This window comes from Gopherus flavomarginatus, chromosome 3 (genome assembly GCF_025201925.1).
Source record: "Gopherus flavomarginatus isolate rGopFla2 chromosome 3, rGopFla2.mat.asm, whole genome shotgun sequence".
In the NCBI taxonomy this organism is placed as follows: Eukaryota; Metazoa; Chordata; order Testudines; family Testudinidae; genus Gopherus; species Gopherus flavomarginatus.
The window spans coordinates 155,407,144-155,551,322 of NC_066619.1; the positions used below are offsets into that span (position 1 = coordinate 155,407,144).

Consider the following 144,179-nt stretch of genomic DNA (forward strand, 5'->3'; position numbering starts at 1 on the left):
GCTTCTTTAGCTTGTCAATTTGGCTTCTGGACTCCACGTCACCTTTTCCGGGTTGTTGGGCATTTGTCAAGCTTCCAGCAGCATCGAGAAACAGCAATACGTGTTTTTCGGCACCTTCACATCCTCCATCTGTAAAACATTTCCCCAAGGCTCCATCCCCAAATCAGTAAGAGGTCACGGGAAGAGAATGAGGTGGCTAAGAAATCGAGAGAAGCCAATCGATAGAAAAGGTGTCCAAAGGCCTAATCCCAAAGGCTGTATTGACAGATATGCCGATATGGAATCTGCTCCTACTCAGCCTCGCATTTAAGGGACAATCCACGGCATAGCGAGAGCACATCGTGTTTCTCTCTAGCAACTTCCTTTGGAAGCCTCAACAAGATGCTTTTGGTGGTTCTCAAGACAATTACATCCAGCTATGTAAGGGCTTATCCACACTGGCCAGCTTTGGGAACTCACCCACAGCTGCAGCTCCAATGCTAGCAATGGGAGCATTCCTGTCGACTGGCCACCAGCATTCTTACCTCTGTCCCAGCGAGGCCTGCTCAGAGAGGGTTATGTGTCCAGAAAGAGGGCATTAGTTCCAAAGCAGCTGAGAAGTCTAGGAGAGCAAGGATGGACTAAAGACCTTGAGATGTGGCCCAAGAGTAGGTTATTAGAAACCTCATTTTCAATAGAGAGGAGGAAGGGGAATCCAGACTGGAGCTGGTACAGAGAAACTTGAGTCAATAGCTGTAAACAGCTTGTTCGGTGAGTTTGGAGGGGAAGAGAAGAGGGAAGACGGTAGTTAAGAGAGGCAGATGGGGATGGGAGAGATGCATTTAATAATGGAATAGACAGGATTGCACTTTTATTTGGAGAGACAGGATCCAGAAGGTGGGAAGGTAAGGAGTAACCAGAGGGATGGTTTGAGGAATAAAGATGAAGGAGGACCAGATGGAATAAAATCCAGGTGGCATGTGGCTGCAATTAGCATCCTGGATCCTTGGCAGCTCTGAAAAAAAAAAAAAAAAAATCTGGACTATAGTGTATTAAAACCTACGCTTGCTTTTCTCTCAGGTGCCCTGCCTGGAAGAGTCCACCTGGCAGTGGCTTGTCAGCATTGCTGCAGCCCCAGCGTAACACTCACCTTTGCCCAGTGCAAAAAGCAAAAGCAAAAAAAAACAACTCACAAATGAAAGGACAACTTTTGTTTTTATTGCTACCAGAAGGCTTCCATCAGTACAATGGCTCTGAACACTGTATCTTCCTCAGGGCTGCAGAGAGAGCTAAAGATCCAGGACAGGTTATTCCGAGGAACAGGGATTAAACATTTTAAAAGGACAAGCTTTCAAAGGGTTTTTTTGTTTTTTTAAACTTTTGGTTAAAAATTACATAAAACACAAAACTTGGGGTATTTTGTGGCTTATAATTACACACGTTCCAAAACTCAGAATCACAGAACCGTCCCAGCACCTAACTGAGCAGCATTGATCTCATGCTAAAATTTACAAACATATCAAAATCAGTTGCAGAATTTACGGGTTGCATTTGACACACGCATTAATTAAACCGTTTGTGAGCACCTACAAGAGAGCCAGTTAACTGCAAAAATCCTTGTGTGGATGTAAAAAAACAATATTTTAGTCAAATTGGCCTAATCATTTGACTGACTCCTTTCACTTTTTAAAATCAAAACCACAATCACTTAGTTTCGAATCACAATGACTTCTTATTTGTGTAAGACACTAAACACCGTCAAACCTCTTGCTACCTTACTGCTTTTCTATAGCATGTTCACACTGCTTTGGCTTTTTAAATGTGGGGCAGTTTGCAAACGCCATAGGATTGTTTTTCCAATCTTTTCTTTAAAGCCAGTTTGAAATATTCTTACATTAAAACACCAAAGCGGCTAATGAAATAAAGAAGGATTTTTGGTTGTTAAGGGGAAAAAAAAATAGATCTGTGGTGAAGGTCAGAGTACAGAGAATCACACACAAGACTTGCAGAGTATTAAAGGAAGAGCAAACAGGAAGAGGAAATCGGAACAGAAAGACATGGCATGGCTGGAAAACCTGGAACAATGTGAGCTCTTGGACATGGAAGATGGATTATAATACAGTCGCAGAAAAACGGGAACCAATGACACTAGAAAGAAAAAAAAAATTTTTTTTTGCTACTTTTTTTGTTTGTTTTTTGGGTCTTTTGTAGATTTTTTAATACTTTTTTTTGTTTTTAAGTGCTTAAATAATAGTTGAACTATAATTAGCCACACAAGGAGGGGGAAAAAAAAATCTTCAAAAAGGGTTTTCTTGGCTCTCTTCAGTTCAGCCTGATGAGATACAGTTTCTTTCCTAGCCCCCTCTCGCATACATCATAGCCTGATTTTGCATGGTTTAAAAAGTAGCTTTCCTCTGAACGCTGGCGCCGGTGGTAGCTACATCACAGAGACCGGCTGTAAAGGTGGGCAAGGGGAACTGTTGCCCTCTTGCCTCGACACATCGGCGCCACAACCAGACCCTACGTTTTCTAGCGCCACCACCTCTGGGGCACTGTCTTCATTGTAGAGCCGCTTGATTCCATCGTAGAAGTCATCCACCTCCATCTCTTCCACTTTGCGCTTTGCGGAGGCTTGCTTGCAGCCGGTGGGAGCTGGTAGACACTGGTAGAACCCGGCTGTACCTTTGATTGGCACTTCTGGTCGGCCGTTGTCCTTGGAGAATTCTGGCCCTGGGACAGAGGAGGGGTTGAATCTGAATGCTCCTCTGTTACAGGTCAGCAGGGTACCCTTGAGGGGACTGTAGACATATACAGAATTGGGCGGCAGAGCAGACTGCAGAGTGGAAAGGTGACGGGCCACAAGCTCCCGACAGTGGATCAGCTGGGAACTGTCCATCTAGATTGGAGAAATAGACACGGGCATTGCAAAACAAGGTGAGTCACTGCAATTCTTGCTCTCTACACATGTCCATTGTCCACATACCTAGCTGCTGCTTGTTTACGTGCTGAATGTGGGGAAGTGATCAGCTGGGGGTGGAGGGGGATTATTCAGCTTAAAGGCCAAGATTTTTCAAGATGGCCCAAGAGATTTGGACACCTGGTTCCCATTACAATTCATGGGAATTGGGTGTCCAAATCCCTTAAGTGTCTTTGCAAATGTCATCTAAAATGTTTCTCAAAGGCCTGTGTGTTCCTACCTCTTACATATCGGTCTGTATGCAGCAGAAAAAAAATTAACCCTTCCACAAAGCCTTCCTAGTTAGGACATTTAACGTATTTAAGTGTGCTATAACCACTTCCATCTCTGGCGCATCAAGGGAATATTTTATACTTTCCCTTGCTATACTGGCGGGGAGGAGAAAAGAATGATCGCATCCTTCTGGTTAGTTTAACCCCTTGTGGCCACGCCAGTTGGGCATTCCCTGCTGTAAACAATTTTGATTTGTACATTAGCTCAGGCATTAGGCTCCCTTTATCAAGAGGTGAACATATTAATCGACAAACAACGCAAAGTATTTGCAGAGATGTCGCAAACACCCAACCCCTCAGGCTGTCGCCTGAGCATCTTTGCAGAACATAAAAACTCTCCCCTCTCCCAAAAAAAAGAAAGAGAAAGAGAGAGAGAGAGAGAACAAATAATCCCAACCACAAAACCTTGCATCCAAACCTCAGAGGCTGGGAATCTGACAGCTCTTGAGGCCTTAGCCATACCCCTATACTCACAGACAAAATGCTGTTTTCAATCCTATTTCAGACATAGATCCAGAGCACAGCTCCACTGAAGCTGACACAGTTACAACCAGGTAAAGATCTGTGCCATAAAGTCAGATCAACAATGTCTAGGCTTATTTCCACTTTCTAATCTGGGGGCTCAATTCTACCCTCATGCCCATCTGACACTATGGGGGATATCCTTTGACTTGTACCAGCATAAGCCAGAGAAAAACCGGCCCCAGTCTGTCTCTGTGCCATGCAGATATAGCATTAAAAGGTACATGCATCTTGTAACTTGCCTATGACTTGACTCAGCTTTTATTGGATGGGTGTGTTACACTGACTGCAGCAACAACTACTATACTGGTGGCAAAGATTTCCTGCAGCCTAGGGACACAAATCAACTTGAATGAACAAGTAGGTCTATAAAAAGCAACAGAGAGTCCTGTGGCACCTGTAAGACTAACAGATGTCTATGTTCATCTTCAGTAAGATGGGGAGAGATGGTGTGCAAGAGACATGAAGAGGGAGGAAAAACCGCCTGTCCTGCTGAATTTCAATCTATTCAGCTCTCTCCATTAGCTTGATGATTCACTTCCTGGCCTATGGCTAACCCAAGTGATTATCTCTCAATTGCCTGCTGCCATAATAATGGTCACAAGATGAGAGAGGTTTCATAACCACAGCTGGCTGTTTAGTGCAGACCATCAGCTTCTCCTCCTCCTCCTCCTCCTCCTCCTCCTCCTTTCAATGGCTGTCCCAGAAACACAGGACCCTTCTCCTACCCAGAAGGCCAGTTAGCCGGGATGTCCGGAAGACCTCTGCCCAGCCCTCACCTGTGCTTTCTGGAGCAGTTCAATGATGAGAGCGAGCCAGTCAGGAATCAGCTTCTCCAGTTCCAGACTGATGATGGCCAGTGCCAGCATGGACCCCTTGAACTGCAGCAGCTGGTAACAGGCCATGCAGTGCAGTAACTGCTTGGTGAGAACAGCCACGTGCTGAGATGGGTTCATCTTGGGCAGGACTGTCAGTAACTGAGGCCTGGTTGACACAGCAACTGCATGGAACTGAGGAAAAGGAGAAGCAAACCAGTCTGTATGTCACTGACAGAGTTTAACACACTGCTTCATAAGCACACGCAATGCACCAGCAGCTATTCGTTCCTGTGCCTTTGAAACAACACAGCCCACTTGAATCCTCAACAGCATACATGGAGTGAGATTTCCTCCCCCCGCCCCCAAGGATGTCGCATCCCATGCTCTGCTTCACCCCAGCCAGGCACTGTCCCCCATGGCAGACAGCGCTGGGAAGAGTGGGAAGCCTCATGCTGGGCTGAGATGGGTCTAGGGGATGCACATCCCCTCACTGGCCCTTCAGAGATACCCCAAGAAAGGTGACACAGCTGGGGGAGCCCGGTCCGTGGTGGGGACTGCCTTGTAAGGGGTGGGGGAGCAGGGTCCCAGGGCAGCCGTGGCCAGGAGGAGTCCTGTACAGAGAAGTTCTATAGGTGCAGCACTGCCAGGGAGGGGCACGGAGCCCCTGTATGGATGGTCCTGTCCTCTTCCTGAACTGCAGGCTCAATGGTTCGATTAGACATGGACAAACAGGGCTCTCCCCTGGGATGAAACCATTGAGGAGATATTCTGTGAGGGGAAACAAAGTTTTCTTTGCCACTATCCCCCTGCCATGAGTTTCACCACATGAAAGGGCTCTCTGGTCCCCGTTTTCAACCGGTCAACAAAAATCTGGGTCAGTTAAGGACACACTGAAGCACATTTCACATCCACCAATGAGGTCTCCCCTCCCACCCCCCGCTCCTTAATTCCTTTGTGCTCTATTGTTGTCTTGCTTTGATCCTGGAGCAAATATACTGGCAATTAACATTTAGGGCCAAGATTTTCAAGAGGGACTAAAGGTTTTGGGTGCAGATTTTGAGTGCTCAACTAGAGACACAAGGGCAGAACTGGAAGGGACTCTCTGTGTCATCAAGTCCAGTCTTGGGCTACCACAGGCAAACCCATCAGATAATCCTGTTCATAAACCTATCAAGCTCCATCTTAAAACTAGTTGGAGGTTGTTTACCCCCCACTACTCCTTTTGGAAGGCTCTTCCAGGAACACTCTTCTGATAGTTAGAAACTTTCTAATTTCCAGCCTGAATTTATACATGGCCAGTTTATATCTTAAGGGGACCTGATTTTAAGACGATGCGAGCTCAGCACATTCTGAAAATCAGGCACTTTTAAGGTGTCTAAAGTTGATCCCCAAAAATCACTAGTCAAGTTTGAAAGTCTTTGCCTAGATTTTTTTTAGGCCATGTCTATGAACATATGGCCATATCCTAGAATCCTTACCTACACCAGCAGTAGGGATTTTGCCCGAGTAAAATCTGAGTAAGTCCCTCAAGATTTGGCACATACTCAAATTAATGCTAATGAAACGAAAAAAAACAAACGAATGCGCACTGGAAAGAATATAACTAGCAACATATTTACAATATGAAGGAAATCCAATGGCGTAGCCATGTGAAGATCCCAGTGCAGTTTATCCAGAATAATCTTTTCCATTCTGCGAATTTCAGCTGGAGAACAGCCGCAAAAGCTGTCTCTGGCCAACACCTTCAGTACTGGAATCCTCTGCAGAAACAGACGTTAAAAAACAAAAGAAAAGCAAGAACAATCATCAGTCAGAAAAGCCGTTTCTTTCCTGTCCTGGCAAGTGGCAACCCCCCTGCTCAAGCGACCAAAGAATTAGAGGAGTATACAATTTAAAGTAACTGCGAGGCCTTTAGAGAAAATATTATTACCTCATCTTCCTCAATGGTCTTGGCAGCAAGGAAGAAGCAGCTGATCGCAATACAATTCAAGTACTTTGGACGGGCCTAGGAAACAGAAAAGAAATCACGGCATAAGTACAATGCAGAAACTGATTTGTGACCACTTGGCTCTAACTCCCTTACCCTGTGACGCCAAAACAATGCAGACTACACTGCTACTATTGTGACCCGTGGAAAGGAAAAATCCATACTCCATTACATGAGGCAGGACAGAAGTCAGTCATCCCCAGCGTCCTAATTGGCATCCAGTGATGCGCATCGCTGGAGAGGAACAGGAGTTTGTTTTAGTGGGAGCAGTGGTACTTGGAAGGAGAAAAACAGAAGGTTGGCTCCTCTGTTGGCATAACTCAGCACAGCTCCACCTTTTTAATGGAATCAGGCCAATTTCCACCAGCTGGGGATCAGGCCCAGAGAACAACATGGGTTAGATGTCAAGCAAGGAAGAAGATACAGCAGAGGTGCTGACGTTGTATCTAGTCAGAAATAAACACCAAGAGAGAATTATGTTTTATGGCAGTAGCTCTCAAACAATGGTCACTGAGCCCTTTCTGGTGAAATGTTTTGGAGTCAGCAAGCAGTGGAGTGCAGGGAGAAGAGGGGACTAGGAGAGACCAAATAGCAAGTGTGAAAAATCAGGACAAGGAGGGTTAATAGTTGCTTATATAAGACGAAGTCCCTAATATTGAGATGGTCCCCAATAATATCGGGACATCTGGTCACCCTAAGAGAACCTCTCTTACAGAGTGACAACAATGAAGAACCCTTGTTATGGGCCCCAATTCTGCAAAAGCACTTATGCATGTGCTTAACTTCAGGCACATAGGTAGTCAACTGAACTCATGAGTGTGCCTGAAGTTAAGCACATGCTTAAGAGTTTTGCTGAATCGGTACCTTAGTGGCTATATTAATGTGATTCAGGACTTTGTTTCCCATGCCAGCGAAGCAGGAAGGAGGGAAAGGAAGATGCATCCCTCTATTCTGTACGCACAGAGTACAGTATGCAGTCCTGTGAAAACCAGGAGCAATGTCTGACATCTAGGACAGCACGCTGTGTACAAATTGAGCAGCACTGTTATGGCCTCTCCCCCGCCACTTCCAAACAGCTAGCTGACAATTTATCTCACACTATCTGTATTGACAAAAATGTAAATGCCCTGGTGGACATAGAACTGAAAGAAGCTACAGGGCAAGGGAGAGATAAGTAAGTAAAAGCCCTGCAGAGAACACAAAATCCATTTTTAACCTAGAGCACTTCCGTGATTAATTCCAAGCGGATTAATTCCAGCTGCCAGAATGGAGCTACAGGGCAGTTCGAAGGCCCGATCCTGCAATCCACCCTCACACAACTAGGTCCCTAAACAGTCAACCTGACTCCTCCCAGCAGCGAGCGAGGGGGAAGGGATGCAGGATCAAGGAGAAACATAGCCTCCAATACGTTCCAGTTCCTGTGACACAAAAGAAATCGGTGATCCCCAGGGACTCTGGCTTCTCATGGCAACGCATCGGGAGGTTTGAATTAAATAGCTGTATAAAATAGCTGTTTCAACGTGTCCAGGTACTGCTGACAGGGAGGAGAACAATGTCCTTGAGGGGGAATCTGTGGTTTGTTCTACATGCCCACACAAGGAAATAAGGCAGGGTGAAGTACCCACACCACAGGTGACAGCGCAGGAGGAAGGAGTAGCCTCCACAGGCCCACAAGTGGGTGGAGGCTTGATTCAGCCCCTCTCTCACACAGCAGGACGTAATCTGCACAAGGTAAAGGGCTGGCACCAATCATTTTCCCTTGGTGCAAGTAGGGAAAAACTAGACAGCAGAGAGAGGCTCCTCGAGTTCCCTGGTCTGCTCCAGGGGCATCACAACTACATGCTGCCCCTTAGTTAGGGCCCTGGGTATCGCCCCCCTCCCCCCGAGAACTCTCAGTGAGCAACCCCTAAATCCACAGCACCTACTGTCACCTGACACGACTAGAGTCAGTTACACTAGTAAACATAGCCAGGACGGAGATAAAATCTATTCATTTCTACTACAAACCTAGGTCCTTTCATGGTAGACAGACAAACCCTTTCCAATTAATATTAACTTACTAAACTGGAGAGAAGAACCCAAAGCCTTTACCCCACATCGGTCAGCCAGTTCTGTAAGAGACCAACAGCTAATCTCCTGGAGACCTTCTTAACAACTGCCATCTTCAATAGGAAACTGGGTTCTACTCCCATCTTGGCTACAGAGCCACTGCAAGACCTTGGCCAAATCATGCAGGGCCACTGACTTCAAAGGGCTTTGATTCAGGCCGACAATCAATTTATGCCTCAGTTTCCCCCATCTATACAATAGGGACAATATTCCCTTGCGTTACAGGGGTGCGGTGAGGCTTAGTTAAAGTTGTGAAGTGCTTTGACACCTCTGGATGGAAGGCGCTGGAGAAGGGCGCAGTGGAGCAAGAGGAAAGAATTAGGGATTTGTGAGAAACAGTAAATTTGATTTAGTAGGGCAAAGGCAGATCCCTGCATGCAGAGAATGGAAAAGGGGCTGCTGAAGACAACTCGTAGAAGAGTTTCAATGTGTATTGAAAAATTCCCCCATAAAATACTGCATTATTTTAGCAGAAATTGTCCCCTGCTCACCCCTCCTGCCCCTGACATCATCTGGGCTCTAAACTAAAGCAGATCATTGGAGTCCTTTTGTGAGACACTATTAAAATACAGTCACACTGCTCTGGCTCCCACCCCACCCCCCCGTGCTCCCTGTTCATTGGCAACTGCCACACAGTTAAACCAAGACTGTAATTATGTTGAGGATTAATTATTTAGTCCAGTGATCTACAGCAAAAGCCACTGCTGGTATGTGAATGACCCAGAGCATGGCTGGGCAACAGGACAGGGCACAGAACATTTGGAACTATTTCAAGGCACATTCGAGTTCAAGGGATGCTATTCTCTGTCTTTAGTATAAAAATGGATACTCATCAAAGTGGATAAAATTCTCCTTTCACGCTACTGTACATCGGGAGTAACCCCAAGTCAATGGAGTTACCCTGTTGTAAATCTGGTTTAAATGCAGGGAGAATAAGGCCCAGTTTATTTGCAGCAGGAAGGGGAAAAGCACATGTTTAAATGATCAATGCTATACCGGGAGTGGGAGGGAAGGAGAAGAGGGGGATTCACCATTTTAACTAAAACTCCAACCCAAACTGCTTAAGTGTTTTCTATTGTCACCACTCCTTGAAGTACAGAATGGAGTTTCTTTGAGTCCTAATCTATGTGCTTCGTTTCACAGTAGCAGCCTCTATAGAGCAGTCAGGGGCTTTGACTGCTACAGAAATACTGAAACCACAACATTTTCCTAAGGGCATTAGCTATTTAGGGGGGTTCAATAATGCATTTTCTATTCATTCAACATGTGACCCAGTCACTGAGATGTCAAAACTGTTAGGTCAAGATTTCTTTTAAAAAACCAAAACTTTTCAGTGTCTTGCAGTTTAAGCACCATCAATATTTCACCATATAAAAGACATAGGGTATGTCCACACAGCCGACGTTAAAGTGCTGCCGCTGTGTAGTCGCGGCTCTGGCGCTGGGAGAGAGCTCTCCAGCACTCTAATAAAACCACCTCTGCGAGGGGAATAGCACCCCACACTGAAGCACTGTTTACACTGCCACTTTACAGCACTGAAACTTGCAGCGCTCGGGGGGGGGGGGGTTTTCCACACACCCCAAGCGAAGAAAGTTTCAGTGCTTTAAGTGGCAGTGTAGACAAGGCCTTACTGGAAGATCCAATTTGTATTTTAGTTAGGCAAGCTATGTTAATGATGTAACCATGGGGGTAAAAATTTAAACTCCTCTCTATATATTGCAGACTTCTATTTTAGCAATGTTTGTAACGGGATTAAAAACTCACAAGCAGAGGAGACTGCCCACTTACTGAGAACTGAGCTTAACAGAGCAAACGGGATAAGGGATTAGATTAGCCAAAGACAAGACCACTGGTTTCTAGAACTCAAGGCCAGGGGGACATATTTCTCCACTGCCCTGCACCTCGTGCAGCGCACTACCATTTCGATTCGGTGGCATTTTAGACCTGTTTTGCAAGCAGCAAGTGATTGCACCACGGTTGGGCAAGACAGCACACACTCGGGGGCCGTGAGTCATGGTACCATGTATGCCCCAAAGGCTGATCTTTAAAATATTTTAATCAGTTTTGTGGAATTTTATTTCTTAAACCACAGTGTTCACCGTACTCTTATAGGCACACTCACAGCTCCACTCCAACAGACAATACGGCAGGCCTGTTTGGCCTGCCACTCCTCCCTTTATAGCCTTCACCGAGAAGCTCCTGGATTTCTTTATTATTATTATTGCATCACCCTTGGAGCCCTAGTTGTGGGCCAGGACCACATTGTATTAGGTGCCATCTTTTGCCCTACCATCTTCATAGCACCCTCCCTCCCAGACCCACCCCTTGATGCTTGGCCCATTGACTTCAAATCAGGCTCCTGGCAGTGAAGGTGTCCACACTTCCCTCCCTGTCTCCTACCTGTGTCACCCTGCTCCTGAAGCTCTTTCCACCATACTGCTTTTTTTCCCTGCCTTCCCGAACATTCTTCTATCACCTCATACTCCAGGAATTATGTTGGGGCGGTTCTCTGGCCTGTGTTGTACAGGAGGTCAGACTAAACCATCACAATGCTGCCTCAGAATCTATTAATCTGTTCCTTGTCATGCTTCTGGCTAATCCACGGCCACACCACTACTCCTACATCCCTAGCCCCTGGGCAACAGCAATTCCAAGTGACACAAACAAGACAAACTCAGCCCTACCCAATGTCTGAGTTAAAATATTATAGAAACACAGACCCTCCGTGTCATTCCATAGGACATATGAGTATGGAAAGGGCTTACCACGAAGGCTGCTGCATTTCAGAATCTAATTAGTTTAATAAGCTTTTTTTGTATATTTTAAACAAGAGCATGCATTCAGATTTCTATGTAGATTCTTCCCCCCTCCCCAACCTTCCCAGGGCAATATTTGGATACAGCTTGGAAGACAAATGCCTAGGTGAGGCTAACTCAGGGAACAGGGAAGACAGGGAAGACAGCAGGTATTCCTGACATTGATAAGCACTGGGCCAAATTCTCAGCTGAGGTAAGCTGGCATGTCTCCACTGCAGTCAATGCAACTATGTTGATTTACATCAGATGAATATCTTGGCTACTAACTAAAAAATGAAACTGGTCCAGAAAGCCATTGGAGACCAGGCCCATTGTGCTCTCATGATAATAGGGGGTTTCCACAGACCTAGCTGCACTGTTCAGGCACACAGTTAGGAAGGGATATACTAAAGACATTAATCTCATTCAGCATCTGAAATCTCAGGCATCATGCAGTGTGTAAACTGGAAGTACACTCTCATACAATGAGCCTGCTTGGATTTGGCCCAGCAGCAAGGAGAGTCACTTCCAAAGCCATGGGCTGGTGGTATAAATCCACTGGAAGATACAGATCCTGAAATTATTTACCTTTACTGTGGCTAAAAACCGGTCCAAGAGACTGACGGCCAGGGCAAGTGTTTCTGGATAAAGGTGGAACTGGTACTTCAGTTTGGCCAGCCACTGAATCACCTCATCCCGCTGTGCTGGAGAAATGGCTACATCCTGCTGAAGAAAAAAAAAACACAACAGGCTGTACTCGCACCCAGAACCTGAAGGCTGAGTGAACTGAGAGAAGGCAAAACATTAACATATGCAGAAACAAAGCCCTCTGTGGCTGTTCGAGGGAAGGGGGACCAGGTGGATGCTTTTAGCACTGCCTGAAGCCACTCTCTATGTCTGCACCTGGGATTCTTAATGGTCATATTGATGTCTCCTTACCTGATTTGTGAGTGCACCCACAGAGCTAGAAGTCTAGCAGGCTGAAGCTGCGGCATGCACTAGGATAGACTTTTAAAATGTAGCCCCATAACACTGTTTTCTAAACAAAAGATGTATGAAAATTGAAAAGCTCCAATCAGACAGTGTTATGGCTGAAAAGGCTACTAGGTGATGCTAGTCTCATGTTTAACAAAAAATAGTACATAAAGAAAAATGCACTATCCAAGTGAAGATGCAAGTCCACAAATATGAAACCTATTCTTTATGGTAACCACAGGCCACGTCCTGTCTAGTACTGAGCCCCCTTTGCCCTGACCGGAGTCAGTAGAAATCAAGCGCATTCAGCAACTTGCGGGATCAAGCCCTCGACCTTTATCCCAGCTGACCTATGAGAGACACCTATGCCTGCAGTGATCCCTTCAACTACAACAGGGGTCCCCTCATAAGGAGCTTAGGATTCAGACCTATTTAATATTTCCACCACCAACCATAAGCTCTGTACCATCTTGTTTGTGGGGCTTGTGGTTTTAATGTGTTTAGGGAACAGCCTTTAGTGACCGATCTAAACAGTAACGCCTCCCCTAGCCTAGTTTAGGCTTAAACAAAGAAAGCCCAAAACAGAACAAACACAACCTTCTGTGTGCCACTGAAATGTGATTTGGAAGCTCAAGAGACCCACTGGGCAGCTCCCACTGTGAAAGAAAAGACAAAGTGTGCTCCCGTGAAAGTCACTGAAGTTCCATCAACTTGAACAGAACATAGTCAAAGCCTGATTTTCTGAAAACCTCACATCTAAAAAAGGAGGAGGCCATGACCTCTGACACATATTCATTTCCTATTATCTGCACTGTTTATTATCTGAAATAAATTAGATCTCCTCCTTTCCAGGCAGATGACAGCTTTGACTGCAACTAAAAAGAAGGATTATTGCTCAGCCTCGTTGGATGTGTCCCAGGATAGCTAGAATAACTATGTAATTCATAGTTGTGTTCTTGCTGCAACAGGAGTTCCTTGGGAACTGTCAGATACTCCTGGCCTCATTTTAAAATATGCTCCGGAGAGTTGATATTCTGCTGTACCCTGTGCTGGCAGAAGGGATGAATTTTATGACCAAGTTGGTCTTTTCCATCTCTAATTACTAAGACCCTGGTATTTTACATCCTACAGTATCTAGGCAAGCGCAGGATTTGGGAACATGTCAGGTGTAATTATCTCATGGGTGGAGGGGCAAGAGGACCACTTGGAAGGGCATTTTAAGGCTTAGCAAGTAAATCTCCGCCTTTGAATGAACTTGCCAAGTACTGAGCTGTGTGGGTAAAAAACCTATTAAGAGACAAATTCCTTGCCATCCCTGATCATGTGATCCTGGAAAACCTGAAATACTCTATGTCTTTTGGCTGCAGGGGTGAAGCAACAACCTCTTGGGCATCAGCCATCTACAGTTCACTGTGTTCATACCGCAAGAGGAGATCGACCACAGCATTAACCCGTAGATCTCTGGTGTTTTCCCAGACCACCAGCTAACTGAAGGCATTAGGTAAATATATGGCCACAAGTCTAAGGTATAATAATCCACTCCCGTAATATTTATTCTAATATACGTTGCCCTAAATAACATCTGGCAGATATCCTAAGAATCAATGCAGTCTTATTTTTACCCTAACCACAGCAGGTGTTATAAGGTATGTGCATGCTGTTTCTCCGTGCTCCCAACCCCCCCAAAAATCTACTTCTCCAAATTCAAACCAATCAATAGTAGGGCCTGATTTTCAGAGGCACTGAATACGCACAGATCCCAACTGTCTGAGACCCTGAGCCCAGGATGAGAGGGGCAGCTGGACAGTCATTTATATATCAGTTTGTGCAACAGATTGCAGGCAGTGTCTGGACTTCTGGAAAGGGAATCAGCAGAGTGTGGCATCCAACTGCAGTACTGAACCTCCCAGGCCAAGTTTACTTGCCCAGAGGTGATCCAGCAGTTGTGCTCATGCATATGAAATTCTCATCACTGGATTAAACAGGTTAAACAAATACCTGTCAGGGATGGTCTAGGTTCACTTGGTTCTGCCTCAGCACAGGGGGCTGGACTAGATGAGCTTTTAAGGTCCCTTCCGGCCCAGTATTTCTACGATTCTGTAGTTCCAGTGGTCTGGACAACTGGTCCACCATCTAAGTTCTGGGGGATGAATTTTCTTTCCCCCGTGTATCCAAGATACCCAGAGAGAATTGTCAGCGGATCAAGGAGGAGCTTTGCATTAAGCAAGGGGTCCATGAAGAGGGGTATGAGCACATCTGTGAGGTAGGGAAGCACTCTCATCAACACGAGGCAGGTAGCAATAGCGCTCAGGAGTGCTAAGCCCCAACCCCAGGGCTCTTTCCTTAGTCCACACAGGCTCCTGGAGCCAGCACTCCCACAACGTTGTAACTTCCCTGTGTTTGTCAAGTTTTCTGCACTTTCTGAGTGAGAGTTTCAAAGAGCAACAAATGGAGTTAGACAGCTGATTCCCACTGAAAGTCTGCCGGGGGGGGGGGGGAGGAGGGAGCCCTTACAAGTCTGGATCAAACTAGAGCACTCTGAAGCACTCCTGACCTAACCACAGATCAAATCGAAAATCGTACGGCATGTGGGTGAGGGAAAAACTCAGCACTCTTAACTTATGAGGTACTGATCCAACTGCCTGCAAGCCTGGCTCCAGTTTTTTCAAAGATATCACTAACACACAAACAAGCCCAGTCTCAACAAAACGGATTAAGCCACTGGAACTAGGCACGCACACAATTTTGCTAGCAGCAAATGGAATGGGGGAGGGTTTTTTTGTTTGTTTTTAAATTCAACATACACTTACTGAACTCAAAAAAGTCTCAAAACACATTTCACTGAAGATTTCAGCAAACCAAATTACCTCTGGCACCTGCCCAAGAATGGAAAACATCAGCCGCAAAAGAGCTTGTTGGCTAAAGTCACAAGCAACAGAAAATGAGGGTTTATGGCTGAAGTTACATATCAACCTTAACTACAGTAGTCACAGGCACTACCATTAAAACATTCTGTTCTGCTCATATGAGGAGCCTCACTTCCTCTTCTGCAATATTTACAGTTGGTTTGCTTAACGTTTGGGGGCATGTGGCTGTTCCCACTTCAATTCTGGTCATTGCAACTTGCTGAGCTAGAAGGGAAGCAGCCATCAGGTGTGCTTTTTCTACCATGAAGGTGTCCTTGCGAGCCCTGCAGCCCTCAGTGCTGCTGCCAATGTGGGTTCAAAATGTGGAATCGAATGATGGCTGCCAGGGCGCTGCGGCACAAGGGAGCGAACAGCTTGCACAAACAAAACACCACGCTACTCTGAGTTGTTGTGGGTTGCTTTCCTTTTCAGCAGAAGACAGAAGGAGAAAGGAGAAAAACAATTCAAAAATAAAATAAAAACAAACACCCACCACTGATGCAATAACTAATTTAGAGATCTGTTCTAGTAACCAACAAGACCTTTGAAAGGGATTAATGTATCTGATGTAACACTGTCTATTCTATACACCATTTCCTTTTTAAAAAAAAAGTTAATTTAGTACAAAGAATCGGGGACCAGCCTCCTGCCTTAGGCCTGCCCTACATGGTTTTTGTACTGATTTAACTATTTCACTTGGGGGGGGGGGGGAGGCAGTGATATTTTTACTGAAACAGTTAAATTGATACATACCAATATACTACAAACCACTATATCACATTTATACCAGTATCACTGTCGATGCTGGGGTTGTACTGATTTAACTATTCCAGTTTCAAATGGATACAGTTAAGGGGTGCCCAACCTACAGCCCGCAGGCCATACACGACCTACCACCATATGTCATAAAGCTCAGCTCAAATCCAGAACTCAGTTAACGGCCGATTCATTACTGTTTTGTCATATTTATATCACTGTGTAAATAAACAATACTGTACGTAGGTTGTTTCTAGCTAAATACAAAAGAAATAGACTCATAGACTCTAGGACTGGAAGGGACCTCGAGAGGTCATCGAGTCCAGTCCCCTGCCCTCATGGCAGGACCAAATACTGTCTAGACCATCCCTGATAGACATTTATCTAACCTACTCTTAAATATCTCCAGAGATGGAGATTCCACAACTTCCCTAGGCAATCTATTCCAGTGTTTAACTACCCTGACAGTTAGGAACTTTTTCCTAATGTCCAACCTAAATCTCCCTTGCTGCAGTTTAAGCCCATTGCTTCTTGTTCTATCATTGGAGGCTAAGGTGAACAAGTTTTCTCTCTCCTCCTGATGACACCCTTTTAGATACCTGAAAACTGCTGTCATGTCCCCTCTCAGTCTTCTCTTTTCCAAACTAAACAAACCCAATTCTTTCAGCCTTCCTTCATAGGTCATGCTCTCAAGACCTTTAATCATTCTTGTTGCTCTTCTCTGGACCCTCTCCAATTTCTCCACATCTTTCTTGAAATGCAGTGACCAGAACCGGACACAATACTCCAGTTGAGGCCTAACCAGCGCAGAGTAAAGCGGAATAAATAAGCTGAACTTAAAATATAAATCAATACGGGTGACTTTAAATTTTACTAAACTGTGCAATATCTGTTTGTCCCACACAAGGTAATAAGTGTCATAAGGGTGAGCACCACTGAACTGAGTGTAGACTAGCCCTTTGGATACCTCTCCACATGGGTGGAGCATATTGTAGGCTGGGGGAGACTGCCTCCCTGAACAGCCCAACATGGTCCTGCCCACGCTCTACCTGGAAGGTCCTCTCCTGCTTGTCCCAGGCAGACTGGCTGCTCCTTTTCATGGAAGCGTACTGGGGTGGCCATGACCGGCCTGGGGTGCCTGGGGCCGCCCAGTGCTGGGGGGCAGGGTGCTGGGGCCAGGCCGCCCTGGGATGGAGGGGCTGCCAGCCTTGCCTTCTCTGTGCTTTGGGGAGGGGGGCTATGGAGGCCTGCCAGCGCTTGGGGGAGAGGGGGAGCTGGCCAACCAGCACCTGGCGGGCTACCCTCCTCGAGCCGGCAGGCCACCTGCTTCCCATGCCGCCCCACATGCAGTGGCCAGAATCACCCATAACAGAAGCCGTCTTCAGAAGAACTTAGCTCAAATTCAAAACTCAATTAACCTACCAGCCCAACAGCTGACAAGGTCGGAACACGCTGAGCCACCTAGACACCAGAACCACGTCTGAGACTCCGCCGCAGAAGCAGCTGCACTGCTGACAGGAAACTTACTTTTAAACTCATGTATCAGAGGGTAGCCGTGTTAGTCTGGATCTGTAAAAGCAGCAAAGAATCCTGTGGCACCTTATAGACTAACAGACGTTTTGGAGCATGAGCTTTCGTGGGTGAATACCCACTTCCTCAGATGCATCTGAGGAAGTGGGTATTCACCCACGAAAGCTCATGCTCCAAAACGTCTGTTAGTCTATAAGGTGCCACAGGATTCTTTGCTGCTTTTAAACTCATGCGTTTTGCTGAATACTTCCATTCTGCCACTCTGTTTTGTTTATTTAGGCCCCGATCTTGCAAAAACTTTGCATGAGCTTAACTTTACAATGAACTCAAAAGATCCATTCACTGGGCATAAAGCAAAACACACGTTTAAGTCTTTGCAAGATCTTTGGAGCTGGGAATATTTCTTATTATGTGTATCTATAGCATCAAGCACAAATGGGGCCGTGATCTCAGTTGAGACCAATGTGCACTTCTGCAATACAAATAAAAAACATACTTCAGTTTTTTAAAATAAATCTGTCTTTTGGAGAGACAGTAAACTGATTTATTTCTATTAAATTATATCATTTTAGCAAACATCAGTATGCTATAGTGGTGAAATCCTGGCCTCACTGAAATCAATAGAAAAACTCCCATTGACTTCAGATGGGGTCAAAATTTTACTCACTCTGGAAATGCCAGTCGTCATGTAATATAAAGTATTTAGTAACTCTGTTAAAAACACAATGAAGTAGTAGTGGGGTAGGGAACAAAGTTTATCTGGGGAGAAAAATGGGAGAATGGTATGTTAATATTGGACAATATTATAAGGAATATACATCACATTGTTAATGTGACAGAGATGAAATTGTACATCAAATAAAATATACCTCTGCCTACTTCTAAATACCCCAAGGTGAAAAGTGACAGAATAAACTTCACTATCCTTTTATCTGGTGCTAATTTTTATTATAAGGCAAAATACACAAACCGAGACACAACCACAACCAGGCTTGGACAGTACTGTTGACTTAAAGGGTTTCAAGTAGCTTAAAGGCTTAGTTTGAAAATGTGGTATCTGGACAAATCTGGAAGCTAAGCTCCAAATGTAAAATGCATCAACGCTGAACCAAAATGCTTCTTCAGACAAACCAAACACGCTTTTAAAAACCTGACTCTCAATCATTGCCAGATTAACAACCCGGCCTGTCAGTAGGAGTTTTGCCAGTGACCTCAATGGCAACAAGCAAAAGGAAAGATTAAAAATAAATACTACTCAAAATAAAACAGCAGTGTTGCTTTCTGAAGCATTTCCTTGTGCTATGTGGGTCTATGTACAAGAGAGGAGGAAGTGGAGGCTCTTGTACTCATTGCTGATAGGAGAAGGCATGTCCTGGCAGTTGGCCAGGAAAATGCTCAGAAGAAGGCACCTTCCCTGCCAATCTCCGACTCCAACCCTGTACAACTGGGCAAGGTCTCATCTGCTCCCATCACTGAATTCTTCTGTTGGGGAAGATGTCTCCCTTCCAGCTAGGTCCCCAAAGGAGCAGGCAGTGGGAAATCACTTGCCTATACAATAGCTTGGAGGTTTTGTGCCTGTATCTGCTTCTGCAGCTTTGCAATACTTCCCTGAACCATCTCCTAAGCTATAGGTCTCTGGCCACATCCTTCCCAAAAGCTGGGTCCATATGATGTGGTGGGGGAAGAGGACACCTTCCCAAGATGGGATTCTGCCTCTAAACCCCTCAGGCTGCTAAGAGGATTTCTGACAGAGACCTCAGAGTGACAGTCCCAGGCCTTCAACCGGACAGGAGGCTGGGAAGTCACAAATTCAGCCTTAAAATAATAGGAAGCGAAAGGGCTGCACTTTGTGGAGGCTGTTTCTTGTTAAACCTCAGGAATGGGCAGATGTTACTAGACCTAACATTTATTTTGTGAGGTGTTCTTCAGGGTTAGAAAAAAGTGAGTTCGGTACAGGAATTCTGTGCTGGGAGAAACGTTTGGAATCTTGAAATTTCCTACTCCAAAGCTGGAATTAGTTGTTTTTATTTCCCACATGCAAATCCTCATATCTCATTCATCCCCATTCAAAGGTTAAAAGTGACCTGCAGAGGAAAGCAAATTGGGTTTGGGATTTTGACGTGTTTTTTTTTAAATGCTCTACATCGAAAATGTGATGGTTTTTATTCATCTTCCCTCCCCCCGTTTGATTTTTTACATTTGAAATTCAGGTCAGGCCTTGTTTTCCCTTGGAGACTCCAGACATCAGGTGTATGACATCACAGGCACTTAAGAAATGAAACCTGAGCAACAGAGAGGGAAGGGATTTTTAGTCAAAATGTTCGCAACTCTTTGGGTTTCATTAGTAGGTTTAACTTTAAAAAGGAGATTTCCCCCCCGCCCTCAGCTGTTTAGAAAAACACTCTCTCCCCTTCAACTAAGAGCAAAGAAAGCACCCATTCCACCACTCAGGTTCTCCAGCAAAAGAGGGGAGGCAAGATTTGGTATTCCTTATATTTCTAAGGGAAGGAAGGACTTTGGGGGAAAGTATTTTAAAACAACCAGCCAACTTTTCAAGACTCCTTGAGATATCAGAGTGGAAAGATGGTCCAGTGGCTAGACTGTTCCTCGGGAATTTAGGAGGCTTATGGTCAATTCTAAGCTCTGCTACAGACTTCCTATGTGACCTTGGGCAAGTCCCTTAGTTTCTTTGTGCCTCATGTCCCACCTGTAGATTGGGAATAGCAGCACTTCCCTACCTCACAAAGGTGCTGTGAGGATAAATACAGATACTATGCTAATGGGTGCATACATGTACTGAAAAAAGACAAAGAAACAAAAAAGAGAGCCAACAAGTCCAATTCCTTCCCCCACGGTAGGTCACCTTTAACTGAACTTGTGGCCTAAAATTTGAATTTTGGAATAAATAGAAGGACTTAGATTTAATATACAAGCCCACATATTCAAGGGATAACAGGGTCACATGTAGTCAATGGTGACCTTGCCCCTCCTATGCAAGTGTGGTATCTAAATCTCTTCTCTCATAGAGCTAGAGAAAACAAGGAGTATCTCTAGGCAATATGGGAAAGACTCTCAGGTTACTTTAATATGAACAGCAACTGCTGGGGGCGAAATGCTTTTAGACAGAGACACCCACAAAATAAGTATTGCTTAAAAGAAAAATCCAGCTTCAGAAAAAGCCATGTGTGAAAGTGATTAATTTTTTTCTGAATAGCGCCCGATAACCGTCTCTACTTTAGCCTTTAATTTTCAATTACAGAAGCTTTCCAAACAGCTCGAGTCCTGAAGGAGCTGGCAGTCAGGGTGGATAAAAATAAATAAATAAATAAATAAAACCAATGTTTGTTTTTTTTTTAATCGGATTCTTTATTCAAATCGGATTTTTTTGATAAAATGCTTTTTGAGGAAAACACATATCTAAGGATAGTTTTAATTAAGACTCATTATAGCTCAAAGATATCTCACCATGGAATAGGGATTATAAATTCTAATTCTATAGTATGAGACAATATATTCATGTAATGTTTAAGAAAAGTTTTGTAAATAACTTCCAATAGTTCATGGATTAGGGACCCAATCTTATGGGGCTCCAGGGACTTCTGTAGAGATTATTTAGGCTAATCTTTCTAGGACTCGGTATCTTCTAGACTGAAGACTATCAGAGATGATTAGTTTCGCAGTTCTCAAACTGTGGATTTGTGTCTCCAGAGATAAAATGCTTGTTAACAGCAAAAATGTTTTTAAAATAAAATAAATATATAGAGGTGAGAAATAACAGACCTCAACCCTATTGTCCCTCTGCAAATTTGTGTACAGTGTCTCTAAAAGGTGCAAAGTTTCAAAAAGTTCAATGAATAGAAGACTGCTGGGGGGCAGAAATAGATCTGGACAGGAAGATGATGTCTGGAGAAAAAATGTGAGAAGGGCGGGACAGGCAGTAGAAACAAAAGTGAAACTGTTTGAGCAGCATATTCCAGAAGTCTTGAGGTCTTTCTGAGTGTAGCCTTCATTGATTTGAGATCTACCATACCATTCTCTCACTAGAAGAGAAAACCTATAACGGCAGCAGGTCGTAAAAGAGACCCAGTTTGGGAATATTTTAATGAAGTTCCTCTACCTGTGGGTAAGACAGGCATGCATGCAAAATGCAAACAGCGCAACAAAGATATGCAAGGCCTGGTTGCTCAAATGAAACAACATCATGAGAAGTGTTCCTTCTCAGGAAGAAGCTGCGTTGAGATGATGAAAGGAACATGTCTGAGCACGCTGGATCTTCAGGTCGGTAAACTTCTTTATTTCATACTTCTTTCTTAAGGACTGCCTGTCTTCCTTCTGGACTTTTCTTGAATTCTCATGTTTGAGCAAAAAATATAGTTGTTACTCTATGATACTATTGTTTTAGATGCAGTTGAGATAAAAAATAAATAGCTGAAATAGGCAGATCTTCCTTTTACAATTTCACCTTTAGAGTGGTACTGAGTGTCAGTGAATGCAATGAGTAATACTAAATGAGTGGTATGGTAATAACAATTAAATAACTGCATTGACTTAGTTTAGGAGAATCCATCCTCAACACACAGGATTCTGAAGAGTATCCACCTTCAAGATCACGATCATTTTCTATAGTTTCAGAGTTATCTGCCAGTGATAGTGTTTCAGTCACATCACATAGCCACAGTATACCACCTGTAGCAAAAAAAAAATCGCCATCATCCAGATACAACAATAGATACGTTTGTGATAAGAAGCAGCAGATTACAAAAAGAGGTAATTGATTTAAAAAGTTGCCCGGTCTGTTTATGCAACAAACTCTCCTTTCCGTATGATTGACAACCCACACTTCATTAACATGGTTCAGTCATTAAGATCAGGATACAGTCCACCCAACAGAGCAGCTATCACAGGCAAATTGCTGGACAAAGTGTATGGAAGAGAAATTGAGCAGTGTGCAAAAGGTCTAGAGGGTGAAATTGTTAACCTGAGTCTTGGTGGGTGGAGCAACGTCCACAATGATCCTGTTGTATGCGCCTGTGTGACAACAGAAGAAGGGAACTTCTTCCTTACAGAAACAACTGATACATCAGGAAATGTACACACAGCAGAATACTTAAAAGAAGTGGCAGTAAAAGCTATAACAAACTGTGGGGAAAAAATTCAAATGTCTAGTATGCAGCTTGGTCACAGACAATGCTGCAAATGTATCCAAGATGAGAAGAAATTTAGAAGAGTCCCAAGCTAACATATGGTTGCAGTGCTCATTTGATGCACCTCCTAGTCAAAGACTTCACTGTTCCAGAAATAAAGGCTAATGTTGAAATTGTAAAATACTTCCATAACAACCACTTTGCAGTAGCTGCTCTGAAAGAAGTGGGAGGAACCAAGCGAACTCTCCCACAAGACGTGCGATGGAACTCAGTAGTGGACTGTTTTGAGTACTATATCAAGAACTGGCCTAATCTGATGACAATTTGTGAACAACGTTGTGAAAAAAATAGATGGCACCGTCAAAGCCCAAGTTCTCAACATTGGGCTTAAGAGAAATGTTGAACACATGCTGACTACCCCGAAGCCTATTTCTGTAGCCTTGAACAAAATGCAGGGAAATAGCTGTTTTATTGCTGACGCTGTTGAAGTTAGGAAAGAACTGAGTGAGCTCTTAAAAAAAGAAATATGCAATGACAGAGTTAAATTACAAGCATTAAAAATACAAATGGGAGAAGCATTATCGCCAGCTCATTTTCTTGCCAATATCCTCAATACTCGGTACCAGGGTCAAACCTTAACTGCTGAAGAAGAGGAGTTGGCTATGACATGGACATCCAGCAACCATCCCTCCATAATGCCAACTATAGTAAATTTCAGAGCTAAGGGTGAACCATTCAAGAAATATATTTTTGCTGATGATGTTTTAAAGAAAGTCACAGCAGTGAACTGGTGGAAGTCACTTAAGCACTTCAATTCAGAGCCTGTTGAAGTGATAATCTCACTTTTAAACAGCAGCAGTTTCTTCTGCCGGTGTAGAAAGAATGTTTTCTTCCTTTGCACTAATTCATTCCAAATTGAAAACTCGTTTGGGACCTGAAAAGGCAGGAAAGCTTGTTTTTCCTTTTCCAGATTATAAACAAACAGGAAAATGAAGGTGAAGACAACTGAGTTAGCTGCAGAAGCCAATATTTTAAGTTTCTCATGTTCACCTGACTGACAGAGTCAAATTTAATTTTTTTAAAATATTTCATTTAACTATTTTAGTTAAAAACAGTTTTAACAAAAACAAACCTGATTTTAAAAAACTTGAATGTTTAAATTCAAAAATTCATATGCTTGTTTTGTTAAAATATTATCCTTTGCGGTTGAAGGAAAAAAATCCAGAATACATAACGTTGTTTTAGTTAACTAAAACAATTTAAATGCCTGTCTGGTGATGTTCTCCTCCTAATACAGCATGGCAAGAAAATCCTCCAAATATAAATGATTCACCTGTTGAACTGGAGATAGTTCACCTCCCAATGACTTCATAAATATCTGCTTCAGTTACCTTTGGTAAATGAAATAACCAATCATTCATTTTCTAATATAGCTGTAAAACTAATCTGAAAAGTTTTCAGAATAAATCACTTAAATGTATAGTGTGTACCTTCTAAAAATGAAACCTACATCTACCTGCACTTTTATGTAGAAATCCATGATTAAATGAAGTCTTCCTGACTAGTGATTTAAATCAAATCCACTCTGCCGGCAGTTTGTGCCTCTTCATATTGAGATGGGGAAAATTCACTATTTTGCACAGAGAAAGCAACGCTCCCATCACTGCAGAAGATGCCCCTGCTCTCAAAGAGGGCAGGGACCCTCCTGTAGAGGAGTGGCCGATCAGACTGCAGTACATTTTGTGTTTGTGAAATGCCCAAGGAGATACGCATTTCATATAACCCATCTGCACAAGCAATAAGTAGGAAGTTATAAAACTAAACGAACAGCAGAATCATAATTTCTTGAGCTACATGAGTTAAATTGAAAGCAAAACAAGATATTTTTGTTCCTGAGAATAAAAAGTCGCTTTCAATTGCAACAGTAAAGTCCCTTCCTAGACTCCAAAGTGCTTCTCCTTAGACATTTTCTCACACCACAAACCCATCACACGTCAGGATTTTGTTTGTTTTGTTGCCACGTACCAATTGCTGACACTTATGTAACAGTCCAGTGCTACTGCTTTAATTACTGCCCACCATGCCAGGAAAATTGGGAGGATACGTGCCACTCGCAGGGTTCACTTTAATTTCCTACACAGCAACAGCAAACTGAAGCAGCCCCACTGCATTCTGCTCTCAGGCAACACCAACAATGGGCTTCAAGATTAAGGAACAGTTCGGCCTGCCCCGTGATTTCCGAAGGGACATTTTTAATGTTAAAAAGGAGTCCATGGGCCAGACCCTCAGCTGGGCAACATGACTTGCAACCAGCAGAGGAACTGACTGTATGTCTCTACAGGCCTCCCCTAGACGGATAATCTATGGAAACCTGAAGTCAGCGAGAGCTGGGGGTGCTCTCCACCCCTCACCAAAAGCACCTGCAGGATCAAGCAACTGACCAAGCCATTATAACCATCCCGGTTACTGCTGGCTGCCTCAGATGCATACCTCCAGACACTGCTGCAGAAGTAACTATTCCTCCCCACAACGGCCAATGCACACCGTAGCCTGAGGGGCCCATACACAGAGCCACAACCACTCCCCCCCACGGTGTGGCACAGGGCTAGCATGGGGAACAGGGCTGTACACTAACAGTGTACCCTGCAAGGCGCTGAGCAGTCTGGTCCTGACACATCCAAGCACTTAAATACGCTCTCGACTTTAGGCATGTGAGCACTGAGACTACTCACATGCTGAAGTTATGCGTGTGCTTTAGTGCTTCACTGTCTTGGGGCCAGAGTGCTCAACATCCTGCAGGATCAAGCTCTAGGACCCAGATCAGGGCCTAGGCAATATTGGCACAGGGTGCAAGAAGCCAGAAGGTACCTGTGTGGGGGGCTTGAGACAACTCAAAACAGTTTGCTGCATGGAGAGCATCCAGAGGGCAGAAATGCTCCTTACCAGCTTCTCACAGGGTGTACCAACACTGGCAGAGATGCATTTAAAGTATTTTTACATTCTCTTGCTAAAACAGTTGCCAGAGCCTTTTTTTAATGGCCTCAGAGAACTACAGGTAGAGAGAACACGGCTGTACATTGAGAGGCTCTCAGAGCAATATGAGAACCCAGAGAGAAGAGGAGAGCTGTCTAGTCACTGATTTCCTGGACGTGCATCCAGCTGTGATGACATGTGTAACATGGCACCAAGATTAACACTGCTATTTAAAAGCCTTAATTCCTCCCACTACAACCTCTTACTACTGTTTGGCACCTCTGCACACCAGTCCTAGAGGAAGGGGCTGTTACGATGCTCCTGTTTCTAGATATTAACAATGCACCTCCACTAACAGATTCTAACCAACCAATGGGGAAAGGCCTTTAAAAAATAATTATGCGCGCGCGCACACACACACACTCCCTTTCCACATCCCTCCTCTGAAGGAGTAAGCAGTCCCCTCTATCAGGGAAGAATAGTGGTTCAGCGGAGAGGGCACTGGACTGGGAATCAGGAGACCAGTACAGTAACTTCTCACTTAACGTTGTAGTTATGTTCCTGAAAAATGTGACTTTAAGCGAAATGATGTTAAGCTAATCCAATTTCTCCATAAGAATTAATGTAAAGGGGGGGGCTAGATTCCAGGGAAATGTTTTTCACCAGACAAAAAACTATGTTGATGAACTAGGTGAGCCCTCAAGAGTTAATACATTAACAACAATGTAGCCTCACACTCTACAAGGCAGCAGGGAGAAGGGAGGGGAGACAGCCTAGCAGACAGAGACAGACACAACCTTGTGTGTGGGAGAGAGAGAGAGAGATGCACACTGCCCCTTTAAGTAAGCTGACACACTCTTAAGAGCATGGTCTTTTTAAGTGGATCAGGAAGTTGAGAGAGCAGCTGCTGCTCCAGGCTCTCTCTGTCCTGTCCCCACCCTGCTCTATATGGAGAAGGGGTAAGCGGGGTGTAAGGTGTCCTCCCATCCCCCCGCTCCTGACATTAGCCCCCCCTCCCTCCCACACACACAGCAAGCAGGAGGTTCGGAGAGCAGCTACAAGGCAGAGGGCAGGAGCAGCACATGGCAGTGCCGGGAGGGATAGCTGCAACTGATAGCCTGCTGGGTGGCTGCTGCACAGGGAACTTAGGGGAGCGGGGAACTGATAGAGGGGCTGCCGGTCCACCCTGGTTCCAAGCCCCCATCAGTTAGCTCCGATGCGCTGCTCTTCTTGCAAGCAGTGGACAAAGCAGGCGGCTGCCAAACAAGGTTAGAAGGGAGCATTGCACAACTTTAAACGAGCATGTTCTCTAATTGATCAGCAACCTAGGACGACTTTAAGTGAGGAGTTACTGTATTAGGAGGTAAAACTAGACGATAATGGTCCTTTCTTACCTTAAAATCTATTAATATAATCCAAGGTCCATGCAATTACTGTGGCTGTATTTTCTACTGCAAGTGGAATTGCTGCTCTACTTCCCAGTTTTCCCGAGTGTAGTGAGATAGTGAATTGATCACCAGCAGCACATCAGAGGTGTATAAAAACAAGGATCTTACTGGAATTTCAGAATTGAACTTGGCACATTTTAGGAAAGAGGTTGGCTGGGAAGGGAGTCATCTCTTGCACATCTCAATACTTTTTCCTGCAAATACTCATCTAACTCCTTGTAGGAAACTCTCGCAGTTGCCTATTCTTGGTTGCTCTTTCAAGGGGTGCATATCTGTGTAACTGGATGTTCCTGTGAAAGGTTGAAGACTCTAGACATTTTAACTAATGTGACAGCAGAATACAAATGAACTCAACTGCATGACTGATACGCTATAGCGGGTGGTAGCAATGCTACCTCTGCTGGCATGATTCTACCACCTCGAAATGAGTTAACAGCAGAGGAAAGTAAGTATCCGTAAGACAGGGAAGAGCAGCACCAGTTATGACCATTAGCTACTGGCTAAGTACATTTAGAGGTGTTGGTGTGAATTAAGAAGTTATTCTGATTTCCAGTTCAACCAAAAAGCCATTTATGTGACACTTGGGGAAGGAGGAGGCTTGAAGTTATGAGCTTGGAGATGGCGAGGAGGGAAAAGGGGCTTTTCTACTGCTTTGATACTGACTGGCTGAACTAACTTATTGTCTCCAACTGCTTAATGCTTCTGGCAGGCTGGGTTTTGTGCTAGCCACACTTGAGTGTTTCAGGTTAGCAGGTGGTTAGCAATTAATCTTATATCAGTTAATAAGATGCCTAGAACTTGTATGAGTGATTGTTATTTTTTACACTATTGTTTAAATCTAAATCTAGGTTAAAAAAATAAATTAATAAAAAGCCAGCCTTCCCTTCCGTCCCCAGGCCCAATCGTAGCCAACACCAGCAGAGGCCCATTCCCTACCTGCTCTCAAACCTGGATCTCCTCTCGAGCGGAGATGGGCTACTGCTGCACTAGATTTGTGGACTTTCTGCCATCCTCCCACACTCCGACCTCACAAATGCACACACTTTACAGCTGGGGCTTCACAGAAACTTCGGGGAGTTAGGTGCCCAAATCTCTGGACCAACTCCCCACCCAAAACCTTGCGCACAGTTAGGCTGCTGATGTGCCAAGACCACTTCCTATCATGCTGACCAGTATTGCTTGATTGTTTCCTTGTATTCCCCCGTCTGTGGTCTCCATCTGTTGTCCCGTGTCCTACACTTAAATAGTCAGCCCCTTGGAACCAGGACTGTCTTCTTTGTCTGTGTTTGTACAGTGCCAAGCACAATGGGGTCCTGGGCCATGATTGGAGATACTAGGTACCTACTGCAACACAAATAACAAATAACAGAACCCCACTGAACACTCCTTAGGTGCCGTTAAACGCCCATCTTATTACATTCTGGGCAAACTCAATGTTATTACATTTTCATGTCTTAAATTCAGGTAAAATATTTTACTGGGTGAAATTAACAAACAAACAAACACACACAGTGTCAGTGATTTCCTGGGTTTGGTTCTTTCCTCATTTTTTGTTCTTCTCTTTCCAGGCTATTTTGCGAGCAGCAGTGACCTTTATCAGCACTGGCAGACTTAAAGGGCAGCTATAGCACTGCAGAATTAGGACCAATATCCAACCTCAGGTACACTGGTTTTACACTGGTGTAACGCCACTAATTTCAGTGGGGTTGTTTCTCAATTGCACCAACGTGAAATCAGATGCAGGCATCTCTCTGAAGTCTCCAAGAGTGCTAATTTATAGTGTTTAGTTCCAGTTTAGTGATAGCTACAAAATTCATAAGCAGTACAGCTTCCTTTCTGGGCCTGGCCACATTTGGAAACAGACACCTGGAGAGGCAAAAATACTATTTTGCACTTAGAGCTTTTCATCCAGTAATCTCTCAGCACTTTACAAAGTTGGGTAAACATGGTAATCTCCATTTTGCAGATGGAGTAGCAAAAGGATAAAGAGGTTAAAAATGACTTGTCCGAGGTCACATGACAAGGCAGTGGGGGAAAAAAATGGGAATGAACTGAAGTCTCCTGATTCCCATTCTCATGAGGAACAGAAAAAGAAAAAGAGATGGAGAAAAAGAGGAACAGAACAAGCAGGGAAAGGAAAAAGAAAGATGAAATGGCATCAAGTTTCTAAAAAAAATTTCCTGGCCCATGAACATAACTGCCATAGAGTGTGTTACTTGTTAACGAGAAAACTAATCTTTGACCAGATTCTCCGACTTTATCTCTCAGATCTTATCCACATGCCAGTCACTCCCCTTTCACCTGACCATCATATGCAATATACATGTAATATTGTATTGTGTATGTATATGTATAATTTAAGTGAACAAACAATAGTGCTAACAAAATGCAAAAAGTGTTCCTAAACACACAAGCCAGATGTCTCTTCTAGACTGAAAAACCCCTTTAACCTTTGGGTTAGAGCTATCAAACATAGGCTGAGTCAGTGTGTCACAAGTCAGAGAAGGAAAACTGAAAGCAATACAAGGACTGAGGCTTTCCAAAACATACCCGGGAAAGAAATTCCCACCAAACTGCTGCAGACTGCAGAACACATATGGTTACACCTTTATCATATACTATTTTTATTCTATTTCCAAGGATCTAAACTCTAGCACAATAAGGTCTAGAAACCATGTGTGTTTCCCCCCCCCCATTAGAATTTAAAAACACAGCCAAGAACTTAGCTGAATTTTCATTAGCGGAAAAAACCCTGAAATGTATTTTCAGTTTTGATCACTAGATTTTCCTTGTGGGTTTCTTCATTTGGAAACCGGAGTAAAACATCAAAATAGAGTTTCTACTTATAACAGGCAATGAACATTAAGTGTCCACAGAGTCCAAGGACTGGCTATCCAGTAAGTCTTAGATTTTCTGAATGTCAAGAGAGACAAACAATTTTGTGTTACTGAGGTTTCGGGCAATTGAGAACATTATTCAATTAAGTGAATAGATGCTAAGGAATAATAGCCCTGTTTCAGATAACAGGGGGTTAGGGTAACAATACGGGTTGAACTTTATGACTGAAACCATGCCAAAATGAGCACTGAGAAAATGAAATGATCTGTGACAGTCTGAAGAGCAGTGTCTCATGAACAATAAGCACTAGAAAGGAATATTTTATACCACTACAAAGCTGCAATTATCAGATACTTAGTACCTATAAAAATTGTGTAGTTTTACATGTCAGCATGTGTTCTCTCTTTTATTCATTTAAATCTGATTACCATGTATTTTTACCCTCACATGCTTAAATTTCAACCCGATTTAGTGATTATTTTCTCTGGAGTCGCTAATGCTAGAAAACAACACTTCATACCATGTCAAAGCAGTCTGGCATTCCAGCTGATAGAATCCTGTCTGATCTGAAGTATGGAAAGATGCAAGATAATAATTAAAATGATGCGATTTTAATGACCAACCAAGATTGGAAGCGCTTGGGTGGACCACTACAAAAACCTTTTCAAGGCCAGTAAACCTTTCCAAGCACGAACCCTAACTCAGCAACCAGAATGGAAAAAAAAAAAAAAAAAAAAAGTCATCCTTATGTGTAATGGCATCATGGCATACTAGAATCCCAAACCTGAATCAGTCAAGTCTGTAACTAGAAGTTCTATTGAAAAGGAACACTGTAGGATTTTTGCAGGTACTGTATCACAAACATTAATCAAGACTGTTTCCATGGCTTTATACTACTCTGATGTTTCACAGAATCTGGTAATGCTACCTCCTGTTTCATATCTGCAGATGGCCAGAAACATTACAAAGTCAAATTAATGTAATTGAATACGTACCTATCCTGTGAGTAGCTGAGTACCATTAGCCTCACCAAAGCCAACCTCACAGGATAAGGTCCTGAAATATCCTCTGACTTAACACAGAAAGAGGTTCCAAAGAAGACCCAGAGCAAGACTATAGCCACGCAGCCACAGCAAGGTGTAAAGACTGAATTCAACAACCACTACCACCTAAACATGCCATGATTGGAGAACCTGTACTTCAGTGGGTACTAAACCAATTTTACAATGCAATAGTTGTTACAAAGAATGACTGATGCCTTGAATGCAAATAACCAATTCTTGGCAAATCTGTAATTAAGCGTCCTGGATATTGTCGGTATAGAGATGCAGAACTGTGGCTAAGATACTGGTAAATATCTGAAGTCAATGAAAATTACTAAGTGCCTGAACTACTGTGTTTTCTGTGTACCAAGCTAAGCAAGGATGGACCTTTTTCCTTCCAGAGCCTCTTAATATTGTTAATACAGCCACAGAGTCCCAAGAACAGGAATTGATGCACTCCCAGCCTCCAGGAGTAAAGAATGGGATGGTACAATCCCTCACCCTGACACTAGGATATTTTGTTTTAAAATCACACAATACCTGTATGTAGCACACAGGCCATTCATAAATAAATACGCTAGATGGGGTTTTTCAGTACACAGAACACAAGCAGAAACTCGCCGTTTACCAAGGCCAATTCTGTGCCCAGTTCTGCCACCTTTATTTACACTAAGTAGTACACTACTCTGAAATCAGTGAGACTACTCATGGAGTACAGTATTATTCACCATGCCAGATCCTCAGGTACGGTAAATTGGAGTGACTCCAGTGAAGTTAATGGAGTAACACCAACACACACTATCAGAGAATCTGGCCCAATATGAGTAAGGGTGGCAGAACAGGCCCTACATTTGAGTAAAAAAATTCAGAAGGGAGTGACCGCATGTCAAGCTAATGCCCACAGTAACACATAGAGGAACAATAGGATGCTTCATGCAGAAAATTGCCCAGAATTTCAACAACATCATAAGTCAAACTTAACCTAACACAATTGAGTTGCTTTTCAGATCGACTGTACAGCAACAAACGTGTATTAATGATCAGTGCAATTCACAGAGTCAGTTTAATAAAACCAAAATGTGTGTGTACTTCTAGAAGCAATAGCAGTGATTTAACACTGTATTCTGTACAGCACGTTCTGTACCTCAGACTGTGAGTATGTTCCTACAACAAAGCATTAGTCACTACATTGAATTAAAGGTTAAATCTCCCTCCCCCAGGCAGTAGGATCATTTCTCATGTAACAGGTTCAGTTATTCACTGAAAAATATGCCAGAAAATATCCAGAAAAATAAGAGACTTTACCTGATTGGGCTGAATTTTGGGCATATGCACTTTCCACATCTGAGCTTCTCTAGAGATTGCTGTCTCCAGGAGGAGACACAATCTCTGGCTCTCCAGGGATCCCGAAAACTTCATGGTAATCCTTGGATCCGCCTACCACCCAACTGGATACAGCTACCTGCAAAAGCAAATACAAACCAGTGTCATGACTGTGCCAGGCCTACGTATTTAAAACAAGAATAAAGATTGCTACAGCTCAAGAGCTGCACGAAATGGAACTACATACACATCACTGATAAAGAGGAGAGCAATTTACCATTCAACCCCTGACAAATATTTGAAATGAATGCTTTTAAAAATATATATATATATATATATATATATATATGAGTGAAAATGAGAGGACAAACAGCAGTGAGCATTAAATATAATTCTGTCGACCAAATATTTTGGATGATTATTAAAAACATTATATAGATGATAAAGTGGATTAAAGTCTGGGCACCACTGCAGGGCACTAGACCCGAACATTAGGATCTTCCTAAAGTGGTTAACACGATGATCAAACTGCTTTAACCAATCAGTACTCCCTCAAGAACATATTTAGAAAGAAAAATCTTATCTATTTGATATCCATTGTCAGGAATTGTTGCTGCTTACACACTGCTCCATAGACATGGTCCATATTGTAAATAATGCACTACTGCATTTAGGCAGAGATCCTGAAAGCTGATCCACAAGGGCAAAACACCTGACATCAGCTGGGATTCCTAAGTCACTTCAGCACTTCTGAAAGTTTTACCCTTAACACTGTAATTCACAGAAACTACAACTGGCTTCACATACCCTGCAATGATACCCAGGAGGGCAGGAAAGCTACTCTTGGATGTAATTAGAGTGGGTTAGATCCAACAACTGTGGAGGGGAACTTGAATGCACATGTCAATTTTTAAGGCCATGTCTCCACTAGGGAATATTTTTAAAATACCAAAAACCCTACCGGTGTTGGCCCAAGGTAGCTGAACCTGTTAGTCCTACTGCAGACAAGGCTCTGCTAACCTGAAGCCACCCATCCCTAACACCAGTTCACCTGAAGCATTAGTGGGAATCTATACAAAACTCATTAACATAGAAAAGGCATAAATGCCCTGCAATCTAGATAATCAAGGAGGAAATTTTTCCCACAGAAGCCTACAGAATTTAAGAGCACAAGTCTCATTTATTTGTAAAATCTTCCCACAAATGCACCAAGTAAACAAATGAAAAGAGGTTGTTGGGTTTTTTTGGGAAGGGGGGCACAGAAGCATGCCCTCGCCTTCAATAGTTTTCAGAACTAAAACTTAGATGTTACTTGTTAATTTTAAGCAAAAAAAAATAATAATAAAGGCCATACCTTATTTTTTAAATGGACCCTTCATTTTGGTTGAATCAGAGAAAAGATGTTTTCAAGAGAAAAATATTTAAGTCTGTTATTTAAGTCAGCTAGATATCACCTGCCACTTTTTGTGAGCACATATTTCTTGATTGTACAAAGTCACTTAGGCAAAACGATTCATGCTGCAAATATAAGTCCATGGGAAAGTATTTAAACTTTGAACTACTTGTGTGCTCTCTTGTGAAATCTGAAACATAATACGGAGGAGGCTGGCCAACTCCTAGCCCGGCTGTTTACAAAGACTGCAGTTATTAGATTTACAAATAATGTAGTTCATGCTTCTGTCAAATTTTACAGTAAATAAGATAACCTGCTACTATTTTTGTCAAATGTAACAGCACAGGTAGACGTGACAAGAGAAAACTGATTCCCTCAGACCAAAAATGTTTTTTTGTTTTTTTTAAGGCAGATTCAGTATGCAATATCACAAATTTAAGGGAGACTAAACCAAGTTTTATCTGTTGCTAAGATTCCCACAATTCTTAATAGGTGCCATTCACCCCACTTGGACTATGCACAAGGCTTAAACATCACTTCAATCCCACTTAAGCCCTCAAGTACAGTTTAAGTGATGTATACACCATGTGTGATCTCTGTGCATAGGTTGAATTGTACCTCTTCTGAGATTCTTCCAAAACAAGCGCTTCAAAGTGAATCAACCAAACAACGCCCCCCAGCTTGTTAGCCAACCCTATGCCAGCCTAATAATATTAGAGTAACGAACCAGAGTGACAATGGCTGGAGAGATTTCCAGATTCAAGTTCCCAGTGAATATTCTAAACGGATTCAAAATACCTACTTAAAAATTTATGAAAAATACCTGATATTGGCTTCTAATGGATCAGCTGAAGATTTACAAAGAATAAATCTTTATTAAAGTGCAATACCCCTTTCCCATTTTCACAGGGAAAAGTTACCTTTTAAAAGCAGAAGTGAAGTTGCCCTGTTACAGCAATTACCCATATGGAACAATGCCAGAGAATGCACTTTTCATTTACTGTTTTTTTCACAAGTACCTCTTCTCAGGGGAAGACACTAACAAACCTCACTTAGGCCAGGATAAATCAGGAGTAATTCCACTGGAATTACCCTGCTGTAAAACTAGTGAGAGATCAGAATCAGGCCTGTAGACTTGATTCACGCAGATGGGATCCAATCCCACACCCACTGGCCAAACTCCTTCCAACTTCAAGGTGTGCAGAATTGGAACTGCTCGTTCCAAAAATACAGATCTGGGGCCTGATCCACCCTTGCCTTTCACAGTCATTCGCACCTGGACAGAGTGGGTGTAAAAAACACCAGCAAGTCAGAATAATGGTCGTCTTCGACACTCACTTTGCACAGGTGTGCGTGACAACACAAGGGTCCAGGCAGAGGAGAATCTAGCCTCCTATATTGGTGGCTTGGAGGTAACATGGTTCCTAAATGTACCTAATAATTTAGGACCTGATCCAAATGCAATTAAAAACAAGCCAATGGAACTATTTCCTTTGATTTCAACACAAATTGAATTTGGTCCTTACAAACAGATTCAGGTAAAACACAACACTAGCTCCCATGTCACAGAAATCAGTTTTCCACACCTCCTGAATAAAGCCCTCAAAATTGGATTTTTTCATGGACTCCAAAGAACAGAAGCTGGACATAACTTATTTTCAAATTCAATTAGACCCTTAGGAGTTCAGTTGCTATGTAACTGCTTAGTAATGAAACATTCTTTATACAGGTAATCCTAGCTGGGTAACATCCAACAAGATATCAACCGCAGCCTGTCAGACTGCACTGTAGGGTACATAATTGGAAAAGACTGTAATTAAAGGCTTATGTGAACACTTAACTTTATAGGAGATAAAATAAGTACACGGGGGGTGGGGGACAGAGAATAAGGCGGTGGGGGATGGGACAAGCAGTGCTTTTAGGATCTGATCCAAAGTCCACTAAAGTCAATGGAAAGACTCCACCGTCTTCTATGAGTTTTAGATCAGCCCTCTAAAGCACTGCCTAAACTCTGTTCTTATACCTCGAAACAGCAGCACCGAAGGTGTGAGCCCTGGGAACAGAATTCAAGTTCCAAGGGCCGTTTTGGAGGCAGAGTGCAGAGGCACAAGAAGCATTAGTGACCTTTACCCTGAACATCGTGTCCCTTTATTTAAAATATTTGTGAATATCATACCTTGATTTCCTAGCACAGAAAACATAATTAGCCAGGCCTTAAACTCCAGACATAAAATATCAAAAGGGGCTAGAGATTTCAAGCAAAAGTCAATCAATCTTTCAGGATTTTACACCTCCGGTTATTTTGTTTAATATACACAATTCAGGTCATACCAGTCAGCTTTGATAACACAGGGCTTGATTCTGTTCCCATCACAGTTAATGGCAAATATCCCATTGACTCGAATGGCAGAAGGTTTCGGACCCTTAAAGATTTTTTGCACTTAAGGCTGGATTCCATCCTTCAGAAGAAAAGGGGCGCACACTTTGGCAGATCTTTGGATTCTAAGGAGAGCAAAATCTATACTCTTTTCTGGGCTGAGTTTTGAAAAAAGTTAGTTTATATCAGTAGTTGTCAATTGTTTTTCCTATATCACAACCAAAACACCAACTCCAACGTTTACAGCACGAATGGATTTCACCGCACTCTACTCCAGTCTCTCATTCTTGCCTAACTTCTTCTTCCAAACATCACGCTTTGAAGTTTGCACAAAGAAACCCTGACCCAGTATCTCCTACCTAGCAACCGTTCCTCTCATGAGACCTCTCCACAGGAATTCTTCTGAGAGTCAGTGCTCTCACTGCTCTTTCCACTCCCAGCAAGAGATGGTTATATGGGCACTCCAGCTACAAGAGAGGGGAAGTAACTGATGCAAGAGAAGAAAGCAATGGACTCACAAGAGAACATTTCTTCTTTTCAGCCCCCTCTCCTCCCAACAGTGACGCCTGGATGGTGAAAAAAGGTCGAACTCTTGCAACAGAAGGAAGCAATCAATGAGGGAGTGTATCACATAAGACTTTAAGGGTAGTACTGGTCCTAGGGCTACACAGGGCAGGCCAATCCCTGCCTCTCCTCAGAAGAGATCAACTGATGTAACGGAAGAGTAAGACTTCAGTGTAAAAAATAAAAATAAAGGCACAATTCTGGCTGCCCAAAGAGAGGTGTCTGACCCACGTCTTTAATAAATGCAGCAGACAAGGTTTGCAGTGGGCATAGCATTACAGGAGAAACAAACAAACCTCCTTCCATTGAATCTTCTGCAGAAGAGGACTTATGGGTTACAGTGGACGAGAAGCTGGATATGAGTCAGCAGTGTGCCCTTGTTGCCAAGAAGGCTAACGGCATTTCGGCTGTATAAGTGGGGACATAGCCAGCAGATCGAGGGACGTGATCATTCCCTTCTAGTCGACATTGGTGAGGCCTCATCTGGAGTACTGTGTCCAGTTTTGGGCCCCACACTACAAGAAGGATGTGGAGAAATTGGAAAGAGTCCAGCAGAGGGCAACAAAAATGATTAGGGGGATGGAGCACATGACTTATGAGAAGAGGCTGAGGGAACTGGGATTGTTTAATCTGCAGAAGAGAAGAGTGAGGGATTTGATAGTTGCTTTCAACTACCTGAAAGGGGGTTCTAAAGAGGATGGATCTAGACAAGTGGTCAGCAACCTTTCAGAAGTGGTGTGCCGAGTCTTCATTTACTCACTCTAATTTAAGGTTTCGTGGACCAGTAATACATTTTAATGTTTTTAGAAGGTCTCTTTCTATAAAAGCCTATAATAACTAAACTATTGTTGTATGTAAAGTAAATAAGGTTTTAAAAAGGTTTAAGAAGCTTCATTTAAAATTAAATTAAAATGCAGAGCCCCCCGCACTGGTGGCCAGGACCTGGGCAGTGTAAGTGCCACTGAAAATCAGCTGGCGTGCTGCCTTTGGCACACATGCCATAGGTTGCCTACCCCTGATCTAGACTGTTCTCAGTGGTACCAGATGACAGAACAAGGATTAATGGTCTCAAGTTGCAGTGCGAGAGGTTTACGTTGGATACTAGGAAAAACTTTTTCACTAGGAGGATGGTGAAGCACTGGAATGGGTTACCTAGGGAGGTGGTGGAATCTCCTTCCTTAGAGGTTTTTAAGGCCAGACTTGACAAAACGCTGGCTGGGATGATTTAGTTGGAGATTAGGTCCTGCTTTGAGCAGGAGGTTGGACTAGATGACCTCCTGAGGTCCCTTCCAACCCTGATATTCTGTGAACCTGGAGAGTCTTAACAGCTTAGCAAAACATGACCAGGTTGTATAGAACATACCTTCATTTCTCTTTGATTACATCAGTCAACATGTAATGGAATGTAGGCTAGGTATATTTTTATAGATATATTTTACACACTGTTACACAAAGGGCATTAATATATATTGTATGCTATTATACACCCACTTGATCATGATTCACTTTTTGTACTGCCGTTTTCCACTGTATACAATAGAACACAACAAAATGTCAGTACGAAGGCTATTTTTATAATTCTATTGTGGGCTTGTAATGTCCTGATATTGGATGACTTATTCAATAGAGACTATCAGATCCATTAATATCTATGTTGTATCTTTGACGGTTAAACAAACTACATACATGAATGAATGAGATCTATTGGTCAGCTTATAACCCCAGACTTCAAAGATAATCACAAACCCACCCTAGAGGGTTGCTTCATCCCCAGAAGCGTAGACAAGGTGCAATTTGCATCTCTTCCCCCATCTGAGTGGGGAAGTGTTGACTAATACATGCTAGGGTTCTATTTTATTCACACCACATATAACTACTATGCATTAAGCACATAATATCAATATAACATTATACTGTGTATGTATTTCTAGATGTTACATGGCCTGAATCAGCCTATGCCTTTCTATAATCCTATTCACTTATGCTAAGTATCCGATAACACTTTGCAAAACTGAAGTCGGGTTTGGCATTGGAAAACAGGTAACTCAAAGGCAAAGTACATTAATGTCCTATCCTGGGACAAGCTAAGGAGGTACATTCACAGACCAGAACCTGAAATGCTAGTAGCCAAAACAAAGATAAGGAGGATACAGAACAAGTTACGGAGCTGGTACGAACTGGTGGGGTAGATTTGAGTGACGTGTAAAGAGTTTTGTAACTTGTAAAATCATCCTCTAAATAGCATCAGGTGAAATGCATTAGGCTGGAAACAAACCTTCTTTGTAAGGTGAATTCAACAATACTACATGGGACAGCTTCCTGGAGACTGGCATCATATTGAACCTTTATTCCTGTACTATTCTATTATTGACTTTCAGCAATAAACCTGACTGATATTGGTTACTTAGTCTCTATGGACTATTTCATAATAAACCAGGTGTGATCAAGCCCTTGACAATACAATTTACCAGCAGAAGCGAAGAGGAGCAGGAGGTTAATGATTTATACAGAAGCAGCTGCACCATTGCATGGAAGCACCAGGTGATCAGAGAGCACATGTACCTCACTGAATAGCCTGACAGCCACAGCAAAGGACAGAGGGATGCTTTCAAAAGTGCCCTGAATTAATAAACCCAGGTGCAGCTAAGAAGGGTTAAATACCTCTGAGAATGTTGAATCTAGAGCCACCACTAGGAGTAAGAGAAGGTGGTGTGGGGGGTGGAAAATCAAAATTTGCCAAATGGAAGTGACATTTTGTTTCCAAACTAAGGAGGCAAATAAACTGGAAACGGGAAGGAAAAAAAATCTACAATAAAATTACGCACTTGAAAGTGTCCCTGTAAGCCAAAATGGCACATGCCCATGGTGTTCTGAATGCTGCAAAGGTTAACATGCTAAGGAGCCCGAAGGCTGAAACTAACCTGCATATAAACTAATATACATTTTAACCAGATATAGTCTCGCTTAAAAAAAAATTAGGGATCACTGCAAGCAAACACTGTGCTTTACAAAGTGCACAGACCAAATGCACATTAAAGGGCTGTACGAGAAGGAAACAAATGGAAAGACTGGCACTGCTTCTTTGAATCTAGCTTTCTGAAAGTCAGGCTGCAGTCCATTAGGCAACTCTGATGTTTTTATGTGCTCAGATTCGTAACAGACAAGTTCCCTCCACGAAAAACACTTTCCAAGGTCCCGCCAGTGGTAACAATACTTATGCCACATCCAATTAAGTGTGTGTGTGTGTGCGCGTGCAGCTGAGGTACTATTGTGGCAATTGGGGGGGGATGAGGGTGGCGCTAGAGTAGACAAATCTGCTTGCCCAAAGTCAGCCCTTGTACACAACTGGATATCTGAAACCCCAAACAGTCACCACAGAAATTCAGTAAGCTTGGATCACGGTGGATTGGACCACTGTAAAGCATTCAACTCCAGCTGAATTTTGGCCTCTGTTTTCTTGGGGTTAGAATAACATGGCTCCCTTAACAATTAGAGTGATCTCTCTCCTCCCACCCCCCAACCAAATCTTGGAAGTTTTTGAATCACTGCTCAAACATCTTGTAGCTTCTTAATCCATTCAGCAAGGCTCAACTGGCCACAGTCACATTTCTTGAAGAATTGCTAGCAAGTTGGAAAGGGGGGGGAAGTCAATTGTGCGAAAGCTTGTTTTGCTCTGAAGGCTGCTCTCTTCCAAACAAGGTCATAAGCTGGCGATTCTTGCCCTGAAATTAGAGGTTCAAGTCTTTTAGAGGTGAGGCCTTCTCCACGTGCCCCCTCCTGGCCACATGTCCCTCTGCGCCACATCCTCCCTCTTCAGAGCTCCTTATAATCTCTCTCATGAGCACCATCGCCCTCCGCTTGGGGCTGAATAATGACCACACACAGTTCCAAAGAGTCCTTTATGTCCACAGAATAAAGTCTATTCCTGCAACCTGAAGGCTTTCACTTATCTCTGGTTCTTCACTTCTCTCTTATCTTCTGGCTTTATGACCATTACAACATAAATTGTCTGTGTCACATATTAAACTATACAAAGCAAATATCGTTAAATCAAACTAGTCAGCTCTCAAGCAGTATTTTTCCACACTGCAAAACTTTTCAAAAAGGCAAAATCCACAGAACTCTTCATAACAATTTACAAAACCTAAGAGACCAAGAAACAAGAAAACAGAAGCTGGATAGTTCTAAACATAATAAAACAGCTCCAAGAAAACTGCAAATACTGGGGATACATAGCCAAAGGCTTCTTGCCCTGGAGAAGAAGTGTTACAAATCATTAAAAGGAGGACAGGCAGGGTTGGCAGTCGCCCTAGACTTTTGGAAATAAAGCATCAGCCATTTTTAGAGATGAGGAAGAATGCTAAATCCCAGGTCCACCCACACGTATTCAAGGCAGGACTGTTGAGGACGGTAGTAAAAAAGTTGTCTTTGTTCGGCTCACCCTCTTTCTACAGGCTGGCCTGTATAGACAGGAAATAATTGGATACTGGTATAAACCAGTGGCAAATTTAGTCACAACACCTTCTCCTGCACTGCTTCTAAGGCAGTACAAACACCCCCGATTACTATGGGCAACATATAAACTCCCAGTTGAGATTAGCTGCAGCAGCAAAATTTATGCCCTGGTGCTCATTTTTTTGATGAGTTTTGCTTTTAGGTTTTGGTTTATTTGTACCCACATTCAAAGCAACACAACCTCCTTCCACTCACAAGTTCATTGCTATTAACTTTAAACGACTCCACCCCCCCCAAAAAAAAAGCTTTGCATGAACCTCTACTAACCAAAAATACTGTTGAATTGTACACTGCACCATTGAGCTGTACACGGCTCTTAGCATGTGTCCTTATTTTATTTGTCTAGATGTTGTTACATATATAAGATGCTGTTTGAGATGTAAACTTTTATAACATCAGACGTGCCCAATCCTGCAACTGTTGGGCACTCAAATCTCATAGAATAGTCAGGCTGACTTCAGTATGTGCCATGACTGCAAAGTCAGGATCATGTACATTTATTATTGTGGTAGCATCTACAGGGAGTGTCCCTACTGTGCCAGGCACTGTACAAACATAACAAAGATACAGTCCCTGCCCTGATGAGCTTACAATTTAAGCACAGGACTATAGATAATACTGTATGTGGATACAGACAGGGCACCCTAGGAAACAACAAAATTGTTAGGACATATAAAACACTTTATTCCAGTACCAGTGACAATGAAAGGCAAATATGAGGTGGCAACTGGATAGTACTGAGAAAAATTGTATACACCCTTACACCAGCGCAACCCATTCTCTTCAGTCTCAAGACAACAGCTGCACCAGTTTTACTCCATGTGGCTCATTACAAGAGCAGTAGTTCTCAAACTTTTGTCCTGGTGACCCCTTTCACATAGGAAGCCTCTGAGTGTGACCCCCCCCTTATAAATTAAAAACACTTTTTTATATATTTAACACCATTAAAAATGCTGGAGGCAAAGTGGGGCTTGGGGTGGAGACTAACAGCTCGCAACCCCCCCATGTAATACCCCTGCGACCCCCTGAGGGGTCCCGACCCCCAGTCTGAGAACTCCTGGACTAGAGACAGCGTACATGCTAAATGTACAGAGTGCCTAAGATAAAACACCATCACCACACAGCATTATGAAATGGCTCTTTGCTCCCCTCATTACAAACATGTTAATGCAGCAGATGCAGAGTCCAAGTCACCTCTCAGTTATACCAATCTAACTCACTAATTTCACTTAAGTTACTTCTGATATACACTGATATAGGAGAATCAAACCCACAAAGATTGAGTAATATATTTGAAATAAGGATCACTGGCTTTCCCATTCATAAAATGCTAGTTTTTGATGTTCGTTTGTTAAACATCCAGAAACAAAAATACTCTGCTTTGCTTTACAAGTTATACAACCATCCAAACAAGATGAGTACAATACATCTGCAACTAGATATACGTGAAATGGATTGAGCAACAGCTCAATTTTTTTGCAGCTCTAGCCAGTCATTAATATAATTGAACAGCAACAAAACAAAATTGGGTAAAAAATTACTGTTCTTAAGTCTTATTTCTGACAAATTATATTGTTTCTCTACCACCCACACACACAGAGAGAGAGAGAGAGCGCAATTACAGTAATTTGGTTCCCCTTGACAACTGTAAACAGGATGTTAAGAGAAAGCAATCACCACCAGACGTTTATTAAAAACAAAACTAAACACATAGTGTGTCCAACATTTTGCTCTGCACACTCAGAACAGCTTCAGAGAAAGCTATCAGTGATTACTGCTAATATGAGGATGCAGTTTAAGACACTAGGAGGCCATTATCTCTGAAAACTCATGGCGAACGGGGGAGGTTCCAGATGACCGGAAAAAGGCTAATGTAGTGCCCATCTTTAAAAAAGGGAAGGAGGAGGATCCGGGGAACTACAGGCCAGTCAGCCTCACCTCAGTCCCTGGAAAAATCATGGAGCAGGTCCTCAAGGAATCAATTCTGAAGCACTTTGAGGAGAAGAAAGTGATCAGGAACAGTCAGCATGGATTCACCAAGGGCATGTTCTTCCTTGACTTTAGCAAAGCTTTTGATATGGTCTCCCACAGTATTCTTGCCAGCAAGTTAAAGAAGTAAGGGCTGGACAATTGGACTATTAGGTGGATAGAAAGCTGGCTAGATCATCAGGCTCAACGGGTAGTGATCAATGGCTCCATGTCTAGTTGGCAGCCGGTTTCAAGTGGAGTGCCCCAAGGGTCAGTCCTGGGGCCAGTTTTGTTCAATATCTTCTTTAATGATCTGGAGGATGGCGTGGACTGCACTCTAAGCAACACTGCAGATGACATTAAACTGGGAGGAGTGGTAGATACGCTGGAGGGTAGGGATAAGATACAGAGGGATCCAGACAAAATTAGAGGGCTGGGCCAAAAGACACCTGATGAGGTTCAACAAGGACAAGTGCAGAGTCCTGCACTTAGGACGGAAGAATCCCATTCACTGTTACAGACTAGGGACCGAATGGCTAGGAAGCAGTTCTGCAGAAAAGGACCTACGGGTTATAGTGGACGAGAAGCTGGATATGAGTCAGCAGTGTGCCCTTGTTGCCAAGAAGGCTAATGGCATTTTGGGTTGTATAAGTAGGGGCATTGCCAGCAGATTGAGGGATGTGATCACTCCCCTCTATTCAACATTGGTGAGGCCTCATCTGGAGTACTGTGTCCAGTTTTGGGCCCCACACTACAAGAGGGATGTGGAAAAATTGGAAAGAGGCCAGCGGAGGGCAACAAAAATGATTAAGTGGCTGGGAGGAGAGGCTGAGGGAACTGGGATTGTTTAGTCTGCAGAAGAGAAGAATGAAGGGGGATGAGATAGCTGCTTTCAACTACCTGAAAGGGGGTTCCAAAGAGGATGGATCTAGATTGTTCTCAGTGGTACCCAATGATAGAACAAGGAGTAATGGTCTCAAGTTGCAGTGGGGGAGGTTTAGGTTGGATATTAGGAAAAAATTTTTCACTCGGAGAGTGGTGAAACACTGGAATGGGTTACCTAGGGAGGTGGTGGAATCTCCTTCCTTAGGAGTTTTTAAGGTCAGGCTTGACAAAGCCCTGGCTGGGATGATTTAGTTGGGAATTGGTCCTGCTTTGAGCAGGGGGTTGGACTAGATGACCTCCTGAGATTCTGTCCAGCCCTGATAATCTATGATTCTATGAGATAATTATAAGGAAATGAGAAATAAGGAACCTTTGGAACAACAGATCAAGTAGGAGATACAGTACAGAAGAACAGCATTCTTAGGCTCTGAGGGTACCATGCCCCCCTCATCATTAACTAAAGACAACTTAGTATTACAAAGCTAGATTGTCCGCAAGGATCACTTGTTCTCTGTCTCCACCAGTGGTTCTCAAACTCTTTTTTTACTGGTGATCCCTTTCACACAGCAAGCCTCTGAGTGCGACCCCCCCTTACAAATTCAAAACACTTTTTTATATATGTAACACCATTATAAATGCTGGAGGCAATGCTGGGTTTGGGCTGGAGGTTGACAGCTCACGACCTCCCCCATGTAATAACCTTGCAACCCCCTAGGGGTCCTGACCCCCAGTTTGAGAACTCCTGCTCTACAAGATGCCAGTTAGAGAGTATGTAAATGATCCAATTCCAATTGTCCACTAATACAGGACTGTACAAGCACAGTTCCAGCTCTTCTCTGTAAACACCTCCTGCCAAATTGGTGCAAATTTCACAGGGTTAAGCTGGCCCTCCTGTCCTGGTTGGTCCTGGGGCATCTGCACAGTTTACTCAAGCTGGGAAAGTCTCATAAGGCCACCAATGGATCAGGGTAATTACTAAAACACATGGACTATTCTCCTATCTCCAGAATGCCACACCATAGCTCAGAGGAGGCAAACTTTGCAGATTGGGGAGTATCAGCCTTTGCGTCTTGGAGTTCCTCTTCTGTTTGCTTTGCAAATGTTCAGTCTGAAGTTGCTGTTTGTTCCCATACATTCAGTTACAGCAGCATGTGCAGTTGTGTTCCAAAAACTCTTGTGTGCTTCCCATTTTGTTTCACCAATAAAGAACAAGCTGGCGGTGAACTTGTTTATAGCAGTTTGATCTTTCAGGAACAGGGACCACCAGCTGGACAGTAGTACTTACAGGGAGCAATTTGAGCACTTATAATACAGTTTGAATTTTGAAAGCAAAGCCTCAAGATTCTTGGGACCAAGTTCCCAGCTGGTGTAACTCCACTGAAGTCAACAGTTACATCAGCAGGGAATTTGGCTTGTGGTTCAAAGGCAAAAGTAATGTCACAAGGGCACAGAATCTCTGGCAAATGGTTTAATTCAGCACTTCCCTTATCAAGTTAAAGAAAAGAAACATCTGATCTCTGGACTGATGAGCAAAACTGAGCATTTGCCGTAACATGTTATGCATGAGTGAGCTTTTAGACCAGTTTATTGCATATTGTTACCAACTGCAGCTTTCCATTATGGTTAGTAAGACAGCACATCAATAACATCGGCAGTTAGTGAACACACAGGAAAACAACAAAGATTTGAGAAGCCTGAGGTTTTCTTCGCATCTGATCTACCTCTAACCCACTGGTTTTGTCATTTGAAAAAAAACAGACATTTTAAATAGAAATTTGAAAAAAAAAAAACAAAAAAACCCAACCTCTTAACTTCAGTGAAACTAGACGTCTATGGTGCTCAAGAATGCCTTCTTTGTGGCCTGCCTGTATTTTCAATGCACCCTCTATTCCATTCAGAGCCAGTTACATGGTTACAGTACTTGTGGCTCTGACATCTCTGACCCCACCAAAACTCCCGAGGGAGGGCCCAGAAAATCCTTCAAACTCTGTAATCAGGCAGCTGTGACCTAGACACTCATTATTTTGCCTTCAGCCAGCGACAAGGATAAGTTCAAGAGGACTTTTAGGACCTGCAACCATGTTTTATCCAACCAGACTCTATTTGGAAATCCTAGAACATCAATTACTAATATTATTATTATGGAATCTGAATGGTGGGACAGAGATCAGAGTTTAGCACCTACAGATATTACCATAAAGTTTTTCCAACCATGAGGGTTCTCACAACAAAGTTTTTGGTGGCCTCAGAGTGTTGTCACAAAGTCTTAGGGTGGCCACGCTGACAATTTTTGCTAAAATAATTAATTAACTTCAGGAAAAAAATAAATATGCACATACATATGTCCAAAACATTGATTTTCTTCATTTAGGGGTTTGTTTTTGCAGACTCAATAATAAAAATAATGTACAGTTGTCTTCATTCTTTACTGGACCTAAACAGAATAGAAACACAAATAAGATGCTTTGCACATTTTTTTTTTGTTATTGTTTCTTTTGCTTTTTTGGTATTTTTGTCTTGTTTTTTAAGATTTGCTAGCTAGTAAGTCTGCTGCTGTAAAAAACGATATTTTGTATGCTTGTTAATATCACTTTTCACAGCAGACTTACTAAGCCCCAGTAAGCCTGGGGGCAAATTAAGCCCTAGACAGGGAGGTTGGCAGGGAGGCTGCGGGGGCCAGAGACGATACGGGGAAGAGGCCTGAGGCCTGTGGCCAGAGCCTGGAACCAGAGCCTGCCACTACATGGATGGATCCCAAAGCCCTGCAGCCAGAGCCTGCCCACCCACCCCCACCACTCCAGGGCTGAAGCCCAAAGCCCGAGATCCGCCCAAGAAAGTGAGGAATTTACCAGTGGCCTGCTCCTCCAGCTTCTGGGGGGAGAGGGAGGCGGCAAGGCCCAACCCCTGCTAACAGCTGTAGGGGAGGGGACACTGGTTCCCCCCACGCCACCCATCACAGTCCAAGAGGCTGTGGCTGCAATAAAAGCCCCCTGGTGGCCACATGCACCCACGGTGGCTGCATTTGAGAAAATGCTGATTTATAGCACAGCCATTATTAATCTGCAGAAGGTTTCACGCCCACAATGCACTTCCCAACAAACTACAAAATACAAATGCTCAGCAATGACTTTTACCATTCAAACATCAGTATGTCAATTCTCTAGCCAGAGAAACCAGTATGATATGGATAGTTATTAGGAATCTGCACAGTTTAAACCTGGTATCCATTACTTTTGCCCTTGAAAAATTAATTTTGCAGAACTCCACCTACGGGAATTATTCTAACATCATATAAGAATTTTGTAAGCCTGACACAAATGTCCCTTTTCCATGTATTTATAAAAAAAAGCCACACCTATATTTGCAAACCCCAAACTTACACTGACATTCCCCCCCACGGTAGAATTTTTAGCAATTGGCTGAACACCTAGTACAGTGGAAATGTTAGGAGACACCACCACATCCAAAATCCTGACAACTGGAAAAATGAATCCAATCTCCCCAAAACTATCCTTGCACGGGACTAAAAGCAGTTTAAGAACAGTACAAGCACCTCAACATCTCTATAAACTGAATGATGATTAGGTCATAGTCACTGCCTGAAAAATTTACTTGCCAATGGCAGTAGCAGAAGGGACTTAGGCCCAGATCCTCAAAGGTATTTAGGTGCCCCACCTTTGAGGATCAGAACCACAGTCCTCCACTGCTAAGGTTAGTGGACAATGGGGAGAAAGAACAGGGCTGCCCTCCACAATTAAATCCCCACCCCTGATCTTTTGTTCCAAGACCCCCAGTGAATTTTACAAGCATCTGGTCAGTTCTGCCGCTCTTCAGAATTTAGCAATGAGCAGAAGGGGCACCATGAGCAAGTGGCCTGAGCAGAGCCAGGAACTCCTGAGAGCTAAATCCCAGCTCTGCCAGCACTATGCGTGATCGTGTGAAGATTCATTAAAACCTTTTGTCTCCTCTTTAGTAAAATGGAGTTAACAATACTGAATTAGTTACTGTTTACACACTGCTCTGAAGAAAAAAACAAAACCAAATATGGCCACCAATAAAAGGTGCACTTCTAAAATATCCAACTTTCTTCTTCGATTTAACACTTTCTTGTGTAAAAATCTATCTGGCAGAGGAGTTTTCTTGACCAGCACCTATAGCAAAATATTCATCAGCTTTTTAGAACTTCAGAATACAGTAGTAGCAGCTTTGATGCAAAATGGTTTATATGTTTTAGGTTTGTTTGGGTTATTTGAAACATACCATATAGTTGCAATACCTTCTATACAAGCAGTGCAGCATTTGAAGTTTCAGAGAAAATAAGGGACAAACAACTTTCACTACATGAATTAAAAATCAGAGGTAAAGAAAATAAATCAGTACATGGGCCTGATTCTCCTCTCTAATCAGATGAGCTCCTGAGTTACACATGTGTAAGTACAAGGTAAACAAGGTACTATTTTTAATAAATAATAACACCACCACCCAACTCCTACAGAGTGCTTCATCAGGAGACCTCAAAACACTGTACAAACACAGAGGCAGCCAGAAGTGAAGTGACTTGCCCAAGGGTCATACAGCAAGCCAAGTGGTAGACCCAGAAATAGAATCCTGGTCTTCTGAGTCTCACTCCAGTGCTCTATCCACCAGAATATTCTGTTTTTAAAAGCAGCTGAATACAGTAAATCAAAAGGATTAAACCTGTAAAGAGACATGCTTTTAAGGACTCCAGTCTGGTATCAGGTCACGATTAGTAACCAGAGCCACAGTGAACTGTTAGATGCAGACATGCAAAGAGAAGGATCCTTCCGTGGAAGGAAAGCTCCCATGGGGGATTCTGAGCTGCTGAGTTCCACTGAACTAGCATTTCTCAGTTGTGTGAGTAAGTATATTTTCTGTTTCTCATCACTGCCACCAGCACTGCAAACTAGGCAACCGGGGGACACCAGAAGACCCAGTCCTTAAGAACAGGAGGATGACAGGAGAGAAAACAATTATGTGGGAGATTTTCAAAGGCACGAAGAGCAGTTAGTTGCCCAATTGCCATTAATGCCTTTGAAAGTTTATCCTATGATAAAAAAATAATGTTTAAACATTATTAAAATATGCAGGTAAATTGCATTGCAATGTAGTTAAAGGTGCCAGTCTGCCAGCTCCAGAGACCGATGCCAGTTATTTGTTCACAGAACAGATACAGCACATGTACCTGTATGCTTCCTTCTACTGCCTCAACCCAGAACACGTTCCTCTAAAAGTGAAAAGATACTTGGATCTTTATGGTCCATTTATACAATACAGAGTTCTGGGAACATGTACAAAATATATCATTAAGAACTATAAAATGCCAAACTAAAATACCCACTGAGATGATTCCCCTCTAAACCAAGACTTTGCCCAACACTCAAGCCTAGAGAAAGTGCTTAAGATCAATAAATTTGGACTTCATGAATTCCAAAGTCATAGCCCCTCGTGGAAACTGCTCAGCGGCCAGCCCGATCAATGACGAGCAGATAATATCGTGGCTGCTGAGTGCTGAGATCAAACAAGGAGAGAGTCTCTGAGGTAACCAGGACACAACCCATTTAAGGATATACAGGTTAAAACCTGTACCTCAAATAGCATTTGGAACCAATGGTTAATCAGTACAGATCGCAGGTGTCACCAACTCTGGATGAGAGCCACCACTAAACGAGAGGGCAGCTGCGTTCTGCACAAGCCATAAATTGAGTAGTCCCAAAGGAGGATTAAGTTAAAGAGAATTAAGACCCCTTTACTCCTGAATAAAAGCATCCATACAGAGTTTAATGTGCACTGACTTTACACCTTTAGTTCACTTGCCTTAAACTTTCCTGAGTGTAGCCCTGCTTCGTAGGTCATATTTCATCTCTGGCCTCTTCTAGATACTGCTAGCAAAAGGGACAGTGAGAATGGAAAGGCCGCCACCACCACCAGATCTGGCTCTACTTAGGCATATACACCACCACATCTGCTGCAAGTTGAACTGTGACCACCAAACTCATTTTCACCTTGGCCACTTAATCACTGTAATATATTTCAGTCCCTTCCAGTCTGGACTGGATTCCTATATACAAAGTCTGTCAACCATTCCCACTCTGACCCAAACCAACCCATCCCTACACTGTCACCCTTCCCTATCCCTCAAAAAGACCTTTTGTAAACTGAAGGCCAGATACACGGATATTTGCAATGGGGACTTAGTTAACAACGTGAACTGCAGTAGCACTAAGGGCCATGGACGAGGACTCCATCATAGTAGGCGTTGTTCAAACACAGACCAAAAAGCCAGTTGCTATCCCAAAGCATTTACAATATTAAACCTCGAGCTACCAGCAAGGCCCCATGGGGATTCACCCCAAAAGAAGAGAGGGGGTTGTTACTGCAACAACCCCACTTTCATGGTTCCCACCAGGTGTTTGGAGGCAGATATTGCTTTAATTTGTAAACACCATGAGCAGGAGCTGTGGCTGGGAGACACTAATATCCATGTCCTGCAGCCATCCTGGGCAGACCCTCTCCCAGACAGCACTCGTGTGTAGGGGCCAGCACTAACTCCACCCTGATACCACGGGACTCCTAGTGGTTTTGTGGTGCCATTTCCCCTCACACTGACTCTCCATCTTGAAGGCCTTCACCAGGGTGTCTCCTTCCAGCAGTAGCTGGAACAAATAGAGGGGAGTATCTAGCCCCAGCTACCCAGCAGTACAATCTATACGCTTTCAAATAGCTACAATGCAATATATTTTTGGAAAGGGCATTTAAGAGACCCAATGGATTTATACTAGCAGAGAAACATTTCATGCAAATGTCTGAAGGTGTTTAAAATTAGATCCCAAACACACAAAAGGCAAGAATCTGTAAGACTATATAAGGACCAAATTCAGATCAGTCTCTTAATGGGGCCTTTCGAGCCCCAGCTAAGAGAAAGTTCCCAATTTGGGGTGCATGGCAATTAAAAGCATATGCACCCCAAAATGTTTAACTTCCATTGGGAAAAGCCAATAGATTAGCTTTGCAGAGTTCTAACCCCAGGCTGACACAGACAGAGCAGGTTCCGGAGCAAGGCACAGAACTGTGTGCTACCTTTACAAAGCATCTGCACAATTTTAAAAGCAAATCTAATTGTTAGCAGGGATCCAAAGTAAGTCCCCCAAGTCTGGAATAAGGTACTGTGGCTTCTTTCTGAGGGCTAAACTTCTATCAGCCATATGTTGCAAAATTTGGTGCCACATATATACATCCCTGAGGTGATTAGGTTGATTGCAGTGCTTTGTTTATAAAGGTTGCAAAAGCCTACAGACCCATCCCTGTGACAGTGAAAACATTAGCCAAGCCTGAAAGGGGAAAACTAAAACACATAGCCCGAGAGACTTTGTACAGTTTAAATACGATAAAGGGGTTTAGAAAAAAATCAAAACCCTGTGCCTATGTCAGAGATACAACTGTCTGGCATCCCAGGGATACAGACTAACACCGCTACCCCTTTGAAACCCAGGGAAAGGGACATAATAAACTATACAGCTGCTGAAAAGCAATTGTTTAAATCAGCCTTCCAAAATTCTGCCTGCCTAAGGCAAGTAATTATTTTTTAAAGCAGGTAAACAAAGCATTATTAATTTTTTCATCCTTAGGCAAAAAAATCCATTCCTCCATTTTTACCCTAAGGTGGCAAATTTTCATCAGAATTTTTGCAAACACTTCATTAAACCAGTTGCACGAAATAACGTTACCATAAGTTATCTGTTTACATCATCCCTTCTGGGACAGTCTTACATGAAACAACATCAGCAATTCAGTCTTCTTTCAAGAAAACACTTTCCCTGGGGAGTCCAATTCTACCAGGTCAACTGATATAACAAAGCAAGAACTAACAAAAATAAAAACATCCTTGCCTACATAAGTTTTGCAGTCAGATCAGAAGAGTATGAAATAAAGTACAGTTACAATTTTTTTAAAGCATACTTTTGATATAGCGTAATCAACAATAAGCCAAAGCAACTGACAGAATTATGGACAACTGACCATATGGCCTGAAAACAGGAGCTAAAGTACAAGAGACACTGGATACACTATTTGCAGTAGAATTACAGGATTGGGAACAAATTTAAAAGTTTATTAGAAAATGTTTAAAAATAAACGATACAGAGAGTTTGAAAGGTCAATTATTGATCATCGGGGGTAGCATACAGAGTATAGGGGGATGCTAGTAGTTTGGTATTGAACAACACATAGCATATACAGTCTGCCATGTTCCCAATGCGGGGTGTACGGTGGGTGAGATCAAGATACAGTCAGGAAGCAGTGGGGGTACATCGCTCATACATACAGGTTACAGACAGTCATGGGTAAAGATAAGCAGGCTGGGAAATGGGGATAGGATGACCCTCACATGGTGGAGTTCGGTTCGGTGGGTTCAGGGCTCAGGGGATAAAGTCCAGCAGGGGAAGTCCACATATTCCAATGGAATTATGCCCCTTCGGACAACAATATTTAGAACATCTAAGACCCCAAATCCTGAAATGACTTCTGCTCAGGTAGCCCCAGAACCCCGATGGTACCCTAATGACATCAGTGGAGCACCATGAAGATGCAGGAGTGCTCCAAAACAGAGCTTGTTGCAGGACTGGGGACCTACAAATCAAAAGTCCATACAAGGTGCTGGGTGTCCTCAGTTTCCCCCAGGAGTTGAGGACTTGCTGAGCATCTTGCAGGAGGGGCCTGGTGTCTTGCATGACTGGGCTCACACATTATTTAGAAATATTACTCCTAAGAATAGGGAATAAAAGCGTGAACACTTGCACACAAACTGAAATACATCCAGTTAATCTCTTTATTGTATTTGACATGCAATAAAAAAAAATATATATATAATTATTGCAAAAAATGTATCTACATATGCAGTCACTTCCATGTAACATGGAAGTAAAATCAAGCTATATCACTAAAGTTTAATATATACACACACAGCGCACACAGATATACACACATTGCTGCTTTATAGCTGCAAACAATGCTATATATTGCAGAAGGTGTGTATACAAGTATATCAGCATGTATTCTATAACTCAACCACACACACACTGCATGTAAACAATAACACTGGCAAACACTGTTTAGAAACATACTTTATACAACACGGAAACCAGGATATTTGCAGCATAAAGTACAAAGAATGCTACTGTATATACAAACGTGCATTCTGATGTACAGATTTTGCATGTGTGGTATGCACGTTACACACTGCAGAATCTGTATACACGCATACATCCGTTGGTAGCAGCATGTGTTATTTAGCCAAACACAATCAACAACACAATATTACTTCTCTATTTCAGCATTGCATGCAAATAGGTATGTGTTTGTGTCACACAAGCGACGGGATCCCAGTATCCCTTGCACTATGCAATGCAAACGTCTAATAAAGAGCCACCACCCGCTTTGTTAGGAAGAGCGCGGAAGGCCCCCCGAACAAAAGCAGCGCCCCGGGGCGGGCCGGCTTGGCTCGCAGAGCCCAGCGCCTGCAGCTCGCTCACCTCCCCCGCGGAGCTGTCGGCTTCCCGGTCCGGGCTGGCCCATCAGAACCCCGTGCTGGCGGCGCGGAGCGAGGGCGCTGCTCGGGCTGCTGGCCGCGGCTAGTTCCCTGCCCGGGCCATGCTAGAGGCGGCGGCTGCGGCTGGCCGCGGGGCTCATGTCTCCATGGCGCGGCTCGCTGTGCGCGGGAGCGGGAGGGGAGCCCGGCCCTGCTGCTGCCGCTGCCGCCCCCTGGCTGAGACGCGCTTCGTGCTGGGGAGAGGCGGAGAGCGAGCCGCGGCCCGGGCCGCAGGGCGGGGAAAGAAGGGCCGGCTACTGCCGCCGCCTCGCGCGCTGCTCCGCCCCGCGCCTGCCTCCCTCCCGCCCGCCAGCGGCTGAGGCACCCGCCGGGGGGTCGGGGTGCGTGTAAACACACAGCGCCTGTAGCCAGCTGCGTCGGGCGGGCCTGTGTCCCTCAAGCCGTGCGTGTAGGGTGACCAGGCAGCACGTGTGAAAAATCGGGACGGGGGGGGGAGGGTAACAGGATCCTGTATATGAAAAAGACCCAAAAATGGGGACTGTCCTGATAAAATCGGGACATCTGGTCACCCTATGTGCGTGTCACCTATAGACGCCTGCTCGAGTGTATATGTGCCCCGTCGTCACCTCTAGCAGGCATACGCTTTTGGGGAGCTAAAGTTATGCCCAAATAAATGTGTTCGTCTCTGAGGTGCCCCAAGGACGCCTCGTTGTTCTTATGATACAGACGAACACGGCTACCCGTCTGACACCTACATAATGCGTGTGCCCCTTATGCTGCTGGGTCCCATGTATACATGTGTACAGTTATGCCCTATAGACATGTATAGAGTACATGCATGTTTCCCTAATGCAGTGTGTCCCATAGATCGCTAGTTCTCACATATTTCCTTTGTGGGCTGCAGATGCAGCTCTCTACTTGTTACGTGAGCCACAACCACACAATATATAATTAAGGTGACCAGGTAGCAAGTGTGAAAAATCATGACAGGGTGAGCGGTCATAGGCACCTATATCAGACAAAGCCCTGACTATCAGCACTGTCCCTATAAAATTGGGACAGCTGGTCACCCTAATATATCTACTACCTGTATGGCCCCCAGGATGTCACATAGGCTGTGAGCTGTGTGCTGATTGGGCTGCAGGTTGAGAACCACTAAAATAGAGATACACATATCAGATATACATGCCCACTAGTCATCTATATAATGCATACATATTTTTCTTACACTGTGTAGCCCATATATACACACCCTATATATGTATATATTTATGCCCTACAGACATCTATATATTGCATGCATGTGTCTCTAACATAGTGTATCATTTATATATATATACATATACACACACACCCACACACCTGTGCACCCTTAATTTTTCCCAGAAGAAACTAGTGATTTTGGATGCCCAATTTGAGATACCTTACAGGAGCCATGCTATGAAAACCAGGTCCCATCAGAGTGTCTCACTTTGGGCACCCAAAATCATTAGTCACTTTTGAAAGCGTAGGCTGCTGTACATAATGGAGTTGTTTGTTATTTATCTAGATAAAGAGATGCACGTGTTCCTTGTATATTGGGCATACATGTGTCTTGCAAGTGCCACATCACACATGGTGGGGAGGGGATTGTAGGTCATACATACAGTGTGTATATTATACATCAACACACCACTGGTTTTGGGTGCCCAATTTAGCACCTAGTGCAATAGAGTCAAAGTCCAAAACTGGGGGTCTTAGGTGCTACTGCAATACAAATAATAAAGGGGCTTTATTCTGAGAAAGTAACAAGTGCTTGCCCTCTTCAAGTCAGGCTCATGTAAGGTGTCTCAAGTTGGCATCCAATATCACTAGTCACTTTTGAAAAACTTAAGCTAGCATGCACATGCCAGCCATACCTATGTATGCAGTGTTGTAGCCGCAACAGGCCACTTCACCTTAAATGGTCCCTTGAAATACGTTAGCTACTTCTGCTAATCAGTCTGTTCCACCTTGTATTTAGCTGTGACACTGTGAGTACATTACCCAGGTCTGAAGAAGAATATGTGTTAAATTGTGTTTAGATTGCAAGTTTTTCTCTCTCACTGATGGATTTTTGTCCAATAAAATATTATCATACCCACCTCGTCTCTCTAAAACCCTACCTATGGACCTAAGGAATACATGGAATACGGATATATCAATGGATGTCTACCAAGGAGACACATATGCCTATGGGTATAGGGAATAATACACCTTATAAGAGGGCTATATGCCCAGAGAATATATGTTTTTATACAGGTGTCATAAACAGATAGCTAAGGGTTAATGTCTCTTTCACCTGAAGCACCTGACCAGAGGACCAATCAGGAAACCGGATTTTTTCAACTTTGGGTGGAGGGAATTGAGTGTTTTTTGTCTTTGTTTTCTGGCTGCCTGCTTGCTCTGAGCTTTGGAGAAGTAGTTCTACTTTCTAGTCTTCTGTTTCTAAGTGTAAGGACAAAGAGATCAGATAGTAAGTTCTATGGTTTCTTTTCTTTGGTATTTGCATGAATATAAGTGCTGGAGTGCTTTGATTTGTATTCTTTTTGAATAAGGCTGTTTATTCAATATTCTTTTAAGAAATTGCCCTGTATTGTGTCATCTTGATACAGAGAGACTATTTGTATTTTTTCTTTCTTTTTTATATAAAGCTTTCTTTTAAGACCTGTTGGAGTTTTTCTTTACTTCAGGGAAATTGAGTCTGTACTCACCAGGGAATTGGTGGGAGGAAGAAATCAAGGGGAGATTTGTGTGTTGGATTGCTAGCCTGACTTTGCATTCCCTCTGGGGGAATAGGAAAGTACTTTTTGTTTCCAGGACTGGAAGCAGAGAGGGGGAGTCACTCTGTGTAGTTTCACAGAGCTTGTGTCTGTGTATCTCTCCAGGAGCATCTGGAGGGGGGAAGGGAAAAAGGATTATTTCCCTTTGTTGTGAGACCCAAGGGATTTGGGTCTTGGGGTCCCCAGGGAAGGTTTTTCAGAGGGACCAGAGTGCCCCAAAACACTCTAATTTTTTGGGTGGTGGCAGCAGGTACCAGGTCCAAGCTGGTAACTAAGCTTGGAGGTTTTCATGCTAACCCCCATATTTTGGACGCTAAGGTCCAAATCTGGGACTAAGGTTATTACAAGGCGGCAGCTGGTGGGAGATAGACAGAATCCAGAAGCCAGTAGAAATATTGTATTTTTCTTTTCTCTGCTAAGGGCTTTTTAGCAGAGAGAAGCAGTTGGTTTTAAATGGGACTAAGGTTATTACATGGTGGCAGCGGTGGCAGCTGAAATGCCTAAGCACCAAATGAATGACTATAAACTTTTTCAAACCAAGGCCAGATACAGGATGGGGATAACCCCAGATCATGCCCGTCGGCGTTTCAGAAACCAAAAGTGGAAACCAGAGGAGTCATTTCCCAAACACGCCTACTACATTGCAAAAAACTATGAGGCCTGGCTAACAGGAAACAACATTCAAACCTTGGAAGAACTGAACCTCCTCATACAAATGGAGCAGTTCTTGGATGGTGTTCCTGAAGACATCACACGGTACATACAAGATGGAAACCCCAAGAATATCGCTGAGGCGGGGGAGATTGGAGCCAAATGGATGGAACTGGCAGGAAGCAAGAAAGCTACTGTCAAGGGGAACGATTACCCCAAGGGGCACACAGACCATAAACCCTACAACCGAGGACAGCCAAAGACCCCACATACCACCCAAGTAAAGCCACAGATACCCTACCCTTCAACCTCACCAGTCTCCAGTAACTCACCTCGGCCCAGTGACCCATCAGATGGAAGATGCTTTAAGTGTAATGAACTGGGACATATCAAGGCCAAGTGTCCCAAGAACACCATGCGAGTGCAATTCATTACACCACCATCACACCAAAGATCCCCAGGCCCGGATGCCTCTCAAATACCCTTGGAGCGAAGGGAAAATTTGAGAGTGGGCGGAAAGAAGGTTACTGCGTGGAGAGACACGGGGGCACAAGTGTCAGCTATCCACCAATCCTTCGTTGACCCCAAATTCATCAACCCAAAGGCCAAAGTGACAATTTACCCCTTCATGTCACAAGCTGTAGACTTGCCTACAGCTCAACTGCCTGTCCAGTACAAAGGCTGGTCAGGAATGTGGACTTTTGCAGTCTATGACAATTATCCTATCCCCATGCTACTGGGGGAAGACTTGGCCAACCAGGTGAGGCGGGCCAAGAGAGTGGGAATGGTTACACGTAGCCAAACCAGGCAAGCTTCCAGACCCATTCCTGTTCCTGAACCGTCCACAGAGGCCCCGTCTGTGTTACCAGAGACCCAGACAGAGGTAGTGGACCCGGATTCCATGCCTACCACTGAAACAGCCACAGCATCTCCAGTCCCAGGCCCGGAACTGGAACAGCAACCAGCACCAACAAGTGCAACTACATCTTCAAACTCAACGCCAGAGGGCGCCAGCGAGCCAAAACTGGCAGAAGCCACAGACAGCCATACCCAAAAGGCTCAGCCAGAGCCTGAAATACCCTCAGGTGCACCAGCGGAGAGCGGTTCACCAGCACTGGAAACAACCCCATCACCTACATCGCTTCCAGAGGGACCAAGCCCAAGTCCACACTCTGAGGAGGAACTGGTGACCCCAGCCTCAAGGGAACAGTTCCAGACTGAGCAGGAAGCAGATGACAGCCTTCAGAAAGCTTGGGCGGCGGCACGGAGCACCCCACCGCCTCTCAGCTCTTCTAATCGATCCCGGTTTGTTATAGACCAAGGACTTTTATACAAGGAAATTCTTTCTGGTGGACACCGGGAAGAATGGCAGCCGCAAAAACAGTTGGTGGTTCCAACTAAGTACCGGGAGAAGCTCTTAAGCTTAGCCCATGATCATCCCAGTGGCCATGCTGGGGTGAACAGAACCAAGGACCGGTTGGGGAAGTCCTTCCACTGGGAGGGGATGGGCAAGGACGTTGCCAAGTATGTCCGGTCTTGTGAGGTATGCCAAAGAGTGGGTAAGCCTCAAGACCAGGTCAAGGCCCCTCTCCAGCCACTCCCCATAATTGAGGTCCCATTTCAGCGAGTAGCTGTGGATATTCTGGGCCCTTTCCCAAAAAAGACGCCCAGAGGAAAGCAGTACGTACTGACTTTAGTGGACTTTGCTACCCGATGGCCAGAAGCAGTCGCTCTAGGCAACACCAGGGCTAACACTGTGTGCCTGGCCCTAACAGACATCTTTGCCAGGGTAGGTTGGCCCTGCGACATCCTTACAGATTCAGGGTCTAATTTCCTGGCAGGGACCATGGAAAAACTGTGGGAAACTCATGGGGTGAATCACTTGGTTGCCACCCCATACCACCATCAAACCAATGGCCTGGTGGAAAGGTTCAATGGAACTTTGGGGGCCATGATACGAAAATTCATCAACGAATTCTCCAATAATTGGGACCTAGTGTTGCAGCAGTTGCTGTTTGCCTACAGGGCTGTACCACATCCCAGTTTAGGGTTTTCACCATTTGAACTTGTGTATGGTCACGAGGTTAAGGGGCCATTACAGTTGGTGAAGCAGCAATGGGAGGGGTTTACGCCTTCTCCAGGAACTAACATTCTGGACTTTGTAAGCAACCTACAAAGCACCCTCCGACACTCTTTAGCCCTTGCTAGAGAGAACCTAAAGGATGCTCAACAAGAGCAAAAGGCCTGGTATGACAGACATGCCAGAGATCGGTCCTTCAAGGTAGGAGACCAGGTTATGGTCTTGAAGGCGCAACAGACCCATAAGATGGAAGCATCATGGGAAGGGCCATTCACGGTCCAAGAGCGCCTGGGAGCTGTAAACTACCTCATAGCATTTCCCAATTCCTCACTAAAGCCTAAAGTGTACCATGTTAATTCTCTCAAGCCTTTCTATTCCAGAGACTTACAGGTTTGTCAGTTTACAGTCCAGGGAGAGGATGCTGAGTGGCCTGACGGTGTCTACTACGACGGGAAAAAAGACGGTGGCGTAGAAGAGGTGAACCTCTCAACCACTCTGGAACGTCTGCAGCGGCAGCAAATCAAGGAGCTGTGCACCAGCTTCGCCCCATTGTTCTCAGCCACCCCAGGACGGACTGAACGGGCATACCACTCCATTGATACAGGTAATGCTCACCCAATCAGAACCCCACCCTACCGAGTGTCTCCTCATGCCCAAGCTGCTATAGAACGGGAGATCCAGAACATGCTACAAATGGGTATAATCCGCCCATCTACCAGTGCATGGGCATCTCCAGTGGTTCTGGTACCCAAACCAGATGGGGAAATACGCTTTTGCGTGGACTACCGTAAGCTAAATGCGGTAACTCGTCCGGACAACTATCCAATGCCACGCACCGATGAGCTATTGGAGAAGTTGGGACGGGCCCAGTTCATCTCTACAATAGACTTAACCAAGGGGTACTGGCAAGTACCGCTAGATGAACCTGCCAAGGAGAGGTCAGCATTCGTCACCCATGCGGGGGTGTATGAATTCAATGTCCTTCCTTTTGGCCTTCGTAATGCACCCGCCACCTTCCAAAGGCTGGTAGATGGTCTACTAGCTGGACTGGGAGAATTTGCAGTTGCCTACCTCGATGATGTGGCCATTTTTTCAGACTCCTGGCCCGAACACCTACTACACCTGGAAAAGGTCTTTGAGCGCATCAGGCAGGCAGGACTAACTGTTAAGGCCAAAAAGTGTCAAATAGGCCAAAACAGAGTGACTTACCTGGGGCACCAGGTGGGTCGAGGAACCATAAACCCCCTACAGGCCAAGGTGGATGCTATCCAAAAGTGGCCTGTCCCACGGTCCAAGAAGCAGGTCCAATCCTTCTTAGGCTTGGCCGGATACTACAGGCGATTTGTACCCCACTACAGCCAAATCGCTGCCCCACTGACCGACCTGACCAAAAAGACCCAGCCAAATGCAGTTAAGTGGACTGATGAGTGTCAAAAGGCCTTTACCCAACTTAAGGCAACGCTCATGTCTGACCCTGTGCTCAGGGCCCCGGATTTTGACAAGCCATTCCTAGTAACCACAGATGCATCTGAGCGTGGTATAGGAGCAGTGCTCATGCAGGAAGCAACAGATCACAACTTCCATCCTGTCGTGTTTCTCAGCAAGAAACTGTCTGAGAGGGAAAGTCACTGGTCAGTCAGTGAAAAGGAATGCTATGCCATTGTGTACGCCCTGGAAAAGCTACGCCCATATGTTTGGGGACGGCGGTTCCAACTACAAACTGACCATGCTGCACTAAAGTGGCTTCATACTGCCAAGGGGAACAACAAAAAACTTCTTCGTTGGAGTTTAGCTCTCCAAGATTTTGATTTTGAAATTCAACACATCACAGGAGCTTCTAATAAAGTTGCTGATGCACTCTCCCGTGAGAGTTTCCCAGAATTCAGTAGTTAAAAAGTGTTCTTAAAATGTAGAAGTCTGTTAGTTATATACTTAGGAGTATATGTAAAGGTGTATGTGTTGTATTAATCTGTTTATTTTCAAGTTCTAGAAGGAAATCGCCGCCAGTGAGCTTCCCCACTGTCTGCAATTTGGGGGGCGTGTCATAAACAGATAGCTAAGGGTTAATGTCTCTTTCACCTGAAGCACCTGACCAGAGGACCAATCAGGAAACCGGATTTTTTCAACTTTGGGTGGAGGGAATTGAGTGTTTTTTGTCTTTGTTTTCTGGCTGCCTGCTTGCTCTGAGCTTTGGAGAAGTAGTTCTACTTTCTAGTCTTCTGTTTCTAAGTGTAAGGACAAAGAGATCAGATAGTAAGTTCTATGGTTTCTTTTCTTTGGTATTTGCATGAATATAAGTGCTGGAGTGCTTTGATTTGTATTCTTTTTGAATAAGGCTGTTTATTCAATATTCTTTTAAGAAATTGCCCTGTATTGTGTCATCTTGATACAGAGAGACTATTTGTATTTTTTCTTTCTTTTTTATATAAAGCTTTCTTTTAAGACCTGTTGGAGTTTTTCTTTACTTCAGGGAAATTGAGTCTGTACTCACCAGGGAATTGGTGGGAGGAAGAAATCAAGGGGAGATTTGTGTGTTGGATTGCTAGCCTGACTTTGCATTCCCTCTGGGGGAATAGGAAAGTACTTTTTGTTTCCAGGACTGGAAGCAGAGAGGGGGAGTCACTCTGTGTAGTTTCACAGAGCTTGTGTCTGTGTATCTCTCCAGGAGCATCTGGAGGGGGGAAGGGAAAAAGGATTATTTCCCTTTGTTGTGAGACCCAAGGGATTTGGGTCTTGGGGTCCCCAGGGAAGGTTTTTCAGAGGGACCAGAGTGCCCCAAAACACTCTAATTTTTTGGGTGGTGGCAGCAGGTACCAGGTCCAAGCTGGTAACTAAGCTTGGAGGTTTTCATGCTAACCCCCATATTTTGGACGCTAAGGTCCAAATCTGGGACTAAGGTTATTACAACAGGCGATAAATAGTGGAGGCATACTGATGGATGTGCAGAACATTCTGTATACAGTGGATATAAATTTACCAGCCCAAACATTAAATCTACTTACTCACCCTTACAATAATGCTGATGATCATTTAAAAACAAATGATATTTTATCAATGCCTCAGAAAATATTACTTGACAAAGTTGAGTGGATAAAAGTTTGATTTTAATATTTAAATCCTACCTAACCTTATGGATATAACAGCAATATATGTCATGCGTACTGTGGGGGAGGGTGAACAAAGTGAGTTACAAGCACAGTTCTTTTTCTATTCCAAACTTGCACGGATATGTTGTTTAAAAGAGATTTGGTTTTCCTTTCACTGCTCAGCGGAAGCATCAGACCTCTGTGTTGTGATGTTCCTCATCCTTCCCTCTGCTCCCTCCTCCCATTCTGGAGCAGCCTCACTGCGCATGCACCCTAGAGGCTAGCTGGAGAAGGCAGGGAAAGAAAATAGCAGAGAGCTCAGCAGGAATGGCAGGAGAGGGGGGAGCAGGTGGCAGATGGGTTAGGAGACAGGGAGGGCCAAGAGAGCAGGAGGTGTGGAAGCAGTAGGACTGGAGCATAAGGGTAAGGGAACATAAGGGAGAGGATGGCAGGAACTCACTGCAGAAGGAGTCCCTTGGCAGTACCTTCCTTGCTTTAGCCAATCTGGTCTCTTTTTTCTGCTTGGGAAATGTGTGACAACAGCCCCCTCTCCACCACACTCTTTCTTAGTATAACTTCCCTCCTACCAAGTTTTAAAATCACATGTTTAAGCTTTAGGATTTTTGTCTTTTAAAAAAAAACAAAACAACCAGGAATAGCAGAAAGACACCACATTTCTTTCAATGAGACCCACGCAGTGAAAGTCTGACTATGGTTATAGGAACAATCCAGGGATGTAGCTAGTGATTTGTATGCACTGGTTAGTTCATTTCTTACTCTCAACCCCCATCCACTCCTTGCCCAGTATTGCAGTCATCTTCAGAGCTAGTTAGTGGACCAAATTCCATCAAAGGCAGAAGAGTTACACAGGATTAATTTGACCTGATGGGTTCACTAATGTAACTCATGCGGTTAGATTAGGGTTGCCAACCCTCCAGGATTATCCTGGCATCAACAGGAATTAAAGATTAATCTTTAATTAAAGATTATGTCATGTGATGAAGTCTCCAGGAATATGTCCAACCAAAACTGGCAACCCTGAATTAGCAAGAGATCTCTTGCAGTGTGTTAATAAAAGGCCTAGCTGATGCAGAACAGAAATCACCTGCAGTTACCCACAGGTTCCCTCTAGGAAATGTTAAATGATTGGCATACATAGCATGTGCTTTCCTAGGCTAATAGAAACAGTTCCAACACTGAGGAAAAATTTAGTTTGCCCTCATCTCTAACACGGATGTGAGCATTTTGTAAGGTGCAGATTAGAACAATGCAGGCACTGGGTGATGCATTTGTGTATTTATTCCCTCTTGTCACTATATATGCATACATATGGCAGTGGTAGAAAACAGCCTCTCATAGTCAGCTTTCTTTCTACCACCTACATGAGAGCAAAGACTTTGGGAAGCTCTGTCATGGCTTCACTTCCCTCCCCTACTGAGTGCGAGTGGTAAGCAAGAGTTTTTCCTCATACGGCTCTGATCCTCCCTATTAGCACAGAGACCTCTTCTTTTCCTTCACCACATCTCAGCAGTTACCAGAGAGGTCATGTCTTACATCCTGTGGTCTCACTCATGAGACTTTCACTAGAGAGAGAGATTCTTGGAGGTAGAAGAGCATCGCTATTGGCCAATATCCCATACTAGTGTGGAAACCTAGTTGAGATGATCTCTTGTGGTTTGATTTTCTGCACATGCACTACAGTGAAGAACTTGTGGGGCAGGAGGGGAAAGGGGTGTGTCACAGGAAAATGTCACACACTGGAACAGACCTTGGGAGATGGATAGCCTTCAGCAATCTGTTCTCGTTTGTGTCTGCAACTCTTCTCCATGTCCTCTCTCCCCGCACTGTCTTTTGCCATGTCTGTGAAGGCTGCCTGTGCAACCTTAATTCTGCTCCCTGTTGTGTATGTATTATGATATGCTCATTAATTACATCATGTGAGGGAGACACATACTATTATGCCTCTTATTCAGATAGGGAAATGGATAGAGAACAAATTGCAGCTGGACAACCGTTCAGGGCTAGACTTCACCTGCAATAAGAGCACATCTGTCTACTACACTCTTCCTGCATGCTCTGTTCTTCTGAGCAAACAAGGCATTGACATTTTCAAGATGTTTACACTTACATATCTTGTTTGCTCTCAAAACTAAGCAAACATCTAAGCAAAAATGTGGCATAACATGCTCATGAACTGAAAAGAAAGGTGTTAGAGCTGCTAGATTTGACAGTGTTTCTTTAGCACAAACAACTTTATAATAATAAGGGTCTGAGATTAACTGACAAAATGCAAGGAAGTTCAGAGTGAAGGCAGATCCTTTTCTTTAAACTATCTCCACTACATGTGGGGATTAGAGCAAATACTCTGAGCTACATAGTTCATTCAATAGGGTAAATTCTCTATGGATACTGAATACCAGTAGGTCAAGAATGGACGGAACCTTAACTCAGAATTTCTTCTACTGATTGGCTGAAGTACAATATCTTATATTATCATATGAACAGGACTGAGGTTCTGTCTCTGTAGGACTGTAAGTAAACTCTTAATCAGAAAGGGTAACTGTGCAGTTTCAGACTTTCATGATGGGGAATCTCAATTCGTCACCCCCTCTCTGCAAGATGAATTCTGATCACTGCACTGCACTCTCATTCTGTCTCACTCCTATGACTTTAAAGGGACCTTTGATCTACAGCAATTCAACAGCAGAGCCAGACGTGTTCTTGAACAGTTTTTTGTTTCCCATTTTTAAAATGGAAATTTAATTTTTAGAAAAGGGGGTGGGGGGGGGAAACATCAGTGGCCCTAATGGAAATTTAAGTAGACTCTATTGGAATCGTACTTCTGGTCTCTCGTTGCTACTGATCACTTTTGGCTCCTGCTAGAGGATCAGCATCACAGGAACCTGTAGAACTGTAAATCCAGTGCGCTTTCCCAAAATCTATTTTTCCAACTAGAACTAGCAGGAATCAGATATAAATTCAACTACTATTTCCAGTTGGGAAGCCAAAATAGAAGCTTTCACTAAAATTTCTGAAGAAGTGGCTGGGATTCAGGAAGAAACATCACAATACATGGTTTTCTGAGCGTACGTGGCCAAAAATATCAGAAAGATGTAAACATAGACAAACTAATTTAAGCAAGAAAAAGAGCACAGACACAGCGACTCCAGGAGAAATATGCCATAAAGAACAAAGAGGACAAAAAGAGTGCTAGGAAAGACAAAGGCTTTATAGACTAAATGGCAACAGATGCCTAGATCGCAGCAGCACAAAATGACATGAAGACACTGTATGTCATCATTAATCAGTTGTCAGGAAAAACTAAAGCAAATACCAACTGACCTGTTCAAGATACCAAAGGCAATTTAACAATGAAGACATCAAAACACGTAAGAAAACAAAAATCAACACAAAACAAAAAACACCAATAACGCTTTCTGGGAGTGACATAGAGGAGGTCCAATATTTCACATATTTTGACCGCATTGTAAGTACAACAGAGGACACAGATGAAGACATGAAAGCCAGAATAGCAAAAGCCAGACTTGCCTTTGTACTCTAAAGCCAATTTGCAGAAACAGAAATCTTGCCGTCCAAACTAAACATGGAATATTTAACACCATTGTAAAGATGGTCTTCCTATAGGGTGCTGAAACTTGGAAACTCATAAACACCTTACCAGCTAAACCCCCAAATTTTCATAAACAGCTGCCTTAGATAAATCTTCAAAATCAGATGACCAGGGGGGCGGGGTGGGAAGGAGGAGAGGGAGAATCACAAAGAACTCTGTATGATGACAAAATAGAAACCAACAGGACAGGAAATTACGGAATGAAAATGGAGATGGCTAGGATATACATGGAGGAAAGACCTGAACAACATAAGACAGGTGTTGGACTGGAACCTCCCCCCACGACAAGAGTCAATGTAGTTAAACCAAGAATAACCATGGAAAGCAACTAATTGAAAGTTATCAAAATAACATGGGAAGAAGCTAAGACTGCTGCAGGAGACCAGCAAGGATGGAAAAGCAATGTGAAGGCCTTATGTTCTGAGGGCATGAGAGAGAGAGAGAGAGAGAGATGCACTGTGTGCCCAGAGCAGTTTGGCTGGCAGACTCCTATAAACAAGAGACATGGGATTAAGAAATCACTGAGAAAAGGGCAGAGCAGACCAGCAGCAAACTAGCCGATAGAGGCTTGCAGCCCAGGGAGGAAGCACAAGAAGCAACATGGAGTCACTGAGGGTCTGGGGATGAGAAGCCCCACAATTGTAGTGGAGAGGGCTTTAATGGCCTCCCTCCAGACCATGCCTTCAGCACGTAGGGAACCAGCTTGGAAAGAATTGATGTGTCAAATCCATTCTGTAGGACAATGGGGGCTCCTTTCTCAAAGACTACAGACCAGAAAAGGCTGATTGCCCTAAAAGAGGATAAAGGCCTTTCGAGACCATGTCAGCTGAGGAACTGTAGAGCTAGAGACAAACCAACCGCGATAGCTGTGGGGAACAAGGTTGTGGGAAGACATGCACACAGGAATGTCACTACCAGCGGTGGGGAGAGGTTGTAGTCTGTCACCCACAGGAACAAGACACTAAGGCCAGGTCTATCCTCTAAACTTACATTGGTATAACTACGTTACCCAGGGGTGTGAGAAATCCAGATCCCTGAGCCCTGGTGTAGACAGTGCAATGTTGACAGGAAGGCTTCTCCTGTTGACATCACTTCAACCTCTTGTGAAGGTGGATTAATTACTCTGATGGGAGAAGCTCATGTTAGTGTATTCACTGAAGCATTAAAGTGGTGCATCTGCATTCGTCACTGTAGTGTTTTAAGCGTAGACCTACACTCAGTGCAGGACCTCGGGCTGTTGGTGCAGCTAGTTAACAGGAAGACAACATAGAACCCCACCAGTCCAGAGGCAGAGGTTGTGTCAAAATGCTTAACCTTCCCTGAGAGGGACAGACTGAGTCCCTGTCTATTTTTAAAAAATTCACAGTGGTATCACTACATCTGTTTAGTTACCACATAACAGAGACACGGTGCACTGACACAAAGCAGGACTTACACTGATGCAGATTAATCTGGTAAAATACCAATGTATTACCCCAGAATTGTCCCAGAGCAGCAGATCTGCTAAACCTGGATGAGTGTAACCATGCTGATGTAGTCAGTCACACTGGTGACAATTTCCTTAATGTAGACAGGGCCCTAGACCAGAGATCGGCAACCTTTCAGAAGTGGTGTGACGAGTCGTCATTTATTCACTGTAACTTAAGGTTTCACGTGCCAGTAATACATTTTAACAAGGTCTCTTTCTATAAGTCTATAATATATAACTAAACTATCGTATATAAAGTAAATAAGGTTTTTAAAATGCTTAAGAAGCTTCATTTAAAATTAAATTAAAATGCAGAGCCCCGCCCCCGCCCCCCGGACTGGTGGGCAGGACCCGGACAGTGTGAGTGCCACTGAAAAGCAGCTAGCTTGCCGCCTTTGGCACCCGTGCCATAGGTTGCCTACCCCTGTCCTAGAATGACAACATAAGTAGTTGAGCCTACAAGACAAAGCATCTGAAGCACTTGTGGTGCTTACCTTCTTGCTCTTGGAATACCTGACCCTCCACCAGTATCCAAAGGGTATGAAGGTGCAGTATTACACTCAATTATCTTTTACCTGATTTGTTCACTAAATTGCCAACCCCAACAGAACATAATTTTCCCCTCCAAAACAATTTTCCTGTGGTTTGCCTTATCATTAGCATAGTATTTTTCAACACACTTTTTAACTTGGGCTGTAAGCGTTGATACTTTTACCGGGCTTCCCTCATCCTAGGAATTCTACCAGTAAATCATTGATTCGCTTTAGAAAATAGAGAGTCAGAAATGCACATTGTAACACCTGAGGAAGGCAAACAGCAGATGAGAAAGTGTCTTTTTCTCTACAATATTTTTCATTTTCATTTTTTATTCTTAGTGCTGTTACAATGAATTATATATTGGAGCTGTTAGTGGATATTAATATTTTATAGACATTTCTATCTGATTAGGTCTCATGCACATGCTGTAGATCAGTGGTTCTCAACCAGGGGTACATGTACCCTGGCGGTATGCAGAGATTTTCTGGGGGGTACATCAACTCATCTAGATATTTGCCTAGTTTTACAAGAGGCTATATAAAAAGCACTAGCTAAGTCACTACAACTAAAATTTCATACAGACGATGACTTGTTTATACTGCTCTATATATTATACACAGAAATGTAAGTACAATATTTATATTCCCAATTATTTATTTTATAATTGTATGGTAAGAATGAGAAAATAAGCAATTTTTCAGTCATAGTGTGCTGTGACACTTTTGTATTTTTATGTCTGATTTTGTAAGCAAGTAGTTTTTAACTGTATTCAGTTCAGGTGCCCACAATTCAAGAAGGATGTTGAAAATTGGAGAAGGTTCAGAGAAAATCCATGAGAATGAGTGAAAGATTAGAAAACATGTCTTATAGTGATGAGCAATTTGCATCTCTATTTAGCTTGAACAAAGAAAAGGTTAATCAAGTCATCTGTTTAAGTCTATAAGTATCTACATATGGAACAAATATTTAATAATTGGCTCTTCAGTCTAGGAATGAAAGGTATAACATGATCCAACGGCTGGAAGTAGAAACTAGACCAATTCAGAAATAAGGCATAATTTTTTAACTGTGAGAGTAATTAACCATTGGAACAATTTACCAAGGGTCATGGTGGAGTCTCCATCACTGACAATTTTAAAATCAAAATCGGATGTTTTTCTAAAAAATCTGCACTAGGGATTATTTGGGGGAAAGTTCTATTATCTGTGTTATACGGGAAGTCAAACCAAATGGTCACAGTGGTCCCTTCTGGTCTTGGAATCTATGAATATGAAATCAAAGAATACTATGATCTGCCTTAGAGCACAGTTAAAACTCTCAGATCCTCAGGCAGCAAAAGTTGCCTCTTTCTGACAACATCTGTCCTGAAGGAGTCTGTAGTTAAGTAGTAGCATGATAATTTCAGGTGCCAGTCTTTTTTTTTCATTTTCCTGTGGGAGGAAGAAAAGGGTGACAGATAATACCTCCCAACTGCATACTTGTACTGAAGTTTCACTTGATGCAGCCTTTCTTGATTATGTTATTTCCTTCCCAAGACACCTCAAAAATCCCTTTCCGTCCTCTATTTTCATACTGAGGAGGAGTAGTTCAAATTAATTACTAATGTCTTGATTTTCCCTTAGGGTGACCAGATGTCCTGATTTTATAGGGACAGTCCTGATTATTGGGCCTTTATCTTATAGACTCATATTACCCCGCACCCTCGTCCCGATTTTTCACATTTTCTGTCTGGCCACCCTATTTCCCCTGGACTGGTTTTACCAGAAACCATTATCTGTAATGTCTGACTTGACTTTCTTGATATCTTTGCTTAGGCAATTATCAGTCTCATGAAGTTTACTGTATTTCTGCAACACCTGGCTACTGGAGTGCTGAGTCTTCATTTATTCACTCTAATCTAAGGTTTCGCGTGCCAGTAATACATTTTAATGTATTTAGAAGGTCTCTCTCTTTAAGTCTATAATATATAACTAAACTATTGTTGTATGTAAAGTAAATAAGGTTTTTAAAATGTTTAAGAAATTTCATTTAAAATTAAATTAAAATGCAGAGCCCTCCGGACCAGTGGCCAGGACCCTGGCGGCGTGAGTGCCACTGAAAATCAGCTCGTGTGCCACCTTCAGCACGCGTGCCATAGGTTGCCTACCCCTGGTTTAGCATTACCTCTAACCATAGGATGAGTCGTGTCTACTTCTCACACACGCTATTCTTAATTCACTGCAGTTACACATAAGTAATGACAGGGTCTATAAAACATGCATCAAAGTGCAAAACATAGGATGATACTCATGCATCTAACTTGGGAATGTCTGGTGTTCCACTTTAAGAGAGAAAGTATCATAATGCCACCATATTAATCCATGATTTACTAACACCTTGAATACTGTGTGCAGTTATGGTTCCCCCATCTCAAAAAAAGATATATTAGAACTGGAAAAAGTACAGAGAAGGGCAACAAAAATGATCAGGGATATGGAACAGCTTCCATATGAGGACAGATTAAATAAACTGGGACTATTCATCTTGGAAAAGAAAGAGATGATGGGGGGGGCTAGGGGAGGAGGGAAACATGATAAAGGTTCATAAAACCACAAACTGTATGGGGAAAGTGAATAAGGATGTGTTAATTACCCCTTCAAGTAACACACAAACAAGGGGTCACTCAATTAAATTAATTGGTGGCACGTTTAAAACTAACCTAAGGAAGAACTACACACAACACACAGTCAACTTTTGGAATTCATTGCCAGGGGTTGCTGTAAAGGCAGAAGTAAAACTGGATTTTAAAAATAATTTGAAAAGTTTATGGTGGATAGGTCAATCAATGGCTACTAGCCAAGATGGTCAGGGACATAACCCTATATTCAAGGTATCCCTAAACCTCTGATGTCTAGAAGCTGGGATTGGATGACAGGGGATGGATCGCCCAGTAAATTGCCTTGTTCTGTTCACTTCCTCAGAAGCATCTGATACTGGCCACTGTTGGAAGGCAGGATACTGGGCTAGATGGACCACTGGTTTGACTCAGTAAGGCAGTTCTTATGTTCTTCATTATAGTTCCCCAAAACAAGTTCTTTGAATTAGTTAGTTACAGAAGTCAGAACACTGTCGTTCACTTTCATAGCAAATGCCTTGGGGGCTTTTTTACAGCAAAGTTGAAACTGCTTGTTATAATGTTTAATTGTGTATGACCTGCAGTAGCCACACACAAAATAAAACAAAATCAGTGAACACCATGCTAGATTGAATAGACATAAAAGCTACATGAATCTATGAAATGGAGAAGCACATGTATAATAATAGGTCTCAGGTTCAGTACAATGTATGCAATGTAAGGCCCCGATTCTGTAAAGACTTTCCTTTATGCTTAACTGTACAAGTGGCATAGATCCATTGGTAAGTCTTTCAGGTGAGAATGTCAAATAGAGATCTCGATCACTTTAATAAAAGTTCCCACGGCATTTGAACAGACTGAGGGTCCCAAATTTTAGTTAGGCCATTACATTTCACTTTCCTGATATTCCCCTTGAAGTTTGAATTGGATAAGGTATTCTTCACTTCCTGTCCCAAAGCTCTGATCATACTCCTGTTGAAATCAATGGGAGCAAAAGGGCTAACAGCCACAATTCAGTGTTGGATGAAGTGACTCCTTGTGAACACTTGAATGTTTGTCACTGTTGGGGAACTGCTCTTTTAACCTTACAGTATAATAGACCTTCTCCCTTTGGAATTACTGATTTGGTAACATCTATCTTTGTACATCCTGATAAAGTCAAGAGTATGTGGGATATGATAACATGCTATTTATTATTAAATGCCAACAATGTGGTTGTCCCAGTACAAATCAGAATGTCTCTGCCCCCAAAGACTTAATTTAAGCAAGGTAGATACAAGTAGAGGAGGTGGAGAAATCCAGGCGGAAGCACACCATAGTTTTTGTTTATTAGCTATATTGTTGACTCACTTTTTAAAATTTTTATCCTTTCTCCCTTCAAATCCTTGTTAGAGGCTGTGTCAAACAACTCAGGAATGGCTGTCCCTGCAAAGGGGATGCATTAGAAGAAAGTATAGAGATGGCTGTGGGAGTCTCCATCTCCTAATGTCTTCAGATCAAGACTGGGTGCCTTTCTGGAAGTTATGCTTTAGTCAAGAAAAGTTACTGGGCTCATTACAGGGGTATCTACATGAAATTTATTGGCCGGAGATTCACAGATCATTGAACTAGATCATCTGTACATCTATGAAAAACAGATGAATGGGGAATTGAGAATGGCATTATTAGAGAGAGGAAAACGGCAAGATAAGAAAGAAGAGAAAAAATCCCAGCCCCCCCGACATCCCAGTCCCAGTGACACAATGAGAGTTTTGCCATCAACTGCTGCAGGGCCAAGATTTCATCCCATATCTGTGGATCTGGAAGGATTATATTTTTATCAGTCAATGTCAATTTTGCTGGATATTGGGATTTTTCCCCCCCAGGACCTTTTCCACTTACTTGCCAACAAATTAGCTCAAATGCAGATTTGTTATTGGCATACAGCAACACTATGCTTCGGTGATTAAGCTTAAATGAAGTGGGGATGCGTATAGGGGTTTACCACAACTTCAAGAAGAGATAGTCTACATATATGCATATGCATTACATAAACAAATTCTGAACAGTCCACTAGCTACAAAATATGCTAGTAAACAAAACTGCACCTGCAAACTTATCACACATTATTCTTACTATTTCTTTATTTACTAAATGCATGTTATTTACAAGGCCACTTATGACTTCATGCTTAGTCCACTGTTAACCTCTGTTTCCTTACTTATATTTTCTTTCATTGTTCATGCAAGGCCTAAACCAGACACAAACTGACAAAGTTTCCATTGAAAACCATCGAAATTTACAGATAGCATTTTTCTGACTTTGCCTGCTTGTTAAAGTTTGATGTAAGGATATTTACTTTATATTTTGACTTGTGACATTGACAATATGTGTTTTAATGGTTACAGAGCTTTAACTTTTTGAATCTCACCATCTCCTGTCATTAAGTAGTTATTGTTTCACCCTCTCCCCCCATAATTTCCCACAACTGTTAAAAGCTAGATAGATAGAAATTAGGGAGAAAATGCTTAATAAACAGTCTATATTATCCATCAAAATTATAAAAAAAGTAAAAATCAAATTCTGCCAAACCTAAATGATGTACTGGGGTGTACTATGGGATGATTTACATAACGGAATGCCTGCAATCTCCCTGCAATAGTCTTGTGCCATACAGTTTAGCTGAACAATAATGCCTATATTCTCCTATAAGTTTAATCAATATGTTTTCTGGTGACTGTCTTTGGGCTTGATCCAAAGGCTATTGAAGTCAATGAGGGGCATAAAGGGGAGGTGTCTTTCCACTGACTTCAGTTCACTTTGGATTAGTCTCTTGACACTCTTAATTTTTGACATGAGACTTGTATGTAATGGACTGAAATTGTAGATGGGTTGTTAAAACTACACAAATAAAAAATCTCCTAATTGATGTTCTCTGTAGTTGAATGCCTTCCAGAATGTCATTTTACTCAGTATCTGCCTAGTTGTACAGTTAGAAAGGTGACTGGTTACTCTTTTGTCTTCAGACTTATTTAACTGCTTAATGACTATAATTGAAATTCCATTTTATTCAGATTCCATATGATTTTGAAAGTGGCTTTGAAAGTATGCACAGAGGGTTTTTTTTCCTTAAACATACTTTAAAAAACCACAAGTACAGTACTGCCTAGAATTATCTTGTCAATTAAATGAGCAAATCATTTTGAAATAAAGTATAAAAAATGCACAGTGGATGAAAGACACCTTCAAGTGACAAGCCGTTATTAAAAGAGAAACAGAACTTTATGCAAACTGCTATTTACATGGGTTATGATCAGACAAGCATACGACCATTGAAACATACTGCTCAGTCTCAGACAATTTAACTTGCACTGAAGGGAAATCATTGCCAGAAAAGTACTGAGGCTGATTGTGCTGCCTTTTACACTGGTGTAATTCTGTTAATTTTCTAGGGTTAGTCCTGTTTCATACCAGTGTGAATGAGAGCAGAATCAGATCTTTAATTGCTAATAGTGCAAACTGCAAAAAAGACAATCAACTCAGCACAATTCCCAGCAACACATTCCAAGGGATTTTCAAATGATACACAGAACATGGTTAGAGAGGTGTTTACTTTGTCAATTTAAAGGAGGAAAGGAAGCAGATTTGCAAAAAGGCTGTAGATGCAAAATAGATTTCTGATGCTAGGACAGAAAATATCATGTTGCCTCAATCTGAATCCATGGTACGCCCGCATCTTGAATATTGAGTGCACATGTGATCACCTCAATCTCAAAAAAGATACGTTGGAACTGGAAAAGGTCAGAAAAGAGAAACAAAAATTATTAGGGGTTTGGAATGGCTTCCGTATGAGCAAAGATTAATAAGACTGGAGCTATTCAGCTTGGAAAAGAGACGGCTAAGGGGTGATATGATTGAGGTCTATAAAATCATGACTGGTGTAGAGAAAGTAGATAAGGAAGTGTTGTTTTCTACTTCTTATAACACAAGAACTGGGGTTCACCAAATTAAATTAATAGGCAGCAGGTTTAAAACAAATACAAGGAAATATTTCCTCACACAATGACAGTCAACCTGTGGAACTCCGTGCCAGAGGATGTTGTGAAGGCCAAGACCATAACAGGGTTCAAAAAAGAACTAGATAAATTCCTGGAGGATAGGTCCATCAATGGCTATTAGTCAGGATGGGCAGGGATGGTGTCCCTAGCCTCTGTTTGCCAGAAGCTGGGAATGAGCGACAGGGGATGGATCACTTGATGATTACCTGCTCTGTTCATTCCCTCTGGGGAACCTGGCACTGGCCACAGTCAGAAGACAGGATACTGGGCTAGATGGAAACTTGGTCTGACCCAGTAGGGCCATTCTTATGTTCTTATACAGTAGCTATATCAACATCAGTGGAGTTGAGCCCACTCACACCTGAGCTGAAATTGGACTACAGAATTCTAGTACAAAGAGCACATAAAATCCTCAGACAAACGCAGTAAATCACAAACAACAGCCATACTCAATATGCCACATGTTAAGACCAGCATGTATCAGTTTCCTGGTCTCCTCATCTTTCTTAGTACACAATAAGCAAGTAGAACTTGAGTAAGCTATTTGCCCTTCCTGCAAGCTTACACAATAAAAACAGTAGGGCCAGCCTTACAAATGGTGTGACTTCCAGGAAAGAGAGAGTTTTTGTTTGTCAGGGTTTGTGGGGAGGGAGAAGAGGTGTGAGAGGAAATCAGGCCATAAATTGCTTCCTCTTCCAGTCCTGTTGTGGGGATGATGTAAGTAGACTGGTGCTGGATTTTTTCTTCCTCTTCCGGGGCCATTGCTGGAGAAAGAAACTGGGCTCAGCCATGAGCTGCAGAGCTTTTGTGGCCTTCAAAAATCTCAGTCCCAACTGATCGCTAGGGTCCTGTATTTATTAATATGACAGTCTGTATCCTTAATGTTCACCATTTTTACAATACTGTGATAACTTTTGTACAAAGCATGCCTTGTGAGGTATCATTTGAAAACTCATAATCTGCTGAACATTATTGTCCTGGTAAAATATGTGTGGAAACATTGTATGAAAAGGTATAAAATTCTATGGTTTAAGACATATTCCAAGTCTGGGAAAACAACTTCAAACCAGTTCCCACAGAGAAAAAAAAGGCTAGCCAGCACCTCAGCTGGGTGTCAGCAAAATCAAATGGAATATCGCTTGGTTAGGTGGCCATTCTCTGGCAGAAAGAAGGGTCTGAATGAGAAATTTACATCTTGGCAGACAGACTTGCTGTCACCTGAGCCCCAGCTGGAGATGATTCTCAAATGAGAGAAACGCTATATGAAGGGAGAACAGAGTACACAAATCACCTCTCTCCCCTCATCTCTATTCACAGCATCAACAATATTTGAAAGACAAGGAAAGCATCTTTGAACTGGGGGAGGGGTTCTGGCTAAGAGATCCAGCCATACTGCTTTAAGTTCACTTAGCTTGTTAAGTTAGGTATTAGTTTGCATTTTACCTTTTATTTCTTTGTACCAATTCTGACTTTTATGACTTTTATGTAGGGGGGAGGGACAGCTCAGTGGTTTGAGCATTGGCGTGCTAAACCCAGGGTTGTGAGTTCAATCCTTGACAGGGCCTTTTGGTGATTGGTCCTGCTTTGAGCAGAAGGTTGGACTAGATGATCTCTTGGGGTCCCTTCCAACCATAATGATCTATGATTCTATGACCCATTACTTGTAATCACTTAAAATCTATCTTTCTGTAGTTAATAAACTTGTTTTATCTAAACCAGTGTGTTTTTGGATTGAAGAGTTTGGAACCTCCATTTGAGAGAAGAGGGTTTGTGCGTATCAATTTCTATTAATAAAAGGACAGACTTTCTATGAGCTTGTATTGTCCAGAAAGAAAACTGGGTAGTGCAAGAAGCACATTTCCAAGGACAAATCTGGGACTGGGAATTTGCTGGTTTCACTCTGCAATATAATTCAGGACTGGCTGATCTACAGTACTAATATAACTCAGCTGAGATTTTACATGCTAGAGGCCGTGTGTGAGAGCAGGCCAGGAGTGGTTGTTCTCAGAACAAAGCTATTGTGTATTTGGTTGTCATGGTTTTTGTTTCTATGGCAACTGAGTTAGATTATTAGGGGATAGCTCAGCCAGTTTCGGCCAGTTAGGCGAGCTCTGTATCTGTAAATAAATGGTAGTTTTGTTAGCTGTCTGCTCTCTGGCCTCAAGTGATTTCTTCCTAAACTGGCTGCCCCCAAGGATATAAAAAAAGCCGTGTAAAAGGCACCCAAGGTTGAAGAACCGAGGGGAAACCGCTTTCCAGCAGTCCAGATTGTACCCTGGGGAATGTCACAATTAGGAAAGTGGGTTCTGTTTAAAAACATGCTCTCTCGGATTGACCTCGACCAGCAAACACTTTTTTAAAGGTGTTAAGTCCTTTCTAACAGTAGTGGTTAAAGACGTAGTTAAAATGCATGCAGAAGGGATGCTCTGAGTCACATAGTTTGTCTGTGTGACAAATATGGCCCTTTCCTGCAATCTACTGGACAAATCTTTTTGAATTAAAAGTATCTTAGGAGTTAATTGTATCAAAAAGGCAAATGTTTATGTATTATTGTGGAATTATGTAATGTTTCCAGGGGGGAAACATGGCAAATGTAAATTCTGGAAAGTGTTAGGAGCTTCAAAAGACTATTGCAAACAGCATGCCAGACAAGAATGCACTTTAAAGTTGAATAGATTTCATCACAAAATCATTAGGAGTAGGTGTATGCAAATGTACCCCCACCACTTATGCATCAACTCAGCCTTTTGAAGCTTCACCCTGAGGTAGGGACCTTTGTCTGCTGATCATCTGGTACATGAAGACGCGATTAGATGCCCAATGAACAATGCAGGGTGAGCTGGGTCTGAGCCAAGGCAGTTATGAACTTTGTAACCCCACAGAAAATCCTTGGTGAGCCCTTGTTGGACTTGGGGTGATTACTGATAAGCTTTTTAGTATGCATGAAGGTTCTTTTATTTTTTCTCTGTAATGTATTGACCTGAAGAATAAGTGTGCTTGCTTAGGAAAAGCTGTGTGGTACCTTATAATTGTGAGCAATTATGCTGTTTGTAGCCTCTGAAGGGAATGCAAAGCAGGCCTGTTTAGGCAGTCTGACTTGCTGGGGAATTCACAGCATAGGCAGAGAACCATGTACCCTGGAAAGACCCTGCTCAGCAGCGAAAGAGACACAGATCTCTACCCAAGAGAGGTGATGACTGAGGAGCCTGGAGCTTAGAGTAGATGCCCTTCTGGGACAACGACGGGGAAATACAGGTGCATTTGCCCTGAGATGTGGCAGTTTACATTAGCACTTTTCAGGAACTCTCCCACTGGTAGGAGTGCTAGATAAGCCATCAGAGTTTTTCCAGCATGTTGTGAAGGCACATTCTGAGTAACAAAATAATAACTATGGGTCTAAGCCTGAAGTCTTTACTGAAGCAAAATCCCATCGTATCGATGGAAACTCCCATTAAAGACAATGAGATGGACCTCTGCCTGAATCAGGACTTGGCCCAGGCAACTTGACTCTTAGCTGTGGTCTTCATTGGCTTCTCATGTGCTGTGCTGGACAGTGCTGGCAAGAAGTAGTTCTTGTCTTCAGACAGAGCATCTCAAGCAGGGGTAGATGTAAAGAGCTCTCTTCTTCCAGCTACCCATTCTAAAAGGACAAAGGTTAGTTTACCTATCCTGGAACAGACTGTGTGAATTTCACAAAAAAGAGTCTTGCACAATAAGGATCTCTGTTAAAGCCAGCTTGATTAAGAAAAAGGGACAATTGTATTAAAACAACATAATATGGAAGCAGATTTAGCCTTAATTAAAATATTAATCTAGACAGCTCCAGACTTACTGGTATGAAAATAGAAGCTAGAAACAGCATGTTGCATCAGCATGTCATGATCTACCAAAGTTTGGCCATAACTTCCTTGCTGATAAGCTGCAGTTCTGCATATCAGTCTCAAAGCATATCTCTACTAAAAAGCTTCACTGCTTTAACTAAATTGGTATATTTCAAGTGGCAAACCCCCCTCCTCTAATGTGGATGCAATTATATCAATATAAAAATAGTATACTGGTATAGCTTATTCCAGTCTGGGAAGCAAAATAAGCTATACAGCATACGGCACATAATGTCAGGAGGGGTTGCCTTTGTCTGGCAGTGCCACCTTGCAGCAGAATGGGGACCTACACCAATCTAAATCCATGCCACCACACCCAGTTCTGCATTTGTCAAGGCCTTGTTATGACCCAGCCCTCTAGCTGGGTCATTAACGGGCTCTGCCCTCTTCAAGGTGATGGATAGTCAGAAGTCACATGACTGTAGTAGGGCTAGTCAGCCCCAGGTCTCCTGGGTTCAGAGCCTTCTTCTCCAGAGTCCTTGGCTAGAGGAGATAGGGGAGCCCAGTCCCACTCTCTCCACTGGGTTCCAGCTCAGGGCCCTTGTTGGGAACTGCCAGAACTAATCCTTCTCAGCCCCTTTCTGGTCCCTGAGCTACTTCCTACCTTTCCTCCTCTGTAGGCCTCCCTCCTTGGAGTGTTGGCTTGTCCCTTGGCTTCTCCTCACTCAGCAGGAGGGACTCCTCTCTGACAGCTTCCATTCTCTGCAAGAGTCCCCCCTCTAAGAGAGGTCCTTAGCCTTTTATCAGATAAAGGTGCTTTCCTGCCTAATGATCTGCCTCCTAGTGACTCAGTGATTTAACCAGTCCCAGGAGAATCTGAACTACCCCATTCCCCTTTTGGAGCCTGTCAGGGGTAGTCTGGGCCCATGATCCTTTCAGAGAGCCCTCTGATGCACCATTATACCAGTATAATTGCACCCACACTAGGGCTTGTATCAGTATTATCGATACAGTTAAAAACACACATACCTTACTGACATAGCCAGACCAGTATCACTTTTCTAATGTCAACCAGGCCTGCGTCTCACTATTGTAGAAAGTGCCAATAGCTTTCTTTTGTCAGAGAGACTTCCCTGGTATATCAACAAGTATTTTAAAATATTAGTTTTATTACAGTAGCACTTAGAGGCCCCAGCCCTTGTGCTAGGCACTGTGCAAACATAACAAAAAGACAATCTCTGCCCCAAAGATCTTACAGTCTGTGCTAGCCTGCCTTTCCATTCTGATTATGCCATTATTAGCAGGGCCGGCTCCAGGCACCAGCTTATCAAGCAGGTGCCTGGGGCGGCAACTCTGGAGCAGGGCGGCACTTTCAGCTATTCGGTGGCAATTCGGCAGAGGGTCCCTCACTCCCGCTCGGAGCGAAGGACCTCCCACTGAATTGCCACAGACCGCAATTGCGGCTTTTTTTTTTTTTTTTTGGCTGCTTGGGGTGGCCAAACCCCTGGAGCTGGCCCTGATTATTAGGTTGTGCATATATGATCCAAACACAGCTTACTTCCCCAAGATAAGTACCATATATCTTGGTTTCCTTCTCTTCTACCTTCCCACTTTAATTTCAAAAGCTACTTTGAACTCAGACTGGAGTCACTGAGCCACATATGCCTGGTCATTGCTTAATCCTGGCTCAGAGGCAAGGCCACCTCTAGATCTATTCTTGTCCAGCCAAAACTAAACCCCTTTTCCACTCCCACCCCAGATATATATGTCCTTCTTGGAAGAGAACCTTTAGAATGCCGATTAGGCTTTCATGGACTTGTCTCAGGGTGTTACTTGAAGCAATTTATCATACATCCTCTGTCGATCCTGAATTTACAGAGACAGGGCACATATTTTCAGTAACTCTCTGTCCTTAGAACAATCATTTCCATTCTCTGTTGTATTGAATTCTTGACAGACCAACCTTGTTCTGTCCTAGTTATGTGAGAAGAACATCATAAACATGAATAATCTAATTTATTTGTGAATTCTGAGCTTGATTCACCTCCACCAGCACAAGGGAGTGCATGTAACAGACCTCTGTGATAGATGCACCAGTAGCAACATTTAACCCAAATGAGAGGACACCGGATTCACTGACACCCTTCTTTGCGAGTACTGCCGAGGAGAGAGCTTTATATGCCAGCAGGAATCTGAATCAGTGTATTTTCCGGGTGTCCCTGCCATGATCCCGCCCCACCAAACTAAAGCCCACTGAAGTTATGCAAAGTTTCCTATTGAATTCAGTTGGTTTGGATCATGTCCTTTGCTAGCAGCACTGCCTGGTCCTGGCCCTCTCCCTTTACAAGTTGCAAATACTGCAGTAGAGTTCTCCAGTCAAAACACACCCTATTTTATATGTAAATGTGTTTAATGAAAACATTTTTATTTACAACAGGTTTAGAACAAAATCTTATTTTTAACAAACTGAAACGTGGAGCCTAACCTACACAGGCAAGGCATCTCTTTAAGTGGTGCCTGCTAAAAACACTTTTTGTATGAGGTCTGTTTACTGATTATAAAAAGAAGAAGAAGTTGTTTTCTGCATATTACACAAACACAGGAAATGGAAATTCAGTCAGGAGCTCTCATCATACAACAGACAGACTTTCTTTGTATTGGATACTTTACCCATATTTTTCAGCTCAACATAAATTACTTTGGAGAAAATACTGATTAACAGATGAGCTATTCTCTGCTCGATCATCAGAGAAATAAAGGGTGTTGTCAAACTAATGCATAGTTTTTCCAAAACCAGGCATTAGCTTCCTAAACGTCAAAGGAAAGCAGCGTGACATCATGGACAGAGAGAAGACATCAGGATTTCACTGTGCCACTGTCACGGACTCACAGGTCGTACTCACTCTTGGCCCCGTGCAGTCTATGGGGGGAACCCCCTTCAGTGAGACAGCCCTTCTCAGAGGTCCACTCTCTCTCGGGGGTTAAGCCCCTCCACCTCCTGGCGCTGCACCTCTCTGAGCCTTAGCATGCCTGTCTCTCGCCGCGGGCCCCCTCAGGGAGTCCAATCGCTCTGGACTCTCAGGGCTTCCACTCCCAAAGGGAATAATGCAACCCTGTTCTCTAGACTGGAGTGACACTCAGCCAATGTAAAACAGGAGGGTTTATTGAGTGTTTGAAAACAGCATAGGAAACTCTCAGGGCCCTCAGGCCTGGCCTCCTTCAGCACAGCACATCCAAGTCTCCCCTGCATTCAGGTGGACTCTGCCTGCCCTCTCTCTCCAGTCCCAAGCCCCCCTGCTTCCGAGCTGGGCATCTGATATCAACTCCCCCAAGCCTCGCCTCTACCCATTGTCTTCTCTCCAGGTAAACAGGATCGCCTGGGCCTCCTCTCCTCTCTTCTGTCCTCTGGCCCCCTCTGGCTGGAAACACCTGGTCAGATCACTAGGGTCCTCTCTTTGCAGCCCATTGTCCTCTCACTGGCCAGAACCGGATGCAACTCCTGAGCTGGGCCTCTGGGTCATCAGGTCGCCAGGTCACTAGTCTTTGGGGTATCCATTCTCCAGGCCATTGGCTGGGGTCCCAAACTCCCTCGCTGGTCCTCTGTAACAACAAACTCCCTCTCCCATCACCCCATTAAACCAGTAACACCCAGGGAAACTGAGTCTCACTCCCTCTGCATGCAAACCATTGGAAAAAACAAGAAAATCCCCCACTTAGTCACAGCCACCATTTAATAAAGCCTCCCACTATCCTTGTGAAGGGTTAATTTATGTTCACAAAGTGTCTAGAGATCCTCGGATAAGAGTTACATATGTATAAAGATTTGATACCAGACAACTTCTCTTCTTATGCAAGAACCCTGTTTGGTGATCAAAGGGCAATACTGATGTAGCTAAATTGGTAACTAGCAATGTAGCACTCAGCCAACACCTTTCAAAGTACACAACATGGAGCAATAAATTATGGCAAAGCATAGAATTATGGAACCTGTGTTGGTGGCTGCTACAATAGGACAAGGCTGAGAATAATTTATTAACCCCATAATGCAAATAAATACTGTACTGCTTTGTGCAAACACAGTTTGTTTACATCAAAAACATGAGAGAGCCTGGTAGAACCTGTTAAAGCTAATGCTGATAAGCCATTTCTGTCTTCATCATAACTTTCCACATTTACCTTTGAGACTGAAATTTTCCATCCTTGGTCTCTGCACAAAAGTGAATCTCCCATCTTTTAAAAGTTATGGGAGAGAGTGGTATATCCATACTTCAAAAGTGGTTATAATAATAAAAGCAATTGGAGTTTGAAGCTTGGCAAGGACATAGTACTCAGTGAGGTTTACTACCGTTCTAGTCTTTTAAGCAAGGATAACAAGCATTGAAAGTTTCTGCACAAGCTAAGGCTTTTCCCCCTCATAAAGTCTAATGAAGCTCCAGCCTTTTTTGACACATCAACCTCAATGGGACTAGCCTACTAACAAGCTTAAAGATAAGCACATACTAGAGCACTTCCTCAAACTGGACCCTTCTGGCAGGATGAGGGCATATCATGATTCCCCTGAGTGTGCCCTTGCAGCTGGTAGACTTCTTGTCTCCGTTTCTCCTCAAAGACTCCACCACAAGTTCTCTTCCATCCAAAATTACCTCAGCCTAGAGTTGGTTTGTTATCCCACATAGTGCAAGTAGTCCTTCAAAGCCCAAGACACAGTCTGTTTCTCCCACACAGTGCACAGTGTATGTAGCTAAGAAACTGTTATAACTTTGTTTTCACTGTACAGAGCCTTTACTTTTCCAAGGACTGTCCATCTCCAGGAGCAACTGCTGTTCTGTGAGGCACAGCATGTTACAGTGGAGATTAACTATGGTTTCCTACAGGATCTTTATTATGTTACATTCTTTTTTGTTGCATCCTTAAATCTAAAATAAGTTACTCAGAGTAAAAGTGCAGCAGTTGCTCTTTGAAAAAACTTTACTCAGAGTAAAAGTGCAGCAGTTGCTCTTTGAAAAAACTAATTGTTGTTACTGAACTTTGTTACTGTATAAGTGCACTGACAGCTCCTGTAGGCCTGGGGAGCTAACCAAGATTTTGAGTTTTCCCTCATTACAACTCCAAAGTTGACGAGTGGGTCATTTATGTTGCTGCGGGGCACTTGCTCTTGCAACCTTCCTCCACCATTTGCAAGGTCTCAGCCAATTAGGGAGGAGCAAAGATGATACAGTTTGTGAGCCTCTTCTCCCCCACTCATGATAAGGAGCCCTTCTCATGCAACATTGCATAGAAGAAATACAAGTGGTCCATGCTCTTTTAACGGGTTTTCTTCTTCAAATTATTTAGTTAGTTACATATATTCGAATGGTATTTTTTGAGTTTTTAATTAGGTTTAAATCAAAACAAAAGTAATTTCTATGTTCAGGTGGAAAGTCAAACCCATATTTTAAAAAATGAAATGTTTGTGTTTAATCGTTCTTTTAAAAATGAATTACTGCAATTACTTAGATTTATTACTGGAAGAAGTTGATATGTATGGCCTGTTATGCTATTTCATTCAGGGCCTGAAAGAGTGTTTACATCTGTATTGTATGTTGACATTGCAAGATGCACTTCACCAAGTAAAGAGCATTGATGCCATTAAGAATTGGAATAGAAACTGGAGTCAAGAGCCTTATTCTGCAAACATTCACAAGTGTAAGCAGTATTTGGTACTGTGAGTAGTACATTTGAAGTCAATGTAGCTGACAGTAAGCACTGCCCTAAGAAAAAGCTGATCATTAGAGGTGAGATCACTTCAGAGGCTGAAATTGGGTTTAATCCTTATAGTACTGGCCCTAGTTATAATATAGTCAGTAGTCATTCCACATATCCCACTTTGCTGTGAGGATCATGCTTGGGAGATGTTCAGATACCACAGTGGTAAGGACTATATGAGTACCTATATAGACACATTGGCAGAGCAATACGGGGAAGTTTGCGGTCCAGCTGACTGTCTTGTGGAGTAGAAAAGGCTTTGTTTTCTGAACCTGGCAAACTTCATAAACACTAGCATAATTTTAGCTATTGGTTAAAACCATTTCCTTTCTGCTTGCTAATCTTGTCTCCACTCTGCCACCTCCGCCTCAAAGCTGTACACTCAGGTGTTTGGCAGTGCCTGTAAATAACATGCTATGGCAAGATGCATAGGAACAGTGATGCCAATGCTCATGATATTAGGTTTGTCTTAAAGTCCCAGCTCCCGAATTCATGTGACTATGACATCTCAACTTTCATTTAAAAATTGTTTTTTCCAGCCCTTTTGGTGGCACAGAAAAGCTTGAAAACACAAACCCTAATGGCTCCAACACTGGAAGACAAACAAAAATGTTATTTTTAAACCAATCTCATGATTTTTTGGGGCCTGACTCATAATTTTTTAACATGTGGCATTGGTGTTATTGAACCACATAGAATAACAACACAGGGAGGGTGGATAAGTCTTAAGTGTCCTGCAACCATGTTGAGGGAGAGATGGGGGTGCTGGAACAATTTCTATAGGGTGGGTGCTGAGAGCCATTGAACCAACTGTAAACCCTATATATGGTGGAAACCGTTTCAAGTCAGGGGGTGCTGCAACACCCCTAGTTCCAGCACCTCTGGGGAGAGATGTTTTGGAGGGAGAAGGTAAGTTTCCCCAAAGGGTTGTGGGTTAATGGTGCTGGCATGCAGTGTTATTTGGGGGAAAATGTGGGTGCTGTCTCTGACTTTACGCCCGACAGGTGTGCATGTAGGGATGGGTGACAGTGAATCCTGTTTCAGAGTAGCAATTCTGTTTGTCTGTATCTGCAAAAAGAACAGGAGTACTTGTGGCACCTTAGAGACTAACAAATTTATTTGAGCATAAGCTTTCGTGAGCACTCAGGCCTTGTCTACACTAAAAATGCTCTACCAGTATAGCTACAGCGTCAGATTCCACCCCCTAGTGTAGACACAGCTTACACCAACATGTAGCGTTTTTCCTGCTGGTAGAGTAACACCATCTTCCCGAACAAGATTAGCTATGCGATGGGGGCACCCTCCTGTTGGTATGGCAGTGCCTACGTTAGGGATGTTGCTGGCATAGCTGCTTCTACACTGGGCATGTTGCCACTGGGGGTGTTGTTGGCACAGCTCTGTCTACACTGGGGGTGTGCTCGGCACAGCTCTGTCTAAGCCATGGCGCAATGGCGGCGGCAGGGCTGTGGCTGCATCGGGGGTGTGTATAACCTGTGACAGCAGCAGGGCTGTGTCATGTAGCGTGGCCTGGTCTCAGTGGTTTGGGTCATGGCTGTAGTGCCGGGCTGGAGCTGCCTGATGGCCACTGTGGGCTTCCTGTCCCTCAGCTGCACCAGGGACCAGCCCAGGACTCAGCAGGGACCTGCCCAAATGGGCCTGATCCTGCAAAGGCGGGAGCTGGGGTCACTCTGCACTTGTCTGGCTTGGGCCCCAGTGGGGCTCCCGGCAGCGATTCAGTGGGAGCTGGGCCCCGTGCAGGATCGGGCCCATGGAAACCAACGGCACAACAGTCAGTGCCCTCGTAGGACGCAGGATCAGGCCCTGCATTGGTAGGGGGAGAGACGCCAGGGGGCATAACTCCTTCCCTCACCGCAGTGCGCCCCCGCCTCGCGGCCGCGCGCACCAGTTGCTAAGGCCTGGAACCGGAGGTGTGTCCGTGTGTGTCCCCGGCTGGCCAATCGCAGGCAGCTGTCGTTACTCCCGACCAATCTCAGACTCGGAACAATAACAACATCGAGAAGGAAGGAGGGGGACGACTCTATCCAATCAGCGAGCAGGACTCACGGACCAATCAGCGCGGAGGGCGATTTGGGCGGACTTTTCAAAACGCAAAATATCTCGGGTCCCTTTAAAAGTGTGATTCGACTTAGTTTCCGTCTCCTTCCGCGTCCCCACTTTTGTAAACACCCGGAGAAAGCTCGCTGCCAGGGAGGGAGTGGTGTGTATCCGGGCGCTTCCTAGGGACAGCTGATAGCCTAATTGAGCGCGGTGGTTTCCCTCTCGCCCTTTTTGTCTACGACTCTCCTGGGGAACTCTTTAACCGCCTCCTCCCCTGTCTGATATTTCACCGGCCGGATCTGCCCGAGATCATTCCGCAGCGAACATCTGCGGCTCCGGAGAAACAAAAACAAGGGCGTGTGGGCGGGGCGGGTCACGTGACGAGGCCGAGCCGGGGGGACGGAGAGCGAGACAGCCGAGCCGCCTCCATTTTGCTGTGGCCTCAGTTGCCCTTCGCTCGGCGCCCGCGGGGGAGGCGGCGGCGATGGCGCTGGCGCTGGCGCTGGCGCTGCTGCCCGTGCAGTGAGCGCGGGGCGGGGGGGCCGCGGCCGCCTGGATGCGGGGCCGGGATCGGGGCCGCTGCGCGATTCTGCGGTGACAAGAGGCTGGAATCGCCCCTGCCCCGATCTCCGCTTCACCCCCCGCCCCCTGGGCCCGCTTCTCCGGCGGGGGGAGGGACAGCGCTGCCGAGAGGTAGGGGCCGCCCCGAGAGCCGCGGGGGGCTGGAGCTGGTGGGGGGAGCCGTTAGTCCGATGGGGCCGGTGGGGGCTGGGAGCCGTCGGGCTTTGGGGGGCAGAGAAGGGGGGGAGCTGTCCGGCTGGGGGGGCAGAGAAGGGGGGGAGTTGGGCGCAGTCGCTGGGGAGAGAAGGGGGGAGCCGTTGGTGCTGGGGGGAGGGGGCTGTTCTCTCTCGGCTGGTTCCCGGAGCTTGGTGTTGCGCCCCCTCCCCGCTTACATGACGTGTCTGAGAACTGGTGGCCCCCTAGTCGGGACCCCTTTGTGCGGGGCACTGTGCGAAGGCAGAGCTCTCTGCCCCAGTGCCTCCTGCCCCACAGCTGGGTCTCGCCTTTTTAGGGCTGCTGACCAACCTCTCTTTGTTTTGTTTTGTTTCTCTTTCTCTCTCCTCTCCCGGTGATAAGTTTCAGTTGTTGAACAAAGACCACTCCCCCCCCTCACCAGGAATGGTGGTGGGTGAATGGTGATTGAAATGTCTGAAGAACCTGATCGCTTCTGTGCACTGATTCAGTGGCTTCTCAAACATATCTAGATTAGATGGAGAGAGTCTGGCAAAAATTAAACCTTCAGATGTTTTGAGCAGAGAGTGGCCAGAAGCCATTTCTCCAACCATCTAACCGAAATCCCGTGTGATTCATTTCTGGAAGGCATTGAACTGTTGCTGCTGAACCTCTCTCTCCAGTATTGTTTTCTTTAATAACAAGTCAGGCCAGAGCTCTCCCTGGGTCTGTGTAGGACACAACACCGCACACCCAACAGCAATTGCCAAATCCACCCACACTGTCACAGGAGAGGACTCATGCCTCTTCTCTCCCCTCCCTATTCAGGGTGGGAAGCATATATCACCATCTTCTCCGAATTCATCCCAGTCTCCTTTCCCCGTGGAAGGGTAGCACTAAGTACACCATGCTAAGCCTTTTCTGGAGTAAAGACAGAATGTTTCATTGTTAAGACAAGGAGAATAAGTGTTGCTAAAGTTGGACTCAGAATGTTTCACACTGATATTTGAGTCTGTAGATCCTGTCCGACTCCCATTGTCTTAATTTTCATTCAGTGGCACGCTACCAAATACTGAGATTTGTTTTCCTAATAAGATGAAGGATTTGGGGGCTGAAGAACAAATGAGCAATGAAGCTTTCTGGCTGTTCAAGCAGTTAAATCTACATTTGGAGCAAGAATGGAAATTTCAGCCTAGGGAGAAGGGGCTGAGCCTGATTGAGCGCACGGCTGAGGTGAGGAGCAGGAGGAGAGCTTTGGCTCTAGGGGTGGAAGAGTTAATTATTCATGGGATTGAGCCATTGCAATAAGAACTTGCTGTGTCAATATCAAAAGCTCTACTGTAGTTTGACACTAGGGAATTGTACATGAAACTAAATAGTAAAGGGATGCTGTTAGTTCAAATTTAAAACACAATTTAGGTTTTATAGAAACAAACTTACAGGAAACTGAATATCTGTAGAAACACTTGTCTTTTAAAAATCCTATTATAATTTTTTTCTATATAAACATCCTTTTTATGTTTTTGTGAAGGTATTTTAATTAAAATAAATGTATATCTTATATGCCATGAACTGTCTTTAAATTTCAACACTTAAATCCACTAGATATTTTAATTAATAGAACTAGTTTAAAAAAATAAGGTGAGTTTTGTATCTGCATCTGATCTGTAAAAATGGTCTACAGATGTCAAGCAGATAGCTGTAGATTTGCAGGGCTTGTTCTGGTTATATACATTTTGGTAACAATTGTCTTTTAAAAACAAATGCATGTTATAAATGTGGTTATACTGGATTTTGCACTAAGTTGACTTAGAAGGTCTGGCCTTCAGTCCAAACACTGTGGGTTTGTTGTGAGGCTTGGTAGGATAACTTAGCCCTTGTTTGGTAAATTAAAAAATCCACTGTTTTCACAACGTACTTCTTTTAAGAGAATATTCGCCATCTGCTTGCCTACTTCTAAGACAGATGACATTGCATGATATAGTGTTGTTAAATGCTGATTTTACTAATTTAATTGCAGAATGAAAACACTTTATGTCCAAGACTAAGGAATGCCAAGGTTGAAGATCTATGGAGTCTGACCAGTTTTTTTGGATTTACAACTGAAACGTTTGTCCTGGCTGTCAACATTCTGGACAGATTCTTGGCTCTTATGAAGGTATCTTGAGTGGGGAAGAAGTATTATTATTATGGCAAAGATCCTTATGTTGAATATGTGCGCTTCCAGTTCAGTTTTACATTAGCAACATCCTGTGATAGCTCCTACTTCCTAGTTCAGAACTATGTATGTCACTTCATGACCGATAAGATTCTCAGAGTGACTATCAAATATTTATATGGTATCATAACTTTGCACGTAACTCTGCATAGGTAAACAAAAAAATAGAGTTCAGGTTCTTGCCCTTAAAGCCTATAATGTTCATCCAATAAGATGTCACAATATTTTGCCAACTAATCTTAGGGTATTGAGAAATGTGTATCACTATGGCCAATCTAGGTGTAGTATTGTTAATGTATAGTCCAGTGGAACTCCTTCAAGGGTGCTCAGCTATGGAATTGTTCCCCCCATGGCCTCTGGAAGTTGTGCATTTCAAGATTTGCATTAGTGAACTTTTTTTTTTTTTCCTAACACTTTATTTTTTTTGTTATACTGACAGCATTTTGCTGGTACCTTTCTAGAGAAACTACCATGACAAAGTGCATTTTTTATATATTTTTATGTATATAAATTGCAAATTCTTTTGGGCAGGACTGTCATGTATGTTTGTACAATACCCAGCTAAACAGGGGATTTGACTTAGACAGGCATCATGTACCAGTAAATGCAGTCTAAACCTTTTACTTAATGTTTATATTGTAGTAGTGCATAGACGTCTCAACCAGGCTAAATCCCTGTTTAGCTGGGTGTTGTACAAACATACATGACAGTCCTGCCCAAAAGAATTTGCAGCCTAAAACATGAAATGCTTTGTTTAACTGTAAAGGTTGTGTGGCTTTTAAACGTGGTACTTCCATAGTAACATCATGTGGGTCACTAGGTCATCACAGGTGTAACAATTGATATAAGTTTTTTTCTCTTTCAGGTGAAACCTAAGCATCTGTCTTGCATTGGAGTCTGTTGTTTTCAACTGTCTGCCCAAATCATTGAAGAGGAATGCAATATTCCGTCCACTCATGATGTCATCCGGATTAGCCAATGTAAATGCACTGTTTCTGACCTGAAACGGATGGAAAAAATAATTTCAGAAAAACTGCACTTTGAATTTAAAGCTACTACTGCCTTAACCTTTTTGCACTTGTACCATACTATTGTACTCTGTCATACCTCAGAAAGGTAAGTGTAGTTATAGATCATATACCATATCTGCAATGATCTGTTATGGTTATAAGACCCTTTTTCCCCTTTTAGAAGTCTCATTAAATCAAATTCTGACATTAGCTTAAAAATAACTATATTTTAATCTTAGTTTTTACCTGAGTACAAATGTTCTCTTTTATTATTTGTAGGAAAGAAGTACTGAACCTTGACAAATTGGAAGCACAGCTGAAAGCTTGCAACTGCCGATTAGTCTTCTCTAAAGCAAAAGTATGTACATTTAAATTGTTTTGCTTAGTAATTCATAACCGGATTTTGATTTGTGTATGCTGAGTGTGGTTTTTGTACTTCCAGCCATCCATATTGGCCTTGTGTCTTCTCACTCTGGAAGTTCAGACTTTAAAATCCATTGAGCTGTTTGAAATTGTTCTGCGTGTTCAAAAGCATTCAAAGGTAAACTCTTTTTTCAGTGGTTTGTTTACCTCTTGGCATTAGCACTGGATAATGAAGTATAACTTTCCCAACTATGGGCATCCTGAACACAACCATAAGATGTTGGATAATTCCAGCACCCTTCCCCTTGGCGTCTTGAGGTGTAAAACATACCATACCACTAAGACAAAATTACATGGGTACACTTTTTGCGCTTTCTTCTTTACCAAGAAGCAATCTGATAGCAGGGTCTTATTGGATGCTTATATGATTAAGAACCTGTTTCCTTCTTCATCTTATCTTAAAGGAAGTTCCCCAGTCATCCTGCTCCTTACATGAGAAGGGGCTTAAACATGACACTTAAAATGGGGTCTGTGTCAATATACCTGTTTAGTTTTTCTTACACTAAAGAAGTTTCATATAGGAAAAAGTGAAGAGTATGGTTTTAAAAGCATTAATGAAACCAGTATAGCTGTGTGCTTGTGTCTTAACTTTACGTGTACAATAAAACCAAGACTACAACAAGCAAATCTACCCAGATTTATTTAACCTGAAATGATGTGTTCCCAGCCCTGAAGGAATTATTTCATATTTCCTAGCTCTTAATAGTTTTGTCTGACATCCTTCATAAAAACATTGATGCTATACAATTTTAATATTCTTAGTACACATTAAATAGTATAACAGATAATTCTACTGTTTTGTTACTTTGTGAAAATCCAAAGATTCAGGGTGCTGAGTTATACTGGCATTCATTGTGTGTTATGAGGCAGGAACTAACTGGCTCATTTGCTTAAACCTGTCTTTAAGTTAAAGGCAACATGAATTTTATTTGAACTGTCCGCTTCATACTATATTGCACAAGATTGTCTTAGGCCATGCTAAAGGAGCTGAACTTGAAAAGTGAAAAAGACTGACTTTTTTTAGTCCATTACTTCAGCAGCATATCACTTGATTTACATGCCAACATGTTTATAAAGGTGAGGAGGACTCAATTCTGGACTGTCTGCAGTCTAATTAGATGTTTTTCTTTTTAAGATAAGTGACAGTGACTTACTCTACTGGCGAGAGTTGGTTTCAAAATGCCTAGCAGATTATTCTTCTCCTGAATGTTGCAAACCAGATCATAAGAAGTTGGTTTGGATTGTTTCAAGACGTACAGCCCAGAATCTACAAAATAGTTACTGCAGTGTTCCTGAGTTGCCAACTATACCAGAGGTTGGATGTTTCAATGAAAGTGAGACGTATGTAACATTCCTAGGGTGGTGGTTTTCACTGATTTGATAACTTCTGCAAGCTTTGTGGTGATACTTTAGTCATAAAAATAAATTTTGATTCAGTAGTTCTTATTTGCATGAGCAGTTTCCTAAGGAAGCGTAGTCTTTCTGGTTGCAGTCCAAACGGACTTAAATCTCCAAAGCTCTATATTGCTTGGGTAACTAGAAAATCACCTCAGTTTTCCCAAGCAGTTGAAGTCATGTGACATGATCTCACCTAGCAGCTCCCAGAAATTTAATTTTAAGGACTTCAAGCCAAATGTTCAATAAACAAGTAGTTTCATTGTTGCCGTTTTCTGGTCACTTTAGTCCATGTTTATTTTTGTTTCAACAGTTTCTTAAAGGACTGTAGCTAAGAAGTTAGCATGTTTGGGAACCAAATTTAAAATTTAAGGGAAGTTGAGGGGGAAGAGCAGATTTATCAGATGGCAGGTTGGTATCTATGAACAAAATAAGAAGAAAATAGCTGAGATGAAGAGAAGTAGCTTTATCGCAAGGAAGTTTAAACATGTTTGCAAGTAGTTTGTCTGTTAAGGAAGAGTTACATCAAAGGTAGTTTTATCAAAATTATCCAAAAACAATTTTCCTGTTACATATTTGTGAAGGAAGGTTACACATTGTTTACAAGAAATTTTTTGTTTCATTTTAATCATGTTTGCAGTAGTGCCTAAGAAGCACCATTGTGCAAACACAGTAGCACGCAGTCTCTGCTTTGAAGAACTTGCAATCTAAATCGACAAGACAGCTACAGCATGGGGGGAAAGGTATAACACCAGGGAACCGATAATGCTGAGCTCTTGTTGGAAACATAGTTGCCGTATGTCATGTTTGTTCCACAATTTTTTGGGAGTGTCTACTTAAAAAGGGATAAGCAAAATGGAAAGAAAAGGGAGATGGACATTGAGGGGAGCAGTGTAAGAAGGTAGGAGTGGCAGATGTCGAGTGAAACTGAGGTGAAGAGACTGAGGGAGAGGAAGGGACAGCGTTGGAGCAAACAGCCAATCGGCACAGGGCCAAGGAAGTCCAGTTAAAATTGTAGAAAGGTGTCTGAATGTGTGCCGGTCCCCGTTTGGCTGCTTCCGCAACTGCTCTTGCTGGCTGGAGTCTCTGGAGAAGTTTGGCTCCAAGGCCCCATGCTGGGGAGCCACCACCTGTGTCCTGGTTTCCCCAGAGTTTGTGAGGTTCCCCTGCACAGTTTTGGGTCCATGTAGTTGCTTATGGAAGTGATGTCCCCCCACTGCGCCTCATTTTACCAACTCTGCTGCCCCCTCCCCTAAGTGCAATAGTCCCTAACTAGGTGAGTTCTTTGCACAGCAGTATGATCCTACATCTGTTGACTTAAATGGCAGTTATATTAAACCTTTAGTAATCTGGATGGTTGTCAATACTAAGCATTTTAAAGAAACTAGTAGCGATGCCATTTCACACAACAGTGTAAACGTAGTGATAAGACATACAGTGCCTGTTTGTGTTTGCTAATAAGTGGTAGCATAATGATGCTAGTGGATTAAAAACTAGGTCCAGCCCTTGCTAATATGCTGCGATTTGAGCATTGGGAGCACAGTAACTAGTAATACAAGCTTTTTCTGATTTTGAAGTCTCTTTGCTGGTGGAATGAAATTCTGTAGAACTAGAAGTATGAAGAGCTTTTGAATTTCATTGGCACCTGACATTCCACAGCAACTCAATACCTTTGTAGGAACAAAATACTTCATAAGAAAATTGTGGGATCCAAAAAAAAAACAACAACAAAAAGAGCTTTGCTACTTTTGTGGCTGCTTGCGTAGTTGTCATGACTTGAGTAAATTACAAATAACTCTTCCTTCTCTTTTAGCGAAGACTCCTGTGAAGACATGAGCTGTGGAGAAGAAAGTCTTAGCAGTTCTCCTAGTGATCTAGAAGGCAACTTCTTCTTTGACCTCAAACCTGAATCTAAGTGGAAAGCTCTCAACTGTCAGTCTTAGTACAATTTGATTGCACTAGAGCACAGTTTTTAAATGTACCATAGGTTTTCTTGGCAATAATAGAGTAGGTAGTATCCAGGCAAGAGTTGCCATGGAATATCTACGTGCTTATAATGCTTGCCTTTTTTTTGAATTCTGATTTAAGCAGCCATTTAGGTACCCGTTCAGCAAAATACTTACACAGCCATAGTCCTGTTGAAGTGGACTACTCTTGTGAGTAAAATGATGCATGTGGACCAGTATCTTGCTGAATTCGGTCTAAAAGTATAATGGGCTAGTATTTCAAATGATAAAACTGCTTGGAGTGCACGCACAGTCTTCAAGAAAAGAGGTTGTATGTGCTCTATTGTACTCATTTCTTTTGGGGCAGGAAGTATTTTAACCAAAATTATATATTTTAATGGTGTACTCTGAGGATTTTAAAATCTTTGCTTTTTAAACTTCAGGAATCCTTGTATAATCAGGAGTATGCATGATCTATTTTGGGAGGAATATAGACTTAAATACCTTTAAACCCATTCATACGAATGATAATCTAGTATGTATGTGCCAGGGTTTATTTTAGTATTTTTCATTTTAAACTAATGCAGAATAAGCTTATGCTGAATTTCATAATATGAACTTCAGTGTTTAAAATTTTAATGTGAACAAGTCAATTCCTACTATTAGACTAGAAGTATTAACATATTAAATTTGATAAGTCAACATTCCTTGAAATATTTAACCCTTGTAGTTGATTTCAATATTCTTCTACTGTCAAATGACTAAATCCATGTTCAGACTGGTTTGCATGTTTATGTGAAAGCTGTTAGTGCAAGAGGAGTTGGTATTATGCAGAAATGTCAGGTTAATGTGAAGTTTGATAAAATGGTTGATATAATGGCAGAAACTTGGTAATTTTTTTTGCATTTTTGTTGAAGCACACAGATTAGTACGATTGCATTTCATTAGAGTATGGACAGCTAGGAAATGAGGAAATTCACTCTAGAGAATAACGGTAAATGTGTGGTAGTGCCAACATAAAAATGAAGGGGCAAAAAAATGACACGCTGAAGTTTAATGTTTGTAGAAGTAAACTTCTTTCTAGGATGTGCAGATGTGAATGGTGACATAAGTTCCTAAATGTTACATTCTTTCAGTTTTATAAACTTATACAAAAGTTTACAAAATGTATAAAAAAATGTAAATTTAAAAAATGTACAGAAAAATCTTAACTTTAAATGAACAAAAAGTACTGTATTTTTTTACTTTGTATATGTAACTTTCTGTAGGTAGCTTGCATGTGGATATTAATTTATTGTTTATTCTGTATGATACGAATACTGTCTATTGAAGTCTTGCTTTTTCTGCAGCAGGCCTCAACATCCAACAAGATATTTTCTGAATCCCAACCTACTGTTTTGCTTCATTTCAGAATAAAAATAAAGCAGTTGTATTTCTGTTTGTGTAAATCTACTGCGATCTAAGACTTATCAGTAAAGTTTTATCAGCTGCTCTATATACTGAAACGCTGTCTTGGTTTGAAACTTTTCTACATGGACTATTTTAAGGCTTTTCAGAAAAGATTTTGTCCTTTTATATCCTAGATTTTTATAGATTGGGTCTCCAGTAAGAACCTAGCTAACTAGACTTTTGATACAATTCATGAATCAAAACAGGTAACATACTAGAGAATTGTTTAAAAGATTTCTAAAATGGCCCTACATAGTGATTTTGCTTAACTAAGTTCTGATTTAATCACAGGGGGAAAACCCAACCTAAGAAAATTCCTGTCACAGATTGGCTTCTCCTTTGCCAAAGAAAACAAGATCAGCTAATTCCTCTTTGCTCAGTCTTTTTTCTTAATGTTTTTAGACTTTGTATACCATTACATAAGAACAGTCATATGGGGCCTGGTAGCCTGTCTTCTGACAGGGGTCAGTGTCATGTGCTTCAGAGGGAATGAATAGAACAGGACAATTATTGAGTGATCCCTCCCCCATTGTCCAGTCCCAGCTTCTGTCAGTCAGAGGCTTAGGGATGCCTGAGCATGGGGTTGCATCCATGGCCATCTTGGCTAATAGCAAGTGATGGACCTATCCTCCATGAATTTATCTACTTCTAGTTGCTGTCAGCCTACCACTATCACCACTGTATCTCGGAGTCCTGGAACTGACACTACTAATGTTCTAGATGGAATTGGACATTCTTTCCTAGCACTGTAACAATATCAACTTTACTATAGTTTCTGCAAGTTAACAGTATTAGGTTGTGATTACTGCTCTGTTCTAGGCTACTGGGTGACTTGACTGTTAGAGGGCTTATTCCTTCACCCTTCCACTTCCCTGGCCCTTGTGGGAAGAGACAGCAACAATACCCAAAGTCTGAAGGTGCAAACAATTAGATGTTTATTGGGGCGAACTTCCAGCAAGCTTAAATCCAAGTTCCTTTCTCCTTATTTTCAAATCCCAACTTCCTGTTTGCCCCTAATTTATATAATATTCTCAGCTATACCTTAATCATTTTACTGAAATTACCTAACCAATCCTAACATAATGTAACATGATTAGCTAACCAATTATATCTCACCACCTTCATTATACACCCAGCAAAATGAGTTACACTGCAGACAAACAATCACAGAACCAGACAGACCATGCAAATAAACAATAGCGAAGTGGGAACTCTGACAAAACAATACAGCAGTGAGGATTTCACAACTACATCTACAGACATAAGGGTTTCCCAACTATGTCTGTTGATAAGTGAGTTCTTAACAAACAGAAAACCATCAAACTAAATTTCCTTTCACATCTTCTAGGCTCTTCCCTTTATCTGGAGGTGATAGATCGGATCACCTTTCTAGCAGCTCTAGATTGCCTCATTGAAATGAGACTGGCTTGAAATGTGTGAGGACATGACCATACACTTTCCAGCTTATGGCTGCTCCCACTGCTTAGCCAAAGGCCTTAGCTTAAGAACAGGGCCTCAGACTATCACAGTGAGACTCATAGACTCTAGGACTGGAAGGGACCTCGAGAGGTCATCGAGTCCAGTCCCCTGCCCTCATGGCAGGACCAAATACTGTCTAGACCATCCCTAATAGACATTTATCTAACCTACTCTTAAATATCTCCAGAGATGGAGATTCCACAACTTCCCTAGGCAATCTATTCCAGTGTTTAACTACCCTGACAGTTAGGAACTTTTTCCTAATGTCCAACCTAAATCTCCCTCGCTGCAGTTTAAGCCCATTGCTTCTTGTTCTATCATTGGAGGCTAAGGTGAACAAGTTTTCTCCCTCCTCCTGATGACACCCTTTTAGATACCTGAAAACTGCTATCATATCCCCTCTCAGTCTTCTCTTTTCCAAACTAAACAAACCCAATTCCTTCAGCCTTCCTTCATAGGTCATGTTCTCAAGACCTTTAATCATTCTTGTTGCTCTTCTCTGGACCCTCTCCAATTTCTCCACATCTTTCTTGAAATGCGGTGCCCAGAACTGGACACAATACTCCAGTTGAGGCCTAACCAGCGCAGAGTAAAGCGGAAGAATGACTTCTCGTGTCTTGTTTACAACACACCTGTTAATGCACCCAGAATCACGTTTGCTTTTTTTGAAAGAGTATCACACTGTTGACTCATATTAAGTTTGTGGTCTACTATGACCCCTAGATCTCTTTCTGCCATACTCCTTCCTAGACAGTCTCTAGGGAAGGCCCTACACAGGCAGACAGTGATTTTGATTCTTTTTTACCTTTATAACTAGCTCAATGATAAACATATACCTAAATTCTTAAAGTATAGGCCTTTACAGACAGACCTGAATATCTATATCCTAACATTGACTTCTACACTAAGTTCCCTTTTCCCCTATCAGTCTGTTGTATATTCACACCACATGTCACTTAGCCTGTCTTCTGAACAGTGTGTTTAGATGGTTCTAGCATGAATTGCATAGGATGGCTGCTAGCCTATGTGCCTAAACCAAATTATTCAGAATATGGTAGCATTGTTGCATATGACTGTCTCATTTTCTACATTAAACATATTAAGACCTTGTCTTTCAATAACCTTCAACTCTTATCTTTAAACAGCTTTCCTAAAACTCAAGTTAAGTTTTGCTCTAACTCAAGGCCTTGCTTGGCATTGATGACAACTAGGCCACTGGCCTTCAACCAGAGGCAGCTAGACTGAACAGAAATCCATAGACTAACCCATGAAGTAAGTCTATTAGTTCATTCATATATGCTGTGAAAAAACCACCCCCAAGTTGCTACATTCTGTAGCCTCAGGTTCTTGGAATTTCAACAAAAATGGATTTTAAATTTGCTGTGCCCTCATTCTATAATCTTCTGAGTATGTGTGTGTGTGCAAAAAGGAATAGTTAAATAGCTAAAAATTACAGCATGAGCAGTAATTATGCTTACTGATGTCACAGGAGTGAAGTAGTGGTAAACAACTGTTTTGAGATGCTCAAAGTGTTGCATCTATTTGCAAGACTTCTCTAATGTTGAGAAGGCTGTCTACTGCTGTTTCTACTACCCAAGGGAGAAAGCTTTGTACTGAAAAAATGACATTTTTTGGATTTTTGAGAAATATGTCAATGGGGAACATGCTTTCACCTTTAGTGGTTGTGTTCAGGAATTAAATAGTTTGGGGAGGAAGTTAGAGGTTCATTTTATGACAAAATGGCAACTTCCTCAAGATCTCCTGACCTTACTTAATTCTGCAGTGAAGGATTTTAAATAGAATGAGTAATTTTACCGTTAGCAGCAAGACTTTCACATTGGAAAAATGTGACTTCTCCTATGGGATTGTGGTATAATTATATATGGATTGTCCTTGTAATGGAAAAGCTTTCACACCAAGTACTGTGACAATGTACCTCATTGGCATCAGCATTTCTCCCTTTGGCGGAGGGGGCCTGGAGTAAATCAGTCTGACTCTGGAGTGGGTTGTTGGTTTTTTTTGTTTTTTGTTTTGTTTTTTTAATATTCCTCTCTGGTTTATTTTTCAGTATTTACAAAGTGGACGTTCTGGTAGGCCCAAGTTGTTTCTTTTGTTTGGCTGAGAAATACTAACTCAAAGAGGGGATACCTTTCCCTGCCCATTCTCTGGGGTGTTGCCTTACTATGCTGGCTTCTGGGTGCCAGTCCTTCCTCAAACAGGAGTTAGCTTGGTTGCTTCCCCTATAAGAAAGGGATCAGACTTTTCTCCCTGCTGCAGCTTTTATCATTTCTTTTCTCTTCTCCCCCTCTGTCACCAAAAGAGGGGTTTGTAAAGATCATGGACAGCCCTTAATTGGACTCAGGTGGGCCTTGTTAACATGAGGTAACCTTTTCAGCTCATGGGGAAAATGGCCTTTGCTATTGTAAGGCTGATATATCTACATTCCACCACACTCTTATAGGGGTCAGGTGTGACTTTGTCACAGTATGGACACAGAGAAGTGCCAAAAAAGAAGATTGTTACTCTTTTATGTACTGAGAGGAGGAAGCCTTCTCAGCCTACCAGCCAGAAGCTTTAGTCAAGTTTGTTTAATATTAAACTGATTCTGAATATGAAAATGTTTTATTGTAGCTTTGCCTTACTGAAAAACTCATGGAAAGTAAAGGCACTTTTCTTAAACACAGAGTAGTGGTAGTTCTGAAAGTCAAGTTCTATTTGTCAAAAAATGTCTGAGGGTTCTGCTTTAATCGGTCTGCTTTAACCTTCTTTGTAGTAAGCATATCTAAGGATCAAGAGTAGGCAGTACAGTCCCTGTGCCCATTCAACCTCTGGTCTCCTGGCAGAGACACTTTATTGTGCTTGTATTAGGAACAGAACAGTTATTTTCTAGGCCCCGGGCAGAAACACAGCCTGTAGTTTCCTACTTCCTTTCTCCTAGCCCTGCTTTCATTGATTCAGATGAAAAGCTGTTTTGGGATAAGACCATCTTTTCTGGGTGTATGTACCCTGCCTAGCACAATAGGGTCCTGATCTCAGCTAGGGTTTCTAGCTTCTGCTGTTATACAAACAATGCTAATAATTTACTTGTGGAAATAGCTAGTGACCCCAGTCAGGGATCAGAGCCGTGTTGTGGTAGGCACTGTGTAACCACATGGAAAATGCTGGCCAGCCCCAAAGATCTTACAATCTAATTACAAGCCAAGGTATGACAAAAAAGGCCAAGTCTCCCAAGGTGATGTACAGCCCAGAGGGGAGCACTAATATTTGACCACCGTCTGAGGCAGATGTATGCAATCTTAGCCAGTAATCAGGGCTTAGAAGTGCACTGAGTGCATTAGAGGTAAGACTTGAATTTAAGGTCCCTGGTTCCAAGTTCAGTGGACATTCTCCAGAATATTTGGAGGGGGACTCTCCCTTGCCACTTCCGAATCGTTCCAGATTCACCCCCTATGTGTAACATTCCATGAAATCCAGTGCCCTTGAGAGCTGACTGTAACAGATTTTAAGTAACCACTCAAAAGGCCAGGAAAATGTGGCTGTCTAGGACAGGTGACGTTTAAGTGAAATAAGGGAAGGATTGGTTTGGCTTGTGACCTCTGAGTTTATGCCTTGTGTGTGTTATATGCATGTAATGCAAGAGACTGGGCAATGGAGGTGGAACATTCAGCAAATTAAAAGCAAACCCTACTGAGCATGCACAAATGGCATCGTTGTGTCTTATATTTAGCCAAATCTAAATAAGTTTTCAGAAATAGCAAAGGACATCTCTCTGACCCCAATCTCTTCCCTACTAAATTCAAGTGGTGACGCCAAGCCCCTGATAAGAGAAAAGCTATTCAAGAAAATGTTCAGACTATATAGTTGTATTTATTTAAAACACACTCATCAGATTACCATAACGAACTTCATTCTCAAACATGATTGCCCCCCAAAAAACCTATTCAGTCTTAAAAGAAAGTCACGAAAGACCCAAACCCTGACCTAACCCAGAGGCAAAGCACAGAAATCATGAGTCTGATCAGTTAAAATTTGTCAGCAAATAAAAATAGAGCCTTGTAATTCTAACCTTGCTTTGTGTGTTCCCAGTTAATAGTTTGAAGATAAGGAACAGAACCTAACTGAACTCTTTAAGGTTGGAGGCTCCAGAGTAGTTAGAGACAGTTTAATTTAGTGGAGGACTGTGAATGACACAAGTGCAAGAATTAAAGACTTTATTTTAAATAAAATAAGTTAAAGCAAACACACATTACAATATAACCAAATGTTGCATCGATACTCACATTCTAAGATGAAATGGTGCATGCAGGAGTATTCTGTCCCTGGGTGAGAAGAATGGGTATATAATCCTTTCTCTAACAGTACGTTGCTCATGGATGAGTGCGGTAATCTAAAATTAGCATATTACCCTTTGTATAATCACTTATAACACCCCTTAATTAGTTAGCATTTATATTTCCACTACCACTATTTTCTCCTTGGCTATTTAACGCTTAATGTCTTCTTAATTAACATCTGCGTACATGTTATTCCAATAACTATCAAAATCGATAACATTCACAGTTTGTCTGAAACCCTGGATAAAACCAAAAACATACTTACAAAATGGCCTGGGCTTATGTCCTAACTTATCTCTAACTTGCCTCTGAATTGTCTCACTTCACTGGTATCTGATTAGGCCTTAGCCCAAAAACCTCTTCTCTACTTACATTTCAGCAAATTTCTATTTAACATAAGCAAGCATCATCTCTGTAGGCTGCATAATGGAAAATGTTAGGCAGCCTTAACCAATGTGTCACTATTACTTCACCTATAAAACACACACACACACTGTAATATATCTAGTGTTATATATTGTACGCCTGGTATGTCACATTGCCTCATTTTGTGAGCCCATAAGATTGTATTACAATGCATATACTGAAAAGAGCAGGTTTCCATAGTAGCTGAATGAAATCAATTAAAATAAGCAATTAAAATTCTCATTCCACAGCAACTGAATTAAATCTATTAAAGTTATAACCAATTAAAATCTCATCCTTAGTGTTGCATAAATGCAGCATTTAGCTTGTTATGTGTAATGTTGCCCTATACATGTATGTTCTGTTCATGATTTGAAATCTCTTAACAGTTTTTTAAACAAATTACATTTTAAACAGCATGTCAGTTCTCCTTTAAAGAGAGGTGTTGTGTTGATTTGTTTTGCTGCATGCCTTCATCAGGGAGACATATTAAAAGCATTACAAAAGAAGCTACATGGAGAAAATACTAGATGGGCTTTTCAAGAGCGCTCAGCATTGGCTTCATTGTCATGCGCTTCTTGGGTAACCTTTGGCATGTCACTTGGTCTCACTCTGCCTCAGTTTCACATCAGTAAAGTGAGGATCATAGTTATACTTCCCTGTCTCTCAGAGCTACCAAGGATAAAGAAATTGAAAATTGTGCGGGGCTTTGGTACTATAGGAACAGAAGATACACGTACACGAGGTGCTTAATGCCAAGTTTTGGCTCCACTACAGTCCACAAAATTCCCACCAAATCTTGTAGGTACCTAAACTCAATCGGTGCCTATGTTTTCAGGACAAAAATTCCCTTGGTGCCTATGTTTCTGCCTCTGGGCATGCATGCTGCTGTCTCCCTTCAGGCATTCAGATGCGTCTCTCCTGCCTAAGTCCCCGAGCGATTCTAAACGGGGAAGACAGATGTTCGGCCACGCAAGTTACGTGCAGGGCCCGATCCAGAGGCCATCTACTGGATTGGATCCATTCCCTATGGATAAATACGTATCTAGACGTTGGGCTTGGGGCAGGGGTAAATGACTTCATAGTCCAGTGGTTAGTTGAGGTGAGAGACCCAAGGTCCAATTCCCCAGCTCCAATCACTCTTCCTATTTATCCACAATGGAAGAGCTTCAGCAGGAGAGATGGATGAAACCCCACATCAGAATATCCCATAGCTCAGTGGTTAGAGCTCTCAATGGTGGGAGACACCTGTTCAAATCCTTTCTCACCCACTAGCAGAAAGGGTGTGGGGCGGGGAGGGGATTGAATCTGGGTCTCCCACAGTCCAGGCAAGTGCTCTAACTAGGCTAAAAGTTGTAAGTTTGGCAATAGCAGCTTCCGTCACCTCCAGATGTCTTTGTGTAGAGCAAGGCAGGCACCTAACTCATTCCCACCAGAGGTGCCTACGCTGCCTCACTCCATCTCGCTGGTTGCTGTTTGTGGATCACTAAGCAGAGCTAGGACTTAAGCCCCGCCCCTCACTGTGAAAGGGTCACTTGCAACACACCTCTCCTGTCGGCATCTCCCATTGGATAGTTTAGGCTGCTGCCTTCTGTGGACCAAATTCTAAGGTGCCTCCCCACTCATTGTCCAGGGAGCTTAGGCACTTAAACTGGCTTTGGTGCATTGCATGGTTGTTACTGTGAGTAAAAGCTAAGTCCTGTGACCATCATGGTTACAACGCCAATGAAAGCCCCTTTGTGGATCCCACCCTAAATGCCTAAGAGAAGATTGTTTTACCACCAACTTCAGAAGGAGGCAACGCTGAGTGTTTTTCACTCCAGCATTGCAGTGAAGCGCTCAAATGTCAGGAAATTCCTGCTTAGGAACGCAGGTGTAACTTAAACGCTGTCCCTTTGTGTCTACATTATACAGGGTCGGCTCCAGGCACCAGCGAAACAAGCAGGTGCTTGGGGCGGCCAATGGGAGGGGCGGCACGTCTGGGTCTTTGGTGACAGTTCAGCGGCGGGTCCCTCAGTCCCTCCCGGAGTGAAGGACCAGCTGCCACATTGCCGCCGAAGAATGAAGTGGGACAGTTGAGCTGCCGTTGAAGTGCCGGCGATCACGCCTTTTTTTTGGTTTTTTTTCCTCCCCTTCGCCGCTTGGGGCGGCAAAAAAGCTGGAGCCAGCCCAGACTTTATATACCCCAGCTCTGGTGCTTTATCACAAGTCACAGGGGTTTCCCTGAGCTCTGAAAGTGCTCAGTGGTTCTCAGGAGCAGATTGGCATGTAGCAGAAACAGGCAGGAGATTACAGTTTTCAAGGGCACAGCTACATGCTGTTCCTCGCACAGATACAATATAATGTTAATACTTATTTCCCTGCAACCCTTTATGCAGATGCACAATCTTCTACTCCCGTGTGATACATTTTGTACACTGGTCAAAGATAACAAACGTAACTTCTAGAAATGAGAGGCGAATGAAATGTTGCTCTGTAGCCTCATTGTTCATCGTGCAGTGTTGCAGGAGCAAAAAGAATGTTTGTCATATTTGAGCAGTACATGATCATGTATATAGGACTGCATCATAATCCATTCCTGGCCGCAGTTCAAATTGTAAGCGCACCCTTAACATTGACATTTCTCACGTGAATGCTTAACCATGTAGTCTTAGTGTCGATTTGTTAATGACATTTTCTAGGTTTCTTTGAAAGAAAAAGATGCCATAACCTAGAACAATTTGCTCAGACACCACCCCATCCTTATCTCCAACACAAGGTCTGCACTCAGTGAATGCCGACTTGTGCTACTGAAAACTCAAGGTGCTGGGCATCAAAAGTTATCACGAAACACTTTGTGCTAAGTGCACAGAGTTTTCTACTTTCCAAGGCAATATACAAGGAATGAGGGAGAGCTATATTAAGGCATCAAGCCAGCAAAGCTTGAAGCATATGGTTAACTTTAACCATAGTATGTTAGTGGTTTCACTGACTTTAAACTTAAGGGTAAGATTTTCAGAAGTGATCACCAGCGCTGGAACAATTTGTACAGTGGGGTTACTGAGAGCCATTGCACCAAACTGCAGAGCCTCTCTATGATGGAAACCATTTCAAGCTGGGGGTAAGGCAGCACCCCTAGTTCCAGCACCTATGCAAGTGACAGGATTTTAAGTCCCCTGGCTGCTTTTGAAAAATGCAGGATTGGAGCCTCTGTGTGCACTTTAATAGGCAGTGACTGAGCCATAGCCCCCACCCCCATCCCTGCCCAGGTTATGACTGGCTGTAGTGGGAAAAGCAAAAGCTACTCATCCAATACTGCCTGCTATGGGCTAGTGAGTGAACAGAGGTGGAAGAGTGCAAGCTCCCCGCCTCCGGCCCACTCACTGGGCAGAGTAGCTGGCAGGCTGAGCGGTGAAGTGAGCTGCTCCAGGATAAGAGGAGTACAGGGCTTCACAAACAGCAAAAGGAGAGAACAGGGAAGGAAGTGGGACTCTTGGGGCCATGCAGCTACCTGCTGCCCCTTTGACAAGGTAGATTGTGAAGTTACAGCCTTATCTGACACGTGCCTTAGAGAGAGGGCTCAGGAACCCAATAGCTGAAGTGATCCCCTTCACTTCCAAATCCCCCTTTGACATTCAGCAGTCACTCTACTGATGAAGTGCCACCCATAAGAACGTGCATGTGGTGCGTTGGTGCCCGCTGCATGAAAACAACTGGGGAGAGGGTTTATTTCCCAGAGAAAGGCTTGAAGAGGTAGAGATCACCCCCAACAGTTAAGGAGGTGAAGCCTCGTACCCCTAAGGCTGGGAAGTCTGCTGCCACCACTGATAAGAAACGTAGGGTAGTGATGGTTGGAGACTCTCTGCTGAGGGGGACGGAAACACCCATCTGTCGCCCTGACCGTTCATCCCGGGAGGTATGCTGCCTGCCAGGGGCCTGTATCCGAGATGTTACAGAGGCATTGTCGAGGATTATCCGGCCTTCTGACTACTACCCCATGCTACTCATCCATGTGGGCACAAATGATACTGCGAGGTGTGACACTGAGCAGATCAAGAGTGACTACAGGGCTCTGGGAGTACGGGTTAAGGAGTTTGGAGCGCAGGTGGTATTCTCTTCGATTCTTCCTGTTGAAGGTAGGGGTCCGGGCAGAGACAGATGCATCGTGGAGGTGAATGCCTGGCTGCGAAGATGGTGTCGCCAGGAGGGCTTTGGCTTCCTCGACCACGGGATGCTATTCAAGGAAGGACTGCTAGGAACAGATGGCGTTCACCTTTCGAAGAGGGGAAAGGCCTTATTTGCGCACAGACTGGCTAACCTAGTAAGGAGGGCTTTAAACTAGGTTCGACGGGGACAGGTGAGCAAAGCCCACAGGTAAGTGGGGAACAAGACCTGGGAGATGGGTTGGAAACAGGAGGGAGCACGGGCTATAATGGCAGAGAGGAAGGAGGGTCAGGGCAAAGCGGGAGGCAAGATCAAACCAGTATCTTAGATGCCTATATACAAATGCAAGAAGTATGGGTAATAAGCAGGAAGAACTGGAAGTGCTAATAAATAAATACAACTATGACATTACTGGCATTACTGAAACTTGGTGGGATAATATACATGACTGGAATGTTGGTGTGGATGGGTATAGTTTGCTCAGGAAGGATAGACAGGGGAAAAAGGGAGGAGGTGTTGCCTTATATATTAAAAATGTACACACTTGGACTGAGGTGGAGATGGACATAGGAGACGGAAGTGTGGAGAGTCTCTGGGTTAGGCTAAAAGGGGTAAAAAACATGGGTGATGTCGTACTGGGAGTCTACTACAGGCCACCTAATCAGGTGGAAGAGGTGGATGAGGCTTTTTTCAAACAACTGACAAAATCATCCAAAGCCCAAGATTTGGTGGTGATGGGGGACTTCAACTATCCAGATATATGTTGGGAAAATAACACCGCGGGGCACAGACTATCTAATAAGTTCCTAGACTGCATTGCAGACAACTTTTTATTTCAGAAAGTTGAAAAAGCTACTAGGGGGGAAGCTGTTCTAGACTTGATTTTAACAAATAGGGAGGAACTTGTTGAGAATTTGAAAGTAGAAGGAAGCTTGGGTGAAAGTGATCATGAAATCATAGAATTTGCAATTCTAAGGAAGGGAAAAAGGGAGCACAGCAGAATAGAGACAATGGATTTCAGGAAGGCGGATTTTGGTAAGCTCAGAGAGCTGATAGGTAAGGTCCCATGGGAATTAAGACTGAGGGGAAAAACAACTGAGGAAAGTTGGCAGTTTTTCAAAGGGACACTATTAAGGGCCCAAAAGCAAGTTATTCCGATGGTTAGGAAAGATAGAAAATGTGGCAAAAGACCACCTTGGCTTAACCACGAGATCTTGCGTGACCTACAAAATAAAAAGGCGTCATATAAAAAATGGAAACTAGGTCAGATTACAAAGGATGAATATAGGCAAATAACACAGGAATGCAGAGGCAAGATTAGAAAAGCAAAGGCACAAAATGAACTCAAACTAGCTATGGGAATAAAGGGAAACAAGAAGACTTTTTATCAATACATTAGAAGCAAGAGGAAGACCAAGGACAGGGTAGGCCCACTGCTCAGTGAGGAGGGGGAAACAGTAACGGGAGACTTGGAAATGGCAGAGATGCTTAATGACTTCTTCGTTTCAGTCTTCACTGAGAAGTCTGAAGGAATGTCTAGTATAGTGAATGCTTACGGGAAGAGGGTAGGTTTAGAAGAGAAAATAAAAAAAGAGCAAGTAAAAAATCACTTAGAAAAGTTAGATGCCTGCAAGTCACCAGGGCCTGATGAAATGCATCCTAGAACACTCAAGGAGTTAATAGAAGAGGTATCTGAGCCTCTAGCTATTATTTTTGGGAAATCATGGGAGACGGGGGAGATTCCAGAAGACTGGAAGGGGGCAAATATAGTGCCCATCTATAAAAAGGGAAATAAAAACAACCCAGGAAACTACAGACCAGTTAGTTTAACTTCTGTGCCAGGGAAGATAATGGAGCAGGTAATCAAAGAAATCATCTGCAAACACTTGGAAGGTGGTAAGGTGATAGGGAATAGCCAGCATGGATTTGTAAAGAACAAATCATGTCAAACTAATCTGATAGCGTTCTTTGATAGGATAACGAGCCTTGTGGATAAGGGAGAAGCGGTGGATGTGATATACCTAGACTTTAGTAAGGCATTTGATACAGTCTCACAAGATATTCTTATAGATAAACTAGGAAAGTACAATTTAGATGGGGCTACTATAAGGTGGGTGCATAACTGGCTGGATAACTGTACTCAGAGAGTAGTTGTTAATGGCTCCCAATCCTGCTGGAAAGGTATAACAAGTGGGGTTCCGCAGGGGTCTGTTTTGGCACCGGTTCTGTTCAATATCTTCATCAACGATTTAGATGTTGGCATAGAAAGTACGCTTATTAAGTTTGCGGACGATACCAAACTGGGAGGGATTGCAACTGCTTTGGAGGACAGGGTCAAAATTCAAAATGATCTGGACAAATTGGAGAAATGGTCTGAGGTAAACAGGATGAAGTTCAATAAAGATAAATGCAAAGTGCTCCACCTAGGAAGGAACAATCAGTTTCACACATACAGAATGGGAAGAGACTGTCTAGGAAGGAGTATGGCAGAAAGAGATCTAGGGGTCATAGTAGACCACAAGCTTAATATGAGTCAACAGTGTGATACTGTTTCAAAAAAAGCAAACGTGATTCTGGGATGCATTAACAGGTGTGTTGTAAACAAGACATGAGAAGTCATTCTTCCGCTTTACTCTGCACTGGTTAGGCCTCAACTGGAGTATTGTGTCCAGTTCTGGGCACCGCATTTCAAGAAAGATGTGGAGAAATTGGAGAGGGTCCAGAGAAGAGCAACGAGAATGATTAAAGGTCTTGAGAACATGACCTATGAAGGAAGGCTGAAGGAATTGGGTTTGTTTAGTTTGGAAAAGAGAAGACTGAGAGGGGACATGATAGCAGTTTTCAGGTATCTAAAAGGGTGTCATCAGGAGGAGGGAGAAAACTTGTTCACCTTAGCCTCCAATGATAGAACAAGAAGCAATGGGCTTAAACTGCAGCGAGGGAGATTTAGGTTGGACATTAGGAAAAAGTTCCTAACTGTCAGGGTAGTTAAACACTGGAATAGATTGCCTAGGGAAGTTGTGGAATCTCCATCTCTGTAGATATTTAAGAGTAGGTTAGATAAATGTCTATTAGGGATGGTCTAGACAGTATTTGGTCCTGCCATGAGGGCAGGGGACTGGACTCGATGACCTCTCGAGGTCCCTTCCAGTCCTAGAGTCTATGAGTCTATGAGATGGATATGCTGCAGTAAGAAAACACACTCATCCTCACCAACTGGATTCCACCCAGCTAAGAAGTACAGCCTGTGAAAATGAAGAGTAATGTTGGGCTCGAGCAGCTCCAAAGGCCATGTTCTAGGGATTGGTTTATTCTAAGGAAGACAGAGCACTCTTGCTGTAGCACATTTCCCCTCAAAGGACAATATGCTCTGGTCACAATACACTTAAAACTCACAGTCTTGATCTCTCCCATGCTTTTATTACACCATGAAATGTAATCCTGCTGTCTATGTCCTATGTTCTGCATGAGCAGCATCCTCTCAAGTCTTGAGTTGCAGCATTAGGCAGCTATTTACTGTGTTCAGGAAACCAAATGTGTCTATATTAGGGTGAGTTGCTATTCATTCTATTCATAACACTTTTATAGGATGTCGGCCTGTTACTACCATTACCCTCCCATACACGCATCCTGCTGTTGTGATTTAAGGAGTACATGACTATTACAGTTTTACCTGTAAGATCATTGTGATGGATTGGATCACAGAAACCCTCTTGGGAGCTGTCACCCAATGTACCAAGACTACCTCTGCTCCTGCTTTCCCTGCCAGTTCGGGACCCCCGCACCCTGTCTAGTTGAGCCAGACACTCTCGTCTGCTCCAACACAGACCCAGGGTCTGAATTACTTGCCTCAAAGCTTCAGGTTTACCTGAAAGCAGTTAACAGAAGTGTTCCTGTCCTGTTGCCCAACTCCCAATGGGGTCTAAACCCAAATAAAGCTTATACAAGGTAAACTCATAAATTGTTTGCCCTCTATAACTCTGATAGAGAGATATGCACGGCTGTTTGCTCCCCCAGGTATTAATACATACTCTGAGTTAATTAATAAGTAGAAAGTGATGTTATTAAATGCAGAAAGTAGGATTGAAGTGGTTCCAAGTAGTAACAGACAGAACAAAGTAAGTCACCAAGCAAAATAAAATAAAATGCACAAATCTATGTTTAATCAAACTGAATACAGATGCTCTCACCCTCAGAGATGCTTCAGTAAGTTTTTTCCTCAGACTGGACACCTTCCAGGCCTGGGCACAATTCTTTCCCCTGGTACAGCTCTTGTTCCAGCTCAGGTGGTAGCTGGGGCATTCTTCATGATGGCTCCTTCCCTCCCTTTGTTCTGTTCCACCCCTTTATATATCTTTTGCATAAGGTGGGAATCCTTTGTCCCTCTCTGGGTTCCCACTTCCTCCTTCTCAATGGAAAGACACCAGGTTAAAGATGGATTCCAGTTCAGGTGACATGATCACACGTCACTGCAAGACTTCATTGCCCACTTGCCAGCACACACGTATACAGGTAAAACAGAGCTATCTGCAGACAATGGTCCTGGTTAATGGGAGTCATCAAGATTCCAAACCACCATTATTGACCCCTACTTTGCATAATTACAATAGGCCCTCAGAGTTATATTCATATTTCTAGTTTCAGATATAAGAGTGGTACATTTATACAAATAGGATGACCACACTCCCTAGATTACAAGCTTCGTGATGATACCTTACAAGAGATCTTTTGTATGAAGCATATTCCAGTTACGTTATATTCACTCATTAGCATATTTTTTATAAAATTATATAGACTGCAACATCACAATCATCATTTTAGTTAGCTAAAAAATTGTTTTTATAAGATGTGGAGTAGTTGCTCTCACTTTTTCCAGACCACTGTCCCCCTTTCAGAAGACTGATTTGTGTACCCCTAAATTTTAACTGACTTGAAAAGTACTTGCTTACAAAATCAGACAAACATACAAACGTGTCATAGCCACACTATTACTGAAAAATTGCTTACTTTCTCATTTTTACCATGGAATATAAGTATTGTACTTATATTTCAGTGTGTAGTATATAGAGCAGTATAAACAAGTCATGGCCGGCATGAAATTTTAGTTTGTACTGGCCTCGCTAGTGCTTTTTATGGAGCCTGCTGTAAAACTAGGCAAATAGCTAGATGAGCTGATGTACACATACCCCAGATTGAGAACTACTGATGTAGAAAACGGAGTTTTACCCTGGTCTGCTGCCGCTAACCATTACAATCAGAAGAGTCCATGATGCAAAGTATTGGAGATTGAGATCATTGTCAGACAACTAGGTTGATATACCGATTCCTGAGTAACTTCAGTGCTGATCAGCGCCCAGCATTTCCTTGGAAAGAGAGCCTTGCAAACTCCCTGGCTTTACGATGGATTGGCCATAGGAAGATGAGGGGTCAGTTCTGTTTCTTTTCTACAGAAAATTAGTTGTGCCAAGCTCATTGCTTCTCCTTGGGGCTATTGCCCTCCGTCACCTACAGAGTATAAGTTTGCTTTACGATTGTGGATAACATTCCCTTTCCTGATTACGCTGGCATTTTATGTCTAATCCCACTCTTGATCCTTTTATTCTCTTATATTTCTCTTTTCCAAGCCTGGAATGAGTTGAGTCAACATAGGATTCATTTTCTGACTACATTGGGTCCAATTTCCAGCATTGCCTCAACCCAGTCTCCCTTTTAGTGCCCACAGTTTTGCAGATAATTGCAGTTCTGACCAGGGACAGCAGAACCAGGTGACAGGGGTGGCTAGCACCTCTGTAATAGAAATATTCTGGGCAGCTCACATGGCTTGGGGAGGGCTGAGGTGAGAGTGGGACCCAGAGGGAGTGGTGTGGCTGCCATAAAGCCTGGGACTGGACCAGGGAGAAGGTAGGAAGCCCTGGAACTCTCCTTCTCAGCCTGGAGCCAGTTACCCCCACTGCTGACTCACTACCTTCCCTCCTATCCCTCCACCTCCCTTAGCTGTGACTCCAAATATTTATGGGCACAGCTGATACAACTAAACACCTGCATTGGATTTTCAGAAGTGCTCAGCGTTGAGCAATCTCTGCTCTCGCTGAAGTCACTGGGAGCCTTCAGGCCAATGTTGCACACTTTTGAAAACCCCACCCTTAATTACCGGGCTGCCTAAATACCATAATTTAACTCCTAAATGACATCATTGCACACAAACTGTAGGCATAAAGACAGCTTTAAAATGTGATAGAAATCTAACCCTTCCAAGCCTATTGGTAAAAATCCATTTTCACCATACACACAAGCTGACCATAAATATTTCCATTGATAACTGAAATTACCAGATAGCATTTTTCTTACTCCACCTGCTAGAGAACTTAGTTTGGTTTAAGGATATTTAGTTTGTATATTTTGACACTTGATGTTGTCCGTTTGTGTTTAAATGGTTATAAAACATTTAACTTTTTGAATCTCAACATCTGTCATTTAACTATTGTCTGACACCCCCACATAAGTGCAAAAAAACACTTAAAACATATTATGCATCACAATGATAGGTATCAGATTCTGCCAGGCCTATTAAGAGAGCACAACAGTTTTTCTATTTTATTTTTAATCAGGCTATAGAAGCGGTCACAGATTCTAGCAAGCACCCCCTGCTGACCACCCACTAGTCTGTGCTGCTCTGGATTCCCTCTCCGCCCAACTTTCAAACTTCTGGAGCCTCCAGTTGCAGCCCTGGCTTCTCTCTTCACATCTTGGTACATTTTGAGTTCTGCCTCTCAATTTGCTTCCCCTTAACAGAAAAGCCACATGAAGCACTGACCCCCCTCCAAGCCACTACAGTTACGTAACCACACTCTCTCTCCCAGAATTCCACCCTAAACGTGCGAAGCTTCTGGTTTACAGTTTAAATCTCAGGGCAGGCAGGAGTCAATTCTCTCTCTCACACACTCACACTTTGAATAGCGTCTAACACCTTTATGCTCTCATACTAAACCATGCGAAGTACAGATCGTACAAACACAAACATTGCACACATCCCTTTTTCTGTCTCATCTTTAATGCCACTAGCCATCACCTACAGCCCCCAACTAAAACCTCTCCAGCGCATCATCAAAGATCTACAACCTATCCTTAAAGATGATCCCTCACTCTCACAGATCCTGGGAGATAGACCAGTCCTCGCTTATAGACAGCCTCCCAACCTGAAACAAATACTCACCAGCAGCCGCACACCATACAACATAAACACTAACCCAGGAACCTATCCTTGCAACAAAGCCCGATGCCAACTCTGTCCACATATCCATTCAAGTGACACCATCATAGGACCTAATCACATCAGCCACGCCATCAGGGGTTCGTTCACCTGCACATCTACCAACATGATATATGCCATCATGTGCCAGCAATGCCCCTTTGCCATGTACATTGGCCAAACCGGACAGTCTCTTTGCAAAAGAATAAATGGACACAAATCTGACACCAGGAATCATAACATTCAAAAACCAGTGGGAGAACACTTCAACCTCTCTAACCACTCAGTGACAGACTTGAAGGTGGCAGTTTTGCAACAAAAAAACTTCAAAAACAGACTCCAAAGAGAGACTGCTGAACTCGAATTAATATGCAAATTAGACACAATTAACTCAGACCTTAACAGAGACTGGGAATGGCGGGTTCATTACACTAATTGAATCTATTTCCCTATGTTAAGTTCTCCTCACACCTTCTATGGGTCATCTTAATTATCACTTCAAAAGTTTTTTTTCCCCTGCTGACGATAGCTCATCTCAATTGATTAGACTCTTCCTGTTGGTATGCATACTTCCATCTTTTCATGTATGTATAAATATCTCCTGTCTGTGTGTTCCATTCTGTGCATCTGAAGAAGTGAGCTGTAGCTCACGAAAGCTTATGCTGAAATAAATTTGTTAGTCTCTAAGGTGCCACAAGTACTCTTGTTCTCTTTGGGATCATTGGTATCCAGGAAGGCAGATATCCTGCACTGGGCAAGGGGCAGTCTTTTTATGCATTGGGGTGAGCTCTCCCTCCTAGAGTCCCTTACCCAGCTGCTATGACCTTGATTTCCCCTGCCCCCCACTTCTTCTTTGGTTTGCTATTTCAACCCCCCGCATTCCTTTATTCTGTCATTTGGGCAACTTTCCATTCCTCCCTTTAGGGAGTTAAGTTAAAGCTGGTTTGCTGAGGAAGCAGCTCACCCACTGTCAGGTATTCTCCTCTGAATAGCTTCACTGACTCCTAAGCATCCCCCCCATGGTATCTGCCTGGTGCCTTGATGCTACAGAACCTGTCAGCAATAGTGGAGCCATATATTTGTAGGCATTTATGACACCGCAGTTTTTTTTTTAATACAACTTCACAATATCAAGCAGAATTAACAAGTTGTGCAGACAAAGCCTCAGTTCATCAGAGAAGCCAGTCCATAAGGAGAGAATTCTGTATTCCACTGGGTGCTTTAAAGAATTCTACAGATAGAGGCCCAGGGCCTGATTCTCAGTCCACATTGGTGAAATAAAGGGACTATTCAGTTATTTTAAGGTCCTTTTAAACTACCAGAGCGATGTAAAGAGGCCTTAGTGTAAATGGCCTCTAGCCCTCCTTCGCCATTAAACATAGATTTTTTTTTACAATTATTTCTATAGAATTCTATTTGTTTTCTCAAAAACCCCATTGAATGAATCCACTGCAAGTCCAACTGCCTGTATCAGGAGGCTGAGTCCCCTGTATAGCTTTCAGTCCTCAGTGTTTGAGTCATAAGTCAGCTACGATTCAGCGTTGACGTGGCTGGTTTCTTTAGCTCTAACCATTCCCTGGTAAACCATGGAACTCCAGGCTATGTGGAATTTTTATCCCTGATTAGCAGTGGCTTCATATGTTGTGGCTGTCCTGTGATCAGTCTGTGCCCTGGGCAATGTTTCTTCAGCCGTCAACAAGAAAATAACTCCTTTCTGAATAAATAGTAATAATGATAATTACGTGTATCTGGCATCTAGCCATCAGCTAATGCCTCAGGTGCCTGACATAATGTAAAAGGCAAATAAAAAGCTCTGTAAAATACAGCGCATGCCGAAGGTGTTAGAGTGTCAGGCCTAGAGATCAAAGTCTCTATTTTAACCACAGAACAGCAATGGTGTGCAGTTCTCCGCACTTCCTCTGCCGCGTGCCTCAAACCTGGCCAGACTGCCCATCTGGTCTACACTGTGGAAGTGCACCATGCTAAGTCAAGTTTGTTCCCCCCTCCTACAATTGTAAAGCACCTCACATCTGCACAGAGAAGTGCTCCAAACAGTTTGCAGGGGGAACAGTAGCATTTGACACAGATGATGCTTCAGCAGGGCTAAAAACCATTTGGACATTGTTTCAGTTTAATTTTTAATGAGAATTTGAGTACAGACTAGCTGAAATAATTCAACTAGTTGTCCCACAGTTAACCAATGGCCTTTCAAAGTGTCCCAGAACATACTGCTTCTAGGAGCGGCGCAATGGATGGCCAGAGGGCAGGGCAATTGAAATGATTTAGAACAACGCTAGTATGGACAACTTACAAGGGCTCTTAACCCCACTCAGCAGGGCTGGCATAGATATTTCTGCTTCAACCACTGGTTCAGCTAGCTCAGCTCATATAAGCCAGAGGCCGAGTGCTCAACAGATGGTCACTTTGTGTCCCAACTGAGGAACTTCTATAGAAGAACACTCAAATTGTATTTTGGAGAGCAAAGCTACATGGTATTTGGAAGGATATTGGTATGTGAGGTCCATAATTATCTCTGAAACACTATGCCCTTGTTTGTAACCTTCCCTAGATGAGAATCTGGTCTATCATTCTTTACATCTTGGCTAAGTTATTGCTAAAGCCTGCTACTTGGATTGAAAAACGTTGCCAGATTTCAACTCATCCAAAATTCAACAGCATGGAACCTGCCTGTAATCAGGCTCACCCTCCGGTGCACATGTGCATATATGGAAGGAACCATTTTATGCCAGATCCTCAGCTGCTGTAAATCAGCCTAACTCCATTGACTTCTGTGGAGGTATGTTAATACACACCAGCTGAGTATCTGGCCTTAGATGTCAACTGTGCTGCAAGTGCATGCTCAATTTGTGTGTGTTAATCGTGTTACAATCTTGTTTTCAAATCCACAATCCAGCATATCACATGCACAATTCAACACAGCTTTACACCTGCTGAAGATCTTGCCCGTTATTCCTTACTTTGCAAAGCTACTGTGGCTTTTTTGTGGGGGCCACTCATTCTTTACCTCTGCAAACTCTGCCATGTGCTACTATAGTGTTAATGTTCTTTACTTTCATCTCCCTTCCCTTCCACCATGATTGTTAGTGTCTCCTGCTTGGATCTAGTACTTATTGTTGAAACTGATATAAATATTTCTTCCCCGTCCCATTTTAAATCTGTCCTAAAATCTATTGCTTTTATTGGTCCTCATCATCTAAGTTCTTATTTATCAGCAGCCTTCCATTATGGATCTACTGGAAAGTCTCGTGTAGAGAGCCATATATAATGAACAGAAAGGCACGATACATGCAAATCTTGGTTGTAAAATACCATAAATGTGCTCATATGTTTTCTTTTATCAGTGTCCTCATCTAACATAAATGATGTTCGAAACCTTTACAGCCACTATGGAATTTGTAAATATCTGAAAAAAAATGAATTCCTATTTCTTTGATGGCATTATTGGACTTCTTGATGTCATTTTTACAGCTTTCTGGAAATAAACTCACATTACATCTTGTTTTAGTGCCAGCAAGTTTACATCCTCTTGCCTTCGAAAGGACTGGGGACAACAAGATTAGCAAGATTTTCCATATGTTCCCTATTGCACTTATAGCCAAGCATGTGCTAACGAGCTTGCTTTGATGGGTCAGAGCTCCTGCTTTGTCCCACATGAAAGGAGACTGACAAAGGATGCAATAGCATTTTGAATGAAGTCTAATGTATATTTAAACTGGGTTTCTCTTAAACTCCTGTAAACCAATCATCCTAAAACGGGCATCTAACAATATAATGCCACTGCTAATCCGCTATACTTGAATCTGATTCTGATCTCACTAAAATCAGTGTAAATCAGGAGTAAAGCCACTGAAGACCACTCACTTACTTACACTGGTGTAAAACAGTGGTGTCAAAATCTGAGGGTTTCTTTTGTTTTTTTCTTAGAAGCTCTCTGTCTTTCTTCTACCGTTTCCCAGGAGAGCTAATTAATTATAATTAAACCTATTTTTAAGGGCCCAATTGTGCTTAGCATGCAGCGAATAGCATCTCACTATAGGAGTAACCCTATTGAAATCAGTGGCAGTGAGGAATAGGTGTAAGGGTTTTTCTGAGTTCTCTTCTATTCTGTTCAGGCTTTTATATTGCCTTCATCACTGTGGCATCTGAGTGCCTTCCAGACATGAGTGAAGCGATGCGACTAACATCTGTTGTATGTGGTTTGAGTGAATGTAGTGGTGCCGAAAGATGTGAAGAGATGACATGAGAGAATGAAGTCCTTCACAGAAAAGGTGCAGCATGGGCACTGGTGGTGGAGGCTTCGCCATGCTTCCCCATCAATGTGCTATGCCCTGAACTGAATGACCTTGAGGAGTGAGAGATTAGTTCAATCTTTAGGTCTATTCAGTCAGAACTGCCAACAAGGAGGCCAGTTAAGGTCATTTGAGGTGGTTCTGGCAGCATTTCTGATAGACATTTATCCCCTATGAATTAGTCTGGGGGGAACAACTCTTCCACAGCATTTAGACTGAAATTATTTCTGATTACTACCAACCTGGAATAGTGGCAAACGATTCTCTATAATGGGGCATGAGTTGCCCCAGTGACCATGGATAGATAGCTAATTTTGTGTCCAATACATTAATAAAGAACAGCGATCACCTCCAATATTTTGTGCTTTTCTGCTGCAGAACCAGCTACCCGTTAACGAACACACCCAGTTCTCAAAGCAGTGCTGCTGACTTCATTCAAGATGCTAGTAGACTAACAAGAATTATAAATACAGCATGTCTGTGTGAGCTTGTGCTCTATAAAAAATTTAGGAAGTGAAAGCAATTCTTGCCAAATGAAACAAGACAAAAACACTAAGGAAACTGGAAAGAAATATCATTTTTTCCACTTCCCAAAAGAGTTTTGAAAATCATAGCAACTACATGCTTGTTCTGTAACTCACTGGTTTGAGCATTGGCCTGCAAAACTCAAGGTTGTGAGTTCAGCCCTTGAGGGGGGTGCTTAAGGATCTGGGGCAAAATCAGTACTTGGTTCTGCTAGTGAAGGTAGGGGGCTATACTTGATGCCCTTTTGGGGTCCCTTCCAGCTCTATGAGATAGGTATATCTCCATATATTTAATATTTAACAAACCATCAGAAAGCATCCTATTAAAAGATTTTCACTATTTCCTTTGACTTGTCTTATATAATTTACATTGTCATTATTCTATATTACATTGGCTGGCACAAGAGTAAGGGTTATGGTTCTGTAGGAGTATATATTAGGACCCATCAGAGAGGAGCTACTGTATGGATTTTCAGAATTGTTCTGTTGGAAAGATTTCATACCACTTAATATATAAAAATGCAAAAGAACATAAGGTGAAGTGTAAAGTTAATCACAGTCTCACTTGCTGCTGATTGTGTGTAGCTGGCAGACTTCAGGGGGCACATGCAAACCACACAGGTCATTGCTATTCTATTGCCAAGAGGATTTTGCAACAAGCTGTTATTCGATCAGGGCATAGTCCTGCACCATGGAAATCACTGGGATATTTGCCATTGACTGCCGCAGGAGCAGGACTGTGCTGGATGCAGCAAGAGATATCTATAGCTTCAGAAAAATGACCAAGCTCCTTGATCAGGAAAAGTTGATACCGTTTGGGCGTGAGTGTGATATACAAGCTTCGCTTGGTGTAGAGGGGAGGATCGGAGGTGCCAAATTGTGGTGGGAGCCAGCAGGAATCATGCCAGATGACTTGGCTAGAATTCCTCCAGAAGCAAATGCTGCAGCAGAAACTCTGCCATCCTGGCTGTGTCTTCTCCCCTACATGCCAGGCCAATTCCAATAGCTGGTGGGGACAGCAGACCATGGGTCCACCTTTACCCCCCCACACACTTTAAGAGACACCAATGCCACTAGCCACGAATGGGCATTGTCCTCCCAGCTGGAGTGTGGCTGTCCTTGTATCTTCTCCCCAGTCTTGCACCAATGGCACTGTAGCTTTTCAGAACTATCTTACAGTATTATCTACTGTGGCCCATATTGTAAATAGCATCTTTGGTAATGGAAACTGTACACAAACCTCTCCATCCGCCCAGGAGTTGCCTCCCATATCTAATGGCCACATTACCACCCTTATGCAACAGTCCCCATAACCTTCCATAGTCAATAGTCCCCATAATCTCCTCTATCCAGTGACAACAATTTGGGCAAGAAATTTACTTTTTTGCCCTAATAATAGAGTCTTGCCTGGGCAAAGGGGTTATGTAAGAAAAAACTGGCTTTCAGACATTGGCAAAGAGAATTTGCCAAGAGGAAACTTCAGGGATCACATCTTGAATTTGTGATACCAGGACAATGTACATGTTTCTAACAAGAATTTCTGCCCCAAAATATCACCAGTGCTCAACTCTTCAGCCCACCCATGCTGTTTATGAAAAGGAGGTTTTGAGTCAGTCTGAAAATAATTCTATATTAAAAAATGACACTCATAACGTTATTAAAGTGGCAATGTTACACACTCAGGACTTAGGAAATGCCAGTATGAAGGCTGCCCACGCAATCTTCATTCAGCCCCTTGTGCGTATGCATAATTGATACAGTCTTTAACTACATGATCACAAACTATTTTTTTCCACAGAAACCCTGCTTTACTGAGGGCACAGAAAGGCATTCACATGTATGCATTTACTGGAATTGTACAGTATTGAAACAGTTTTTGCACCCACAAACGATCATGTCAATGTCTAAATGGTCCTTTGCCCCTAATTACCATAGTTAGACCCACAATCACAGTAAATGTGTGAACAAGTTATGTACACTTATTTTTCTGTGTACAATGGCATGTGCGTGTGTTTGTTTTCAGCACTGTGTTGACTAGATTTGCTCTGAGCAGGTCTAATGGACCTGGTGCTAAAAGTGGCTGTTAGAGGTGGAGAGCTGACTCCCAATGTTGGAGATGAACCAATGTGGACATATATATTGGAGAGAGAGTTTGCTCATTAAGTAGAGAAATCCCAGTGTCACACCAACGATAATGTCGGCGTACAACATCCGGAGAAAAGTCAAGCCTTTGGACTGAAGTGTGATTTTAAATAACATCTGAAGAACTTGTTTGAGTTTAAGGTCAAGAGCAACATAAGGTCAAGAGAAATATAATCTAAAATAAAGTAGTACAGTAGGTAGAGTATATTGTCCTGTACCTCCACTAGTCAATTTAAGATGTATGTAATTACAAGAGATGGCTTCTGGCAATGTCATACTAGCAAAGGCACCATTACTCATAGGAATGCTCTAAGGACAGTCTGTTTTGGAAGGAAGTTATCATAAAAATTAACCTAGCCCTGCAGCAAGATTTCCAGTATCATCTTGAGGCAGTTGTACTTGGAGACACCAGCTGCTTGAATTTAACAAACAAACAAACAAACAAGGAAAGATTGTTCCTTAGCATCAGGATGTAAAGTGCTGTCTGCAAGGAAGCTCCTTCTGCCCACTTGGCAAAGTGCAGCAAGCCCAGGTATGTCACGCTGGGGCAACACATTTTTAGAAATGATCATGTTCCAAGTGAGTAAGATTTGTAAGGCTGGCAGACTTCACATCTGTCATTTACTGAGATGTTTACAGACTAAACACAGAGGACAATAATTCCTGACGGAAGAAGAATTTAGATTTCCCTGACTGCAAGAAAAATTTTCATCCAACCTTGGTCCCATTTCAGTCATTTGCAGGATTCCCATTGTCTGCAGTGGAAATACGATTAGGCCCTTTTGACTACATTCTCAGGCTCTGTGCTGACTGCTTTCTGGGTGGAGTAGACTGCAGTAAAGGGGCAGCTATTCAAAATGGGTTCTTATTAGGGCTGTCAAACAATTAAAATAAATTGCAATTGCGAGATTAAAAAAAAAGTTGCAATTAATTGCAGTTTTAATAACAATGTTGGAATACCAATTTAAATGTACACCGCCACCTGATATAACACGAATTTGGATACAACACGGTAAAGCAACGCTCCGGGGAGGCAGGGCTGCACACTCTGGCAGATCAAAGCAAGTTTGATATAATGGTTTCACCTATAACGTGGTAAGATTTTTTGGCTCCCAAGGACAGCATTATATCGAGGTAGAGGTATATAATAAATATTTTGAATGTTTTTCTACATTTTCAAATATATTGATTTCAGTTACAACACAGAATGCAAAGTGTCCAGTACTCACTGTGTATTATTATTTTTTATTACAAATATTTGCACTGTAAAAAATCTACAAGTTGAAGCACGAAGGGGCATACAAAAGTTTAGCATCTCTGGCACGTAAACACCTTGCAACACCGGCTACCACAGTGCCATGTGAATGCCCGTTCTCACTTTCTGGTGATGTTGTAGATAAGAAGTGGGCAGCGTTATCTCCTGTAAATATAAACAAACTTGTTTGTCTTAGCGATTGGCTGAAGAAGAAGTAGGACTGAGAGGACTTGTAGGCTCATTGTTTTGTTGTTGAGTGCAGTTATGTGAAAAAAAATTTCTACATTTGTAAGTTGCACTTTCACTATAAAGAGATTGCACTACAGTACTTGTATGAGATGAAGTGAAAAATACTATTTCTTTTGTTTATCTTTTTTACAGTGCAAATGTTTGTAATAAAAATAATAATACCAAGTGAGCACTGGACGCTTTGCATTCTGTATTGTAACTGAAATCAATATATTTGAAAATGCAGAAAAACATCCAAAAATGTTTATAATACATTTAAATTGGTATTCTGTTGTTTAACAGTTTGATTAAAAGTGTGATTAACCACCACTATTTTTAACAATCTAGTTAATTTGTTTAGTGTTAATTGCTTGAGTTAACTGTGACTAATTGACAGCCCTGGTTTTTATATCACCTTCACCGCCAAGGTATCTATGCTGCCTGGGGATAGGGAATCCCCAGCTGGCATAAAGCCAGTGTAGCAGGCTCTATGCCATACTCTCCTCACCCCTCTCTGTTGGGTAGTGGCCAGGCTGGAGCACGCAATCTGTATTTATAGGTATTCATTCAGAATATCATAGTTACAAGGGACCTCAGGAGGTCATCTGGTCCCACCCTCTGCTCAAAGCAGGGCCAATCACCAGACAGATTTTTTCTCCCCAGATCCCTAAATGGCTCTCTCAAAGATTGAACTCCTAACCCTGAGTTTAGTAGGCTAATGCTTAAACAAATGAGCTATCCCTGAAGCCTAACTATACAAGCTAACACTAACAAGAGGCACATATCTGAACACTCTAGCTACCTCGGACACATACCTGAAATCACAACGAATCACAGAAAGGAAGAGACCCCCACAGCACATATCTCAAGGTGACAAAGGCGTGGATCACAGTGGCTATTCTGAATTAATTTGGGGGCTGTTCCTGCTCCCGCCAGCCCCATGCTGGGGGAGCAAAAGGTGGCTTAGATCCAGCTTGGCCCCCCCTCTCCTTTGCAGCTCTGAGGGTTTTAATTATTTCCATTCAATGCACCTACCGTGCTCTGAGCGTACAGGTCTCCTTGCCCGCGCTGTAAATTTCCCCCCTGGGTTATCGGGCCAGATTGTGATCTCAGATCATCAGGATAGGGCCCAAGTACCTCATGTGAAATCTGAATTAATGTGGTTGTAATTCAGATCAGAATCTGGATCATTATTTAGAGATTCTGTGCTACAGGGTTAGATTTAGGGGAGGGATTTGCCTTGGCCCTGCACTGGAGAGGAAGGACTGTTGCGGTCTCTGTGGGTGTCTGCTGTGAGTGATACTTGTAGCACAACATCCTGACTTGTGACCTAGCCGGCCTGCCTTGTGGTTGTGGCACATTAATGGGGCAATGTGGGGAAGCATGCACTGTTCTGTAGATAAACAGCTGTCTCCAGCGCTCTCAACCCAGACCTTGCGCTAGAACCAAAGTCATACACAAAACACATTTTTAAAGTGTTTCACCGCAGTTTGTCTCAAACATCTGGTTACCATATTGACAGTGTTCCTCTAACAGTCAGTGGAGAAGGGCGTACTAAAAAGGGGACAGTATACCTTTAAGCAGCAGAAGCCTGGGAGTGCAACTTTCAGAGGACCACCCTTCAGTTATGTACTGAGTGACAGTCACCAAAAACCAATAGGAGGGAGCCTGATGGGACCCTCAGTATTCTCATTAGTTTAGATTCCAAAGGAGGTGGGTCTTAGTGCACAAAAAGGAAAGTGCAGCCACCTGTTCCCCTTAAACCATTCATGCTCTTTAGGTGAAGGCTAAGATGGGTTTGAGGAGGATGAGGAAGGAAGGCAGAAAGAAAGTTAGTTAGTTAGTTGTTGCTTCTCTTTAACTTTATACAACTGACAGGAGATTGTGGGGAAACATTTTAATGTGAGGAAACTTACTAACAAAGAGGCTGTAGGGAAATAACGAAAGAACTTCAGTAGAGCAATCTCTTAAGTGGGGTCTGCAGGGAGAACAGGGTCTAATGGACATCTCTTACTACAGAGACTAACTTCACTGATTCTAGCAGAGCTAGAGCTTCCACACTCAGGCTGAGAGAAGAACAGGCAAATAAATACAAGGAAAGAAGGCCTTAGTCCTTATCTAACAGATAAACCCCTGGTGATCTCAGGAGCTTTATGAAAACCTTTTGTCAAGGATAAACATTGTTCCTACTGCCAAAAAACCTGAAGCTCCCTAACCATGATCCTGGACTAGGGAGAAAAACACTTGCTTTGAAATGACACTTTAAATTAAAAGCTATAGTGTGTTAGTTTCCTTAGACCTAACAAACATACCAGGTTAATTGACTTTTGTTAACCAGCTTACTTGGCTTTATTCCTCTGTTTTACAGCACAGAGCAACTCTGCTTGAGTAGCTCTTTAAAGAACAGCTGAGGCAGCATGACTATTCTCTTGCATGTGGCAAATCTACCAGGAGTCTTATTACAGCATAGTAGAAAGCAGCCTAAAGACTGTAATATAACTATTTGTATGTAGAAACTGAAATATTTTCTGGCTGGTTGCACAGTCCCCTCTCGTTTTCAACTCTAAAGGGGGCAGATTGGAAATACAGCAATAGCTGGCCACAACTCATCTTGCATCTAAATTCTTCAGCAAACAAGATGGTAAAGGAGATCCAATTCTTTTTAGTCCCTGGAGCACAAGCTTAGTAGAAAAATGATTTTATCTGCTGAGGTAAGGGCCACTTACCCTTTTGCAGAAACTTTCAAAAGTTAATGCAGCAGGAATAGCACAAAATAGTACAAAAACTCTAAGTAATGTATTATTCAAAAAATTCTAGTGATTTCTGAGAGAGGGATATTTTGTTGCCTGCATATACTCATTAGGAAAACACTCCCATGGGCAAGGCATCCCTTTAGCAAATGAGTTGGAACAGGTGTTGGCTCTTGTATAAGATAAACAGATCAATTGTGTGTTGGAGAAAAAACATCTCTTATGCACATCCAAGGTTCTCCTGCATCACTGAGAGAGGGTTTAGGGCTACAAACTAGATGTTGATCTTTCCCTTCAAATTTAAGGGGAAGGTATTAAAAGACCAAAGAAGGTGTATCCGTATTTATGGATACAGACACCCCAGTCCAGAATCATGAATCTGTGTAAAGGATTTTGAAGCAAAAACCACAGGTTTCTCATGCAGACTGCGTAGGCCTCTGCACTTAGAGGGGCTATAAAATTCAGACTTAAAAGCTAATACTTAGGACCCTGGAGGGAAGTAGGGAAATAGATGCAACTTCTAGAGTTGACTTCTCCCCTAAATTAAGTTTTTTGCATTCCTCAACCTGCTGCTGATCACCCAGATTGCTGAGGCATATAGATAATTGGTTCTATTTGCCACAGCTGTGCTAAGGCTCTTGTCAGCACACTGGCTCCTGGGCCTAGGTGCAGGCACTTCCCCACAATGAAGCTCCATGCTAATCAAGTAAGACTGGCAGCTCCAATTCTAAGGAATCTAAAGGGGGAAAGCTGCAAAACCAGTGTGGTGCCTAGGATAGGGGAAACAGAGGCTTCTCCTCACCAGTATCCTGCTGGCAAAGATTAGGCTGCCCAGAGGGGGAGATTTGTAGATGAAGAGCATGAACCCTCTTCCAGTAAGGGGTAGCATCTGGTTTGAACAGGGATTTAGCTTAGTTCATCATAGCTCTGCCTCCATCTGGGATTGTACGTGGAAAACTCCAGCTACCTACCATGTAACCCCTCAACTTGCCATTGCAACTGCTTCATCTTCAATGCCATGTGTTAGGATAAGGCAGGCTGCAGCCTACTCCTAATAGAGGTATCAGACCAGTGGTGGTCGGTGTCGCCTATGACCAATGATCAGGAAGGTTAGATTAAATCTATCTGTATACAGAACTGGATAAACCTTCAAGGAAGGTCCCCCAGGGAGGAGGCCCCAGAAGCAGCATCTACAGGAAGCTACAAGGGGCTTGTTAATTAAGTCTCAGGCTCAACAAGTTCGAAGATGTTAATGAGACCTTTGTTCATTGTTACAACATTAAAAAGTTAAATGTGGTTTGGGGTTTCATGTAAAATTATGGCTGCCTTACAAGGGGAGTAACAACCACCATTAAAATGTTTTAACCTTTACTAATGATACAGAAAGAAAAACATAAGGCATTTGAAATATGAATGTATGAAAGCTTTTTATTTTAACTTATTCCCTTTCTCTTAGCTGTATGGTCTCTTAAAAGGGAACTGAATGTCAGACATTTTTAGATGGTATTCCTGGCCTTTGGGGGGGAAAGAGAAAAGGTGCACTTAGATGGTCTGAAGCTGTTGAAGTCCACTCTGTTCTTTCAGACCAATACAGTTGTGCGTACACAAGGGAAGAAAGAATACAGCTTCTGTCTTTAGAGCTGAGGCTTGCAACTTCGCTGCTGGAGAAACACAGGCCCAACGTACACGCCTGGCAACTTGTGCCAGCATTGGATGGTTTGAGCGGTTGCTTTCAGCTACTTCTCTGGTCACAGGCTCACAGCAGTGTTGCAAAGGGTGTCTTGGCAGCGAAGCCAGATGCCCCTTAGAGGCAAAAACAGAGACAGACTTAGGAAACAGGAGAAATAAAGTGGAAGAAAAGTGACTTGTGAGGGAGCGGTAGTGATTGGGGCTTAAGGCTCATATTCCAGGGGATAGTCAGGCTTTAGCTGAAGCCTGTGGGGGTAATGATGTCATCAGTTTCCCCTCTGACTACTTGGCCTTCATAGTCCCACTCCTGAAAGACATCCTGACAACACAATGTCCTGGTGAGACCCCCAAGGGTGGCAGCCATGTTGGTAACTCACTCCATTCAGTCTCACATTTCACTGGTTAGATAGGTTGCCCCCTTCTTTGCCGTTGCTCCCATCCCATTATAATCCATCAAATATTTTCGTGAGTTCAACTAGAAACATTTCTTCCCATTCCTGGTGTCTGTCTTCCAGACATGCCAACCCATGAGCCTCAAGGACCCCTTATGAGTTTCTTTAACTGAAACATTCCAGTTTGTATCAATCTCTTACCTCTTACATAAAGTTATTACAAGTCAGTAACAGGTTGAGATGGAATTATCTTGGATAAGTTGGAGTACCAGCTTCTGCACCACAGGATGCAATACACTTCTGTAAAAATGCTGATTATCCCTATCACTTAATGCAGACTGTCCCTGCAAAGTGAGAACCAGACCAGGAAAATCTTCTCTATGGGTAAATTCAAATAGAGGTGGAAGTTCTGCTGTAGCTAGGTGGCGTTGCAGAAGCATGTTTCACCCTTGGAAAGCTCTATGTATGTATTTGTTTGTATTCCTTCCCCACCAAATGTTACAGCTGGCCATATATCACTGGGGAAAGGAAAATGAGGAAGTGAGGAAAGGAACTGAGCTGCCTGAGCAGAGTCAAACTGAATGACAGACGGTGGTTAAAACCCTGTGATGCTTGCTGGACTTCCTTACAAAAGTTTAGAAACGAGTGTGGATCTCTGCAATTAGCATGACTAAGTATTAAGTGTTCCCTTTCTAAACTTAGAGGGGTAGAGTCCTTGCTGGAGTAACTTTCAGTTACGGGCACTAGCCAAACACAGCATGAACCCTTCTCCAAGGCACTTTCAGCCTGCAGACCGTACGGAGAGGTAGGAGGTAGAGGTACCACATTTCCTATTCAAATGTCAGTTTACGTACAGCCTGTTTTCAAATTTGCCCAACTTCTCTTCTACACCCTTTCACTAGACACCCTGGCACAGGCAGTGCTTCAGGATGGACTTTGTGAAGAAGAGGTAGGAGTCTTGTTAATATGAAAGGAAAAATCCTTTGATGCTACAAGTTATGCTGAAAGTCAGATATGCTATTCTGCTTTTCCAGTGCCTGTCATGTAGATTTCCCACTTGCCTTTATCTCCAGATCCTTCCTCATAGAGGAGAAAACCTGTTCAGAACTCTGCATTGATGTTGGACTGTGTCAGTTTGTTTTTTCTGAGGGTTGTCAATAAGTAGCTGTTCTCAAACTACAGAGGTCATTTTCAGGAACTTTTATACAAAACTTGCCCTTAGTGGGTATGTCTACAGTGTCTAAACCCTGCGGCTGGCCAGTGCCAGCTGACTCAGGCTTGGGGGAGGAGTTGGGCTGCAGGCCTGTTTCATTGCAGTGTAGGCTTCCAAACTTGGGCAGGACCCTGCAAAGAGGGAGGGTCCTAGAGCTTGTGCTGCAGCCCAAGGCTGGAAGTCTACACTGCAATGAAACAGTCCTGCAGCCCAAGCCTTGAGTCACTGGCCCAGGCCAGCTGTGGGTTTTTAATTGCAGTGTAGACATACCCGGTGACACACAATACAGTAACCCAACTTTCTAGCTTTCTCATGCCATCTAGTCGCTAGTTACAGGTATCGGAACAAATTCTGAATACACCATACAATCTTTGGCTCCCAGCTAATACAGGATGGATGCTATTGGACTAGATTTCACTTATTGCTAGTAATGGTGCCCAGCTACATTTTGAGACCATATATAACAGATGTCAGATGGAGACCAGTTAGGTGATCTCTGCCAGTACAGGATTGTCTTATACATTATTTATGCTTTCTTCATTCTATGTACTTCAAGTGTATTACCTGAAAGGGTGGTCAGTTGACATTTCCCCTGAATTCTTTTATCTAACGAATACTTCACAATTCTGGTATACCTGCCTTTGTAATGAAAATAAACCAAAGGGTGACCTTACAGTGTGTTCTGTGGGTGTTCAAACTCCACCTTAGGCCCAAAATGGAAAGAAATGTAGGGGATCCGGAGTCCCCTGCCGTGAACTCTTACTCCCTAGTTTACCAACATGCAGCGAGAGCGCTCCAGGTGATCTAAACTGTGTGCATGGATTACAAGGAAGATGTACTATACAGGCTCTGCAGAGCGAAACTAACCTTGTGCGTCTTCCCTCAGAAACGTCATAACATTAGCCATTGACCTTGCATTAAACAACAGGAACTGTTGAGCAGGGTCCCTGACAGCCAATGCCCCATGCTTCTAGAGATGAGGCCTGATAGAAACAATCTACTTGGTAAAACATGTTGAAGTTTTATGAGCTGTAGACACAAGCTGCACAACAGTAGGGGAAGACTATATATTTTTTGTTCTTGCAACTGTTTGCAGGAAAGGGTGCCATGGTACAAATCCCAAACAACTTTAGGCTGGTATGAAACCCTGCAGATTGACAGTGTGTTGGAGACCTATGCGCTTATCTTCCAGATTCTATAAAAGCTGTTTCTATAGGATCCTGGCCTGTTGGTGGTGGTTCTTGCTAGAAATATTAGTTCTTTCTGTAGGTCAAACTTGTTTTGATTAGTCTGGAAGCAGTCTAAAAACTTGACTGTCTCCAGGAGAACCATGTAACCAGCTCCATAGAGTTCTATGGCATAGGTCTGGTACCAGGTGACTCTGGTTAGATTTTGATGAAAGTGAGGAACCTTTTGTTATGTTAAGAATAATAGTTTGTGGCTGAATTTCATGAGTAAGAAGTTTTCAGATGGATTTTTAAAGTCTTCATAACACTTGGGAGCTTCACTCCGAGGTAATATGTCCTGCATCTTCCTCCAGCAATTGCTTACTGAAGTCAGACCCTTTTCTGAAACTGCCTGCTATGAAATTATGCCCATGAGAACAAGGTTCTCAACTTGGAACAGCGATACAATTAAACTCCAAAAGGTGATCTTGCCTAACTAATCATTGCAAGATATGACCTTGGCACATCTCTCATGCAGACTCTTTCAAGGGAGGTTGGTGGTAGTGGATGCCCACAGCACAACCACCACACTATGAAAAACGTAGCTTTTTTTGAGGCTTTATATTCACAATAGTGGCAGCTATTGCACAAAAAGTTTCAGGCCTGCGCTCAGCTTTGACTTATGATGCCAAATCCTTGTGCCCAAGTACCTATCAAACATTCCCCACAATGGAAAAGTGCTTGCAGCTTTTTATGTACTCCAGTTCAGACCGAGCAGCATGGGCACCTGCCTGAAGCAGATACTTCACAATGGTTGTATGCCATGTTGTAGCTGTGTTGGTCCCAGGATATTGGAGACAAGACGAGTGAGGTAACTTTTTGTGAAAAGTGATCCCCCACGGGTGACATGGCATTAGCTGTGACACTGAGTATGTTTCCCAGACCTGAAGAAGAGCTCTGTGTAAACCCGAACGCTTGTCTCTCTCACCAACAGAAGTTGGGCTAATAAAAGATATTACCTCACCCACCTTGTCTCTAATACCTCACACAGGCATTCTTAGTTTCACTGCCTTTTTTACAAGCAGGCCAAAGCCAATCCACTACCACTTCTTTTCTTTACTGATATCAAAACAGTCCCAAACTTTTTTTGAGGTGTCCCGTATAAACGTAATAAGGAAACGTCAGATCTCCTCATATAAAGGCTGCCAATAACTGTAGCCGCACCCAATCCCTCTTCCTTCCTGACCCAGTGAGTCATGGTACAGGCACTGTTCTTGCAACTGGTCCAACAAACAGAACAGCCCTATCCAAGATGAAATGGGCTAGAGAAAACACTGTATCCTTTCAACATCCATTTTTTACTTCCAACACAGACTTTGTGCTACCTGATAAACCCACAGGAAGACCTTTTTGGAGGATAAAAGTTACCAACAGAACTGTTGGCTGCTTAATACTGGCATTAGGCTGGCTTGTTCTACCTATTTAGAAAGGGGGCTTTGAAACTGAAACTTGCTCTTTCAAATATATTGATTCCAATTTAGGCTGGGCATAAATACTGCTTTTCAAGTGAAAATAACTCCTCCAGCTAAAATGAGTCCTTGTTTCTCTGACTCGGGTGACTTCAGTCAGAACAGTCTGCCAGGCTTTGGGAAAATGCCAGATTTGGATAGCTTTGCCACCTGGTATCCATTCTCTGTGGTTGAACTCTATTCCATTGAGTGCTAAATAGCTGAGTCTCTTGTATATTTGTGTGTGCAATATACCCATAGCTTGGTTTTTATACAAAGCACAGTGAGATTAGTCTCTACATGAACTGGTAGCAGGGGTACCTCTTGGAGGTCACTGGGAATCTAAAGAGACTCGGGAAGTGTTAAAATACCTGGCACCTAGATATTTAGGGAAGTTAACAGCATTGTTTGTAAAATGAGAGTTTTAAGCCCTGTGCAAGGCTACGCAGACTGATGCCAGCATTTAATGCCTGGGAAAGTGTTTAGGTACTTTTGACAGATGCATCTGAAGAAATGGGTATTTTTTTATCCACGAAAACTTATGCCCAAATAAATCTGTTAGTCTTTAAGGTGTCATCGGACTCCTCATTTTTGACAGACGCCTGTTCTTGCCTACATTTGGAAAGGCTTTTCCGATGCTTCTTTGTCGTCTTGTGCAAGACGGAGGGGAGAGGGGGTGTCACAACTCTTTTACAGCTTCCTAGAAATTGTTTGTCTGTAGATCAAACTGGACTCTGAATCATGTTGTACTAGTCTAGAAATGCCAGGATTTGAAAAAGGACAACCCCCCGCCCCCGAAACTTTCTGCACCCAATCCTTATCAGCATAAATGTAGGAGAGAGCAAACCAACTATCTAGTGAAATGGTGTCTTCAGATTCTAACCGACGTATTGGGTACTTGAATTGTGAACTTAGGCTGGGCAAGACCCACATCCTGAGTCCTAGAACACGCTGGTCTGTTCGTGACACAGTGTGGTAAATGGAAGAGATGTCATACTTTCCTCGGGGTTTAGTCAATATTCAGTGTACTTGAATACTAGGTAAGTATACGAGAACCTCGCACCCCCTTCAGACTCCCATTTGGCATTCCTGTTAGTCTGCTCATGAGTCTTTTGCTTGGCAACTGACTTGTACATTACTCCTTTCTGTTTAGAGATCTCATGGAGGGTCCCCTTGGCCTGCTCCAGCAGCAGCTGCCTTTTCTCTTTCTCTCCTCACTCTAGTTGTCTTCTCCCACAGACTGAGGAGTCGCCCAGTGTTTACTTTGTCCCTTAATTCTTCTTACTGAGGTTGCTGTTGTCTGGGTGCCAGCTAAGGTCAGGGCATGCATTGACATGTCAACGTTTATTGCTTTCAACTCTGTCTGAAAACCTGGCCCTTCAGCGTGCGTGCTGCTGCTGCTGCTGCCCGGTGGCTGACCTGCCCCTCTGACTCAAATGTTCACATTGTGCTGGGGGCGTATATCTGGCGAGACAGGTTTATAAACGCATTTGTTTGGAATTTTGCACCCTATGCTAATGACATCAGCTCATCCGCACTGCCAGCCAATCCCTACCTTGATAGGCTTATCTTAGCTTTCTAAAAATCCCATAGGTAGGTGCTTACAATGCCCCAATGAGGTGAATGGGGAGATCAGTACTTGCACTATCTCTACAGTTCTGAAAACTCTGCTGGGGCGAGGATGCTTAGAGAATTCAGTCTTGCGATGCTGAATGGGACAGCATGAAGGACCTTTAAAAATCTGGTCCTAGGTCACTTCCCAAACTCTCTCGTATGAATTCCTAGTAAATGTTTCTGTCTCGAGTAAGTCCTCAAATGCGAGATATATATTTGTCAAGCAATAATGTTGCTTGTAAAGACCCATAGGGTAGACCTAAACTACTTTTGAAGGCTTCTTCCTGTGTGAATGGGATAGCATGAGGGATGAGGGTTGCAATGACTAATGGCTGAACTAGTTTTGTCACTGACTCTAGCAAATAACTGTCCTCCTTTACTCGCCCTGGAAATGCAAATTAATCCCAAGGCAAAGGGTTAGTTACCTTTTAGAATACAACAGGTGGCCACACACTCAGAAGAATGTAATGGATTTGTTTTAACTAGCTAGCAAAGTGATCCTGAGGAACACACGTTAATCATGACTACATTCATGCAGGCCCAAGTGCCACTTTCTTTTATAAGACTTCAACACACCTTTTACAGGTGTGTTGATCTTTCAGTCAGCTGAAATCCTGTTTCTTTTGCTATTTACCAGGCCAATCTTGGTCCACATCCTGCTTCAGGCAGTAGCCAATACATGATGCTTCAGAGGAAGGTGAAAACCCTCATAGTGCACTTATGCAATGCTGTGTATGGGAGAGAGCGCTTGATACCTGCAGTAGAAGGTTTGGAGCCTTAGATGGGACTTGGCTACCCTCTTCTTACCAGAAGCATAAATGGTAAAGTGAAGACAAATTATTATAATTCTCAGGACATGTAGCTTGAACACTGAGGCCAGCAGTGTAAGTCTATCAGCTCCTGCCTCCAATAGTAGGTTCTACACTGGAGTGCAGAAGTGCCAAAGGCTCTTTTTTCCAAGATGGCAGATGCACCTTAAGAAGTACAAGATCTGGTTAGTCAGAAAAAACTCTTTGGCATATTGAACGTGTAGTCTGAGGCGCAAAGTGCACAATCCTTACAGCTCTACAGTAAGTAGCTTCGCTTGAATTCCTGGAAAAAAGTTTCCAGAATCTCAACTGGTCTTAAGAAAATTTGGTTGCTAGCAAGGGTGCTGGAACCTTTGCAGATGTGGGAAGGCCAAGGCCAAAGTGGTGGAGGAATTAAAATACTTCTTAAATATCCCGCAGAGTACAACATAAATAACCAGAGTACAATTAACCACATTTTAAATGTATAATTATAGTATGAACAAGGAAAAAGGCAACTTTAGTTCTAAAATCAGGACTGCATTTTATTTTTGTACTTCATGTACACTTGCATTTATCATTTTATGGTGTATTCTCCACTATTAATATTGCACTATTATTGAACTGTAACTTGCAAATCTGTAACATTACAATCAAATCACCTTTGTTTACATATAATGCATAGTTTAACAATTGTAAATTGTAAATTTAATAAATTGTAAATCTCCTTGGAAAAAGGTGTCAGCAAAATAAAAAATGAACAACTTTGAAGGGAGGTAAACATGTCCCCATAAGAGCTAAGATATAAAATAATTTTTCTAGTGTTTTATTAAAAAAAATTTTTTTTGAAAAATCTAACAAACACCAACAGGCTGTAGCGGATAGATATCGTATTGCTTCTATTAAGTAAAATTGCATTAAGTTTACATTGTTTAATTCATTGAATCATTTTCATTACCTTTTTCAGATGTTTCTAAAATACTGACTGCATCTATCACGGGCAAAACAAAAGTTGTGTAATCATGTTTGAGATCCATAGAATCCATCAGCTGTTTATGAATGTGGAGGAAGAGTAGGTGGATTAGATGCTTTTTAAGTCATGGATGATAGTGCGTATGTTTTCATCCACTGAGGAGACACAAAGCTGCGCTCAGAAGTAGCATTACACATTGGGGCTGTGTCATAACTTTCCTACTCAGATCTGAACCTTAGAGTTCAGAACATGAGAAGCTAGCATGAAACCTCCAAACTTAATTACCAGCTTGGATCTGATATCGCTGCCACCAGCCAGAGAATTCCAGTGTCTGGCTCACTCTGGTCTCCCCAAAACCTTCCCTGGGGAACCCCAAGACTCAGATGTCCTGAGTCTCACCACAAAGGGAAATAACCCACTTCCCTTCCCCCTCTTTACCTCCTCCCAGATTTCCCTACCCTGGGTACTCTAGGAGATTCCCTGCTTCAAGTCCTTGAAACACAAGTACCGAGAAATCAAATATTTCTCTCCCCTCACCCAGAGGGTATGCAAATTCAGGCTTAGTAAATCTAACACAAAGAGATTCTCTCTTCCCCCCGTCGTCTTCCTCCCACCAATTCCCTGGTGAGCTGCAGACTCAATCCCCTTGAGCCCCCACTAAAAAAAAATCCAACAGGTCTTAAAAAGAAAGCTTTATATAAAAAGAAAGAAAAAGACATAAAAATGGTCTCTGCATCAAGGTGACAATATACAGGGTCAATTGCTTAAAAGAAAAAATGAATAAACAGCCTTATCCAAACAGAATACAATTTAACACATTCCAGCAACTACACACATGTAAATACAAAAAAAAAAAAAACAATATAAACCTATTGTCTTACTATCCTTGTACTTACAACTTGGAAACAGAAGATTAGAAAGCCTGGAGATTCCTGTGGTCACTCTCAGAGCCCAGAAAGAGAACAGACCAAGAACAAAGGACTCACACCCAAAACTTCCCTCCACCCAGATTTGAAAAAGTCTTGTTTCCTGATCGGTCCTCTGGTCAGGTGTTTCAGGTCACTGTTTGTTAACCCTTTTATAGGTGAAAGAGACATTAACCCTTAGCTATCTGTTTATGACACGCCCCCCAAATCGCAGACAGTGGGGAACCTCACTGGTGGCGATTTCTTCCTAGAACTTTAAAATAAACAGATTAATACAACACATGCACCTTTACATATACCACTAAGTATATAACTAACAGACGTTTACATTTTAAGAACACTTTTTTTAACTACTGGATTCTGGGAAACTTTCACAAGAGAGTGCATCAGCTACTTTGTTAGAAGCTCCTGAAATGTGTTGAATCTCAAAATCAAAATCTTGGAGAGCTAAACTCCATCGAAGAAGTTTTTTGTTGTTCCCCTTGGCAGTATGAAGCCACTTTAGCGCAGCATGGTCGGTCTGTAGCTGGAACCGCCGTCCCCAAATGTATGGGCGTAGCTTTTCCAGGGCGTACACAATGGCGTAGCATTCCTTTTCACTGACTGACCAGTGGCTTTCTCTCTGACAGTTTCTTGCTGAGAAACACAGGATGGAAGTTGTGACCCGGTCCTTCCTGCATGAGAACTGCTTCTATAACACGCTCAGATGCATCCGTGGTTACTAGGAATGGCTTGTCAAAGTCCGGGGCCCTCAGCACAGGGTCAGACATGAGCGTCGCCTTAAGTTGGGTAAAGGCCTTTTGACACTCATCAGTCCACTCAACTGTATTTGGCTGGGTCTTTTTGGTCAGGTCGGTCAGTGGGGCAGCGATTTGGCTGTAGTGTGGTACAAATCGCCTGTAGTACCCAGCCAAGCCTAAGAAGGATTGGACCTGTTTCTTTGACTTTGGGACAGGCCACTTTTGGATAGCATCCACCTTGGCCTGTAGGGGGTTTATGGTTCCTCGACCCACCTGGTGTCCCAGTAAGTCACTCTGTTTTGGCCTATTTGACACTTTTTGGCCTTAACAGTTAGTCCGGCCTGCCTGATGCGCTCAAAGACCTTTTCCAGGTGTAGTAGGTGTTCGGGCCAGGAGTCTGAAAAAATGGCCACATCATCGAGGTAGGCAACTGCATATTCTCCCATTCCTGCTAGTAGACCATCTACCAGCCTCTGGAAGGTGGCGGGTGCATTTCGCAGCCCGAAAGGAAGGACATTGAATTCATACACCCCCGCATGGGTGACAAATGCTGACCTTTCCTTGACAGGTTCATTTAGCGGTACTTGCCAGTACCCTGTGGTTAAGTCTATTGTAGAGATGAACTGGGCACGTCCCAACTTCTCCACTAGCTCATCGGTGCGTGACATTGGATAGTTGTCTGGACGAGTTACCGCATTTAGCTTACGGTAGTCCACGCAAAAGCGTATTTCCCCATCCGGTTTGGGTACCAGAACCACTGGAGATGCCCATGCACTGGTAGATGAGCGGATTATACCCATCTGTAGCATGTTCTGGATCTCTCGTTCTATAGCAGCTTGGGCGTGAGGATACACCCGGTAGGGTGAAGTTCTAATTGGGTGAGCATTACCTGTGTCAATGGAGTGGTATGCCCGTTCAGTCCGTCCTGGGGTGGCTGAGAACAATGGGCCAAAGCTAGTGCACAGCTCCTTGATTTGTTGCAGCTGCAGACGTTCCAGGGTTGTGGAGAGGTTCACCTCTTCCATGCCACCGTCTTTTTTCCCTTCCTAGTAGACACCTTTAGGCCACTCAGCATCATCTCCCTGGACTGTAAACTGACAAACCTGTAAGTCTCTGGAATAGAAAGGCTTGAGAGAATTAACATGGTACACTCTGGGTTTTAGAGAGAAATTGGGAAAGGCTATGAGGTAGTTAACAGCTCCCAGGCGCTCTTGGACCGTGAATGGCCCTTCCCATGATGCTTCCATCTTATGGGCCTGTTGTGCCTTCAAGACCATAACCTGGTCTCCTACCTTGAAGGAATGTTCTCTGGTATGTTTGTCATACCAGGCCTTTTGCTCTTCCTGAGCATTTTTTAGGTTTTCTTCAGCAAGCGCTCAAGAGTGTCGGAGGGTGCTCTGTAGGTTGCTTACAAAGTCCAGAATGTTAGTTTCTGGAGAAGGCGTATACCCCTCCCATTGCTGCTTCACCAACTGTAATAGCCCCTTAACCTCATGGCCATACACATTTTCAAATGGTGAAAACCCTAAACTGGGATGTGGTACAGCCCTGTAGGCAAAAAGCAACTGCTGCAACACTAGGTCCCAATTATTGGAGTGTTCGTTGATGAATTTACGTATCATGGCCCCCAAAGTCCCATTAAACCTTTCAACCAGGCCATTGGTTTGATGGTGGTACGGGGTGGCAACCAAGTGATTCACCCCATGAGTTTCTCACAGTTCTTTCATGGTCCCTGCCAGGAAATTAGATCCTGAATCTGTAAGGATGTCGGAGGGCCAACCTACCCTGGCAAAAATGTCAGTTGGGGCCTGGCACACAGCTTTAGCCCTGGTGTTGCCTAGAGCTACTGCTTCCGGTCATCGGGTAGCAAAGTCCACAAAAGTCAGTATGTACTGCTTTCCTCTGGGTGTCCTTTTTGAGAAAGGACCCAGAATATCCACAGCTACTCGCTGAAATGGGACCTCAATTATGGGGATTGGCTGGAGAGGGGCCTTGACCTGGTCTTGGGGCTTTCCCACCCTTTGGCACACCTCACAAGACCGGACATACTTGGCAACGTCCTTGCCCATCCCCTCCCAGTGGAAGGACTTCCCCAACCGGTCCTTGGTTCTGTTCACCCCAGCATGGCCACTTGGATGATCATGGGCTAAGCTTAAGAGCTTTTCCCTGTACTTAGTTGGAACCACCAACTGTTTTTGCAGATGCCAGTCTTCCTGGTGTCCACCAGAAAGAGTCTCCTTGTATAAAAGTCCTTGTTCTACAACAAACCGGGATCGATTAGAAGAGCTGAGAGGCGGTGGGGTGCTCCGTGCCGCCGCCCAAGCTTTTTGAAGGCTTCCTGCTCAGTCTGGAACTGTTCCCTTGAGGCTGGGGACATCAGTTCTTCCTCAGACTGTGGACTTGGGCTTGGTCCCTCTGGAAGCGATGTAGGTAATGGGGTTGTTTCTGTTGCTGGTGAACCGCTCTCCACTGGTGCACCAGGGGTTATTTCAGGCTCTGGCTGAGCCTCTTGGGTATGGTTGTCTGCTGCTTCTGCCAGTTCAGGCTCGCTGGCGCTCTCTGGCGTTGGGGTTGAAGATGGATTTGCAAGCACTGTTGTCAGTGCTGGCAACGGTTCTGGTGCTGGCTGCTTTTCCAGTTCCTGGTCTGGGACTGGAAGCACTGTGGCTGTTTCCGTTGTTGGCATGAGATCCGGGTCCACTACCTTTTGTCTGGGTCTCTTGTAACACAGATGGGGCCTCTGTGGACAGCTCAGGAACAGGAATGGGTCTGGAAGCTTGCCTGGCTTGGCTGTGGGTAACCATTCCCGCTCTTTTGGTTCGTTTCACCTGGGTGGCCAAGTCTTCCCCCAGTAGCATGGGGATGGAATAATTGTCATAGACTGCAAAGGTCCACATTCCTGACCTGCCTTTGTACTGGACAGGCAGTTGAGCTGTAGGCAAGTCTACAGCTTGTGACATGAAGGGGTAAATTGTCACTTGGGCCTTTGGGTTGATGAATTTGGGGTCGACAAAGGATTGGTGGATAGCTGACACTTGTGCCCCTGTGTCTCTCCACGCAGTAACCTTCTTTCCGCCCACTCTCAAATTTTCCCTTCGCTCCAAGGGTATTTGAGAGGCATCTGGGCCTGGGGATCTTTTGGGTGATGGTGGTGTAATGATTTGCACCCGGTTGGGGTTCTTTGGGCAGTTGGCCTTTATATGTCCCAGTTCATTACACCTGAAGCATCTTCCAGCTGACTGGTCACTGGGTCGAGGTGGGTTACTGGAGACTGGTGAGGTGGAAGAATAGGGCGTCTGTGGCTTTACTTGGGTTGTAGGTGGGATCTTTGGCTGGCCTCAGTTGTAGGGTTTATTGTCGGTGTGCCCCCTGGGGTATTCGCTCCCCTTGACAGTAGCTTTTTTGCTTTCTGCCACTTCCATCCATTTGGCTCCAATCTCCCTCGCCTCGGTGAGATTTTTGGGTTTTCCATCTTGTACGTACCGTGTTATGTCCTCAGGAACACCATCCAAGAATTGCTCCATTTGTATGAGGAGGTGCAGTTCGTCCAAGGATTTAACATTGTTTCCTGATATCCAGGCCGCATAATTTTTCCCAATGTAGTAGGCGTGTCTGGGAAATGACACATCTGGTTTCCACTTTTGGGTTCTGAAACGCTGACGGGCCTGATCCGGGGTTATCCCCATTCTGAATCTGGCCTTGGTTTGAAACAGTTTATAATCATTCATTCTGTCCTTTGGCATTTCAGCCGCCACTTCTGCTAAGGGTCCACTGAGCTGTGACCTCAGCTCTACCATGTACTGGTCTTCAGGGATGCTGTACCCAAGACAGGCCCTTTCAAAATTTTCTAAGAAGGCCTCAGTGTCATCACCTGCCTTGTAGGTGGGAAATTTCCTGTGATGTGGAACAATCATTGGTGCAGGGTTGTTAGGATTGGCTGGAGCATCCTGCCTGGCCCGCGCCAAGTCCATTTCATGCTTTCTCTCTTTTTCCCTCTCTTCACTCTGTTTTTGTTGTTTTTCCAGTTCTCGTTGGTGGGCTGCATCTTTGGCTTCTTGTTCTCTTTTATGGGCTGCCAGTTTGATGTTTTCTTCCCTTTCTTTCAGCACCACCTCTTTTTCTCTTTTTTCCATTTATCGCCTGTGGTCTGCTTCTTTGATTTGTTTCTCTGCCTCCATTTTTGCCTTGGAAGTCATGGATCCTGTTTTCTTATGTTGGGGTGCCCTCTGGTGTTTGTTGTTTGAACTACTGGCTCTCTGTTGTCTCCTGGGGTTTGCCTAGCAACAGTGCCTTTTTTTTTCTTCCTCTAGCTAATCTTTTAAATGTAAAGCAAACCAGAAAAATCACTTTATTTGCATGTGTGTTGTGCTGGGTACTTGACTCTCAATCGGAGTGCTATAGTTTAACAAAAGACCCTTTGTCAACCTTAATAGTTCCTTGCTTAATATGCAAGCCAAACTGCAACCAGAGAACAGAAAAAAAATTCTCTCTGGCTCTTTTTAAAACCACCCTTTCTCTCTGCATAAAAGCCCTAGCAGAGAAACAGAAAATAATAATCCTACTGGCTTCTGGATCTTATCTTTCCACATGGCTGCCACTCATGTCATAACTTTCCTACTCAGATCTGAACCTTAGAGTTCAGAACATGAGAAGATAGCATGAAACCTCCAAACTTAATTACCAGCTTGGATCTGATATCGCTGCCACCAGCCAGAGAATTCCAGTGTCTGGCTCACTCTGGTCTCCCCAAAACCTTCCCTGGGGAACCCCAAGACTCAGATGCCTTGAGTCTCACCACAAAGGGAAATAACCCACTTCCCTTCCCCCTCTTTACCTCCTCCCAGATTTCCCCGGCCTGGGTACTCTAGGAGATTCTCTGCTTCAAGTCCTTGAAACACAAGTACCGAGAAATCAAATCTCTCTCTCCCCTCACCCAGAGGGTATGCAAAGTCAGGCTTAGTAAATCTAACACAAAGAGATTCTCTCTTCCCCCCTGTCTTCTTCCTCCCACCAATTCCCTGGTGAGCTGCAGACTCAATCCCCTTGAGCCCCCACTAAAAAAAAAAATCCAACAAGTCTTAAAAAGAAAGACACAAAAATGGTCTCTGTATCAAGGTGACAATATACAGGGTCAATTGCTTAAAGGAAAAAATGAATAAACAGCCTTATCCAAACAGAGTACAATTTAACACATTCCAGCAACTACACACATGTAAATACAAAAAAATATATAAACCTATTGTCTTACTATCCTTGTACTTACAACTTGGAAACAGAAGATTAGAAAGCCTGGGGGTCACCGAACCAAGACAAAGAACTTACACCCAAACTTCCCCCCACCCAGTTTTGAAAGTATTTTGTCCCCTGATTGGTCCTCTGGTCAGGTGTTTCAGGTCACTGTTTAACCCTTTTATAGGTGAAAGAGACATTAACCCTTAGCTGTCTGTTTATGACAGCTGTAAGATAGATCCTTTAAAGGACATTGACTTGTGAAAACAGCACATCTCAGTCTTTCTGTCAAGATTTCCATTATGATGCCAGCCAATTTTTGTCACGTTTTTTATGCATGTCATTGATTTTGAGTTATCAAGAGACCTGGCAGTATTACAAGCTGTATTAAGTCCATCAAACACAATGTCACCAGAGTGTGTGTCCACAATCTATCTTGGTATTTGACCACATGGCTGACCATTGATAGTGGCTATGAGTTTTTTTTTTTTTTATGTTCGTAAGAAGCAATGAAGTGGGCCAGTTAATTACAATGGTGAGCAAGTCTATCAGCTCAAAGAACTGGTCCAGATGAGTGTGCAGCATTTCAACAGTTGGATTAGAGTCTCTGATGTGATACCTATTGTCTGCAGCACCTGAGCTGGCACTTCAGCCGTTGAGAAAATCCTGAAACGGATCAAAGCATGCATCAGAACTTGAAGTCAGGTGCTTTCTTTGCCGCTTCTGCGTTACCCCCCAGGGGCAATCAGCTCCTCTAAAGAGCTTCATAAGTGTACAATACTGATTCAGTTGCCTGACTTCTTGCTCTCAAGCGTGTGGGACAGAGAGGCTTCAGCGAGTAAAAGTCATCAGATTGGGAGGAGTGGGACACTTGAATGTTCTCAAAAAGGGCAAGTCTTTTTGGTGATGATTCAATTTCATGAAGTTTGTACAGCACGTTCAAAGCACTTTGAATCTTATTCTGCAGGAAGCTGGTAGGAAGTGTGCCGTGATTCAAACTGTGGTTCATACAATGAACTGGAACAGATTTTGGATTAATGTCTTTGATTCGGTTAGCTATGCCCAACATTTGACCCTGGAGGGACTGATGCACTATGGTAAATTTTCCTCATATGCCATCCATATTCAATCCGCAACATACTAATATATCCTTTAACGTCAAGAAGATTGATTCTGCATGAGTAATTTGGGCTGCCATTGCCATATATACATTGCCATATATTCCCCATATATTGGGGCAGTTGTGCATTCCAATAAAATCTTCATGCACGATGTAATCCTGCAACACCCAACGCACTGAAAAAGATCTCTGCACATGTCCAGCTACTTTTTGTGTTTTGTCAACTGTAATGAAGTAGATTTCTGCAGCTTTATTTGGTGAGACAAGATTGTTGTGACACTCAATGTATTTCCTTGAGTAGTTCATACTTCCCATTTGTCATAAGAATTATGTAATTATGTGACAGCAGCTCAACTAACTTTTGGAAGTTTCTTCATCAGTGTATCCTCTGACAGTGATACTCTGCCTTACAAGACATTTAAAACAGCACAGTTCTAAAAGGTATTGCTGTCCTCTTCCAGATCAGCAGTCTTTTGATGAACGTTGATGGGCAGTGCATTTCAAGTAAGCACTGCATTTTAGCAAATGCTCCCTGTGAAAATGCAATTTCTGTTTTCATGCAAACCCAGTTTTGCAGGACAAATATTTTTTTAGTTATTTATATTGACTTTTACAAATCTGTCATCTCCACACTTGGGGGATGTAACAAGCTGTTTTGCTACTGCAAAACAACAAACTTCACAATAAGATCTCATTGGGGTTTTGCAGAAAAGAGGCCAGTCTTGGTTTTTGTACCACTCTAAATTAAAATGTCTCTTCTCCTGTCCTGTATACTCTAACAATATCTTTCCTAGGGGCTATCAGTTGAGTTCCCTTACCCGAGTCGGCAATGACAGAGCACACTTCATTACATTCTATCCTGCTGTCTACCTTAGACGCCCCCTGAAAATCTCGTGAAGATGTCTGCCTTGTTATAGTGGACTGAGTCTCAATGGCACCTCCTGAGTATGTGGCTAATGTTGAATAGCCTGTGTCACAGCTTGCGTTGCTTGACTGTGATCAAATGTACCAAAATTCAGTTTTAACTGTCAGGTTTTGTTGCTTAATGGGTGGTCCAACAGCTGCTTCTCTGTTTGCCCATTTTTAAGGTATGCTTGAAAACAAATTGTAAATGTGCATGTTGAATGGACACTTTCAACAGAAAACCACTCATCTAGCCTGCAGTGCAGTTGCTTTACTTTTCCTGTCACAGAATAGAATCATGTGAGAGAGGATCACCCGATTATGCAGTTATCTAGGATTGCGATGGATATGTAGGATTGCATCTGATCCAGTCTCATGGTGCACCTGGGCTTTTAGCAGTACAATCCATGTTTTTCCTACTTATAGCATATGTTTCTTTTGTTAAAGTGTGTGTGTGTGAAGGGGAGGACATGGCTCTCCTGCCCCCCGCCCCGGTTCCAATGCTGTTGGTTGCTGGCTCTGAGTAGCCATCTGTGTGAGTGGCTCCACCACAGAAATCTGCACTGTAGCAGAATCGTTGGCTGACCTGCCCCTGGTGGATCATAGCTAGGACTTTTTTTAGCCCACACAGAACAGCTTGGGCAGGCCAATTCATTAGCTGTATTGAGGTGTCTTAGGGCATTACTGGCCCAAATAGCAGCCACCCTGCTAAGCTACAAAGAGCAGGCTCTGGAGCGAGACTCTTGTCGGAGGGTGAGGCCTCTGTCTTGCCTCTCTGCTGTCTTAGTGGAAGATCTACTTGAGCATGGCATACGAACCTGCAGCCATGGTGCTAGTCAGGAAGGACACACTGCAGTAGCATCAGTTCCTCTGCCACAAAGCCTGGAGATGCCATAGGATGGAATTCAGAACACAGCAGAGCCAGTGTAAGGAGCATAGGTTGTATAATACCAGCCTTTAATAAAGGGTTTGCTTTTGAACCCTCTATGTTTAAAGCATTATTGCTAATTATGGCTGGACCACCCAGGACTGGTGCAAGGAAGTTCTGTGCCCTAGGCAAAACTTCCACCTTGTGCCACACCCTGACCCAGCTAACCCTGCCCCCCCATGGCAGCTAACCCAGCCCCCCTACCTGGGGAGTCTCCCCTGCGGAAGCTAATCCCGCCCCCTCCACGGCAGCTAACCCAGCCTGGGGAGCCCACCCCAGCTCACCTTGGCTCTGCCTACTCCACTGAGCACTCTGGCACCGTTCTAATTCTCCTCCCCTGCCAGGAGTGTGGCGCTGATTGGAGGAGACTTAAAGTGGGGTTTGTGTGCTCAGCAGGGGAGGCAGAGTGGAGGTGATCTGGGGCGGGAGCGGTTCCCCTGTGCGGCCCTCCCCGCGCCCCCACCGCCCCAGCTCACCATCTCCCTGAGCGGGCTTATAGGCGCCTCCAACCACTAGGTGCCCTAGGCGGCTGCCTAGCTTGCCTAAATGGTTGCACCGGCCCTGGGACCACCTGACATTTGGAGGTAGGATTTACTGAAGTTTGCTGTCTTTAAGACTACTCATCATTTATAGGTTAAAGGCACCTCTTGGCAGTGGAGACTATGGGAACTGTGGGATAGCTACCCATAGTGCACCACTCCATGAGTCGGTGCTGGCCAAGGTATTGAGGACGCGCTACGCCGACTTAATGCGCTTAGTGGGGACATACACGATCGACTGTATAAAATCACTTTCTAAAGATGGACT

At 43.2% G+C, this 144,179-nt stretch overlaps 2 protein-coding genes across 6 annotated transcripts; one reads left to right on the forward strand and one right to left on the reverse strand.

The window, feature by feature from the left end:
- Positions 1-1,175: 1,175 nt before the first annotated feature.
- On the reverse strand, positions 1,176-53,893 carry CCNI (cyclin I). 2 transcript variants are annotated; one of them, XM_050945197.1, is made up of 8 exons: positions 53,646-53,893; positions 36,525-36,632; positions 32,378-32,534; positions 12,048-12,182; positions 6,499-6,573; positions 6,188-6,328; positions 4,530-4,760; positions 1,176-2,875 (listed from the first exon to the last, which is right to left on the reverse strand). In XM_050945197.1, exons 3-8 carry the CDS (start codon positions 32,489-32,491, stop codon positions 2,417-2,419), a joined length of 1,155 nt encoding a protein of 384 aa, XP_050801154.1. In that variant the 5' UTR covers positions 32,492-32,534; positions 36,525-36,632; positions 53,646-53,893; the 3' UTR covers positions 1,176-2,416. The 2 variants fall into 2 exon arrangements, with proteins under 2 accessions (XP_050801154.1, XP_050801153.1); XM_050945196.1 differs by lacking the exon at positions 36,525-36,632 and having other exon boundaries at positions 53,646-53,892.
- Positions 53,894-86,707: 32,814 nt separating this feature from the next.
- Positions 86,708-95,347, forward strand: CCNG2 (cyclin G2). Of its 4 annotated transcripts, XR_007773319.1 has the most exons (9): positions 86,792-86,884; positions 87,979-88,156; positions 88,944-89,081; positions 90,007-90,257; positions 90,431-90,509; positions 90,594-90,692; positions 91,710-91,915; positions 92,610-92,712; positions 93,783-93,878. XR_007773319.1 is itself a non-coding variant. In XM_050945208.1 (8 exons), the coding sequence occupies exons 2-8, from the start codon at positions 88,019-88,021 to the stop codon at positions 93,910-93,912; spliced, it is 1,041 nt and encodes a 346-aa protein (XP_050801165.1). In that variant the 5' UTR covers positions 86,708-86,884; the 3' UTR covers positions 93,913-95,347. The 4 variants fall into 4 exon arrangements, 3 of the variants coding, with proteins under 3 accessions (XP_050801165.1, XP_050801163.1, XP_050801164.1); XM_050945208.1 differs by lacking the exon at positions 92,610-92,712 and having other exon boundaries at positions 86,708-86,884; positions 88,019-88,156; positions 93,783-95,347; XM_050945206.1 differs by lacking the exon at positions 92,610-92,712 and having other exon boundaries at positions 93,783-95,347.
- The last annotated feature ends 48,832 nt before the right edge of the window (positions 95,348-144,179 follow it).

Excerpts from the sequence above, each read along its gene's own strand:
- CCNI (XM_050945197.1), bottom strand. The coding sequence starts at position 32,491 with ATGAAGTTTTCGGGATCCCTGGAGAGCCAGAGATTGTGTCTCCTCCTG. Across the intron at positions 6,329-6,498 it reads AGACCATTGAGGAAGATGAG|AGGATTCCAGTACTGAAGGT; the intron begins GTAATAATATTT and ends CTGTTTCTGCAG. Across the intron at positions 2,876-4,529 it reads AACTGCTCCAGAAAGCACAG|ATGGACAGTTCCCAGCTGAT; the intron begins GTGAGGGCTGGG and ends TCTCCAATCTAG.
- CCNG2 (XM_050945208.1), top strand. The coding sequence starts at position 88,019 with ATGAAGGATTTGGGGGCTGAAGAACAAATGAGCAATGAAGCTTTCTGG. Across the intron at positions 89,082-90,006 it reads GATTCTTGGCTCTTATGAAG|GTGAAACCTAAGCATCTGTC; the intron begins GTATCTTGAGTG and ends TTTCTCTTTCAG. Across the intron at positions 91,916-93,782 it reads TGTTTCAATGAAAGTGAGAC|CGAAGACTCCTGTGAAGACA; the intron begins GTATGTAACATT and ends CTTCTCTTTTAG.